This window comes from Anolis carolinensis, chromosome 3 (assembly GCF_035594765.1).
Source record: "Anolis carolinensis isolate JA03-04 chromosome 3, rAnoCar3.1.pri, whole genome shotgun sequence".
Classification (NCBI taxonomy): Eukaryota; Metazoa; Chordata; class Lepidosauria; order Squamata; family Dactyloidae; genus Anolis; species Anolis carolinensis.
Window position 1 is genome coordinate 242,259,295 of NC_085843.1, and position 126,076 is coordinate 242,385,370.

The following is a 126,076-nucleotide window of genomic DNA, read 5'->3' on the forward strand; positions in this document are numbered from 1 at the left end:
GGCCTGAAAGCATCAGCAGAGCCAGGAGGTCTAGTTCATATGTTCCCAGATGCTGGTTCTTTCCTGTGCCCTGGGTCAGATTGGCGCTCAGGGGTGCCATTGCTGACTGGGCAGAACAAATACAGGTTGGCAGTTCTCCCCCCCCCCCCCCCAAGTTTTAACAGTTTTATTAAAAATCAAAAAGTGAATCAAGAAAGGAAACACAAAAATGCCAAAAAGAAAAAAAAAGAAAAAAACAGAAAGAAGAAAAAGTAGGTGACCTCTGATCTATCCTCACCTGTCCAAAAGAAAACAACATAAGCTTCACCCTTTTGGCCTCCCAATGCTGACTCTTTTCTTGAGCAAAAAACAAAAACAAAACTCTTATTCTTCAAAAGTCAAAATTGGGAAGTCCTTCTCTTACTCATGCAAAAAGTGAACAAAGGGTTTTCAGTCTTTAAAAAATTCCAATGTCCCTCCTCTTAGTAAACAGGTTAATTTGTCCATTTTGGCCAAGTCTACCATTTTTATCATCCAATCATCTGCTGTTGGTGCTGCTAAATACTTCAATTTCACCACATACAGCAATTTGGCTGCTGTGATCATGTATTGCAACAGTCTATCCTAGTAATTTATATCAGTCAGACCAAGTAGAAAAGTCTCAGGTTTTATCTGGATATTTTCCGCAAAACTTTCTGGCTCACCTTATGTATTTGAATCCAGTATTTCTCGTCATGTTTACATGTCCACCATATATAGTAGAAAGACCCAACTTGCTGTTTACATTTCCAGCAAGTGTTGGAAACCTGTTTAGACATCTTAGAAAGCTTTTCGGGAGTCATATACCATCAACATATCATTTTATAAAAAAATATCTTTCAAATTGTAACATAATATACATTTTAATATTTTGGTCCACATTTTCTCCTATTGGTACAACATTATATCACACCCAACGTTGTACCCACGTTGTCATGCATTCTTTAGCTTTCTTGTCTACCATTTTCCATTTCAATAACACATTATACATTTTAGCAATTAAATATTCATCATTAACACATAATTGCAGCTCAAATTCCGATTTGATTGCATAATTGCTTGCATAGAATCATAGAATCATAGAGTTGGAAGAGACCTCATGGGCCATCCAGTCCAACCTCCTGCCAAGAAGCAGGAAATCACATTGTCTTGTCTTGCATAAATCTCTCCATTCACTGTAAATAAAAAAACCACTGAAAACCAAAACCCTCTGCAATCAATTGCAGAACAAATGCAGGTTAAAACTGCACAGCATGCCCCTCGCTTTGGTGCTTTTCATATGCCAGCCAACTTCTTGGTCCTGTTTCAGTGGGATCAATAAATGTCTGGTTTTTCATGCTCTGCTGCAGGTGGCTCTACAAACATGCTGGGAGATAAGGTGGAACCAAGGAATTTGTGCACAACAGAGACCAAGGGGACCCAAATATTTTGTTGCTAACCAGGCTGGAAATTAAATATAACTCCAGGCCTCCATTAGTTGACAACAGTAGGCTACTTCAGTGAGCACCAGAAAACTTTTGTGGTATGCATATGTAGGTCTGCTTTTCAACGCCTTTCCGTTGCTTCTCATACATTTATTTATTTATTTATTTATTTACAGTATGGGACAACTTCATCCTCTTTGTTCGCATTTTTCTTCACCTGCATGATGCTCCTCATACATAGTACCCACATTTCCTTCCTTTCTCTCTGATTGTCTAGGTAGATGTGCTTTGGGAATGGTTTTAATAGCATACCTTTATGTGCAAGAACTGCTTCTCTGCAGGTCTGTCAAATTTGCAGGAGGTTATTTTTTATGCAGACCAGCCATATGATAAACACTTGTCAATATGTGTGCTTAGAAATGATATCTAAACAAAGATGATTGCCCAAAATATCAGAACTAATTGGATTCATGTTCAATTTGGGATCAAGAATGTCCCACATACCCTCCAACTGTCCTGATTTTGCGAGAACCATACTGATTGGCCATTTGTTGTTCCACTTTTTCAGATGGTTTTAAAATGTCCCAGCTCCACTTCCTTTTTCCAACTTTTGCCCTTTGTCATCAGCAATCATTGCAAACTAAGTTGAAAATTAACATAGTGTGCACTCAGTTAACTTAGCAGATGAAAGAGGAAAGGAGAGGCAGAATTACCAAGCAGAGTATAGAAGTAAACTACTGTAGCCTCTTCTTGCTTGTGGGTTCTTCCTTATTATTTTCCAACTTTATCATGTTGCTTGCCCACATGTGTGTTAGTTTTCATCTGTGAAATGTTGGAAAACATGGTTTGAAAGGGCCTAAATACCTTAAAGGCACCAGGTCATTTCTGATCTTGGATGCTAAACAGGGTCAGCCCAGGTTAGCATTGGGATAAGAGACCACCAACTACTACCAAGTCGTTTAGGTTAGATTTCAAATGAAGGAACTGGCAAAATTAGTTCTTAGTACTTCTTGCCTAAGAAAACTTTTTAAAATTCATGGAATCACCATAGGTCAACACATGATGTGAAAACACATGCACGCGCAGACATACACATATTGTGAAAGAGTAAATTGGATATCTAGTTCAGGAGATGAATCAAAATACTGTCAAGCATTTTCTCCACTCCATGAACACATGTTGTGTTTTCCTTGTTACTCTGCTATCTTTGCCTCTACATGTCCCCCATAGCAGCCCTGTTTCATTTGATGCATCTCCGTTCATTTTGTGGGAAGCGAGAGAAAAAGCTCCCCCTCCCATCATTGGCTTGTGCCTGCCAAGTTTTAATCTCCATTGTCTGACAGCTCGTTACCTTTTGACGTCAGTATGATGGCTCAGGGGGCTTTCCAGGAGTCTGTGGGCAAGCCTTCACACACACTTGTGAAAATGCCTGAGCATCATAAAGATCTGGGAGCCTGCTTGGTGGGCTATTGCATGGGGAGCCAGAGCAGCTGTGATGCCATTATTAAGAGCATAGAAAGCCTGGGGTTGTGTTATAAATCCATAAACTCAGAAAAATCAGATTATCTTCCTGTGCAAACATATCTCTCACACACAACTAAAGCCCCACAAACACAGCTTACCTCTCCTCTGTAGCATCCGTCTTTTGAAGAAAATCCATCTTTTCCCTTCGCTCTGGCTCTGTAAGACTGCGTGTTTGCCTCTGGCGACTATCATAGACCTCATTATGCAGTTCATTCCTTTTTGGAACATACTTCACTTCTGTATGCAATACTGTGAACTATCACTCGGGGGCATCTGTTAATTAATGAGCAAAAGCCAACTTGGCTGATCCGAGCTGCTTCTATCCAGTTCTATCCATGCAGGAATGTCCTTCTTTACAAAATGAAATCCTAGCCAAGTTCTTTGTAGAGTTCTCACATTTCAAGAGATAACTATATTAGGGTTCCAAACAGGAATTTGAGCAGTAATACCAAAATTCCTTTGTAGGTTATAAGAGGGTGTTTTTTTCGTATCAGGAGTGACTTGAGAAACTGCAAGTCGCTTCTGATGTGAGAGAATTGACCGCCTGCAAGAATATTGCCCAGGGGACGCATGGATGTTTTGATGTTTTGCTATTCTTGTGGGAGGCTTCTCTCATGCCCCTGCATGGGGACCTGGAGCTGATAGAGGGAGCTCATCCACACTCTCCTCGGGTTGGATTCAAACCGGCAACCTTCAGGTCAGCAACCCAACCTTCAAGTCATCAGTCCTGCTGACACAAGGGTTTAATCCACTGCGCCACTGGGGGTTCCTATGGTTATGGGAGTAAACAGATGTCTCCTCAAAGTTGTTTGATTTCATTTCCATCACTATCCAATATCCACAATCAGTGATACTTTCATTGGGTGAACTCCAAAACATAAATTTCACTGTGCAAGTTTTTGTAGCTTTACAAGCTTCTTCATCAGGCAAAAATGTTAAAAATCAGTGTCCTTTGGATTGGCCCAATCCTGGCTTTGGAGTGTTTTTCAAAATTGACTCCAGTTTCATTCTGCAGCAGTATTACACAACTCATGTTTCTAAATCAGTTTGGCTCAGTCGTGACAACAAGTTGCCAGATTTAACGCAGTACATGACAGAGTTTGATAGTTAGAAGAGAGAATTTTAGCAATTGTACAGGTGATCCTTCTCCTGACCCACTCCTGTCCAAATGGGAAACTCTCCCAACTGCTTCATTTATCTCTTTTCCACTGGCATGGGATATTCAGATTTGACCATCCAAGGTGTGGTTAGGTCCAACTCAAAACATTTTTCTGTGTGATAAGTCATTGTGCACACACACTACACTCCAGAAAGCAACGAGGAACTGAAAATTCAGCATAATTCAAGGGTTAGGGTCCACCACTACCCCTGAAGGCATCAGTCTGATTTATAAGGTGCATGACATGCCGGTAAGAAAAGTTGTCCAGTTGTGCTGTTGCAACCTGCAGCATGTGCAATCTATATTTGCTGTCTTCCTGCCCAATTGTAGGTCTCCCCTTGATAGACACGATTTCAAAAAATAAATAAATGTGCATACTCTTTAACAGCTAATAGCTTCAAATAGTAGCTATTTGAAGGATAAGTAAATGCATTTATGTAAATGTTATAAGAATGCTTACATCAGAGTTACAAATTTTATCTTGAGTTACAATTTTGTGTAAGGTGTTCAAATTGTCTTCCTTACACAGTCATCCAGTCATAAAGGAACTTAATCTGGAATGACAGAAAATACCATACGTTATGGACTGGAGCTGTTTCTCAAATTTACTTATTTTGTGATGTTTATATTTATTATTGAGGACACACTGTATGTGAAGCTTTTTTGTATATGTATATGCATATCCATGGGGTTTTTTTTTGTTCCACAAGGTGAGTTTTTTTTTTTTTACAAAAGCAGGAAGCACAATGAAGAATTTCTATTTCCCCACATCATAATGTTCTGCCTTTTGCATAGTCTCTGATTTCCCCTTTCTAGTATGTTGACATTTGAGTTAAAGCCCTGGGATTGAATTTATTTGGCAATTGCAGGAAGGTGCTCCCACTGCATCCACTTCTTTGGAATGATGTAGATTTTTTTAAATAAGAGCTGCAAAACAAAGGGGAAAATTCACTGACATCATTCTTCTTCCCACCCTGTATAGAAAAGAAAGACCACCAGGCTCCCTGGAGAGGTTGCAACCTTTTAACCTTAGCCGCTGTGGTGGGAACAGGTTTGGTAAAAAATAATCATAAGCAAGCTAGCATTTTTCTTTACTTTATGCCTATGAAAGGATCTGGGCAGTTTTTCAAAATTGGAATTGGCTTTTGTAAAAATCAGTGTTCAAGAATTGAACTAGCATTAGAGAAGCTACAGTATGCAGCCAACTATTATGATCCAACACTTATGCACTCACCACTTCATTACATGGATCAAATTCTACTGAGCCACTCATTTAAGAAACGGCAACCTACTATGTTCATCACATGATATAGGCTTCAAATGTAGGGTAGAGATCTTGGTGTTTTTAAAGTGTTTTAAAGGGCTATCTTTTCAGATGCTTTCTAAGTTGGTGGCAAGTTACTTTTTTGTAAATTATCTGCATAGAGATGGGCAAAATGGCCAATTCTGTCATGTGATGAATTCTCCCTGTTCTCTACTTTGAAATGAAACAGTTACGCAATTTGGGCTGGGCTTTAGCACAGTTGGCTAATCACCAGCAGCAATAAATCTTTACCAACAGAAAGGTGGGCAGTTCGAAGCCCGGGTTGGGGTGAGCACTCGACCTTCAGCTCAGCTCACTGTCCACCAAAGCACTTCAAAAACAGCTGTGAGCTGTAAGTCGAGAAATTAGACACTGCTTAAATGGGGAGGTGTTTTATGGTACCATAAAAAGGAAATACCAGAAATACTAGAAATACCAGCAATCAAAGAATGGGAGGAAAGTTTGTGATCATAGAGATTGGAGCAACAGCACCCCAGTGGCCAGAATCTAGCACAACCTCCAGGATGCCGAAGTTGGAAAAATGCCAACATAATATGAGATAATCATACCTCTATCTGTTGTCTGTCCTGCATGTCTAACAGCATTGAATGTTTGTCATGTATATGTTCTGTGATCCACCCTGAGTCCCCTTCAGGGTAAGAAGAGTGGAATATAAATGCTGTAAATAAATTTGTGGGAGGAGTCAAAATGCCCTTTTGAAAAAAAGCTCTGTCATTTTTGCTCACCTTTTGCTCAAGGAGAGGGGGGGGGCTCACAGCAGAAGGAAGGGGGGTAATTGGCTTCATCTCCTGAAGACAGAAATTTTCTCCTCATTTCTTTCCCTTCTTTCCATATTATTTTCTTCTTCTTCTTCTTCTTTTCCTCCCCTCTTTTCCCTCTTCTTCTCCCCTTTCTCCTTCACTCTCTTCTTTCTCCGTTCCTTCCCTTCTTTTCGCCTATCATCTCTTCTCTCCTTTCCTTTCTTTCCTTCTTCGTTCTCCTCTTTATTCATTCCTTGTCCTCTTTCCCCTTCCCTTCCTGGGGTTTTCACTTCTTACATAAAAATAAGGTGGACATAATCTGTATTCAAGAATCCCAATTTGTATCAAAAGATATACACCTATTAGTCCAAGAGAAATTGGGACAGTTCTTCACAGCACGTAATGTTAAGAAAACTAATGGGGTGCTGTTCTATATAAATTAGGAACTAAAACCAGAGAAGATATATGAGGATCAAGAAGGCAGAATATTAATTGTTAAAGTAAGGTTTCAACATAAACACATTCTATTAGTAGGAATTTATGTGCCCGACAAAAATAATTTTTTTTTATTATAAAAAGTTATCCAATATCCTAGCAGAAGTAGGGGAGAAAGAAATGTTGTTGTTAGGGGTCTTTAATGGGGTAATGGACACAAAGATAGATAGGATTTTTATTTTTATTTTAAAAAGGACTCTGAGGAAGGGAGACTACCGGGCACCCTTCTAGGAGACTTAAAACACTGGGAATGACTTATGGAAGATATAAAAGCTAGATAGAAGGGAATATTCATCCTATTCTCATAGACACAGATCATCGTCCAGAATAGATTATATATTTGCAACTAGGGAATTGGCAACGAAAACAGAGAAGGTGGAATTCCTTCCCAGAGTGTTCACAGACCATAATCCGATGCTGTTACAATTAAAAAGGGGACTTTGGGAAAGTAAACTTTGGAGACTAAATGATTATATATTGAAATGCCAAAAAATTAAGGAAAAGGTCAGGTTAGGAATACAAAATTACATTAAAGAGAATCTTAAGGAGGACATTGCAGAAAATACTGTTTGTGATGCAAGAAAAATGGTGGTATGATGTTTACTAATTCAACAACATGCTATTTCGTGTAAAATAAAAAACAATACGCAATAAGAAATGCTTACCAAAATCAGAGAGAAAAAAAAAGAATTAGAGAAGCCTAAAGTTGACAGGTGCATCTACACTCTTGACACCACTTCAACTGCCATGGATCGATGCTATGGACTGATGGATTCTAAATATAGTATTTGCAATGGTACATAACTTTCCATAATAGCAGCTATCTTTTATTGTCAGCAATTTTGTTCAGGTTTTTTTTCCCACATAGAAACCGGGGGAGGGACAGTGGGTGTGGACATATCTCAACTGTGTGGTGGCAAATCAATCGAGGACTCCTGAGTAAAATGGATAGATTGAAAAGTGTGTTATGAAAGTGAGAAAATAATCCATTTAATTTCAAAATGGAGTTGCTGAATGGTAAACCTACCCCCCCCCCCCAAACACTTGACTTGTTCAGTGGGATGAAGTCATCAGGGTGCTTCTATACTGTAGAATTAATGCGGGTTGGCACAATTGTACTTTCCAAAGCTCAATGTTATGGAATAATGGGATTTGCAGTTTTGTAAGGCTTTTATCCTTCTCTGTCAAGGAGTATGGGTAACTCACTAAACTGCAACTCCCAGGATTCCATAGCATTGAGCCATGGCAGTTAAAGTGGTGTCATAAATGATTTGGAGCCTGTGCATAGTTTGGGTGCTACTGAGCTGATTTGGGTGCTTTCCCAGTAAGTGGTCAGTGCAGATGTGCCCTTACCCAAATCAAAATTCATTTCTTCTCTCTTGTTCTTTAGGACCAGAGCTTCCATTAAACAAAGTATATAGCTACCCGAGACACCAAATGACAGAGAGACAGAAATGGCAGGCCCTAATCCTTCCTCCTGTGCACCAAGCTATTACTCTCAACTGGGGACTCAAATGTGTTCAAGGATACTTTTCCACTGCCAATACTTATGCAAGATTTACCCACTAGCTTCTATATCTGAAATGTAAGAAAGGCCACCTTCTCTTTTACCTCCAATGGAAAAATGTGGTTGGGCTGATTTCGTCTCTCTCCTAAACCATAATCCCCCCCCTTTCCCCTCTTTTAAATTCATTTCTTGGAAGGATAGCTATCTTATTTCCCAGCTACTTCAGTGAAGGGCAAGCTGAGATGATAACAGCAGAAGTGGAAAGCTTTCCTGCCTAATGTCAGTGGTGAAGATTGGCTCAAAAGTGTCACTAGGGAGTCCAGAAGCGTCGTTTCCGGATGCCGCTGCTGGCTGCCTTGGCTGCTCCTTCTCTTGGTTACTGCGCTGCTGCAGAGGTCTGCCCTGTATTTGCCTTGCCATTGTTCCACTTCAGGAATGTTGACTTAACCCTGCCTCTTTGATAACAGGATATCCCTGTGAGGGAGACTGGTGCATCTCAGTAGGGACTTATCCTGTCTAAATATTAATTCAATTAATCAAATGAAAGCAAAGCTGAAAATGGTACAGTCATAAGAGGTTTCCTGAGAAAAAGCAAACAACATTTTAAAAATGCCACAAACATCTTCAAGAAGGCTACAAACTGCAAAGGCAAGGGAGTCCAGCAGAAGTGAACTTATTTCCCTCATTACCCTCCTACTCAGCAAAGATATGTAAATGTGAAATAATGGTAAACAACATTACTATTTTACACTTCCTGTGAAAGGAGCCCTCGGCGGCGCAGTGAGTTAAACCCTTGTGCTGGCAGGACTTATGACTTGAAGGCTGGGTTGCTGACCTGAAGGTTGCCGGTTCGGATCCAACCCGGGGAGAGCGAGGATGAGCTCCCTCTACCAGCTCCACCTCCCCATGCAGGGACACAAGGATGGCAAAACATCAAAACATCCATGCGTCCCCTGGGCAATATCCTTTCAGACAGCCAATTCTCTCACACCAGAAGCGACTTTTCCCTTTCTCAAGTCACTCCTGACATGAAAAAAAACTTCCTGTGAAATATTTATGTTGAGATCAAGGTGGGATTACTTGGGAGCCAATAAAGGGTGCATCTACACTATAGAATTAATGCAGTTTGACATTACTTTAGCTGCCATGGCTCAACGGTATGGAATCTTAAGAGTTGTAGTTTTATAAGGTCTTTCACATTCTCTGCCAAAGAATGCTGGTGCCTCACCAAATTACAAATCCCAACATTCCATAGCATTGCGTCTTGGCAGTTAAAATGGTGTCAAACTGCATTAATTGCAGTGGAGGTTTTTTTTCCCCAACATTCCTGATTCTAGAGGCCCTTCCACACTGCCCCTTTATCCCAGGATCTGCTCCCAGATTATCTGTTTATCCCAGGTTATCTGGCAATGGGGACTCATATATTCCAGTTTAAAGCAGATAATCTGAGATCATATCCTGGGATAAAGGGTAATATATTGATGTCGAAATTTGCAGTTTTCTAAGTCCTGAGGGACGCCTGGCAACTAGCTGGCTAACTGCAGATGACGAATCAAGAATCCAGAACTGAAGACCTCACCAGGATGAAGGCAAATGACACAGACTTTATTCTAATTGCGCAAAAGGAACCCTTGTACAGCACGGATGCTTGAAGGCTACAAATGTAAAGAATGATCATAAAACACATTTTTATATACATAAGTTCCCATTCATCACCTTTGTTCAGTTTTGAAAATTCGCTAACTCTTCCTAATGCGTGTAAATCCGAGTAGGGTGGCCTTTTGCAGCTGACAGATTGTAATTTTGTCAGCGCCAATTGTTTTTAAGTTCTGGCCAAGGTCTTTAGGCACTGCACCCAGTGTGCCAATCACCACTGGGACCACCTTTACTGGCTTCTGCCAGAGTCTTTGTAGTTCAGTCTTTAAATCCTCATATCACGTAAGCTTTTCCAGTTGCTTCTCACTGTCACCTGGGATTACAACATTGATGATCCATACTTTGTTTTTTAACACGATTATGAGGTCAGGAGTATTGCGCTCCAAAACTCTGTCAGTTTGAATTCGGATGTCCTAGAGTAGTTTGATTTTCTGTAACTTTTTCAGGCTTGTGATCCCACCAGTTCTTTGTTGCAGGCAGATAGATGGTGTTTGTGGCACAAGTTGCAATGGATCATCTGAGCAACAGTATTATGCCTCTGCTTGTAGCCTGTCTGCGCGATCTTCTTGCAGCAGCTGAGGATGTGATCCATTGTTTTGTCTGCTTCCTTGCAGAGTCTACATTTGGTATCTGTTGCTGACTTTTCAATTCTGGCATTGATGGCATTTGTTCTAATTGCTTGTTCTTGGGCTGCAAGAATCAGGCCTTTGGCCTCCCTTTTCAAAGTTCAATTTGTGAGCCACATTCATGTTTTTTCCTTGTCAATTTTGCTCTCAATTTTTTCCAGGAACTGTCCAAGGAGAGCCTTCTTTTGCCAGTTTTCTCTTTTGCTCTGTATTGTATTTTTACGGTTTTCACTCTTTGTCTTTTGCACTTTAAGCAGTTTTCTACTATTGATTTCCATCAATATTGGAATGTATTATTATTGTATATTATTCCAATATATTATTCCATCCATTGTTGTTGTTGTTGTTGTTGTTGTTGTTGTTTACATTGCACTTTTCTCTCTTGATCAAGATCCAAATAGGCTATGCCTTGTCTTCCTTTTTTAAAATGTGCCCCTTTCAGATCTCAGCTCATCTACATTCTTTACTCACCTGGGAAATGACCCTTTAAAGTTGGTAAAGACATGTTTTTAAAAATACAGTTTCCAGGATGCCCCAGTCAGTACATCAGGGACCATGCTGGCTCAGAAGTCTAAGGAGTTTTTATCCTAAAAGATAACTTGGCCAGCTTCTGGTAGGAGAAACTGTGCCATTGCACCTCAAGATGCCTTGGGTTGAATTGGGGGGAAAAACATTTAACAAGGCTCATTTCTAAATCGAATGGAATGGTCCCTCTATAAAACAAAGTAAGACTGCTGCCTCGCACTGAATATCTGGTTGAAGTTCATCTGACTATTATTACTTCCTTTAGAAATAAAATTCAGGTTGAACAAAAAATCAAAATTCCCTGAACAGCCCTCCCATCCAATGAAATTTCTGCGAAGAGTGTTCATTTTTCTCTTTCCTTCTTTAATGAGTCTCTAGAGGAGCAGAGAGGAGGCAGAGACTCCAGGAAAAGGAGTATCTATTTCCATCAATCCATGGTAGACATACTATTTAACGTTTCCAGTTAAGATAGCAATATTAAAGGAAAGGACAGGAGAGACACTGGCAGAAGTGTGGGTGGAAATTATTTCCATAGACTCCTGCCATTGAAAAAGAAATAAAAGGAAGGGGGGAACCAAGTAGTCAAATGACAGGAAGAGCCAATGTGGAAATGGGATATGATGATCTGGAGAATTTCTCAAAGGTTAACCTACTGCTTGGGTTTGAGTCATAGTTTTTCCCATCTCAATTAACAGGGAAGGCCAAAGAACAGTGGTTTTATTGTCTTCTTGGCGCCTGTTAGAGGAGGGCATGGAATCTGTCCAGTGTTGATTAGGATAAGAATCTGATTCAAAGAAATTCAGTGGAGATCTGTGATGTCTTTCCCTCTCTCAAGACTATGAGCCTGCAAATTCAGATAAGAATTTTAGAGCCAGTCTGTACATTCACAACTTCCCTTTGAACCCCCCCCCCCCACCCAAAGAACCATCCACCCAACAGTCCAAAGGTAGTAGTACTCAAACTTTAACAGTTGTCATCCCCCAAAAGTAACTTTTCTGGTGGGACTGTAACAGATCAGAGTAGGGATGTAGGGACTGTATTCTGATGCTTTTTTTTTTTAGCACATCAAGCGGGTCTCTAAAACTTCTCTTTGATGCGATTTTTAAATGCAGGGATCCCATTATTACTTGCAGGAAAATCAAAGTCATTGCAACCTATAGTTTCAAAATGACTTTTCAGGTCTTCTGGAAGCCATATATATGGGTTGTTCTGGGAGCTGTAGCCCAAGCTCTGCTGCCACCAGAACATAAAATGTCTTTACTGTATATGCTGCCTTATAATTAATTTGAAGTGTTCTAAACTCCTGTTATTGTTAACTGCTCTCAAGCTGACTTTGACTTACGGCCACCCCGTGAATGAGAGACCTCCAAGTCAACCTATCCTCAACCATCTTGCTCAGGTCTTGCAGACTCAAGGTCTTGGCTTCCTTGAAAAGGGTACAACTACACTATAGATTTAATGCAGTTTGACACTTCTTCAACTGCCATGACTCAATGCTAAGAACTTTAGCCTTCTTAGCCAAATAGTGCTGATGCCTCACCAAACTACAAATACCAGGATTCTCTAGCACTTAACCCTGGCCTTTAAAGCAACAGGAAACTGCATGAATTCTACAGTTTAATGTACCCCAGTGATTCCCAACCTGTGGTCTGTGGTCCACCAGTGGTCCACAAGAACTAAAACAATGGCCTCACTGTTACTAATACGAATAATAACACAGCCCAACCCTCAAAAAGGTTTACTACCCCCAAAAACCTTTTCTTAGTGTCTTTTTTTTAGGCCTGTTCCTGGCGTTATTTGGGGTGCTGATTCAGAAAATTGCATTTAATAAACCACATCAGCTCTAGATTATTAAATATGGTTTTCTGCGGGCGAGCAGATGACAACTTGATGGCATATGTTCTGTATCAGAAACTAGAGCTGATGTGGTCTATCCAATGCAATTTTCTGATAATCAAACCGAATCTAAAGTTGAACAAAAACTGATTTATAACCCTTTGGAGAGTGGTCCCTGGTCAAAGTGGTCCCTGGTCAAAAAAAGTTTGGGAACCACTGCTATGAGCCTTAGCCAACATGGCCAATGGTATAGGAAGATAGGAGCTACAGTCCAACAATATTTAAAGAATCATTGAGTATTCTCCAAAGCAAGTGAGATCTATAAATCATATTTAGAAGAGCAACATATAAAACATCTCATGTCCCCTCAAGGGGAAAAATGCCAAGTTATCTTGGAATGAAATATTCAGGAAGAAAAAAATATTCACACAAATATTCATGCTTCTAGCTGACTCGTCTTCCACAGAAATGGGCTTTCTCTCATAGAAATTGTGAGTCAGTATCTTCTACAAACTTCCATCTTTTGCAATAATTTTTTCATAGCGATGCTTATTAAGCAACCTAAATCACCTAAAAAACCTAAATAAAAACCTTTTTTTAGGAGGCTTCTCATTTTTAAAGACACTATCAAGAAATATGTAACATTCTTTTCAAAAGATTAAAAATAGAAGACAAATCTCTACTCACCAGGCTAAAGGGATGTGCTTACAACAGCAAGAAAAAGGTTTTTCTTTATCTCCTATTTTTCAAATTAATTTTTATTAAAAGACTAGCTAGATAGTGCTGAAAAGCAAAATGCACATGCAAACTTGATGCCAAAAAGCTTTATAAAATATATGGGGCAATCACACTTAGACAAATAAAATCAGCAAGTACTAGAGCAATCCTCTAAGAGGAAAGGTTAAACTGTTTGAGTCCATTTTTAAAAAGCTAAGCAATGAAGGTAGGAAAATAGGGGAAAGATATTTTAAAAGTTTATGTAGGTCATGGAGAAAGTACTGTTACCTCTCTATCATTTTGATCCTGGATAATTTATAGAAGCTGACTGGCAGGATACTGAAGACACATACATGGAAATAATTCTTTATGGAGAAGATAGACTTCTACATTTGAAAAAGACCTATGTTGACGGATTGGGGAATTATAACTATTTCTCCTCTTCTTCCTCTTTCTTCTTCTTGTGTGCTTTTTACTCAACTCACATTGATGGTGATCCATTCCTAGAGTTTGTTATCAATATTTGTATTGAAGAGGTTTGCCATTGCCTTCCTCTTCAACTTGCCCAAGGTCATACATGGGTTTCCATAGCTGAGCAGGGATTCAAATCATGGTCTTCCAGGATCCTAGCCCAGCACTCAAACACTACAACACACTGGCTCCATCATTTAAAAAAACGGAATACAAATCCTATGAAAAGTAATATCACAGAGTAAACAAATGAAAGGCAAACAAAAATATCTACAGAAGCCTCCTCCCCATTAGAAGAGATTGGTACATGATTGCTACTAGCCTAGGAACTCATCTAGCCCCTATTATAGAGAACTTGAAAAAGTTCTTTTTGTGAGCCACTGTAATGGTCATGATAACTCTGTCCTCCCAAATTATCACCACCACTCCAGGCTATGAGCTAGCATGCTTCTTATATTTGAAGTGGTTTTTAATGACTAAGAAATACACTAACAAGTATTCATGCAAATGATTATTCCAAGTGTATCAAGCTCCCTATCACTCTTATCAATCCTGTAACGCATCTCTAAGGCTGAGATCTAATTGTTCTTCTCAACTAATGTAGCCTGTTCAATAACTAGGAGAGTAGTAAATAAGAAATAACCAAAACAGAAGAAGTGTGAAGAAGGAGAGAGTGAAGAAGGAGGGGGCCAGGAAGACATCATACCAACCTGTCTCTTATGTCATCAGTTGTGTCATCAGTTGTGTCTCTTGTGTCATCAGTTATTCCCATCAAGGAATAACTGCCACTCTGGGGCCAGAAAGAGGAACGGGGGGGGGGGGGGGGGGGCAGGAAGACATCATACCAACCTGAGAGCCAGGAAGAGAGTTCCATCTTATCTCCTGTGCCATACCAACATGCTATGCTAATTATATATATAATGGGAGCCCCGGTGGTGAAGTGTGTTAAAGCGCTGAGCTGCTGAACTTGTGGAGTGAAAGGTCCCAGGTTCAAATCCCAGGAGTGGAATGAGCGCCCGCTGTTAGCTCCAGCTCCTGCCAACCTAGCAGTTCAAAAACATGCAAATGTGAGTAGATCAATAGGTACCGCTCCGGCAGAAAGGTAACGGCGCTCCATGCAGTCATGCCAGCCACATGACTATGGACAACGCCGGCTCTTCGGCTTAGAAATGGAGATGAGCACCAACCCCCAGAGACAGTCACGACTGAACTTAACATCAGGGGAAACCTTTACCTTTACCTTATAATTTATAATAATTTATAAATATATAATATATTGTATATACATGTAATATTTATAATAATATTATAATGGAATACAATACTACTAATAATACAATATATTAATATTAATTATATATTATATATTAAATGTAATATTACTAATAATTTTACCATATAATGATATAGTACAATATAGTAATTTAATGCTTATTTTGTGCTATGCTATAATATATTGTATGTTCATTTGATTTGTAAGCCGCTCTGAGTCCCCTTTGGGGTGAGAAAAGCAGGATATAAATGTAGTAAATAATAATGATGATGATGATGATGATGATGATGATGATGATGGATTTCATATCACAAAATTACAAGTCGAACACTTCCCAAGTGTCTAGGACTGTGTGATGTATTTTCGGATGATGTGCACAGATCCCAGCAGGGTGGCCTTTTGCAGTTGGCAGATCGTAATTTTGCCAATGTCTGTTGTTTCCAAATGCCGGCTGAGATCTTTTGGCACGGCACCCAGTGTGCCCATCACCACCGGGACCACCTGCACTGGTTTCTGCCAGAGTCTTTGAAGTTCAGTCTTGAGGTCCTGAGTTTTTCCTGTTGTTTTTCGTCAATGCGATTGTCACCTGGGATGGCAACATCAATGATCCAAACCTTTTTCTTTTCCACAACTGTGATGTCTGGTGTGTTGTGTTCCAGCATATCTATCTTGTTTGCTATGTCATAATAAAATAATAATAATAAATGGGTATTACTAAGAAAATAAAATTCAAAATACATTACATTTGTAAAATTAAATGGGACTCAAATGGAAAGAGTTCTGTATGGGAACAGTATTTAGTGTCTGGAGTTCCAAGGATTTTCTCTCTCTCTCATTTAGCTGGTCAGCAATGTTTCTGTTGGTCAGAGAGCAGAACTTCTTTCACTAGCAATCTGGAATTCTTCCCAATGCACCACCCTCCAAAAGAGAAAACACATCCTCCTGTTGGAAGAGAAATCCTTCTAGTTTCAGGTACAGCCAGAAATTTCTGGCATAGCAGTGAAGAACATTTAGTTACCTTTCCAAGCATCAAGATGAGTCATTCCAGAGCAGGGAGCAAGGCCCTTGCTCAGTAAGGCTTGACTAATGGAGAGCTGGGAATGTGCACCCCGTCAAATGGAATATGTGGCCTAAAGCTTCTACCCTCCCTTAAAAGGATCTACAGAATAGGGGGATAGTGAGTTGCAATCTGACATGTGTATGGCCACCTGTTACTCAATCCTGGATCAGAACTTTAAAAGTTACATTATTGGACTAGCATCTTCTACTAGCGTAGCTACTGGGATTTTGGGAGCTGCAGTCTGGAAAAGTAACTTTCTGAGTCCCGGTACAGACTATATGGGACGGACATATTCAGCATAACTGTCTCTCCTCCAGCCACCTGAGGAGAGAGGCGCAATTGACATCTAGGGGATGGGCCTTTTCAGTAGCTATGCCTCGTTTGTAGAACTCCTTCCCTGGAGGGAAATATGTCTGTGTTTTTTTTTAGTGAGGGGTGAAATTATTTTTAAAATTAATCTAAAACTGGTGCTTATTGAACCATTGAAATAATGTTGCTCTTACTCATTGCATTAGTTTTGAAATTTGTCATTGTTACACCCATGTTTCTCAAGAAAGTAATTAATTTCAGGTAGCTAGCTATGTGACTTGAAGCTTTATCCTTCCATATTATAGGGGAGCTAACCTCCTATCCTTTAAAACTGGATGAATCCCAATTTTTATTTACTTATTAGAATGCAATCTTTTCAGGATGAAAACAAATAAAGAATAAACAAGCATACTGCAAGGCTACCCATTTTCACAATATTATCACATGATTTAATAATTCCCTCCCTTCTTTTTTAGAACAGTTTGTTTGGTGACAGAGTGCACTTCCTTGTCCTGCATTCATGTTGCTTCAAATAGTTTTATTTTGTAAATGCATTCAAAGAAACATTAGAAATGAAAATTATGAACCGTGTTGCAGTTTTCACAAACTTCCTCTATGGTCTTACAGAGATGAAACCATCCTTTTGACAGTCATGTCATCCTCCAAATTATTTGTCATCTTTTTAATACTTAGCAATAACATGTAAGAACTTGTGAAATGAAGTTTGAATAAAGAACATGACAAAGGAGAGAGGATTAAAGAGTACATACATTGTGGAAATAGTGGTTAAGTAAAGACTGACCATTCTTAAAATAAGCTGCCAATGTGGTACTGTTATAAGCACTGCAAATATTCTGTTCTGTGGTGTAAGCTAGCATCATGCCCAAGCCAGGATTCATGGGATAGTAATAGCCAACTTTAGATGCGAATGCTGTATCTTCCTGAGTGGTTGCAAAAGAAGATGATAGAGTGCAAAGCAAATGTTGTTGGCACTGCATCCTGTGACTTCTGCCCCATCAGCCCCACAAAGTACCAGCTGCCATGGTCCTGATGTCTCATTTCTCAGTTTCTTGCGGACTGAAATTGCAGCCACCACGCTTGGCAAGGAAGAAGTCCTGTCTCCTGATATGATTCCTGATCAGTCCAGGGACTTCAGACTAAGACTTTTGACTTTATCACATGAGGTTGATAAAGTGCAATTGTGGCACCTTGGGTTGGGTCTTCACACACAGTGTCATGACTGCCATGTAGCTGCATTGTGCTTAAATTGTGATTAGATTGCCTGGTTTCACTGATGGGAAAACCCATCAATTAATCCAATATTGCTCTTCTTTCACCACTATTTCTTGCTCAATAGTTTCCTTCTGCTGTAGTCCTAATGAGAATGCCAAAACTGTGCAACTGTGTAGTTTCGACAAAATTTTTAAAAACACATGCACTGGTAGGGCAAGCGTGAGTAGGAAGTGAGGCTATGGGGAAGTCTGATTGTGGAAATTTGCCTCACCAAAGCACTAGCATATCACAGTTCAAGAGAAGTATGAACGTATTAAGTTATTTATGATTCCATTTGCTTAAACAGGATTGCCATGGGACAACAAGCTGGCATCATAAAGTCTTTTGTTATGTTCATTTGCGATGAACCAGACACAGAAACAGCAGGTCCTAAAAAACCTTCAGCTTGGATCTCAGTATTCAGAACAATTCTGTTTGGAAGGCTGCCAAACAATAGTTCTCCCTTAGAAGGTTACCCCATTTTCAAGCAATGCCCAGTAGAAATCTAGATTAAAGAAACAACAACAACCCTCCCAAGAACAAGAACCCCCAGAAAATGGTTCATCAATAACAGTCACCCAGAAAGAAAGCTTGAGCCAAACCACAGCTCAGCTGGTCAGTTTTTCATGCTGATGTGAGACATATTGGTTCATATTGTTATGTGCCTTCAAGTCAACTTTGACTTATAGTGATCCTGTCATAGTCTCTTCTTGGGAAAGTTTCCTCAGAGGTTTGCCTCTTAGAATAAGACAATGTGACTAGTCCAATCACCCAGCACGTTTCCACCTCTTTATGGGGATTTGAACTCTGGTTTCCTGGAGTCTAGTCCAAAATTCAAACCGCTACTTCATACTATCTCTGATTATTTTACTCCTATTATATTCCTATAAATATTTTGTATTCTCATTGACATTATATGAATTAGTTCTAAATTGGCATTATTACATATTCTTCTTTTAGCAATTATCAATCCACTTAATTGACTGATGCCTAAGAGGTTGCTCTAATGATGATTTCACAATCTGAAGAGGTGCAATATGTACAAGTACATAGGAAGGAACAGACAAGAGTGTAAGAACCCAGTAACCTTCACAGACTAGGACAGGATGTTTTAGGTCCTCAGAGTCATGTTGCGTTACAAAATGGAACCAGAGCTGGAATGTAAGCTTTCTAGGAGCCTTATCAGACTGTTATAGTGCTATATTGCACTTTAGATACCATGGTAACATTTTGTGGCATTCTGTGGTTTGCACTTTATTAAGGTTATAGAGTTTTCTGGCTGATAATTCTCAGCATTCCATATAATATTGCGATGGCAGTTAAAGTAGAAGAATAGCACTATTACACAGCAATGTGAAAGAGTTGTATTGTTCACACATTTCAAGCACTTGCTACTTATTTTGTCCTTTTTCTTTTTGGATAAAAAATATTACAACATGCTTATCAATTTTTGCATTCCATATGGGTTTCCCCCCTAGAAAAAGTAGTGCATTAGGACACACAAATGTTTCATGATATTTTGGGGGGCAAACCATGATGTGTTGAAACAAAATGGATATGCTCTGTTTGTGAAAAACTTGGCCTCATTTGAAGGAAATCAACATTTCTTCTGTTGCAACCACACTAGTCAAGAAATGTATGTTTCATTTCATTTCATTTCCACTTCATGTTTTCTGATTCTGTGAACATAAACAGTCCTTTGTACACAGAGCATTTTAATGTCCCATAATGGAATTATCATTGGTGTAAGAAAATACCTAGCAATTTTCACAATGAACTTTTCTTTTATCTTAGTGCACATTTGGTAGGGTAAAATACACCTACCAAACTGTAGAATTGATACTATTTGACACCACTTTAACTGCCATGGTTCAATACTATAGAATCATAGGAGTTGTAGTTTGGTCAGGCACTATCCTCACCACACTACAACTTGTAAAACTACAACTTCCATGATTCCATAGCACTGAGTCATGGCAGTTAAAGTGGTGCCAAACAGTATTCATTCTACCCTCTAAATGCACCCCAAGAATGAACTGCGTCAGAGGGTGGTGAACTCTTTTCTTGGGACTAAAATGATCAAGGTCCTGTAGAACAAGCCCTATGAGGAGCGGCTTAAAGAGCTGGACATGTTTAGCCTGCAGAAGAGAAGGCTGAGAAGAGATATGATGAGGGCCATGTATAAATATGTGAGGGGAAGTCATAGGGAGAAGGGAGCAAGATTGTTTTCTGCTGCCCTGGAGACTAGGACGAGGAACAATGGCTTCAAACTAAAGGAAAGGAGATTCCACCTGAACTTTAGGAAGAACTTCCTCACTATAAGAGCTGTTCAGCAGAGGAACTCTTTGCCCTGGAATGTGGTGGAGGCTCCTTTTTTGGAGGCTTTTAAACAGAGGCTGGATGGAGATCTGTCAAGATGCTTTGAATGCGATTTTCCTGCTTCTTAGCAGGGGGTTGGACTGAATGGCCCACGAGGTCTCTTCCAACTCTATGATTCTATGAGGTCTTTAGGCAGAGGTTTGGTGGCTATCTCTCTGGAGTGCAATCCTTTCAGGTCTATCATTCTAGAGCTGAATTTGCAAAATACTTATATGCCAGCTCCAGTGAGTATTATCTTGCTCTTGTTCGACTTGACTAACATCACACTCAGTTGAACTCAAACTGGCCTTGAGAGTCACTCAGTTCACCTTCCCTGAAGTCACCTGAGCAAAAAAGGGCTTTCTCACATGTTCACATGTTCACCTTGTTGGTCTAGTTTAGATCACACAACCACAGCAGCTACATATTTCTTTTTCTTCCCAACATGCATAAACCATGCATATCTTTCTTGTTTTCCTGTTAATAGTGGGTGGTAATACCCACCTGCACTTACATTGGATGGTCCCTTGTCTAGTCCCCTTCCCATCCCATTCAAATGGGTGACTGGGCACTAGAACTTTAAATGTTATAGCCTAAACTGAACGAAAAGGCTTTAATTCTCCTGACAGACAGACACGGGATAAAGAGTGTGTGATATGGAGTCAATCATGCAAGACAGGTTCTATAGGCTTGTTTTTAAACTGAATTTGAATGTAAGTCAGAACAGGCACATTTTTAAGTGTAACTCTAGCCAAATATATCCATATATTAGCTTTGTATAGCATAGGGAAAGGTCAACACCCTTGTGGTGTTTGTTTTGCTTTCTGTGACCATGTTCAGAAGATTTCACCTCACTTTCTGTCCCTGTGATTATTGGATTTTGAAAAAAATGGCTTGTTATGGAAACAAGGATTGGTAAGAGGGCTTCAGTGGAAACACCTATTCCCCATGATAACTCTTCCAGGAGTGATTTTCTCTTTCTAGTGGTACATTTCCTTTCACTTTCTGTTGTGTCACCCTGTTCCTAACTATGAGTTATTTATAAGTCAGATATTTGTAACTCAGGAACTACCTGTAATACATATTCAATAAAATGTGACACACACATCGCAGGAAGGTCAGAATGTCAGACTTAGAAGAAAAAAAAGGTGACACCATGCTTGCCAGAGCTAGGCAACCCACCTACCACCCCGTTTCATCTTCCAATCACTTCCCACCCCCCAATTCCAACACAGTCCTGGTTTTGGTGCAAGGCACATTTTGCAGCTGCAGCAACCAAAGAAAACTGGTTCAGTTAAGTTTCTGTGCTTCTTTAGGTAAAGGTAAAGGTTTTCCCCTGGCATTAAGTCTAGTTGTGTCTGACTCTGCGGGTTGGTGCTCATCTCCATTTCTAAACCAAAGAGCTGGCGTTGTATGTAGATGCTGCCAAGGTCATGTGGCTGGCATGACTGCATGGAGCGCTGTTACCTTCCCACTGGAGTGGTGCCTATTGATCTACTCACATTTGCATGTTTTCAAACTGCTAGGTTGGCAGAAGCTGGGACTAACAGCGGGAGCTCGCTCCACTCCCCTGATTCCAACCACCAACCTTTCTGTCAGCAAGTTCAGCAGCTCAGCGGTTTAACCTGCTGCACCTCCTTGTGCTTCTTTATAGTCAGAGATTTCGTTGATGAACTCTTAGGGCCCTTCCAAACAGGCTCTATATCCCAGGATCTGATCCCAGGTTTTCTGTTTATCCCAGATTATCTGGCAGTGGGGACTCATATAATTCAATTTAAAGCAGAAAACCTAGGATCAGATCTTGGGATATAGGGTCTTTCTGGAAGGGCCCTTAGTTGAAGATTTCTCTGTTAATTGCTGTTTCTCATATTCAAATGTACATTCTTGATTTGCTAACAGGCAGGAATTGTATGATGAAACCATATCAAGAGGTCATTGTTCTGCTGTGATCAGGCCGTCAGTCACTGCAGTTCACTTAGGGGTGCTGCCTGGTTCACAAAAGACATTGACAAATGGATGGCGGTTCAAAGGCCAAAGATAAGAAGTGTTTGGAATGTCAGGCCTGTGAAGAAACACTGAAACAAATGGGCATATTTACTGAAGGAAAGAGTGAAGTGTGAAGGTGATAAATGCTCTTTTGACTCTTTACAGCGAGAAAGAAAGCACAGAGACCGTTCTCATCTACAATTACATTCCTCCTGCTTTTAAATGTAGTGTTGTTTTCTAGTCCTCCTCATCTTGCAGTAAGGCAGCCTGGAAAGCTTACATTTTAGGGGCTACAACTACAACTTGAAAGGTTAAACCCTTGTGCCGGCTGCACTGCTGACCTGAAGGTTGGGTTGCTGACCTGAAAGTCGCTGGTTCGAATCTGCGTAATGGGGTGAGCTCCTGTCTGTCAGCTCTAGCTTGCGGGGACACAAGGAAAGCCTCCCAGCATGATGGTAACACATCTGGGCATCCCCAGCCAAGAGTGACTTGCAGTATGTTCTCAAGTCACTTCTGACACTATTTTTAAAAACTGAATTTACATCAGTTGAATCACCATTCAATTCTGGTTGCCCATTCTGCATACCCACCAATTCTCCCAGTTTGGCAGAGACAGTTCCAGTTACTCCTGTCATCATACTTTCTCCTCTGCTTTCAAAATATCCTGGGGTTTTTTCTCTTCCTCCCACCTTCCTCTTCTGTCTATGGGCATATCTACATGGATGACTTAGAGCAGAATGGGCTTGGATCCACTCCGTGGTAGCCAAACGCTGCAAGACCACCATAGCATAGCCTTGCCCCATGTTAAGCAGAATCAGGAAATAGTAAGAAGTCTACCCAGAATTCTTGATATCATCTGTCTTTGAACCCATTCGAATAGTTGGACAAAACTGGCTGCAACTATTCTCACCACCATCCTGTGTTTTGTGGGCTTGGGCGACCTGGGAACACAAGATAGCACTAACCACCCCCTGTGTCATAGTGGTTTCCCACCACGACATGGCTCCTATTTGTCCTCCATTGGCTGCAATGGCATCAGCCAGGGAAATGGGGCAATTGGGGGAGGAATGTTCCTCTCCCCCCCTCCGTTGTCACTTTGTGACACTGGACAGACAGGACCCATGTTGCATCTGGAGACTGTCGCAACACAGAGGATGCAACACTCTTGCTGCAAGTAGGTTTCAAAATGCAAATGTAGTTGGCACTTAATTAACACAGCTGGAGAGAAAGGAGATGCGAGTGGAGTCTTGCTCTTTCCAGTAAGGTCATTTGGGTTTCTTTTTCTTTTTTAGGACTTTCTGAAACTCAGTACGTAGGCTTCACTTTTTAAAATAGTAGTTCTATGTTTTCTTCCTTGTGAATAAATTTGCCATCCATGTGCCCTTGCTATATCCTTTTGGCCACACTCTGATGTAGTCCAGCCACATGAGTCCCATTTTTTATCTCTGAAATGCTGACAGTTTTGTAGCAATAGCTTCAGTGGGAGTATTCGAGTTGAGACTAGCAACTGAACTTAGTCTTAGATGCTTGCACTATTATACCATTTCCTTGCAACTCATCAAATGAAAAAATATGTTGCTGAAGATGACGTCAGTTTTTTTAGTCTGAAAATTCAAACACTGCAATTATTTGCAATAGAAAACCTCCTGCTATAGGAAACAGACACCTGAGAACGCATCATGAGACCTCTCTTGTGACACATGCTGTGTTACGCAGTTGTTGCCATCCTGGTGGTTGACCTCAACTAGAATGAATACATGCAATCAGTTGTTAAACGTTGTATCAACATATAGATAAATCCCATTGATTCAATAGGTCTACTCTAGGAAAGCCTTCGAAACAGCATTTAGGCCAAAATCTGCTTGAGGCTGAATCCATATAAAGGTTATATCCTATCTCCATTGTGCCCTGGTTTGGCCCTGATAACGGCATGCTCATCTGTTTTAATCTGAACTCAAATTGGCCTTGAAAGCCACCAATTCCCCCTCTGCAAAGTCACCTCAGTACAAAAGGGCATTTCTGACCTATTCGCATGTTCACCGTATCAGATTATTTTGGGTCACACATCATAGCAGCTGTGGAGTTTTAACTTTCAGGCTTGCATGTAAATATATGTATATAAACATATCAGTTAATAGCTTTTCTTCTTTTCCTAACAATTTAACTGCCCACCTGCACTCCCCTGTCCCCTCCTGCTCAAATGAGAGAGCAAATAGGGGCATTTTCAATATTGTGGCCTAAACTGAATGAGGTGGTGTTTAGTTCTCCCAATACACACACATGGGAAAAGGGAGGATGGTGCACAGGTCTCAGGGTCAGAGAGTAGGAAATGGGGAGGGGATGAGAGGAGGGTGGAAAATGCAGATAGTGTGCAAGGTAGTTTCCTCTTTCACTTGTCTCCCCCACTGATCCACTTGTCTCCTGCAATTTTGAACCTCTGCAGAGCTTTCTGCTTCCAAAGCAAGAGAGGTCAGAGCTCACATCCTCTGCCCTGTTTCTTGACGTGTGGTTGTCTCTTCTGCTAGGAATCCAAGGCACAATCTACTAGGACATTTTGCTATGTGTGATGTACTGAAACAAATAGGAATGGTCATATTCTTGTACATATATCAGTCACTTCAATGTTATAAGCTGTGGTTGCCCAACTGGGCAAAAAAACACTTCACATCTGTTTGCAAATGTGTACACACACAACCTGGATATTCCATCTTGTATGGGCTCCTCTCAAGCCAAGACCCATTGAGGCCAATGATGCAGGGGAAGTGGAAAGGGGCTGCTGGGGGCTGCTTTAACAGCCATCGTTTAAGTGTATCTCAACTTTCATTCTGAAACCACAGGATTGTTGTGTGTTCAAACAGAACTCAGTTCAAGGTAAGGACAAAATATTTTATGGAGTTAGCCCAAGTTTGTATTCTGCTGTTGAGGTAAATGAGAGTCGGGAATTCAGGGCATAATCTACTGGGACATTTTTCTGTGGATGCTGCACTGAAGCAAATAGGAATTATCATATTCTTGCAGATATCTCAGTCACTTCAATGCACATGAGTGAGGAAATCTTTCAAAAGATGATTTCTAAATTCCTGATTTGTCATCTGTTGACATTTGGTGAACCACTGCATCACTTCCATGATTTTATGCACACAAGTCTTGTGAGGAAATACAAATTGACGTACACAGAAGCATGTAGGAACTCGGTTCTGCTTTTTTATTGTTCCTCAGGAGAGTGCGGGTTGTGCAACTGAAGGACCAAATACATTCAGTATAATCCCATATCCCAGGTGTCTTGCTATATTAGACCAAAGGTCTATCTAGCCCAGCATTCTTTTTTATATGATGGCAAACAAGTTACCTCTGGGAAACCCATGAGCAGGGTATGAATGCAATCACACTCTTGTTCCTCAGCAATTTGGTCTAATTGCTATTGGAAGGCATGAGCCTCTGATTTCAGAGCGTTCAGCAATTATGACCAATAGCCCACTCTGTCTGCAAAAGGAGATACATGATAATGATGGAACAATTTTCTTTCAAACCTTATATAAACACAGCCTTCTAGGTGGGACATGGAACTGAGTAGTAAGGCAAACATACAATAAACAATAGGTTTGGCCAAAGGAGCTACCAGGCCCCTGCAGTGCTTTCTATCCAACCAATGAATAGCAGTCATCTAGGTCAGAGTTTCTCAAATTGTGCTCCTCTAGATGCTTTGGACTTCAGCTCCCACAAGTCCTAACAGCTGATGAGCTGGCTGAGATTTCTGGGAGCTGAAGTCCAAAACACCTACAGAAGCAGAGTTTGAGAAACACTGATCTAGATAAAGTTTGTTCAAAGCATTGATATTTTGTAGAAATTTAGAGTTACACAGAGACAAGTGTGTATGAGCAATATTTAATGCATACATGTTTATTCTACGTGACCAGCACAGAATGTATCCAGAGACAGTTTGTTGTTTATGAGGATATTCTAAGTGTCTGGCACTGCTTGTAACCATAACTGCAATATGGTTTTTTCTAGACATATTGCAATTATAGCATTAACATGTGCAATCAATTAAAAATATTTCAGAAGTCATTACAAAATTAGTGGGTGCTGGCGTTTCATCTCTAAAGCGTTTCTAAAATAGAGTTAGTGAAAATTCCATTGCTATAACGAGAGTAATGAAACTTCATTAATTTTTTTGTTATAGCTATTGTGCATAATTACTATAATTGGGGAAACTTCAGGGGCTCTTTCACCCTCATTTGTACAGCTATTGAGGTGAAACTTGCTACAATGCTTGAACATATATACTACTGTTGGACCATCAAGTCTCAGAATGTTTTGCTTACCTACAAATTTTTGGGGAATTTTCAAAGTTTTTATAAACAACATTTTAAAACAAAACTGCAAGAGCTATCTCCTTGAATTTTCTATACAATGACACATGATAACAGGGGATCATTCCCTCCAATATTCAGAAATATTCATACATCTACTGGAGGGGACCCCAAGGGCCATCCATTTAGGGATTTCTTCCCAGTCCAGCACTGATTTAAATATTATTATTATTGTATGACACAGCAAACAAGATAAACATACTGGATTTCGTATCACAAAATCACAAGTCGAACACTTCCCAAGTGTCTAGGACTGTGTGATGTATTTTTGGATGATGCGTGCAGATCCCAGTAGGATGGCCTTTTGCAGTTGACAGATCGTAATTTTGTCAATGTCTATTGTTTCCAAATGCCGGCTGAGATCTTTTGGCACAGCACCCAGTGTGCCAATCACCACCAGGACCACCTGCACTGGTTTCTGCCAGAGTCTTTGAAGTTCAATCTTGAGGTCCTGATAGCAGCTGAATTTTTCCTGTTGTTTTTCATCAATGCGACTGTCACCTGGGATGGCAACATCAATGATCCAAACCTTTTTCTTTTCCACAACTGTGATGTCTGGTGTGTTGTGTTCCAGAACTTTGTCAGTCTGGATTTGGAAGTCCCACAGTATCTTTGCGTTCTCATTTTCCAATACTTTTGCAGGTTTGTGATCCCACCAGTTTTTTGCTGCTGGGAGGTGGTACTTGAGACATAAGTTCCAATGAATCATTTATTATTATTATTATTATTATTATTATTATTATTATTATTATTATACTTACTTAAAGTATCAGTCAGTCCTCTTCTCTGCAGATTCAACCATTCATTGAAACTCTGGCTGGCGACAGCTACAGAGGGACAAATCTCTCCCCTCTTCTGATTGGGGCTTTCTGATGTGAGCAGAATTCTGAGAAATGTAGTTTGGGGCAGGGCCTTTTGCATTCTCTGCCATAGGGCTCCTTGCCTTCCCAAATTACAATTCCCAGAGTTCTGTGCTTTACAAATTACATTTTCCAGAAAACTCTGCTTTCTCCCTTCTCTCCATCTCCTAATGGTGAGAGGCCATTAATTTAAAGCGAAAGGCAGCCTTTTTGGCTTTGCTTTGCTTCCTTGCACTGAAAATAAAACTGACTTTGGGAGGCATCCGGGATGTACAAAATACAAATGGAAAAGTATTGTGTAAGTTTTGATTCTTATGTTTTGGCATGAGGCACACCCACATGTCAGATATCGCCTTGTAAGTACAAATTCAACAAATTTGATATGACTTACAAGGACTAACGAGAAAAATGCACACCTCTACTAGCATTTATAGCAAACAGTATATGCCATGGGGAGATGTCAGCTATTCCCAAAGTGGAGTTGCTCAGGAACACTAAAATACATCAGCACACAGTTATATCTTTGTTATTTTATGCCAACATGTACAGATGTGAGATATGCTCTGCATACCAAATTCAAAAACCAGCCAGATAATAACTTGGATTCCCTACATTATTGCTGAGCCAAACCCAAACTTGGTCTCTCAGTCACCAGCGTATATAGAAATCATCCCCACACTGGGTAAGACAATCTCTGGAGCATCACAACTTCTGAATCCTCCAGTGGGAGACGTCCAATGTCCAGTATACACTGGTCACCCAATACTGGATCCATGAGCCATATCAACCATCAGAAATGATAGCCCATGAAGGCCCACCTTATACCAATCCCTAACAACTGCAACCTAATGGCCACTATCTGGCTATATATTAAGCTACCTAACCAGGGTGCAAACCACATCTGAATTACTCCAGCTGGGTGGGTGAAGGTCTGCCAGTCAATGAGCAGGCAGCACACTCCTACAAATTAATTGTCTGGCCAGATCACCTATAAATGTTTTCTTCCCAGGCTGCAGGGAACCCCAGAAAGAAGTCACTACAGTGGCCTAAACAGATGCCATTACTCTATTACTACCCTGATCTACAACCTTGCTGTTCAGTACGTTAGGCATCCTATCCATACCTTCACTCACCAAATGATTAGCTGCCCTTCTTTCTTCCCTTTCCTAGTTTTCTTCTTGGTAGCTATGATTTGAACTCTCCTGTTCTCTCCCCCTAATTTCAATTGCCACATTTTTCAGGATGCCAAACTTCTGGATGGTTTTCCAAGGAAAAAACAGCTCACCCAAAGCACTCAAATTTGCCTTTCAGCATATCCAGTGATGTGAAGCTTGTTTGGTTTAGCCACGAAAGAGGATGATTAGGTCAACTCATCCATAAAGGGAGAAGGCACAATGCTCCTTCCTTTCCTCCCTTCATGTTCAGCTTTGTTTCAGGCAGAGATGCAGCTTACAAAATAGAGAAAATGGCAAATGAAAGAACACATGCCTGAAAACATACTAAGAGCTGTGATTAAAATAGTATTAAACTATCCTGCAAATAACAAAGAAAATAAAGTGAGCAAGCCTAGGTTCCCTAGGAAGGCATTCCAGAATCTGGGAGAAGCCACTCATTCCTTGCATGTAAGTGCGCCTGTGAAGGTAGGGAAGAGAAGTCCCTCCCTCCAAAATTTCAGTATTTGAGCAAGCTCGTATGAGAAGATATGATTGTACAGATAGACTCGATCCAAGCCATATTGGGCTTTAGAGGTCATAAACATTGTTCTGAAACAATTCATGTATTTGAATTGTTTCAGCAACAGACTGGCAGCCAGTGAAACTGGTATAATAAGGGAGTCATATGTTTATCTCAGGAACCCCATAGACTAGCCATATATAGCAATTCTTTAGAAGACACAACAATGATGGACATTTATAGAGGACTGGTAGGCATAGACATAAATACACAGTTACTTTCAGAAAGTCACATCCTGTTTGATTTTGAAACCTTTTGGGGTCTACCTGCATGTGTCAATAATTCTTGCCTGTAGTAAACAATTGAGAAATCTAGAATTTTACAATATAGCTGTGATGTGCAACAGGTAGCAGCAATTATCATGATTCACGCTCGTTCACCTCTCCACAACATTTGTAAACATTTTAGAAATCACCCTGCATTGTAGGGTCCAACCATATACTGCTGGAGGATAAAGGTTTCCTACAGCTGACCAGTATGCCAGCCACAAAATACTCCTTAGCTATTACAGTAGGATTCCATAGCACTGAGCTATGGCAGTTAAAATGGTGTTAAGCTGCATTAATTCTACAATGCAGATGCAAACAGAGTGGCTATAGTGAAACTCCTAATGCTGAACTCAAACCCTTTAACCACCTCATCACACAGAAACTTGGAAACATCCTAGCATGCTACCAGGACATTTCATTGACGAAGCCTGCCGGACGCCATCATACGACATAAGGCTACTTCTGATGGGGCTCCATTGAGGAAGTATCCTGGCAGCATGTTAAGGCACTTCCCTGAGAACAAGGGAGGCTTCCTGTGTTCTCATAAAAGTGGCTGTGCTTTTCTCCATGTGATCGGGAAAGTGGTGCAGTGGGTGATGCAGAGCACAGGACAACGGTTTCCCCCCATTGCCTCTCCCAGATTTGCCACACTGCGTGATGAATCCCCCCACTGCCACTCGGCTTATTGATCTCAGTGTGATGAGGTCCTTAAACTACAGCTCCCAAAATTTTCCACCCAGTAAATGCACTGGGCATCATAGCTGAAGGATTTGGGGAGCTGTTCTCAGAAAAATGCAAGTTTTCCAGGCTGCGTACCTCCATCTCTTAAGCACATGTGCTGCAATTTTGGGACTTCATCACACTAGAGTTTGGATCCACTTTACATCCACTTTAGGGAGGGGAGCTCAGCAGTTCCTGTGCCTCACCAAACTACAAACCTCATAATTCTGCAGGAGGCAAAAACTGGATTTAAAGTGGATCCATGCTCTGGTGTGATGAGGCACTTGGATTATACAAACAGCAGTACTTACTGCCTGAGTAATAGACATGGGGGCTGAGGAGGACAAAGAGTAAAATGAAACGGGAATTTCTGGCTTGCTTATTTCCTTTCATGTTGGCTCCTCTCGTCTAATGCTAGGTTAAAGGGCAGAGGGAAGCAGAGGTCTGTGCCTATGCTCCCCAGGATGTTTAATGATAACCAGACCTCAATTCGCCACAACTCCCCTGCTGCCCAGTTCCTAAAGCTGTGGCTTTTGTGCATCCAGGCCTTCCTGCATTAAAGACAGGTTGTTATTGGCTGGTCCATCTGTTTTCAATCCTTTCATGGACAACAGCTGAATTCAGTGCCACATTTCACTCCCCTCTCCTGATCTGACCTTCTCCCTGAATGATTCTTGGCCTCTGGGGCTTGTGCCCGAGTACACCGTGTATACACACACAGACCTAGGTTACAAGGCGTTAACTGCACACACCAGGACTGCCACTGGAAAGAATAATATTTCTTGTTCCTGGAGTGAGAAAAGATACCGTTGTTTGTTCTCTGGGAGGGAGCCTTAGCTTCAGCAGCAGCAGTGGCACTATAATATTTGGAGCATGTTGTTTTGGAAGGCCACCAACTTGTTCTTTGGAAACAAATAAAATGCTGTTTCCATTAACAGTTTTTTTTAAAAAAAAATCCATTTTGTCCAGTGCATTCTTCCACTCAACTCTCTGCTTAGTATTGGAACAGGCTTTTCCGGTCAGGATCACCACTCTTGAGTGAAGCCAGATTGGAATGGTTTTTCAGGTTTGAGAGACAGCCAATTGGAATCAGTCACAGAACCATAAGAATTTAACCATTCTGTGAGATTTAATTTAATTTCATGATGCTTACATACTGCCTTTTAACACCATATGCAAAGCAACGCAAAGCAGCTTGCAGAGACAAACAAGCACCATGTATTTAAAAAAATCAATGTAATGCAAATTTGGATATACAGTAGAGTCTCACTTATCCAACATTCACTTATCCAACATTCTGGATTATCCAACACAGTCTGCCTCCCACTCGGATCCACAGCTGTTTCTCTAGATAGCAAGGACTGAACATTTTACGCATTTAATTTCAGACAATGTTGTTACTGTAAGGTCATTTTATGCAATTCTATCTTCATTTGTTAGTAGCCAATGTTTTTGTAGTCAATGTTTTCAATAAATTGTGATGTTTTGGTGTTAAAGTCATAAATACAGTAATTACTACATAACGTTACTGTGTATTGAACTGCTTTTTCTGTCAATTTGTTGTAAAACATGATGTTTTGGTGCTTAATTTGTAAAATCATAACGTAATTTGACGTTTAATAGACTTTTCCTTAATCCCTCCTTATTATCCAACATTTTTGCTTATCCAACGTTCTGCCAGCCCATTTATGTTGTGTAGCTGAGCTCAGATGCAAGAGTAAGGAGTTACATGACAAGGAAGTGTAAAAAATAAATATGAGACTTCAGTTAAAACCACACTGGCATTCTTAAATGGTGACGTGGGTATCACCACACAATTGCCACTGTGGGAGAGCACTCCAGTTTTCATAATGGTTGTCCGACTATTTTCCTTCTCTCAGAATTACATCCCCCATTCACTAAACTATGAAATCCAATACAGGTTTACCTGGAAAAACATCTCCTTTGTGCCGTGAGGCTCACTTTGAGGCAAATGTAACTACAATGCACAAGCAATAAAGTAATAAATGAGATATACTGATTTGAAATCTAAGTGGATGTTTAATTAGTCTTAACTAGGATTGTCAGACTGAGTACTGAAGAGAGCGCCTGCACCTTTAATGATCACGTGGAAGAGAGCAGGTCATGCTTGCCACACAATGAGCAACACCTGCTGAAATCTCCCCTTCTACACAATCTTTAAGACAAAAGAATCCATTCCAAGGCTGAATCTTCATAGGCTAAATAATGCACCCCTACCTTTATCTCAGCCCTGTTGGAACACAAATTGTTCCTTGTTCAAAATAAAACCATTTTTTCCATTCCTTAAGGACTTCAAGTTGATTTTTTAAAATGTATATATATAGCTTGTTTACTTTTATGTTTTCAGGAAGAACAGGGTTTTAAAAACAAGTGATTTGACCTACACAGCCCTTGTGTTGAATAATAATTTTACAACATGGAATAGGCCACTGAACATACAACCAAAAGACTTCTACTGTCAATTTCAGCAGGGGCAGATGTTTTTGCATGTGGTGAGATTGTCCCACATGCACAACACAGTTTCCATGATTTAAACAGATTTGGACATTGTGCATTGGACAAAAATATATAACTGCCTCTACAGGGTTGTTATATCCTTTTCTCTGCTGCTGCATTCCTCTGAAACTACCATTGCAAAAATCAACTTTCTTCACTGCAAAAAAAAAACCCTGTTTATTCACTGCAAAATTGAAATGCTTCTGTTCTCTGTCTTCTTAACCTGTCATTCATTCCTACTTGGTTGTCTTTATGCCTCTGATTGGTCCATGTGGTTTTGTGCTCAGGCTGCTTCTCTTTTTACCAATCTTGCCTTCTCTGTTTTCTATAGTGGAAACTCTTTCTTCTTACTCTCTATGGCCCTTATTTCCCAGGATCTGATCCCAGCCCAGTTTATCTGGCAGTGTAGACTCATATAATCCAGTTCAAATCAGATAATCTGGGATCAAATTCTGGGATATAGGGCAGTGTGGAAGGGACCTACATGAGGGCCCCTTCCACACAGTTGAATAAAATCCCACATTTTCTGCTTTGAAGTGGGATAAATGGCATTGTGGACTCAGATAACCCAGTTCAAATCAGATATTGTGGGATTTTCTACCTTGATATTCTGGGTTATATGGATGTGTGGAAGGGCCCTAGGTCTCCCAAAGATCTGTTCTTGATCCTTTTCTCTTTTAGTCTTTATGTTGTTCCTGGGTGACCAATCAGTGCTTATGGTGGATAGATAACATTCAACATATTCTCTCTCACTCGCTCACTCAGAGCCCTTCCATACATCCATATAACCCAAAATATCAAGGCAGAAAATTCCACAATATCTACTTTGAACCGGGTTATCTAAGTCCACACTGCCATATATTCCAGGGCAAAGCAGATAATGAGGGATTCAATTCAGCTATGTGGAAGGGGCCTCAGTCTCACTCACTCACCCTGAGATCTCACCTACACTCCAGTCTTGTACCTGTCTGAAACTTTTGCCTGGATGCCTTACTGTTGTCCCAAATCCAACATGTCTAAGACCAAATCTATTTTCTTTCTTCCCAAGCCCTCCTCCCTGCATGATGTTACCATTTGCACTTTAGAAAGGTTAATCTACATCAGCTTAATATTTCATTATGTACCCCAATTTTTCCATATTCAGATAGAACTGAAGTCTTCTGTCTTTGCCACAATGTCAAAAATATGACCCCCTTTCTCTACCTCCTCAACAAAAACACGGGTTTCCCTCCACTCGATCTACTTTAATCTCTCCCATCTGCTCTTCCATTGACCTTGATCTCCTTGTGTCTGATCGTCTGCTTGCCACTCTCATCATGTGATACATCTTTTCTTAAATTTGTATGATTGCTCTCTATCCATTCCCAGATCCACCACAAGCTCTTTGCCTTTCTCTTGAAGGCCTCCATGATCTGCCTTCTGCATGGTTCCATTTCTCATTTCCAACATCCTCATCCATCTCTGTGAGCTTTGCCTCTCCAGATCCGCCACCCTCAATATTTAGTTATTCTGTCCTCTTAAATGACTCTGTCCTTTCTCCCTTGCTACTTTGACGGCTTGGATGTCCTTCCTAGAACACCTGTGTGACACCAATTATTTCCTTCAAATCCCTCTTCAAACTCCACTGTTTCCCTGAAGGCTTAGTCACAGCCCACCTATTCTCCTAGTCAACTGAAACTCAGCCTATCACTAAGTTTCGCCATGTAGAACTGAAAACAACCATACAGGACTTCCTTTTCAAGCAATTAGTCACACTAGTCTATTTATCATCCATTCCTGATGAAGTGATCCATATTCCATAACATTATGTCAAATAAAGCTTGTTAATCTTCAACACACCACAAGTTTCTCTTTATATATTACTTCCCTGTTTACCTTTGCACCCCGTTACTCTGTTATTTCCTCTATAGTGAATTTTGGACTACAAGCTCCTCCAGGCATGTGATTGCCCTCTTATACTATAGATATCATCATATATAACTAATACTTTTTTAAATGAGAAAAATATGTTTTTCTTTTATATCAGACTGCAAGTATGTTTTTTGCATCCTTAACACCCAAATTAATTTCACCAGTGTAGGCATGTACTCCGTATGAAACTTTCCAGACATATTATTTTTGCTAATCAGCAGGTAGGAGATAAGGAAGTAATGTATTGCTATAGATAGATCTTATTATAGGAATTATCACTATGCATGCTTTTTTCTGCTATTATTGCTGTTCACTCACATAAGGTGAGATCATTGGGTCATGGGATTGTCATCTGTGTGCTGCCATCTCAAAGGAAGAGATATTATTTACAGAAGAGAAAAAAGTAGAATGCTGTTATAGAGTCCCACTGCAGATAAAAGGGAAATATAACATTGTGAGCCCCCAATGATGCAACAGATTAAACCGCTGAGCTGCTGAATTTACTGACCAAAAGGTCATCAATTCGAATCCGGGGAGCGGGATGAGCTCCCGCTGTTAGCCCCAGCTACTGCCAACTTAGCAGTTTGACAACATGCAAATATGAATAGATCAATAGGTACCACTCTGGTGGGTAGGAAACGGCGCGCCATGCAATCATGCCAGCCTCGTGACCTTGAAGGTGTATATGGACAACGCCGGCTCTTCAGCTTAGAAATGAAGATGGGCACCAACTCCCAGAGTCGGACACAACTAGACTTAATGTCAGGAGAAAACCTTTACCCTTACTGTAACATTGCTGTGTCCCCTCAAGTCACCTCTGACGTATAGAGATCCTAAAGCAAACATATCATGGAGTTTTCTTGGCAAGATTTGTTCAGACTTTGTTTGCCCTCTGTGGCCGAGAGTGTGTGACTTGCCCAAGGCCACCCAGTAAGTTTCCATGGTCAAGTTAGGTAATCGAATCCTGGTCTCTAAGAGTATAGTCCTAGACCAACACCCAAACCTCGACTTTCAGCATGATAATTTAACACATGAGAATAGAGTCACTGTTTTGTTTTGTTTTTAGTTTATTACACAATCTACTCCATCCCTTTCACAAAAAAAGTGAAAGCAAACAGATTGTGCACAAAATAGCAGTGCTTGGGGAAGCATTTGGCCACCAGTCCATTCCTGGTAGAATTCAAAGTGCTGGTTGTGACCTATGACACCCTCTACAGTCCTAGGTCCAGACTATCGCATCTCCCTATATAAGCCCATCTGACTTTTAAAATCCTTGGGGAAATAAAGAGCCTTCATAGTAGATCTCTCTGCTCTCCTGAACTAGACTGGTCTCTTCCATGCTGTTCTTCTGCTAGCAGGTAGAGAAATCTTTGTGTTTAAACAGATATTTGGGGACTGGGTAATTGTGCAGAAAGCTCTTTAATGTGTGTGTAAGGGTGCTGTACTTTGGTAATTGACATGTTTAAAAGTGATTTTATATTGTTTTAAAGCAGGGGTAAGCAATTGAAGGGGTGCACATCCCTTCACCCATGCCCTGAAAAAATATGCTCCTCAATACTAAATCTTTCCTGGGTGAAAACAGCATGGTGAAAATGCACCCCATGGCAGCATTTGGATGCATTTGGAGGCAACACATGTTTTATAAAAAAACATTTTTACAAATATATTTAACCCCTTTGGAGTCACAAAAATGGCCCTGGAAGGCTACATGTACTTCATGGGCTACACCATGAGCCACCCCTGTTTTAAAGTACTGATGTCTTTACAGTGATTTATTTGATGGTTTGAGTGGGTTTTTAAACTTTTTATTATGATGTTTTAATTATCATATGAGATGCCATGGTCCCATTCAAGACAAACAGGGAATATAAATAGAATACAATATACATACATAAATGCATAAATGCATAGATGCATACAACTCCAAGAATTCCCATATCCCACACCATCATGGACTGAACTGGCTACAGTTTTGGTGAAATGTAGGACCAAAAGTAACTATTCCAAGCTCTGAAAGAGAAAGAGTATTTGCAGAAAATTAGGATTAAATAGGGAAAATGTTGTGATGTTAGGAAAGAAACAAGGTAACTGCAAAAAAGAAAGAAGTGCATTCCAAGAAGGGCATTCCACTTTAATAACGTGCCAATTTTCATTTCAAAGTATGGATGTACCAAGAACTACTATTAATATTAATGTATGATATGAATATACCAAGAGCTATCTAGTAACAAGGAAGGTAACGGCACTCCATGCAGTCATGCCAGCCACATGACCTAGGGGGTGTCTACGGACAACACCAGCTTTTTGGCTTAGAAATGGAGATGAACACCACCTCCCAGAGTTGGACATGACTAGACTTAATGTCAGGGGAAACCTTTACATTTACTATCTAGTAACTGATCACAGATCTAGAATATATTGATTCCTATGGGTAGTTCCAATAACACGGTGTAATTTTAAGGAAAAACTGTTCTTCAGAGTTGAGCAGACTGGCTTTAAGTGATCCTCTAGCATTCTTGAAGCATTTTGTTTTTAAATTAGAAGCTCCTTCAAGTGACGCGATCTGAAATGATAACATTCCAACAACAAATTCCACTAGACCATGCCCAACCCTGGAATGAGAGAAGGGCTTGATCAGAACACTGTACTTCTTTTTTCAGGATTAGGCATCTTCATTGGCTCTCAGCCTGTTGTTGAGTCTAATTCAACATCTTTTAAAAAATCTTTTCATAGCATAGATTTTTGATACTTGACAGTTCACCTCTTCCCATGTTTACTTACCCAGAGATTCAAACCTTCACCTGCTACTTTTTGCGGAGTACCATCCCATGTGAGGTGTGGTGGGAATCTTAGGACTTCATCAGACGGTACTGGGGGAAATGGGGAAAAGTGGGGGAAATTGTTTTCTTTCATGTAAAATCATCTTTTTTGCATGGGCGCTCCATAATGGCGCTCCATGCAGTCATGCCAGCCACATGACCTTGGAGGTGTCTACGGACAATGCCGGCTCTTCGGCATTTGACTTCCTTTTTAACTCTGATTGCAACATCTTTCATCTATAGGGAAGACAATAAATAATACAGGCAAATTAATGGTCTCTTTTGGACTGTCCTGTTCTGTATGTTTTATCTAAAGGGATTTTGAATATGTTCAACTGTGTTACAGAAGAGCATACACTAAGCAGGCACACTCCATGTTTTCTTTCTTTCTATCTCATATCATTGGGGCGAGACCTGCTCTTTCTTTTTAGAAAGCTACCAGCATATGCCAAAGTAGTAACGCTTTCACCCAGTGGCAAGGCAGTCTCTTACCTAAGGCAATTTAACATTGCAAAAAAAAAAAAAAAGCAATCCCAGGAATGCTGTAAAATATAGATGAACTAAATCATACGTATTTTGCTTCTAGGCACAGTATAATTTAACAAAAGAGACTAAAGGAGTAAGAAATTCAATCCTGCTTCCCCTCAAGATGCAGTAAAACTGCTTGCTATTTTCTGTGTGGTTAGATCATGCAATTTAATCTACCTAAATTCAAATTGAGAAGGATGAAGATATGCATGTGTGTGTGTGTGTGTGTGTGTGTGTGTGTGTGTGTGTGTGTGAAGTTCAGGAATCCAAAAGGAGGAAAAACAATGAAAGGGGGACTATGGAAAATGAAGCAGGGATATCTGCCCTTTACTATCTTGGGAGTTTTTCTTAAACGGTATCAGGACTGTATTTTTTGGGTGCTGAACACTACATTCACTATCCAGCACAATGACTGAATGTTATGTCTCTAGCAATGCCTCTTTTCTAAAATGAAAATTTCCAGTCAAAATAGATATCCACCAGAAGGGCTATAGCCAGAAAAAAAAAATATGTGTGTGTGTGTGTGGGGGGGGGGGGGGGGGTTGAAACATTTTTAAAGCAAATCATGAAGAGTAATTCTATAACACAAAATAATTTAAATTATATGATTCATTATATATTTTATATAGACTTAATTAAATCACATATCAATTTTAGTTACAAAGTTTCAAGTCTTAAAAAATAATCTGAAAATGACTCTTAATTAGGAGAGAATGCTTCTGGAACATGACCATACTTGCATCCTCAGAGGTTGTGAGGTATATTCCTCACAACCTCTGAGGATGCCTGCCATAGATGTGGGCAAAACGTCAGGAGAGAATGTTTCTAGAACATACAGCTCGGAAAACTCACAGCAACCCAGTGTCAATACACTCTGACAGAAATCAGGCTCCATTGCTAAACTTCAGTGGACATTCTCAAGATTGCAACTCCACTCAGTCTTTTTTGCCCCATTGTGCTTCTTATGTATGTTTTCAAATGTTTCCGAGTTGAAAACAACTTTTCATTTGTAGTTGTTGGCACTATCAATGTTGCTGAAATCTGAAGTTTCTTTACATTCAGAAAAAAACTGTCCATCACAGACAAGATATGCTTCCATCCAGTGCATTTGATGGAAATATTTTGGGATAATAGATTAGTTATTGGTTAGTTGCATCTTTAGAAATGTCTAATATGTCGCAAGGAGAAAACAAAGAGGGTGAGGTATGTAGAATTATTTTACAAAATCATCATTGTTACAACTAAGGCTTCTCCTCTATTTCTTTAACACATATTTCCATAAAATATTGAGATTCTAACCATCAGTTTTAAGTCCAACAGTTGTATCTTCTTGTGTCGTCTCACATTGTCTCCTGATCTTCATATATTCTTTTCCATTTCTTCTTTAGTGGAAATTAATCTTAATTTTTCATAACAGATTATTTCACATTAAACCTTTTCTAAAATTATTTGTTATTAATATCTACAAAGAAAGTTCTACAATTTTCATTTAGATTGTTAATAGGTTAGTATTTATATCATTTTATCATTATCGTGCTCTCTCTTTCTGTATTACATCAAATATATTTTCCACCTACACTCTTGGGTTCAAATTCTTCCGATTGAACCGTAATCACTCAGTATTATAATATACTTATAGTCCATTTTTAAGAACATTCCCTGATAGCTCCTGAAGGCCAGATCTCTCAAACTTCTCTTTCTCAAGGTTTTGTTACCACTAGCCTGCCTAGCCTTTTTTATATCAATCTTTCACTCACTCACTCACTCACTCACTCACACACATATGTAAACACATTCATACATATACCTATATATGTATATTTGTGTGTATGTGCTTTTATAATTTCTGTATCTTTGATATTGTGCATTTTTTTCTATTATAGTTTCTCAACCATTGACCCATCAGATAGCATCCATCTCTTAAGTTTTAACATACAAAATACAGAAGATAATCAGATATTTCTTTCCACTACAATTCCCAGCATCCTCTGTTCTGACTGGGTGATTCTGGAAGTCATTTTACAAAAATGTTGTTTTCATACTATAGTGTGTATTAAGGGTGTGTATCTTGGCTTCCTTTGATCTTTAATGCAGGCACTTTGAATTTAAAGAATTTTTCCCTTCAGGGCAAATTACAACATTGCAAACTTTTTATCCAACTCACCTATGCAAAGAGGTTGCACAGAATGTATGGTCTTGTGCAAAAAGTACAGTGTTTGTAAAAACATACTGAGTCTTTATTTTGTACATATCACAAAGGGTTTTTTTTGTTTTGTTTTGTTTTGTTATTATAGCACAGAAATATTTTTTCTTTTTGCAAAAAAAAGTCCGAAAAAGGGGGAAAGCCCACAAAAGTTGACAATTTTCTCAATGATATGTCTCAGTGTATGTTATTTGCATAGGAGGATTTGAAACGTATGGTAATTAATTCCAAGTACCATGAATGTGCAAAAAACCAAGGTCTTCCTTGGCTTCCTTGGCATAGCTTGTCCAGGAAATTCAGTAGATAATAGATTAAGCTTTCTTATTGAACGATGATATTTATACTGTGTTTCACTTCCTCTGACAACAGTAAAAATTCTTTATCAGCTTGCATGTGCTGGCTAACACTGACTGAAAGGTGAACTCGGTTCATTAGAAAATCTGTAGATTTATGAATGAGATAGTAGGAAACTGATCAACAGGGAGAGAAATCTTCAAACAAAGTCTTCTAACATTTTCAGAGATGCTTTTGTTATTCAGTTTCTACAGCTTCTAAGACCCATCACTCAGCACCTACCTCTTTAACTAGCTTTCATTTTAAATTTGCTTCACTTTGTTCTTTTCCCCCATGATAAAGTATGCACAATTATGGCCAGACCAAAGTTCAAGATACAATGAAGTGGGCACACCAACTAATCCTGGTTAATGGTACAGTATGCTATGAACACCACATAAACATCCACTAGAAGCTGAAAAACAGGTTGCATTCTTCTGCCCTGAATGGTATTTAATAGCTACAACATCACTCCTTTTTTGTTTGGATTAGGCTTCAGTCTATAAGCCCATTACAGACCTAAGGCAGATAAATAAAACAATAAAATGCACTTCCCCATGCTTTTCAGCACGTTTGACCCCTACAAACCAAGCATGTGGCTACTACCAGTCTGTACAGCTAACTCCAGCTAATGTGTATATGTACGTGCCTTTATTTTTTTATTTTTTTATTTACAGTATTTATATTCCGCCCTTCTCACCCCGAAGGGGACTCAGGGCGGATTACAATGAACACATATATGGCAAACATTCAATGCCAACAGACAAACAACATATATAGACAGACACAGAGGCATTTAACATTTTTTTCCAGTTTCATGATTCCGGCCACAGGGGGAGCTGTTGCTTTTTATTTATTTATTATTTACTACATTTATATCCCGCTCTTCTCACCCCGAAGGGGACTCAGAGCGGCTTACAAATCAAATGTACATACAATATATTATTAGCATAGCATAATATAAGCAATTAAATTAAATTATTATGATGTACTATATAATTTTATGGTAATATTATTAATAATATTACATTTAATATATAATATATAATATATAATATATAATATATAATATATAATATATAATATATAATATATAATATATAATATATAATATATAATTAATATTATATTATATTATTAATTAGTATAATATTGTATTACATTATAATATTATTATCAATATTATAAGTACATACAATATATTGTATATTTATAAATTATAGTATATTATATATATGTATATAAAATTAGCACAGCATGTTGCTTCACTGTCCACTAGTGGCTGTACTTCCTCATTCCTTTCCTCGTGTTTTGCTGGCAGTTTTATGATATTATAAATTAGTTAAATTAGCCTCCCGCATAAAGCGTACCTAAATTTCCCTACTTGACAGATTCAACTGTCTTTCGGGGCTGCATAGGTCAACAGCAAGCCGGGCTATTTAATGGTCAGGGGCTTAACCCGACCCGGGCTTCGAACTCATGACCTCTCGGTCAGTAGTGATTTATTGCAGCTGGTTACTAGCCAGCTGCGCCACAGCCCGGCCCAAACTGATATTGCCTAACATCCAAAAACAAACAATGCGCTTTTTCAATGACTGGCATCACTGGGTACCCAAGCTAGTATGCATAATAAAAGTGAAAATCTGTGTGCATTTGGCTGGGGTATCCACTTACACAGACGGGCCTCATCACATCACATGGAGGCCAAGAAGCATCACTGGAGGAAACTTTGGGTCAGCGTAACACTTGGTCCCGTCACCATGGTTAATCATTGGATCCCTTCCCACAATGTTATCCCGCTACCCCAGCTTCCTCCCGCATCCTCAGCAGCTTCTTCTATAGGGAGTCAGTTGTACACCTGACTCCTCAGGGCTCTGTGTCTCTGCGCTGCTGGCATGGAGCCCTGTTGAAAGTAACCCTGTGTCATCTGATGGGCTCCGGAGGATTCCATGCCGACAGCATGCTCAGAAATATCAATGCCTATGCAGAAAATAGTGATTTCTATAGATAAATTTCCACTTGTAAGCAAAAACACAACATAAATAAGCCCTGAATTATTAATATTATTAGAAAACTGCAGTTTTAAAACCTTTTGCAACAGAAGAATATTGCTAAATTACTTGTTTTTTTCAAGAAAAAAATTAGAAAAGAATCCCTCATCTAGTGAGGAATACTAGGAACTGCCGTTTAGGAACATCTGGAGGGCCACAAGATTTTTCACTCCTGATGTACACACTGTAGAAGGTAGCTCATACTAAGAACATAAAATACTGGGAAGCATGCCTTATTTCTGAGTAAACATGGCATAGGATGGCAATCAAAAGCTGTAATATCATTTATTTTGAATAAAACCATACAATTTGTGGTGTTGTTTTTTGAGTGTAGAACTCGGATTCTGGAGGCCAGGGTTGAAATCCTCACTTGACCTGAAAACACTCTGGGTGACTTTGGGCAAAGCACACTAATTCAGCTTCAGAGAAAGGCAATGACAAACCTCCTCTGAACAAAACTTGTTAAGAAAAAACCCATGATGGGTTCACTGGAGGGTTGGAATAAGTCAGAAACAACTTGAAGGCATGCAACATGCATAAAAGTCAATACAACACACTTCTGAGTAAACATGCATCTCATTGAACTAATATGTCACACATTCATACAGATATTTTTGTAGTTACATAGGGCTTCTATGCCTCAGTTTAGTTCAAGCTATTGTTATTCTTTGTCTTCAAGTTGTTTCTAGCTTCTGGTGGCCCTAAAGAGAACTTATTATGTGGTTGTTGGCAAGCTTTGCTCAAAGAGACTTTGTCTTTGCCTTTCTCTGAAGCTAAGAGTATGATTTGCCGAAGTCTTCCAGTGGTTTCCATAGCTGAGGAACAATTCAAACCCTTTTCTCAAGAGTCATAGTTCAACAGTCAAATCACTACACCATGCTGGCTCCTTCCTGCAAGTTATATCTGTTTAATTATTTTGCTGGAGACCTGATACAGATGAATGACCTCATATGACCAGCATACCATAGTTACTCCATTCTGTGGTGATAAAAGCCTTATATGAAAAAGAACACCCTATCAAAGGTACCAAAAATAAACCCATCTATTCCATGCCAAGAACCATTTTTATGTTTGATCTCCAGCTGTGTCTCTGTCCTGAAATTATGTGATTTGATTTATTTACCCTTCAAAGCTAAAAGGTAACTTCAAAGTTAAATGCTATGTGTTATTGTACAAGGGCTACTGTGCTCAAGATAGGTATTTCGTAAACAAAGTTCTGTATTTACATATTGAACATTACCAGTGGGAACACGGCTCACTTATACTTAGAGTAATCCTTCTGAAATCAATGAGATTTAAAGGGTGAAGAGTACAGAGCCCTCAGGTTTTAGTAGGTCTACTCCAACTGCTATATATACTCATGTATGGGTTGACCTCATATATCAATCGACAGCAGATTTTGAGATTCAAATTATGGATTTTAATATACCCATGGATAAGTCAAGGCCATTTTCTTGCATAGGTATTTTAAAAAGACAGAAATAGCACCATGGCAGGCGAAGAAGAGGGGGTTGGTGCTTTTTGTAGATTCACCAGGATGGACCCATTATATCAAGATGGTTCCTTTTTAATAAGAATTAAGATACTGTAATTACCCATGGACACATTGACCCAATTTTTGTGTCAATTTTTTGATTAAAATTTCTAGACATATATATGACTATATACAGCATGTCTAATTCTGGATCTGTCACACAAGGGTCTTGTCTCCCCAAATGTCTAACAAATCTAGAACTGTTGGTATGTTTGGTATGTAAAGATAAATTACTCTTACAGTGGACATAATAATATGTGTTTACTCTAATTTTCTGTACCCTGTGTGAAAGTTTCTATAACACTGACCTGACTTTAAAAACAAGTCATTTTAGCCTTAGTGGCAAAACAGCCACAAAGGATGAACAAAGGATGGCTTTCACTTCTCCTGAGAACAGCCCGCTTCTCAACTGATTTACATTTAAAATTCTGAATATGGCTTCCTTGGAATTGTTAGGACCATTCCTAACTGCTTCACTTCAGAACAATTTTTTTAAAAAAAACTGCAATGAGGGCAAATAGATAAACTTGAGAAGATCTTGACAATTAAGATAAGAAAGGGAATTGGAATGCTAAATATATGAACAGCTTATGAAAATAAGAGATCAATTTAACAAGAAAAAGAAAAGACAGTGTTATCTAGGCACTTGTTATGCTTTGGTTGTAAGGCTAACAGGAGAAAGGACTCGTGCATGTCAAAGAGTATCGTTGAAATAAGAGGTCACCGATTCCCAGTCAGGACAAAAAAAACACTGAAGTGTTCAGGTTGGTCATTTGAAAGAAAAGTCTAAATGATAAGGGGTGAAGCATTAATGCAATGTGACCCCACTTTAACCGCCTTGGGTGAATGCTATGAAATCATGAGCATTGTGGCACTATTTTGCAGAGAAGCTTAAAGAACTACAAATTCCATAGCTTTGAGTCATGGCAGTTAAAGTAGTGCCAGACTGCATTAATTCTACAATGTAGACTGTAAATGCATCCCAAAGAAGGAAATGTGAACAGGAAGCAGTCAGGAAATGGGCAACAACATGTATTTATTTAATACATTTAGAAGTTACTTGTCCAGAAAATCATGCAAACATGGCTTACTTTCAACAATACATCCTGAAATGTATATGCATGTATAAGTCTAGAAATTTTGGTTAAAAATTGGGTCTACATATCAATGGATCAGTGTGATAACTGTACCATAACTCACAGGAGGCCTCGATGGGAGGGCGATGCTTCCCCCATGTGATGGGGAAATGTCACTGAGAGGGAGCTATGTGCAGGGCCACAGATTCACCCTGCAGCCCCTCTCTTTTCTCCCAGATGCCAGGCAATGTGGGATCCCAAGTCATTTCTGACCTAGGATGACCCTCAGGCAAATCTATTGCAGGGTTTTCTGAGGCTGAGAGTATGTGACTTGCCTAAGGTCGGTTCATGGTTTCCATGGCTGAGCGGGGAATTGAACCCTGATCAGGCATGTAGCCGGGGGGGAGGGGGAGGCTTAAGGGGCTTCAGCCCCCCCCCCCCCCCCCGAAATTCTCAGAGTGGTCCACGAGAAGGCCTTACATTTATTATTTAAATTGCTATGTTTATTCATATCATGATCTGATCACCATGCTCAATATATCCCATATGCATGGGGGTATTGGGATAACAATACAAAAGGTTTGCTAGGGTAGATCCTCTCCCACCCAGACTCAGCCCCCCCCCCCCCCCCCCGAATCAAAATCCTGGCTACAGGCCTGACCTTGATCTTCAGAATTGTCATCCCAGTGCTCAAACCACTCCATCATGCTGATGCTTTGATCAGCTGCTAACATACTTTAATATTACCTCCCCTTACTCCTAATAACAAGACTTTGTTGCTTTTCATTTTTATGTGTGTGTGTCAGGTCAGGCAGAGAGTGAAGGAAAATAATAAACTTGAACATATATGTCTATATACACCCACTTTCATCTGCTAGTGTCAGGGACAGGTGATCTACCATGGAACATCTAGATTGAGACTTTAGAAACAAGAAGGAAAACTTATTTTAAGGTAGGACAGGAACAGTGGAGTCGTTCAAGTTGTGCTCTTCCAGTCCAAAAAACTGCAGAATTTCACTCAAGTTCATTGTCTATGGACAAGTGAGTAGTTGGGCATTGTTTTGTTTTAGGAATAACATGATACTAAAATTAAGAAAATAAGATCCATTTGTGATAGACACCCTGGAGGGTTTTGAAATGACTATGGAATAGCAGCTTTCTTTATAAGAGAGAAAGGGCTTCTTTTTTTAATATAGGTTGAAAGGAAGACAATGAAGAAGACTCCTGCTTCACAAGACAAGACAGCTGCTCCACCTCAAAAGGTAAGACACAGAGAAAGTGGTTTGAGTGGAAGATATATATTTTTGTCAAAGGCTTTCATGGCCGGAATCATCAGGGTGTTGTGTGATTTCTGGGCTGGATGGTCGTGTTCTAACAACATTTCCTGATGTTTTGCCAGCATCTGTGACTGGCATCACTATGAAGATGCCAGCTACAGATGCAGGTCAAATGTCAAAAGAAAATGTTACTAAAACACGGTAATACAGCCCAGAAACTACACAACACACAATATATGTTTTGTTGCAAGGAGGAAAGTTGGGTCAGAAAGTACAGAAAAAGCAGTAAGGGATATGTTATATGTCTTTCCTTCTGTCTATGGTTGGATCCCGATTAAGTAATTTGTATTTGGTTCCTCCTGGTGATGTTGATGAAACTTAGGTTAAACCTCTCATTGATTTCAGTGGAATCCAAATTTAAGCACTTCACTGTGACTTTTAACCCAGTATTTCTAGGGGTGAAATTTTAATTGAAGAGGAAGGTAAACTCCACAGAATATATGAGAATTCCACATTTAATGTATTATAACAATCCAGGACTATGCAATGAAGCATGGACTAGAAATATCAACAAAGGCAATAACATTGAACCCATTTGCCACATCACACAAATATTAAGATAGAAGGGTCATTTAGCCTTAAGCCTCCTTTCCCAGTGATTGAATTTTGCTAAGCATCTATATTAGTTTCAATTAACATAAACATGCAATGATTAAACAGTGAGACTACAAAACAACACTTCAGACTGTGCCTATGTTTAAATAATTAGGTAGATCTCCTATGAATTGTACCTTTGCCTTAGATCTTCATAGTCTTGTAGGGTTCTTGGACAACCCTGATGCTTGCAGAATCAATACCCTTGTACCTAGAATGGTTTTGCCCAGTTTCACAGTTTCCAGATATACAGTAAAGCATTGCTTCCAACATTACCAAGCTATAGCCGTGACTGCACTACCCAATGTTACGCATTATAGTCCACCATATTGGAAGACATTGGACCTCAGAAAGGTAGGGTAAAGGGACTTAGATTTTTATCACACGTGGAAATTCACCCATCGTACAACACTTTCACCACAGTTCAGAGACAGAGTCAGCCAGATCCCATCAAATGACGTAGAGCTACTTCTGGTGGGGCTCCATCCCCAAACTGTGGTGGAAGTATCATACGAAGGAGCCACGAGTACACAAGAGGCTTCCTGAATTCTTGACAGGAATAGGTTGAATGTGGGGAGAAGCCAGACAGTGACTCTTTCCCCCATGTGATGGGGAAGGTGGTGATGCGGGGCATGGGTGACCGATTCCCTCGCTGCCACATGGTTTCACCATGCTTCCTAGCTAATCCCCCATCATCCGTGTTGGGTGACTGAATGTGATGAGGTCCTTAGTCTTTGCACTGATTAAATAAGATCTTATTAGATTTAACTTTGGATTAATTAGAACATATATATTATTATTTTGATCAATATAGCAGTTGTATGTTTTAATCAATTAGTAGTATTTATTATATCATTGCTTTTGCGGTAGTCACACAATTACTTTGGTTAGTATACTATACCGTTGTCCTGCAGTGTGTTTTGTATTTCATAATAACACATCATCCAGTGTGACCTGCCTAAGGTCACCTCATAGTTGCCATGGCTGAGCGAGGAATTGAACCCTGGCCTCCAGACTTGTCATCCTAATGCTCAAACCACTGCATTATGCTGCGTCTATAGCAAGCCTTTGGCAATACATTGATATTACCTAGAAAGACATATGGCCTAAGCATTGAATAAACCACAACTTTTGTTGTAAAGCACGTTGGGGGTCTTTTTCAAAAGGGGAATATATTTTCAAAGTAAAATAAAATATTACAGGACTTTGACTGATGCTTTGCAATTTTGTGGGTGTGTGTGTGTCAGGAAACAGCAGAGATAAAAGCAAAATAATAAATATAAACATATATGTTTAGGTGCACCCTTTCAACTGCTAGTGTCAGGGACAGGCGATCAACCATGGTATATATAAATTGACCCAGTCAAAGTCTTAAAAAACAAGAAGGAAAGTTTATTTAAAGGTAGCACAGGAACAGTGGAGTGGTTCGGGTTTTGCACTTGCGTCCAAAGTGCCGCAGAATTTCCACCCTTTAAGTTCATTCCATTTATCGTATGGCCAAGCAAGTAGTTGGACATTGTTTTATTTTAAGAACAACATGATACTAAAATTAAGAAAATAAGATCAATTTGTGATAGACACCCTGAAGGATTTTTAAAAGAACATAGGACAGCAACTTTCTTTAAAAGGAGAGACAAAGGGTTTCCTTTTTTTATAGGCGTCTGTAAAGTCAATGGAGAAGACTCCTTCACAAGACAAGAGAGCTGCTCCACCTCAACAGGTAAGACACAGGCTTGAGTGAAAGATATATATTTTTGTCAAAGGCTTTCATGGCTGGAATCACTGGTGTGTTGTGAAGATGCCTGCTACAGATGTAGGTGAAATGTCAGGAGAAAATGTTGCGAAAACACGGAAACCACATAACACATAATATATATTTTTGTTGCAAGGAGGAAAGTTGTGATCAGAAATTACAGAAAAAGCAGTAATGAACATGTTATCCGCTCGTCCTTCTGTCTATGATTGGATCCGGATTAAGTAATTTGCATTTGGTTCCTCCTGGTGAAGTCAATGAGACCTGGGTTAAATATCTCTGGTTATGAGTGAACTACAACTCCCAGAAAAGGAAGGTCAGTTTCCCCAAATCCCTCCAGCAATCAAATTTCAGCATATTAGGTATGTGTGCCAAGTTTGGTCCAGATCCATCGGTGTTTGGGTTCACAGTACTCTCTGGATATAGGTGAACTACAACTCCTATAAATCAAGGTGAATTTTCTCCAAAAGACCTTCAGTATTTTTGTTGGTCACAGTGGTTCTGTGTACCAAATTAGTTCCAAGTCCATTGTTGGTGGAGTTCAGAATGCTCTTAGATTGCAGGTGAACTATACATCCTAGTACCTACAACTCCTATAAATCATGGTGAATTCTCCCCAGACCTCTCTAGTATCTTCAGTTGCTGATCAATTCTTCTGCTGTGTGCCATAGAAAAGAATAAGAAACAATTAAGGGAGAGACAGTGACTGGAGTCAGGCAAATTCCACACCAATTGAGAGAGTAAGGAACACTGGGGTGTTTGTGGTGGAGGAAAAACACAAAATCTAGGATGAAATTGTTCCCGTATGAAAGCCTTCACTTGGGTGGTGGGGAGTGTTGTGTTTGTGGAGGACATGGGCAGTTCTCTTGTACATGTTCATGGTGCTCATTATAAGCTGCAATGTCATTGGAGAGAGGGCCATTAGTATCTTCTGAGCAGTGGGAGCTATAGCTGTTGCTGGAGGCAGGAGCTTGTTTGTGTAAATGGATAGTCCAGCCACACACATACATACAGTATTTTCACTTTTATTATGTGTATAGAATATGCAAGTATTCCAGAATCGGGGCGGGGGAATCAGAAATACATTTGTTCCCAGACACTTGGGAGAAGGGATACTCAACCAGTCTTTTATATTATACATTGAAGGCAGTGAAGTCACTTTAACTTCCTCAACTCCCATTCTAAGGATGGCTGGGATTTCTTGTTTGGTGAAATGCTTCGAATTCTCCACTAGAGAGAGACCCAGCCTACTTCCAGAGCTAACGCACTAGAGGTGCACCTACTACACTGTAAAAAGCATGAAGTTTGACACCACTTGAACTGCCAGGACTCAGTGCTATGGAATCAGGGCAGCTGCCCTTTGGTGAGGCACCGGTCTCCTTGGGCAAAGAAGGCTAGACTTTGACATGATTCAAGTGGGAGTTCAAGTGGGGTCAACTTGCATCCATTCTTATGGTGTAGATCAGGGTTCCTCAAGGGACAGTTCAGGCTCCCTCTGACTGTTGGAGAGCCAGACTATGATGTGAAAAAAACAAAAACTAATCCCTAGGCACACTGCACATATCTTATTTGTAGTGCAGAAAAAAATGAGTCTAAAGTTGGGCTCAGGCATGGACAAGTGTAGATCAGGCATGACAAACTTCAGCCTTCCAGCTGTTTTGGACTTCAACTCCCACAATCCCTAACAGCCTATTAGCTGTTGAAGGCTTTCATGGCCGGAATCACTGGGTTGCTGTGAGGTTTTTGGGCTGTATGGCCATGTTCCAGAAGCATTCTCTCCTGACGTTTCGCCCACATGTATGGCAGGGCATCCTCAGAGGTTGTGAGGTCTGATGGAAAAACTATGCAAGTGGGGTCCAGAGTGGGAGAAAGAACTCTTGTCTGCTTGAGGCAAGTATGAATGGTACAATTAGCCATCTTGATTAGCAATGAATGGCTTTTGCAGCTTCAAACTCTAACTGATTCTTGCCTGGGCTATCCTTTGTTGGAAGGTGTTAGCTGGCACTGATTGTTTAATGCCTGGAATTCCCGTTTTCAGAGTAGTGGTTTTTTATTTACTGTCCCGATTTTAGAGTTTTTAAATACTAGTAGCTGGATTTTGTTCGTTTTCGTGGTTTAGCTCCCTTCAGTTGAAATTGTCCACATGCTTGTGGATTTCAACTCTGTGTAGTCTGTCATAGTGGTTGTTAGATTGGTCCAGTATGTCTGTGTTCTCAAATAATACTCTGTGTCCAGATTGGTTCATGAAGTGCTCTGCTATGGCTGACTTCTCTGGTTGAGTTAGCCTGCAGTGCCTTTCCTGTTCCTTGATTGGTGTCTGGGCAATGCTGCCTGGTGGTCCCTATGTAGACTTGTCCACAGCTGCATGGTATACGGTAGGCGAGTGGTTCTCAGCCCACAGGTTGTTTTGCTGCTCAAGGATATTAAATATGGGATTTTGGAGACAATTTGTTTGTTGTAGGCAGGCAGACATGGCTGAGATAGGATCAGAAGTATATCCCCACTTTCCCCCTCTGAAACTTGTTTGCACTGTTTATTGCAGTGCTTCTCAACCTGTGGGTCCTCAGGTGTTTTGCCCTACAACTCCCAGAAATCCCAGCCAGTTTAACAGCTGTTGGGATTTCCGGGGGAGCCCCTGATGGCGCAGTGGGTTAAACCACTGAGCTCCTGAACTTGATGGAAAGGTTGGTAGTTTGAATCCATGGAGCTGGGTGAGCTCCTGCTGTTAGCCCCAGCTTCTGCCATCCTAGCAGTTCGAAAACATGCCAATGTGAGTAGATCAATAGGTACAGATTTGGCGGGAAGGTAATGGCACTCCATGCGGTCATGCCGGCTACATGACCTAGGAGGTGTCTACGGACAATACCGGCTTTTGGGCTTAGAAATGGAGATGAGCACCAACCCTCAGAGTAAGACATAACTAGACTTAATGTCAGGGGAAAACTTTTACCTGTACCTAATATTTCTGGGAGTTGAAGGCCAACACATCTGGGGACCCACAGGTTGAGAAACACTGCGGTAGGCTCCTGTTGTTAGGAACTGTGGAAGTTGAAGTCCAAAACACTTGAAGAAGGGCCGAAGTTGGCCCATGCCTGCCTGGTGTAGCCTAGATGGGTCTCCTCCTCGCCGCGCTGAAGCCTCGGGAAAAGAGGGAGGAGAAAGCAGCGTTTCATCACCACTTCAAGGTTCCGAGCGGGCTTATAAAACGCCCGGCTGAGGCTTTGTTTCCTTCCCATTCAGGCTCCTCCTCGGAAGGCTCGGGTCGCACCTGAGCGCGATTCGGCTCCAACGGGGAAGATGGGGGTCCAGCCCGACAGCGGCGACAAGCCCCCCCGCTTCAAGGCCTGCTCCGGGGGCATCTTCTGCAACATTAAGGTAAAGGCGGCGGGGGTCTTTCATTCCAGCTTCCACCGGATTTCCAAAGCATTTGTAAAAAAAAAAAAGCGAAAAGTTCCCCAAGTCGAAAAGTTGGTCTGGGAGCGACTTCTACGCATAGACTCCTCTGCATGCTGGGGAGAGAGAGCTATCCCATAGTATTATGATTATGATTACAGTAGAGTCTCACTTATCCAACATAAACGGGCCGGCAGAACGTTGGATAAGCGAATATGTTGGATAATAAGGAGAGATTAAGGAGAAGCCTATTAAACATCAAATTAGGTTATGATTTTACGAATTTCGCACCAAAATATCATGATATATTGAAAACATTGACTACAAAATGCATTGGATAATCCAGAATAAGCGAGTGTTGGATAAGTGAGACTCTACTGTAGTTGTTGGATTCTATTCCAATACTTGTATGTTGTGGATTTTAAACTGCACTGTGTTTTGTTTTCATGTGTGTCTCAAGCCCCTTCCACACACCCCTATATCCCAGAATATCAAGGCAGAAAATCCCATAATATCTGCTTTGAACTGTGTTGTCTGAGTCCACACTGCCATATATTCCAGTTCAAAGCAGATCATGTGGGATTTTCTGCCTTGATATTTTGGGTTATATGGCTGTGTGGAAGGACCCTCAACTTAGAGATAAAAGCAGGATACAAATAAATATAAGTACTGTAGTGTAACAGCTGAAGGATTTCATGGCCAGGATCACTGGGTTGCTGTGAGTTTTCCAGGCTGTATGGCCATATTCAAGAAGCATTCTCTCCTCACGTTTCGCCCACATCTGTGGCAGGCATCCTCAGAGGTTGTGAGGTCTGTTGGAAACTATGCAAGTGGAGTTTATATATCTGTGGAATGTTCAGGGAGGGAGGAAGCCTGGCTGTTCCTGCCTGGGGGAATCCTTTATTGGGAAAAAACTCTAAAATCAGAATAGTAAATAAAGAACTACTGTACACTCAAAAACACGGGAATTCCAGACAAGAAACAATCAGGTCCAATTAACACCTCCCAACAAAGGATTCCCCCAGGCAGGAAACAGCCAGGTTTTGAAGCTGCCAGGTTAGTCAATGCTAATCAAGGTGGCCAATTGAAAAATTCACTCTTGTCTCAGATAGACAAGAGTTCTTTCTCCCTCCCTGAATATTCCACAGATATATAAACCCTACTTGCTTAGTTCCCAACACCTCATAACCTCTGAGAATGTCTGCCATAGATGTGGGAAAAACATCAGGAGAGAATGCTTCTGGAACATAGCCATACAACCCAGAAAGCTCACAGCAATCCAATATAAATAGCAATTTATTTTCTGGAAATATCAGTGGGCTTACTGAGAATTAAAGGAAGTTAACACCTCTCCCAGGAGATGTAGTTTGCTATGCCTCCAGAACTCTTTGGCAGACAAAGCTAAACTTCTCCAAATCCCAACTCTCACGATTCCCTAGGCTTGAAGCATGGCAGCTATAGTGGCATCAAACTGCGTTCGTTTGACAGTGTAGATACACCCACTTTGCATGTGCAACTCATTCTCAACTTCTGGACAAATCTCAGTGCTGAATGTTTAAATGTTGCATTTTACATGGAAGTAAAGTTTATTGAAACCAGGAAGATTTATATTGGAGTAAACAGGAGCACACTTGGGTGTAGAAAACTGCAATGTTGTGTTTTGTTTCCTAGGAGTAGGTTTCCTAAGAGCAGTGGGATATCTCTCTGACTGAGTCCCTTGGTAAAAAGCAAAATATAAATCAGACAATTTTTTAAATAACAAATAGGCAAATAGTGGATACTTTGCTGTGAATTATGGAACACACTCAGGGTGCATCTACCTGTAGAATTAATGCAGTTTGACACCACTTGGACTATGATGTATAGAGACTATAGAATCTAGGGATTTATAGTTTGGTAAGGCACCAGCACTTTTTGGGAGAGAAGGCTTTTAAGACCCTGTAAAACTACAATTCCCATGATTCCATTGCACCGAGCCAGGGCAGTTAAAGTGGCATCAAACTGCATTAATTCTACAGTGTAAATGTTCCCTTACTTTAGGTTACAGTGTTGAATACTGTCAGATATTCTTATATTTGTTCCAGAAATCCTCATGAGTAAATCCAGGTTTATCTATTGACTCGCTCTGATTCACAGTTTGGTTAACCTGGAATACCTGAATATAAATAAACTGGAAGAGGTTGAAGTCCAAGGACAATGTTTTAATTGGATGTTGATTCTTCTGTCTGTGAGCCAACTACTGTGCTGGCATAAATTAGCTTTTTCCCCTTCCTTTGGAGTAGAAGCGGCCCTAACGTGTGTCATCTGGAAAGCGGGTTCTCTAAGTGGTTGCAGTTTGCCCGGGGCTCTTTGAGGAACATCTGCATCCTTTGAACATGTGTGTGTTCTGTCTTCTGTGTGAATAATGATGACAAAGGAGCAGCTTTTGGTTCTCTTGCTGACAGAAGAATGTCCAAAGTGCTAAAGGATGCTGGCTTGGCACAATGCAACTCGCTTTTGCAATAGATTTATCCGGGGAAGAAACTGAGAGCAGTGAATGACCACCAGCAAAGTTCAGAGAAAAGTTGTGGAACAGAAGGGAAGAAAAACAATGGCCATTACTAAAAGTGAAATGCCTGAGCCAAATTCAGCTCATTATACTGAATGAGTTGTTTGCACCTGTGTCTGTATATATCAGGGGTACAAACTTTGTTGCCCCCCAGGTAGTTATAGAACTGCAATTCCTAGTATTCCTCACCACTGGTTATGCTAGAATATTTTCCAGCCTTGATGTAGATAAGTGGTTTTCAAACGTTTCCAGGTATTTAGACCATTCCCCAGAAGCCCTACCTAGCTTGGCCAGTGGTCAGAAGTTCTGGAAGCTGAAGTCCAGAACAACTGAAGGAGCAAAGTTTGAGAACCACTAATGCTGGTAATGACTTTATTCCAGTTGATCATCCCAAATGTAGTACTATAGATTAACAACAAACAAATAGGTTGGTGTAAATGTGTGTAGGGAAGCCCCCAGTGGTGCAGCATGTTAAAGCGCTGATCTGCTGAATTTGTGGACCGAAAAATCACAAGTTCGAATCCAGGGAACGGAGTGAGAGCCCGCTCTTAGCCCCAGCTTCTGCCAACCTAACAGTTTGAAAACATGCAAATGTGAGTAGATCAATAGGTACTGCTCCAGCAGGAAGGTAATGGTGCTCCATGCAGTCATGCCAGCTGCATGACCTTGGAGGTTTCTACAGATAATGCTGGCTCTTTGGCTTAGAAATGCAGATGAGCACCAACTTCCAGAGTCGGACACGACTGGACTTAATGTCAGGCAAAAACCTTTACCTTTAAATGTGTGTACCTGTATGTGTAAATTCCTATTGTTTCAATAGGTCTCCTATTGGATTTAACCATTAAATACAAACTGGGAGGGGTCAGTCATGATCAGTACTGTGATGAGAATAATATTCTCTCCTTATACTGAGGTGTAGATAGTAGCTGGATTTTCATCAGAACTACAAAATGTGGGGAAATAGTTACATCCATTCATCCTAACATAGCTGCAGTCCAAACTCTGCTCTTGAAACACTTTTAAAAAGACACAAATGCAAAGCATGCTTTTTAATGTACTATGCAATTTAGTGCAGTCTTTCCAATTCGTTTATTGTCAAAAGAGCACAAAAGGTAAATCCAAATCTGTCTAAAGTTTCATAATCAACCAGCATAAAAGTTGGAAAAGCAAATGACTGATTCTGTACAATAAGGAGAAATGAAATTTGAAATTGTGAAAAAGTCCACGAAAATATATTATTCATTGTTAAGAAATTTAAACCGGATTAATATCAAATCAAAACAATGAGGGCCTTTTAAATTTTTTGCATAGGTTGTGTGCCAGCCCTCTGAGACAGTGTAGATGTATTGAAACCAATGAAACTTTGCTCAAAGGTGGGAAAAAATAGAATGATAGCGGGAAATCATATGAAGCTTCAAAGTGATGATAACAACCTATGGATCCTGCTTTTCTCACTTCCCCAGTACATGAATGAGGCAGAGATATTGCATAATAAATGCCTCATCCGAAAGTCCCTGAAGAGTCGGTGATTAAATCTTAGTATCATAGAATGATTGTAAATGGTTGTAAACTGTCTTGAGTCCAATGATGGAAGTGGGAAATAAATAAATAAAACGTGTGGCTATGGAAAACTGATCAGTCATGGAAACTGTCTGATTGTGATCAGTGCACAAATGTCTCACCCAGACATTTTTGCGAAGAACACATTAGTGGACACAGTTTTTTTCCAGTGATCCTCACTAACACATTCCGAAGCAGGCAGAGAGGTGGAAACCACTTGTTGACCACTATCATTATGTAACACTTTGTTGACACTCCTGACAGTAACACCACAGGGAAGAATTTATCAGCATTTCCACAATAAGTCTGAGTTTTCATGAGGCAGATCAGCCAGTTATAAGAGTTTGCCTCCTGTGGATTTACAGGAAACAAAGCCTCTGAACACACTCTGGAGAACAAAGTCCCTTGTCTTGAATTCTGGGTCATGAGCAAACACATAAGTCATGTCCCTCTCTTGCTGGCCCCTTGATCCAGGTATACTTATAATGCCACCTTGGTTGGTTTTTTCCATGGAGAAATACCTATGAACAGAGATGACTTGTGATGCCATCTTGGACAGAAAGGTGACATGGGTTTCTCATTGTTCCAGATAAAATGAATTTGGTGTAAAGTGATGCAAAGTGCCATGTTCTACATCACTGGTTCTCAACCTGTGGGTCCCCAGATGTTTTGGCCTTCAACTCCAAGAAATCCTAAGAGCTGGTAAACTGGCTGGGATTTCTGGGACCAAAACACCTGGAGAGCCACAGGTTGAGAACCACTGGTCTACGTGGAGTCATCCATATGAGATACACAGTGAATAACTTTAGTCATTTTTTGTGTGTGTCAGGAGTGACTTGAGAAACTGCAAGTTGCTTCTGGTGTGAGAGAATTGCCATCTGCAAGGACATTGCCCAGGGGATGCTCGGATGTTTGATCATCCTGTGGGAGACTTCTCTCGTGTCCATGCTAGAGCTGACAGATGGGAGCTCACCCTGTTCCCTGGATTCAAACTGCTGACCTGTGAGTCAGCAGTTCTATCAGCACAAAGGTTTAACCCACTGTGCCACCGGAGGCTCCTATCTCAGTCATGGGTTTCATGAAACCCATGTGATCCAGCACACTAAGCAAGGCTATTTGAGACAAGTTCCTTAAGTCAGTCTTCCTACAGATCCAGTATGGCTTCTGCTATGACAAGTTTATTGTTTACTTTGAAACTAATCAGTATAGATGAGTTTCCCACCCTGCTTCAAATTTGGCCTCAAAGGTCAAATGGAGAAATGTTGATTAGGGATTCAAATCTGGATCTCCACAATGCCGCTTCAGTACTCTAACTCAGGCATGGGCAATCTTCAGTCCTCCAGATGTTTTGGACTTCAACTCCAAGAAATCCCAGCTAATTTACCAGCTGAAGTTTGCCCATTCCTGCTCTAACTTCTATATTATACAGATGCTTTCATCTGCAGAAGTAGGAGAACCTATGACCTTCTAGATCAGCGGTTCCAACCTTTGGACCTCCAGTTGTTTTTGGACTTCAACTCCCAGAAATCCCAGCCAGTTTACCTGCTGGTAGGAATTGTGGGAGCTGAAGTCCAAAACACCTGAAGGACCAAAGGTTGGGGACCAGTGTTCTAGATATTTCTGGACTCTAGTTACCATCAGACATTGCCAATCCAGTTAGCAAGGAGATATGGTGGGAATAGATCAGCATCTGCTGGGCTACAGATGGCCTATCATGTTCTGTACTTATTAGATTGAAGGTATTGTAAATTGCTCGTAAGCATCATTAGAGGCTCATACTTATGTCAGTGTCATAGCAAGTGATGTTATCTATAGAATGAGGGAGGTGTTTTGTTTTATATACATGCTTTTTGACTTCTGATATCGGTAAGCATGCTGGGGAAACTATAGAAACATGTTGATATATCTCAAGGTATATTTTTATCTGCTTTGTGTTTGTGCAATTTTGGAAGAACAAATCTTTGGTTGCTTTTCCTTTGGTTATTCCTAATTTTTTTCTGATGTTGTTCTGGCTATTTATATTATTGTTTTCACATGCCACCTGTTGACTACAATCTGGAGAACAGTATTTCAGCAATTGTTTTTCCTTTACGATGACACATGAGCAATGCTCCCACGGAGCAGAGGGTCAGCAAACGCCACTGTATATAGCTCTACTTTGTTGTCTCTGTGCAATAGGTGGCTCAGTGCCAAGACCTTACCTGTGGAGTATGTGTTTACTGTCTCAGAAACTAAACATCCTGCACTAGTCTCCTAAGCACCACTAGCAGCTGCAGAGCATTGCTTCACTTCCAGTCCGAAGCAATTCTCTGTTGAACGAAGCTCCAAGCTCCGGTCTGTCAGCTCCTGATAATGGAGTTCCTGTTTGTTTTATGGCACAGCATTTACAAAGCACCTTTCTCAAAAGTTGTTCCAGAAATAACAAACATAGTCTTTTCAGATCAAGTACTTGATGCTGCATGTTTTTCCCTCTATCCCACCCCACTCTACCTATATTTTCTTCTTAACCTTACTGAATCTTAATCTTGTATGTGGGGGAGCTAGTGACTGAATCACTTTCACATGACTCCTGAGGTGTCAACTCAGTGAGTTTGTTTAGCTGGATTTGCTGATGGAAAATAAGAAACTAGTCTTCACTTATCATTGTGCTTAGATAGCTACAATCTGCACTGTGGAAAATTCATGACAGAAAGGTGGACAAGGCACAAAGAGCAGTGAGAGTGTGTTGCAGAACTGGCATCAGTGAATATTACACTAAGCCCCTTGCTTAGTGCAGGATCTCCAGCTAGAGCACCCCCCATAGATCGCCATCTAATCTATTTTTTAAAATGTCCAGAGAAGGAGACCATGCCAGCTCTCTAGGCAGTTGGTCCCATTGCTGAACAACCCTTATTATCAAGAAGTCCCTTCTATAATTCAAATGATTTAGCACTTTATTACATGGAGCTGCTATTCCACATGCATATGTTGTAAAATTTCATAAATACACTAGATAGTAGGTTTAGATTTGATAAGGGTGTTAAATATTGCATATAATTCCCTTTCTTCAAATTTTAACTTAAAAAAAAATTACCCAGGATAAAACTGTTGTTCTTTTGTGGCTTTAACATTTCTATAAAGCTACCCTTTCTAGTTGGAAAGCCTATAACTTCCATTATCCCTCACCATTGGCTATTTTGGCTATTGCTGATGGGAGTTATAGCAATAGCCAGGCTGGGGGTGGTTAGATGTTCTTTGCCTTGCTATTACTTGGATATGTGCTTGTTTTTAAGGGTGAAACAGGGAAAGCTGTTCAACGTCCTCAGAAGAGCAATAGTGGAAATAGTAAAATGAAACAGGCAACTGTTCATTGCCTTCTTGTTGGGCAGAAAAGAAGATTTGGATTGGGTCAGAATTTGGAGGGATGGCAACTTGGAGGGAGGAGGGGCAGGTTCATGTGTTCAAATGAATTCCCTGAAATAGAAATGGTGTAGAAGAGTGCAGGTAGTCCCCAAGTTACAGACATCCGACTTACAAATGACTCATAGTTAAGAACAGGGGTGAGACAACAGAAAATGAGAGAAATCTACCCCTCAGAAGGTAAATTCCTTCCTGAAAGTGATCGTGGGGAAAAGGGGTCTCCACTGGAGCTTTCTCACCAATCCTCGTTTCCACAAGCCACGTTTTACAAAACCCAATTATCACAGGGACAGAAGGTGAGGTGGAATATTCTGAACAGGGACACAGACAGCAAAACAAACAATACAGGGGTGTTAACCCTTCACTGTGCTATCCAAAGCAATCTATCTGGCTGGAGTTACACTTAAAAATGTACCTGTTCTGAGTTACAAACAAATTGAACTTAAGAACAAGCCTACAGAACCTATCTTGCTTGTAACTTGGGGACAGAATTGGATGGTTGCTGTACCCATTTGAGACAAGTGCATGAGTACTGCTTATTTGGTTACCTATGGTGACTGAACATCACTTTGGGACAGAAGTGGGGTATTGGGAGTGCAATCTGTAGGAAGAGAATTGATTGATTTTTGTGTTGCTTTAGCCCTAATGTGGATTGGATATGCAAAGCAGATAGGTGCTATAAAGTTCTGTGGATTTCCTGGCAAGGATAACAAACTCATGTTCTTTGCTCAAAATGTGATGCCCTTGTACTACAAAAGCAATTCCATCTATTTCAGTGAAAGTCACATAACATGCAAATTCAGGAGGTAACATAAAGAGGGGAACCGGAATGAGATCTGATATTAAGTCTTTCTAGTCTCCAGGCATGTGCCCTAACCAATAAAGCTGCTTCTTATGCCATTCCTTGGATTGTATGCATTTCAGTCCAGTTTCTTTCATGTCTATAAATGTCAACCTTTGCTTAGAGCAAATGCGTTGCAATTTGAAGGATGTTGCAAGACCCTATTGTGCTTGCCCTCTTTACCTGACTGGGGAAACACCAGTAGGAAAACAAGTGACTTGTGTCAATAGTGACTTGTGTGTAATTGAGTCAGGACCTGACATGTGTTTGGCTTGGCAGCAGTGTCAAGACAGGTGGGGAGGCCATTTCGAGGAGCAAAGGTCACTACAAATGAGAGAAGAACCCTACCTTTCCTTTGCCAATAGTAGCTGAACAGAAAAGATAGCTGAAATTGTATGTGTTATGTACATAAAGAAGGGCTAGTTCATTTGGCACCCTATATATTTATGTATAAGTCTAGAAATTTTAGTCAAAAAATCAACCCCAAAACTTGGGTTGACTTATCTGTGGGTCAGCATATTACTGTACCTTAATTCTTATCACCAAAAAGAAGCCACCCACTTTTCTGAATAGAGTGGCATAAAGCAAGAGCTTAGTCTATCCTGAGATAGACTAAAAGAAGCACGGCCTTTTCTACTCTCTCTGCCATGATGCATCTTCTAGATTTTTTGAATGCCTTGATGCGGAAATGGCAACAGCCAAAGGTAGTTGGTTCAATGAGGTGTCATTGGTGCTTCCACCTCTCCATGGAATAACTCTCAACTTATCCATGGGTCATATCAAAATCCATAATTTTGACCTCAGTACCTACTTGATTTAACATAAGGTTGACTTATACAGAGGTATATATGGTACTTTGTAGATATAATTCCATTCAATACTGTAAACTGTCCTGGTTTGGTGGCAGCCCATGATAATTTAAGTTGTCCTGGAACCTCTGAAAGTTACATTTCACCCAAAGATCAGTGTGTCGTACTCTCCTGTGAGTCTAGGATTGCTGTGTCATTGCAGCCCAACATTATGAACTCTTGAGAGAGAAAGTATTGATGAACTCAATGAATCTTCTTAGGAAAATTGCATAAGTTTGCTATGTTGTTAGTCATGTTGCTGTTGTGTGCCCTCAAGCTGTTGCCGACTCATGGTGACCCTAAGTTGAGCTTCTCAAGGGATTTTCTTTGTGTTCAAAAGGGGTTTCCATTACTATCTCCTCTGAGGCTGGGAGAGTGTGATTTGCCCAAGGTCACCCAGTGGCTTTCTGTTCTTGAATGGAAATTTGAACCATGGTCTCCAGAATCTTAGCTCAGCATTCAGACTACTGCATGACACTGGATCTGTTGAGTAATATCACTTCTCAATAAGTTTGCACAGCTTGTACCAGGTGCCTGTGTGCATGCATGCAGACAAAGGTGCACACACCAGAACAAAGCTTATTGTTGAGTAATTTGTTTTATTGTTTTGCTTTTGCTTTTATATTGTTGTGTCTGGGCAAGGCCCCATGTAAACCACCCCGAGTCCCTTTGGGGAGATGGGGCGGGGTATAAGAATAAAGTTGTTGTTGTTGTTGTTGCTGTTATTATTATTATGAAAGGTATCTGGTGAGTTGGGGCAAGGACCAAACTTCACTTTATCAAATAGAGCAGGCATGGGCAAACTGTTTTGCCTTGGGGCCACATTGTGGGCCTGGCCAGGAGGGAGTGAGGCCATTTGCACACTGGGTGGTGCATGCCTGCAAGGGGTATGACCAGGGAGGGGGCAAGGCAAGGAGGGGACAGGGCGGGGCCTGGATTATGCTGTCCTCACAGCATAAGGACAGGGCTGCTTGCCCCATCCTGATGCCAGGAGAAAGGCGAGATATGGGGTGACTGCCATGTTCATCTTCCCCAATCCTTGTGCTGTCCTCTTGGCATGATGCCAAGAAGAAGGCAAGACAGGCAGTGGCTGAGAGTGCTCCAAAGGGCTCTCAGTCACCACGTGCCTTCCTTGAGCAGTCCTGCCGGCATAAGGACGAGGCTGCTTGCACCATCTTTATGCTGGAGGGGAGGGCGAGACACGTGGTTGCTGAGAGTGCTGCAGATGGTTCTCAGTTGTGGTGGGCTGTCGTGTCCTTATGCCAAGAGGACAGGGTAAATGAGGAGGGCCTGAGGTAAGCGTCTTGGGAGGCTGCATCCGGCCCCCGGGCCTTAGTTTGCTCATGCCTAAAATAGAGCTTTGACTTTCCAGATATTTTGGACTTCCGCTCCCAGAAGCCTCAGTCACATGGTTAATGCTAAGGGATAGTGTAACATGTATTACTGAACATCTGGACTACCAAAAGTTCTCCAACCTTCCTCGAGAGCAGTGGTTCTCAACCTGTGGGTCCCCAGGTGTTTTGGTCTACAACTCCCAGAAATCCCAGCCAGTTTACCAGCTGTTAGCATTTCTGTGAATTGAAGGCCAAAACATCTGGGAAGCCACAGGTTGAGAGCTTATGTCACAATAGTCTTATGCTGCAATAGGCACACGATAGATTGAAAGCTTATGATGCAATGGTGTAACTACTATGACCACGTACAAATTGTCCTGTGCTTTTTTACTTGTACCCTTATCAAATGAGCTGCCAGGTAGCATACGAACAATTGCAATTGATAATCAAAAGTCAGGACAGGTCCAAAAGCAGCAAGAGCAGTGGTTATAAACATAACCAAACCAATTATGGGAAACAAAAGTGGCCAGGTCCTTTTTATTGCAGGTGTGGTGGATGGGAGCCTAAAATGTAATGAAGGAGTGGTCCCTATAGATAAGATTAGCCAGAGTAGGATAAGAGAGAAGGGTGACTTATACTGGGAGTGAGGACCTGGCCTCGGATGTTGGTGTGAGAAGAAAGTTTGCATAAGTGCATAGGGTCATGAAAAGCAAAAGAGAACTGTAACCGCAGAAGGGAGAGATTATCGCTCAGGACTTTATCTACACAGAAAGAAAATAGAGAAAGAAACACTGAGAGTACAAAGATTCCGCTGAAAAGTTGAAAACATATTCAAGTACAAAGAGTGAAGCATACACACAATGAGGAATTGCAAATTATATTTTGTTTTGTTAGAATTCTAAACTAGCAGTGCCATTAATAGCCACTGAACCAATCAAGGCAGGAGAAATAGCAATTGCCAAAAGAAGAATCAAAACTTCAATATACATGTGAATCAATACATATGGGGTAAAATTCCCCTTGAAACATCCAAGCGAGGGCTTGTAACTATGCTTCGGTCATGGCAGTAGTCTCCTAAAGATTGGAAATTTAATTTTACAGGCTACATCTCTCTGAAGCATAGTGTCCATTGTGGCAGAGGACTCCCTTTAGTAGTCTAAAAAAGAATAATCTTTTCAGGCTTTCTAAAGACTGGATGAACTGAAAGGTGTAAATTGAATAAGGCAGTTGGTGTGATTGCTATTTGTTATATACATTTAGCTATTTATTCATTAGATATTTTCCTCCAAGGACTTCAGAATGATGCCCATTATTGTTAAATCTTCAGAATAACTGTGGAGTAGGTCAGCCTGAGAAACCGTGACTTCTTGAATGTCATGGCTATACGTAGCTAGTCAGGTCTACTCATTTGGCAAGAAACGACAGTCTCACATCAGAAATGTCTTATGCCTTGTGGTGTAGAAATTTGCCTAAGCAAGATGTTCAGGAGCTTACAGTTTAAAAAGGTGTCTCAGAAACCACCTCCATGCATTTAGAAAAAGTTTCAGCACTGCTACTTTAAGTCAAGTCTTTTGACCAGGCCAAAGTTAAAAAGCTAGAGTGTATCAAAGGCTAAATGGAGAACACCAGCTGATTGGGAAACCAGAGCCAGTGTTAGCTTTGGTTTTCTAGCACATTAGCAGTCAAATTGGCAATCCTGAGCAGACTGAAGCATTGTTTGCCTCATAGATTTAGTGAAAATAATAAAGATAGCTTTCCTTGTGGCAGCCATGGGGAACATCTGGCCTTACTGGGCTGTTCTGTGTAATCAGGTGGTTTCCAAAGGATTGTGGAGGTTTACTTCAGAACTGCAAGACTGAAATGCTTCTACCGGTCCTTATTGATAATAAGAACTTTCATCTGAAATACGCTGTAATCTTAGTCCTTCCCTTTCCCCTTTCTCCCACCTAACACTGGAATGCGCTCCCCCACCCCTCACCCCAGGATTTTTGTGAAATGGAATTTATCCCTCAGGCTGAAAGACACTCCCCACCCTTGCTGTAAGGCCCAGGCAGTTATGATTGTCAGATTGGTTGTCACCTGGAAATTTTCTGTTCACCTTAACATCTGCTCCTAAACTGAGAGGTGAAGCAGCTTTGGCTTTTCTCCTTCTTGTCCCTCCCTTGACTCCTGTTGAGTAATATTCAAGGTATTTCTGTGCAATAGATGATATGCTGACTTGGACCAAGGAGCCCTGTGTTTGAATTCCATTCAGCCATGAGGTTTGCAAACAGGTCTGTGTTTCAAACTTTCCGCATTGGTTGTTGAGCAGATAATGTGGAGAAAAGCCATGCATTCAGCCCCCCAATTTTTTTAACTAATAATAAATTCCAGCAGTAGGGTTGTTGTGTGTTTTCCGGGCTGTATGGCCATTTTCCAGAAGTATTCTCTTCTGACTTTTCACCCACATCTATGGCAGGCAACCTCACAACCTCTGAGGATGCATGCCATAGATGTGGGCGAAACATCAGGAGAGAATACTTCTGGAAAATGGCCATACAGCTCGGAAAACACCCTGTGATTCCGGCCATGAAAGCCTTCGACAACAGAATTCCAGCAGTAGTTTCAAATAATAGAAACATAAGAGTTGGAAGAGACCCCAAGAGCCATCTAGTCCAATCCACTGCCATATAGGATCACACAATTGAAGCATTCGCAACAGGTTGCCATCCAGCCTTTGTTTAAACACTTCCAAAGAAAGAAGCGTCACCATACTTTGAGGTGGCATATTCCACTGCCGAACTAATGTTTAAGCGGAATCTCTTTTCTTGTAGTTTGAACCCGTTGCTCCCTATCCTAATCTATGGAGAAGCATAAAACAGACCACCTCTTTCTTCAATATGACATCTTTTCAAAGATTTAAACATTCTTATCATGTCACCTTTCGAGCCTTCGGTGGCCTAGGGGATAAAAGCCTTGTGACTTGAAGGTTGGGTTGCTGACCTGAAGGTTGTCAGGTTCGAATCCCACCCTGGGAGAGCGCAGATGAGCTCCCTCTATCAGCTCCAGCTCCATGCGGGGACATGAGAGAAGCTTCCGACAAGGATGGTAAAACATCAAAACATCCGGGCGTCCCCTGGGCAACGTCCTTGCAGACGGCCAATTCTCTCACTCCAGAAGCAACTCCGGTTGCTCCTGACACGAAAAAAAAGTCACCTTTCAGCCTTCTCTTCTCCAAGCTAAACATTAGTGGTTGGTGGATTAGCTGAAGGACAGACCAGGGAACCAACCCAAGAAATATAATGGGCATAACAAGTGCTCTGTAGCGGATAACATCCTGAACAATAAGCTTCTAAAAATTAAAGCAAACAGATACCTTTAAAAAATACAAAAGGAATAATCACAGCAAAAAATCCAAACTAGCAACAACATTTAGGTTTTTGAGTTCAGAGACAGAGGCAATAATCCAATATTAAGGCTTTCATATGTTATACTCCGCCTTCATATTTATGTACATGTGATAGAGGTATGCAATTTTTAAACATATGAAAAAAAAACCAGAACAATATTTGGAAATATGGATGATTGTTCTCTGTATTGATTCTCAGAACATGTTTTTAAAAATTTAGGATCTAGAGAGGTGGGAGAAGAAATTAGAATCACAGAGTTGGAAGAGACCACCAAGTCCATCCAATCCAACCTACAGTCAAAGCGATCTCTGCCGAGAGAGAAGAGATCTTAGATGTATCCAGTGATGGTACAGAAACATTCTCAGAAGGAGAATTTGGCTGTAAAGTGGAGCTTGGTTTTATAGTTTCAGTATAAACATTCCAAGAGTAGCCACCTTATCACACCAGGGCTTTAAAGTGAGCAGCCTCACATTTCTGCCACCTGCAGAATTCTGAGAAATGTAGTTTAGAGCGGGGGCTTTTGAATTCTCAGCTACAGAGGTCCTCGCCTTCCCAAACTACATTTCCCAGAATTCTGCAAGCAGCAGAAATGCGGGGCTGCCCACTTTAAAGCTGATAACATCATCAATAAAGCAAAGTTTTTAAATAGTGTCTTCAGAGGACAATCAGGGAAAGCAAAATCATTCCTAAATGGGTGAAGTTACAGCTTTCACCCTCTCATTGTGAATCCAAGTACAATGTCTATTCCAAAACATTGTCTTCTGGACATTTGGCATTTTAGATCAGATAGTATCATCAGGACGTAGCTAAAATAAAATTGTAATAGGGATGCTGAGAAGCTTGTAACAAAAATGTCCTAAAAAGGTCAGTGCTTTTCCAACATTGACTTCATCCAAATTCCACCCTGTTTGAAAGGGGATCACTCTGTATAAAAACTTGTCTCCCGCCTGCTCATAAATCAATGACTTCAGTTAGGTGAGAACAGATTGACAAAGTCTCCAAATGTCTTGACATCTTCACTGATTTCAAGACTACATCCTGATATGATATATGAACTAGAGGTTCATTATTTGGATACTATTGAAAACCAACTTTATCAACACTTAGGATCTCATCACATTAAGGCAAAGAAGCATATTCTCCCCTTTTCTCTGCACTGCCGGCACGCTTCTGGCACGGAGTCCCCCAGATTCCATCATATGATGTAATTTTACTACCAGTGGACCCCCATAGGGATCCATGCCAGCCAGCAGCATGCTGGCAACGCAGAGAAATGGAGTTCAGACACCCAACTCATCATAGAAGAGAGAGCCGGAGGAGGCAAAGAGGAAGCGGGGAACAGCAGGGAAACATAGTGGGAAGGAGTATTACAACCCCAATGATCCCAAACAGTAACAGAACACAGCATGATGCAGCCCCGTGATTTTCACTGCTTTTGCTCCAGCTTTGTAAGGGCCATCTGATGAGGTCCTTAAGGACCATTCAGATAGGTGTTTTTAAGTATTGCCTTCCTTCCAAATTATTCCAATATGTATTTGGTTTGCATAGTACTTCATACTGTTTCAGTCTTTGTTCCCATATTTTGACATTTACTATTGAATTAAAATAATCTATCTGAATTTGCAGAATTGTGAATTCTGTATTGTATCAGTTCCAAATAAGGAAGTCGCCCAAACTATGCATGAACAACTGCTGGAGATGCCACAGTTCACTTCTCTGATTTTCCCTGGTGGTGCATCTGAACATGGGCCATCATACAGTGCAGTGGTTCTTAACTTGTGGGCTGGAGCCCAGCAGTGGGCTGCAAGAACAAAAATCCGGTTCACGAACCTCCGTCCACTTTATTTATTTATTTTATTAATTTTATTTCTGATTCTTTCCTCAGAGCTGACCATTGCGTTGGATAGACCACATCAGCTCTAGATGATTAAATATGGTTTTCTGTGGGCAAGCAGATGGCAACTACTGGATGGCATATGTTCTGTTTCAGAAACTAGAATGGATGTGGTCTATCCAAATCAATTTTCTGAATTTGCACCCCAAATTATGAAACTGAATCTAAAGTCAACCAAAAACTGATTCATAACCCTTTTGGTACTAATGTTGGAGAGTGGTCCCTGGTCAAAGTGGGCCCTGGTCAAAGTGGGCCCTGGTCAAAAAGATTGGGAAGCACTGATATAGTGGCTTAATACCATGTTGTTTGGGCTTAGAACTAAATTGCATACTGCATTAAGATGTGACATGCAGCTGAACCTCTATTTTTTCTCACTGCTAAGGAAGCATTGAGGACCTGATATTGAGTGAGACCAATAGATGCAAGTAAAGAAAGTTTAAGCTCCTTCCCCTGTTTGCAGTGCAATCTCTCTTACTGAGATCTAAAAAAAGAAAAACTTACCGTGGTAGTACATGAAGTTTTAAATTTACTTTGGAACTCACATGAGGAAGGCTAAATTTAATAAGTGAACTTTCTAGGAAAAGAAAGAATATGAGGCACTGTATGTCTGTGGTATATAGTTTAACTCTTGTTGTTTTTAATTTAAACCTAGAGCTAAATCCATCTCCTTATTCCACTGAATAGACCCATCAAATAAACGAGGACCGGATAAATCAACTGTTCTGTTCCATCAATTTAATTGATTTTTTCTATTTGGCCCTAGCCATTGGATTTAGGGCAAAATGGGAATCATAGGACCTTCAGTGCTCTACAGATGATCCTGTCTTGTGCAGTTTTTTAAAACAATCAGTCAGCAGAACTGTATTCATTAAAAGCTGTCTGGCTGTATAATTAAATAATGTTTATCGCAATTTCTTCTCATGTACGTACCATACCTTTGGCATTTTAAAAATGTGACTGCAAAATCAACCTGTCCTCAATATCTTTGAGGAAAGCCTGTTGCAGGAAGGAGCATGGGTTAATGTTTGATTTCACTTCAAGTGTTTCTACTGCAGGTACAGTGTCTGCAGCAGGCTGTTTTCTTTTAACTTGGGTGAAGACGTTCCTTGCAGTTCTTGTTTTTGTCCTGTTTTACTGCATGCGCCAGCTGTGTTTCCTTTTTGCAGCTTTCTTATCCCTTCACTTTATTTGTCATATGGGGATGGATTTAAAACAGATTTTTGAAGTTCCATATAAACTGCTTGTATTTAAAAACACTATTAAGTTCTATGGTCCAGCACTGATTGATGGTCCAGCACTGGTGGATGCTCACACAGACATTACCTGATTTAGTACCTGTTTTCAGATGCTGGAAAGTATGAAAAGCAGAGAGTATGAAAGGATGTGTTTGCCATTTTTACAAATTTGTCATGAGAAATATCCTTAGGGGCTGTCCAAATGGTTTGGATGCATGCAGTCTACTGGCTTTGTTGACCTACTACCATGCTAAATCATCCAGGACTTTCTACAACTAATGTTATTACTCTGAAAAACATGCTACAGTATCTTCAACAGAATTATACCTATGTCTGTACAGTGCACCCTTGGTAACTCCTGCTGTTTAGTTCTAAGCATACATATGTACACACAGTTACTTAAATCTGTGGCTGACCAAGTCCTGTTATATACAATGAAATAGTCAAATGGCATCCCTTATATAAAATGACAGAATAAAGGTTTGCTTTTTGGGTTTTGAAAAAAGTATTTTCAAGCTGTCGTTGGTTAAATCCTTGGTGTAGAAATTGTGGTATGGAGCGCTGACAGTATATGTAAAATACCATTAATATTATATACCGCTTCAAAGTACAGTAAGAGACAGGTCCTTGATCTCAGGAGGTCACAGTGAGAAATTCAACACAGGATAGGAAGTGACCACAAGGATTAATGAGGAATGACTGTATGACTGTTTGAGTAACATCTGCTTGGCCAAAGTATTTCAGTGAGTGGTGATTTTACATAGAGATGTGTTTTCAGAATCTTTTCCCCCTTTAAACACACACGGCTGGTATCAGAGGTATCTGTGCTATTTTTTTTCTCAAAACCAAATGAAGTCCTCCTTAACTTCTAACACTTTTAATGCCATTTTGACCACCAATGATCAATTCATTAAGCTGGCTGCTTGGGATATTTTATGGTTTTGAAATAATTCATATCCATTGATCACGCTTTAGTTTTGATGCTAGTTACTTTGTCTGCCTACACTTTTACGCAAGGGGGTCAGAGTTCAAATTTTCATTCAAACACAAGGCTCACTGGGCGAATGTGGACCAATTGTTTGCACTCTATCCTTGTCAGAGACAGAACGCCAGCAAGTAAAACAAAACTCAGTTTATTGAGGTTACAGAACTAAAAACGCCCGTAGGAAACAAAGAACAGGGCAAACACTTGACTTCAGTGGGATAAATAACAAAAAACAGCTCAGTTTGAGCTTAAATGGTTCAAAGGAATAAACCGGGTTAAACAGCAGTATAATCCGGATTAAATCAAAGTGCTTACTTCAGCTTGGCAAACAATGCAAACAAAAGAGGATCAACAGGAGTCAGAATGTAAACAAAAGACTGGTAGCAGATTCCTCTCTGCTACTCAGAAACAGCAGGGGAGTAAAACAGACTTGTTTATTCCTCCCTGCAGCGAACGAAAGCGTGGTCGTAGTCAGGATTCAGGTTTAGGGTAACGGCAGTCAGCAGGGTCCCAATCCGGTCCAGAAGATCAATAGCCAAGCGTAGTCGTCAAGGAATCCAAAGGTCTCACCGATAGCCAGCAGCAGGGTCAATCCGGAATCGTAGTCAGTCAGTCCAGCGTCAATCCAGTGAAAGTAGGTATTGCCCGTCAAAAAGACGACGGAGGTTCAAGCTATCAAGATTAAACACAAGTTGCACAGAGAAAAACCCCACACAGTTCCTCCCGCCGTCGATGCCCAATGTCCTTGGTAAACTTACGTATCCAGTAGCGAATCACACCCGTCTTCAGGAAGTTCCCAAACAAAAGCCCAAGCGTCCGTCCAGATTACCTTGCCCAACGCAATTAGACATTGGTCCCAAACCCCATTTTATCCCAGTTCAAGCTCATCATCGCTGTCAGCTGCCATCCCAATTCCAGACGCCCCAACATCATCATCCTCATCAGAGCTTAAGCACCTTCGACTACGCCCCACAGCATCCCCAGCTGTGGATCCCGCTCCATCCCTCCAACCAGTCCATGGGTCTGATCCTGCAACCCGCCAATCACCTCCCACGCTGTCATTGCCTGTTTCCCCAACACCCAAATCCTCCCTCACACAAGTCCATTCCATGTCATCCTCCTCCGAGCTGACCATCTCTTCCTCCAAACCCTGAGAAAAACCCTCAAATGAGTCCTCATCTGTCGGCTCTGCAAACAAATCCTGGAGACGTTTTCTTTCACACTCCTCGAGAGTGTCTGACTCTCGAGGAGTCTTACGACCCCTTCTTCCATTACCAGAGCCCGAAGGCTCAACCATAACAATCCTACTTTGCATAACATGAAATAACCTACAGTTGTTTACATCATCCTATGGTCTCTGGAGGAAGGGGAAATACATGTAGAAAAGATCGTCCAATATAAGATTTTTAAAGGTGTTTTGAAGATAGCCTGTATTTTTGCTGCTTTGTGGTGCCAAGCTCTGGCTCTTAATTCCCCCCGCCCCCCTTATCTAGTACTTACTACTTTTTCCAACTTCTGTACATTTTGAAACTAATTTTTTCAAACTCTGAATGCTCATGTCTATCAGTATCAATAGTTCATCTCCTTCAACTAAAAGGCAGAGAGGTTATGGTGCAGATAAGGCACAATGGCCTCTGAGTTTTATAATTTCCCCCCAAAATGATAAGAAGGAATTGACATATATAAACCTTACAGTAGAAAGTTTGAAGCCTGATAAGTGATAAGAAGAGAGCCTCCCTACTAAAGGAGTCGGTCTAGTGATTTTTCCAGCTACAGTATATTGTTCCTTTCTGCACCTACCTCCTTTTTTCTTATGTCAAAGACAGGGGGAAACCTTATTTGGGTCTATCCTGTCAAAGTTTAATCTCAGTCTTCATAGGTTCTGGGAAAAATACATTATTTGCTTATAATCTGGGGTTTGTAGCCAATTTGAACTTCTTCATTCCTTACTTCGCAGTGTCTTTGGCTATGCCATCTATAGAACATACAGAAAGTCTCATAGGATTTTCTATGGTTAATTTTTATCTGTTTGTACTAATGTGTCAAGAGAGGCTCTTTCTTGTCATTGCAACAATAGCAGTAGCTCATTATTAGGCTTAACTGTACTACTTTCCCCAAATGAACTACTGTAGCTCTTTTTGCCAATTCCCTTTTCTTGGCAATGATTGGAGTGACATGTGGACCACTCATCAGTTTTGCAAACCTTATATGTGCCTTGCTGTCCAATTTCAGCACCATCACATTGGCAAACAACTATTGCATGGCTTTAAAGCAGAGCACCGTGCAAATGTATACCTTTAAAGTTGCATTGAAAACAAGAAGATACAGTGTTCCCTCACTACTTTGTGGTTCACTTTTCACGGATTCACTGTTTCACGATTTTTCAATAAACTCTAAAAGACTATTATAAATCATAAAAAATTACAATTTACAGCCTAAGGAAGGGAGGAAGGAGAAGCCAATGGGAGAGAAAAGGAGCCCAAGCGGCAACAGGAGGAGAAGGAGGCAATTTATCAACACACGATTGGTTGATAAAGACTTAAAATAGTGTATAACTACTAAAATAATGTATAAATATTAAAATAAATAGTGTCCCTACTTCGCGGATTTTCACTTATTGCGGGTAGTCCTGGAACTTAACCCCCCGTGATAAGTGAGGGAACACTATACATTTCCCACATTCCTTGTTTTCAAGCATGCTGTAGTTTGGATCCTTAACTTATTTTCATGCAACATTTCCAGAGCTTGCCTTTTGATAGACAAACCCCTCAACTTGTTCAAATCATTGTTGTTCTGGAGTTCAGACTCAAACTAATAATCTGTTTTTATATAACACCCCTTGGCCCCAATGAAATACTAATTTATTGAAAACCAGGATCTTTAAATCTTCCCCACTGGATCTTCTTCACTATTAAAGGATTATGTAGTTGCTGTTTACATAACTTTAGTTTACTTGGAAATGTTACAACTATTGTGCTGACTGCCTTTTGCGGGTCAATATAGATGTTACAACATTGGCTACATTTCACAACGGATATTTGAATGTAGCCTTGAAGGGTAAGCAAAGTTGTGGACTATTATATAGTTACTTTACATAAGCCTGTAAGAGAAAAGGATATACATTCTGAAAGTTTAGATTATTGTGTATATACATTGCGTGTCAATTTGCTGAAAACAAACTATGTTCCACTTTTAACATGTTGTCATAATATTTTGTAGAGTCTTAGTAGACAGAATCCAGATCTGTTTCTATTTGTCTTACTTATGGTAATTCTGACTAACATAATTTGGTTCCTTCTCCTCTGAAAACTCACTTTCATGTGTGTCAGATTGGATGCTTGTAGACATAAATATTATTTTTAAAAATATTTATGTAAAAAATTTATGTTTCCAAATCCACAGTCAAAAAGTACATTTATCAGGATCAACCAACATATCCTCAAAGAAAAAAAGCATAATTTTTATTCTTCTAGAATATTTCCATCCAGCAGATGTTCTGCTGACTGAGGTGCAGGTAAATGGGGAAAGGAAGAAACAATCTGGCTTCTTGTTAAATTCACAGAACAAAACAGTCTGCAGCAGCCATAATCTTGAAAGATAGCATAGAAAGAGACTGAAGACATAATGGGATCACAGGTTAAGGTTCTTTTTTTGTGTCATTAACAAAAATAGGTTATCTGTGACTGCAGAGTGTGTCATTCATACCACGTTTGGGTGGTAGTCCCTCCTATAATGTACATGTAACCAGCACAGTTCCTATGCAATCTCTCAGTTCCTTTTTGTCCAATAGAATCATCATCAAAGGAATTGTTGGTGAGCTTGTCTGTCTTTTGGATTTTTTGGCCTGATTTCTGGACTTCTCTTAATTGCATTTTGGCTTGGTTTTGGACTCTGGTTTTTTACTTGATTATGTACTTCTTGTCATCAAACAATGGGTTTTGGTTTGGTTTGGCGGTTCAGCTCACTATATAGCCTCAAAATGGCTATAGGGCCAAGGTATATGAGAAATATGGTCATTCAAACTGTCTTCTATGCCTGGGTGTAGGTTATAATGTACATGGCTGCTTGCTCTCCTTGTCAGGGATTCACCCCGCAGGAGCACAAAAACCACTCTTCAAGGTCCAAAGCTCTCCTATGGGAGAGATCATTACTTTGGATTGCACAACATGGTTTCTTCCACCTCCTTTGCCAGAAAGGCTCACATTTATTTATTTATTTATTTATTTATTATTTACATTATTTATTTAGACCCCACATTTCTTTCTGTGTTAACTCAAGATTGGGATCCAACTGGGACTAGGATCATCTCCATATTTATCATGTAATCCTTTGCTGAAGTCCTCATCACATTGTTGGTACTGTTATAAATCTTGATTGTTATAGATATGGATGTGATTTAGGATGATAGAGTATCACAACTCACACAGGCATGTGAGACACCCATAATTGGACATTCTCACACTGCTTTCCTGAAGGGTTATTTCCTATGTTCCCTATTGGAAGCTATTCAATGTAGCATTGCTGCCTATGTGCCCTTAAAGTCGATCAACCTAGTTGGAGGATTCACATGGTTTAGGTGATTTTTAGCCTGTACATTTTCATTCTGCCCGAAGTGCTGTTGGCCTTTACTGAACCAGGACATTGTTTTTCCTGCATTGATGCAGAACACTACCTTGGACATTGCGTTGCTTTGGTTTTCAGTGGATGCTAGTCTTTTATGGAGACAGGACTGAGGCCTTCTGCAATTACTGGAGACTTTTTGTGTGCCCCCACCCCCCAGCTATTTTTGAAGTAGGTTACTTCTACCATTCACCAAAGCTACATTGTCTGATTTTCTAACCCTAACCCTGACTGTGATCTGCCACTATAGACTTGATGCAAGATACAGGGGTGATGTTGCATTTGGGAGAGCCATGCTGTTTTCCTGTCTTATGTGACACTCCTATAGTGAGTAACTTGTTAGTCTCCCTTTTTTGTGAGTTATAGAAGCCCATGAAAAAGAAGGAGAAGAAGAAAGGGTTACTTATGTGCTCACACACCTGCCTAGATCTTTTCTTCAGTGAACTGAGGGATTGATCAGGAACTGGCGTGGTCACATGTTCCAGTGACAGAAGGGCTGCCACCAAAACATGTAATAGCCGTAAAACTTTCTGAAGAATGCACTGTACAAGTACAGCTAAGCCATTTCACAGGTGACCGCTTGGAGTATTATGGTTACAAGTGAGAAGCTGATTACTAATTTTTGAAAATATGAACTTCATCAGATATTTGAATTTGACTTTAGGACAATTAACCTCTTTGTTGTCAATAGTGTCAAACCTGAAGGTGACATTTAATTACACTTGAATTTAGACATTATGATGCTGGGTTGAAGGAACATCAGAATATAAATCTGGTGGAAGATGTTGGGGTATGGAAAACATTTTATCACCCAGAAACTCTTTCATATCACACAACTATAGGGCTGAGGTTGTACTTTAACTGCCGCAGCATTATACCTGACGAATCTTGGAGTTTGCACTTTGGAAAGGGGTACTTAAAATTATTAATGCAAGAGCCCTAGTGGCTCACCAAGCAGTAAATCCCTGGATTCCATGGGTTGCAGACATGGCAGTTAAAGTGGAATCATCCTCTTATAAGTGTATAGTGTGAATGGTCCCCAGATGTTTTGGTCTACAGTTATCATCAGCCCTATCCAGCCGAACCCTTGGTCAACTCTTATGGGAGATGAAAGCCAAAAAAGGACCCTCTCCCACACTCTATTCTTTTCCCGTAAACCAAAGACCTATATGCTGAAATGCTAATAGTTATGTGCTGAAATGCTAAGAGAGATGTTTGTGTAGCCTCTCCCATTTTTAGAGTCAGTTGTGGCTTGGAAAAGAGCTGAGCGGTTTATATAAACACCCTGCAGTCATAATCATTCAACCTTCATTAAAATAAACATTGAGGTGATTATCAAGAGACTGACGAAAGCACAGAGGGATGTGTGGAGTGATGGGTGCTTGTCTCAGTTTTTGAGCCTCTTTTACAACATGCTGAAATATGTCTGAAGTTGACATTAAGAAAACATGACCCTGCTTGGAGGTCTGGCTCTTTGGTGTATGCAGGTCACAGGCTGTGACATGATAGAGATGCTTCACTGATGCCACAGTATTTTTTTACAATGTCTAAGTGTCCTGTTTTGACTTCTTAGCAGCTCCTGTGATCGTAAGCATTTCAAAGCATTTCTTTTTTCTTTTGCATAGTTCAGGAAAAGCACCAACATTGCTTTGCAACTTATGGTGCTGATGGAGAAAAACAGGTACCCTGGAAATGTACTGGTTTGTATCAGTACAAACAGATGTTGATGATTTCTTAAATTTTCTGTGGAGGGTTTATTAACTTATATTGTACAACATTTAGACAAATATGTTTTTGGAAGCATGTGAATACTCAAGTGCAGAGCCTTTAAAAATGTTAAGAAATATTCAGTTGGAAGATGGGACAGGTATAATGATGCCAGAGGAACCCGTCCAGTCACAAACTGACTTCCCTTCAGCAAGGTTCTGCATCATTTGACTTTGAAATTCAGTAGAGTCTCACTTATCCAACATAAACGGGCCGGCAGAACATTGGATAAGCGAAAATGTTGGATAATAAGGAGGGATTAAGGATAACCTTATTAAACATCAAATTATGTTATGATTTTACAAATTAAGCAACAAAACATCATGTTTTACAACAAGTTTGCCACTTGTTATAATAATAATAATAATGTACTTTATTTATATTTCACTCTATCTTCCAAGGGGGCCCAGAGTGGAGTACAACATACATAAGCAAATATTCAGTGCCATTAATAAAGTGGAATAACAATGACATACAAATACATAGAACAAAGGTAAAGGCTTCCCCTTTCATCTCCGGCTTTCTGGAGGCGGTGCTCGACTCTGGCCGTGGGGAGGTGCTCTTGTTCCATTTCAAGTCAAGGAGCCTGTTGTGCATAGACATCTGGTCGTGTTGCATGGCTGCATGGACACTTTATTACCTTCCTGCTGAAACAGTACCTATTCATCTACTCACATTTGCATGTTTTCGAGCTGCTAGGTTGGTAGGAGCTAGGGCTAACAGTGGGAGCTCACCCCAGCCCACTGTCTAGAACTGCCAACCTTTAGGTCAGCAGATTCAACAGTACAACAGTTTAAGCCATTGCACCACCATGTCTGCCCCCAATCAATTAATAAACTAATTTTACTATTCAGATAGAATAGACCATACTGAACATTCACTTAATTGACTTATTGCAGTTGCAATTTGGATTCCAAGGACATATATCAACACTGTTTTTGACATAGTTATGAAACGTAACACCTGCTTGTTTGGCCTGGGTCCAGATTTCTGAAATACTTTGATTTTCTTCCCAATATCCATCAGTCAGCTTTCCAATATGTGCTTTTCTGTCCAAGCTTCTTGAATAATTTCAGCAACTATGTTTTTGTTTCTTGCTTGGAATTTTTTTCTGTTTGTTTTGGAGGCAAGAGTCCTGTTTTGCACTGCCTTTTGAGCTTTTCTTCAAATTAACATCTGTTCACTTTCCTGCTTGTCTTTGACATGCTATATATAGAGTTAGAAGACATCCCATTTCCTCAGAAAAATGGAAACTCACTAAATATAGATCAAAATAGAGAACAACCTGCTGTGCCTCTGAATGTATAGAAATTCCTTACAGTGTCAGGCTATAATCCTCTACTTGCTTACCTGGCAATAACCTCCACTCCAATTATTGGCCCTTATTTGCTTACAAGTAGGCCTAGAGAAAATAAAACATATTGAGAAAGGAATGCCTTGCTTTCTGCTTTTGGGGCAGGTTCCGAAACTGCTGTGCCATTGAACAGATACCATCTGCTACCACTTGCTTCTTCTCTAATTTTTCTCCCTCTGCACTTTTCTGTCTTATTTGGTGAATATTAGCTAAGTTAAAGATTGCTGAAAGGGAAGGAATGTTCCAGTGGTGGCTGTGGCTAAGGAACTGGGCTTTTTTATTCTCACTGCATAAACAATAGGAAGCTTCAAGTAGTACAAAATAGTACAAAATGTTGTTGTCAGCCTTATTGCTGGAAAAGGGACAAGGAACTCAGTTCTGTGTTACATTTATCTTTTGAATGCAATCACTTTTTGTTAGGGTGACTGCAAAGTGTTACTACAATTAGGGTCTCTCCAACAAAGACAAACCAGTTCCAAAGGGAAGTTAAAAACTGGAGCATCAGTGAGGGATTCTGGTAATTCTGCTTCAATATTTTCATGACAATCACAAAGAGTTTGCTCTTCCCCGGTCTCTGTATTTTGCTACAAGTTATCTCCTACAAATGTGATCTGTGACCTTTGTCATGTTGCTAATACAGATTAAGAATCCGCTGTGTGTAATTCCAAAATCTGAAATTTTCCAATTTTTGTGACTACGATCATGATAACTTTACTTTCTGATTCATAGGATGCTTTTTATTGTGATATATATAGCCATCCTGATTAGTCACCATTGATGGCTCTATCATCCATTAATCTGTCCAATGCTATTTTAATGTTGTTCAAGTTGTGCTATCACTAGTCCACATCGCTCCCTCTAACAGCAAATCTGGCTGATTGTTTCTTCTATCAAGAAACAAAAGAATTGCATGACCATGTTTGGGGGAAAACACAACACAGCTTACAATTTAGTATTTATTAATATTGCTTTACTTTAGTTGACAGTTGGATTATGTTTTAATTTTGGCCTTCTGTATGCTTTTAATCGTATTGTAAGCCCCTGCATAAAATCCAGTCCAGTCAGGAGTGTCTGTGGTCTGTAGCCACTGGATACTGAATGCAGGAAGAGTGGAAATGGAAGAATAGAATAGAATAGAATAGAATAGAATAGAATAGAATAGAATAGAATAGAATAGAATAGAATAGAATAGAATAGTTGTGATAGAAAGGGGAAAGAGTTGGGAAGGAAAGAGAATAGTTTGGGAAATGGTATGTTTAACTAGGTGGTACACTTAAGAGGAGCTCTCTCTGCAGAAATATTTTATTGCAGGTCACATTTGTTCTTAGTGCCAAATTCCTACATTTGCTTGTTTTGACAAGCAACTATTTTAAAAGCAGGCAGTGAAGACATGATCCCTGTGTCAAACAGTAGCTGAGCTGATAATTGGTAAGAGATGGTTTTTGTCAATCTGAAGGTAATGCCTTCAACACCCACAATGTATGTTCTCTCTAGTGTTCATTCACTTGTGTAAACCTGCCAGTCAATCATCATTTAAATCACAAAGGGAAAAGATTCCTCCAACTTCTTTATAATGCCTGTCACAATATTTGGATCTTCTCTGAATGCCATGACTCCTGGTAGTAGCTGAGGAATGGGAAATTTCAGCATTAACAACTGAGCTCCTGGATTAACAGGAAACTTCCATTTCACTTTTAGTATGAATGTTGTGACTCCTGGTTGGGTGAAATATGATATTGCCACAATGTCTAGTTTGGAATACATTATGTTTTAAGCAGAGAGCTGAAAATGTGGTCTGTGTGAACCGGAATCCTACAAGTATCTGAAAAGATTTCTAAAGATCAGAAATTGTTTTTTAGCTAATTAAGTCCATCAGGTTCACTTTTGTGAACTTGGCTTTATTTGCACAAAAACAGTGTAACTAACGTATCTTAGTTGCCCTTCAGGAACAGGGAGGCTCTGGGCTAATGCTACTGATTTCTGGGACCTCATCTGGATCAAATCTCTAAACCTGTCTCATTGCTTTGACAGTTGTTCGTACTCTGCCATGGACTCCTACAGCTTGCTCAGCTCCTCTACAGTGCCTACTTCAAGAGCAGCCTGTCAACCATTGAAAAACGCTTTGGTCTCTCCAGTTTATCCTCTGGCTTCATTTCCAGTTTGCATGAGGTAATTGCATTAGACATGCATCTTTAATACAAGGCTGAGGGAACTAGTTTTTTACTGTTTCTCTGTGTGTCCCTTGCCTTGTAAGATGACTGTGGCTGATAAAGTCGTAGATACTTCTTGAATTATGAACTGGAGGAGTTTTTTAAACATAAGGTGGGTGGGTGGATGGACAGTCAGATGGATAACTGATACTTTGTAAGTTTTTAATCTGTATAAGTATTTTGTATGTTGAGTCCCAGCATTAGGGAAAACAGGATATAAATAAATAAAATAAATGAGTATAAAAATAATATGGAGCTGCAGTCCCAAAAAGTAAATTTTCCAAATAGGGTAGATGTTGGATGACTTTCAAACAATAACAAGGTTGGGCAAACTTTGCCCTCCAGATGTTATTGTACTGCACACACCATCATTAGGAGTTGCAATCCAAATGCATATAGGAAATACTTTGAAGTCAAGAGCACACAGGACAACAACATTCAACAAAATGTTTTAACACTTGTTCTTGGAAATACTGCCGAAACAGCACTGTGTTTCCCTTTTTACCCTTTCCTCTGTTCCATATCACTGTTGATTCTTACTGGTGTATATCGAGTGGGGCCAGTGAAACATTGCAACATTGTAAGGTAGATAAGGGCTGCTGAGAATTATGGACAAGGGACAGTTCCATATGTCACAGTCATTCAGTCACCCACACTGTAATTCTAGTTTGTCTTTGAAAAGCTGTACAATTGTTGTTTAGAGCAAAGCATATAACTGTGTTATTGTCCTTTTGAAAATATGGAGGACATTTTCCCCGTAATATTTCATAGGAGGCTCTGTGTGGGCTCAGAAATGCAGTGATACTTAAATTTCCCAATAACTTGCCGGGCCTTTTTGATTTTGCTGCTCCCTTTATAGAGCACTTGAAGCAGATGCAGAAATGAGCTATTCTTTATGTTTCGGAAATTGCAATTTCAAGGCAAGTAGCATGGAAACAGCTTTAGAGTCACATTTTGTAAACACAATGTATTCCTCCCATAGCAAGAATCTTTGGGCAGAACTTTTCCAACATAAGGGAAAGTGGGAAAGAATATTTTTGGGGTTCAGGGCCTCCTGCCATCTGTCCATTTCCCTGGAAAACAGGAAAGCCTGACCTACATTTCTGTGCCTTCCTACAAATGGAGTCCAGCTACACCCATGGATTTAAGAGATAAGCGCTTTCTGCCAGCCCTCAGAAGTGTTGCCGCATCTGATGTGTAATGCTGTAATATACCCACTAATGGTATAGTAAAAGAAGGTGCAAACCCCCCAATTTGTTGCAGAGATGTGAGTCAGACCATTACAACATTTCCTGCCTATTTCAACAATTAAGACTGACACTTTACACATGCTGATAGGCTTTATTATAGCAATGCCTTTTGCAGTAGCCCCATAATTACAACTTCAGTCATGTTTCCCATGAGAAATCCTTCTTCCCAAGGGAATATCGTCATCATCACTTTGGGTTGGAACCCAGACAGTGGCAGTGGTTTTGCTGTGCTTCTACAAAGCTCTGTTTATAATCCAGAAGACCCTCTGTCTCCATGTCTCAATTTTATACTATGTTACCCAACCTAATGGTCTTTATGTTGCTTTTTGCTTGGGTTTCTTTTTTCTGAGAGATGTAAAGATGCTCTCCTTTTCCCATCACTAAACCCAGTAGCTTAAGAACTATTAAACAGAGTGCAGTGTGTAACAAGAGCATCTTCTGCTAGATCCAAAAAGGTTTTGGCACTTCCGCATCCACGGCCGGCTCTAGGTCATTTTCAAGTGCAAGCGAACAGAATTTTGACGCCCCCCCCCCCCAACAAACCAATCACTGACAAATAAAAGCGTTGGATAAGCGAAAATGTTGGATAATAAGGAGGGATTAAGGAAAAGCCTATTAAACATTAAATTACATTATGATTTTATAAATTAAGCACCAAAACATCATGTTTTACAACAAATCAACAGAAAAAGCAGTTCAATACATGGTAATGTTATGTAGGAATTACTATATTTACGAATTTAGCACCAAACATTGCAATGTATTGAAAACATTGACTACAAAAACATTGGCTACTAACAAATTGACTGCAAATAAAGATAGAATTGCATAAAATAAACTTGCAGTAACAACATTGTCAGAAGTTAAATCCGTAAAAACTCCAGTTATTGCTGCCTAAAGAAATAGCTGTGGATCCGGGCGGGAGGCCGACTGCGTTGGCTAATCCAGAACATTGGATAAGTGAAGGTTGGATAAGCGAGACTCTACTGTACTAACTATGGCGGACTCTGCTTAGCTTCCAAAATCAGTTGGGAGTTGGTACTTTTAGGGTACGTAGGTCCTAAGATGGATATATCACCCTCAGTTATCAAGAGTAAAATAAATACAAATTAAAACTTTAGAAAACAAGAGTCTGTACAAAGAAACACTAATGGGGGGGGGGATTAACATTTTGAGAAAGCATTGTATTTTTTGGATTGCTGTAAGTTCTTCCCCAGTCTCCAACAGACCTCAACCTCTGAGGATGCCTGCCATAGATGTGGGCAAAACATCAGGAGAGAATGCTTCTGGAACATGGCCCTACAGCTCGGAAAACTCACAGCAACCCAGTGATTCTGCCCATGAAAGCCTTTGGCAACACATTATTATTATTATTATTATTATTATTATTATTATTATTATTATTATTTTCTGCCAAAGAGTGCAGGGATTTCATCAAACCACAGCTCCCTTGATTCCATAGCATTGAGCCACGGCAGTTAAAATGGGGTCAAACTGCATTAATCCTACAGTGCAGATGTCCCCAAAGAGAGAGCGAAAGAAAAGAGGCAGAGCTCTATGTCAAAGGGAATGGATAAACTGGTTTTTGGCAGATGCTGTGTGTCTCTCTGTACATTATATTGGCATCGAATTCTGCCAGACTTGTAAGCTGCCCTGAGTCCCCTTGAGTGAAAAGGATGAGATAGAAATGATGGAAATAAAATAAATAATATAAATTATATATCTATATAATGTCCAGGGTAGAAGAAATAACTCTTATCTGTTGGAGGTAAGTGTGAATGTTGCCATTGGCCACCTTGACTAGCATTGAATGGCCTTGTACCTACAAAGCCTGGCTGCTTCATGCCTGGGGGAATCCTCTGTTGGGAGGTGTTAGCTGGCCCTGATTGTTTCCTGTCTGGAACTCCCCTGTTTTTTAGTGTTTTTCTTTATTTACTGTCCTGATTCTAGAGTTTTTAAATACTGGTAGCCAGATTTTGTTCATTCTCATGGTTTCTGCCTTTCTGTTGAAGGAGGAACACCTACCAACAAAGGATTCCTCCCAGGTAGGAATCAGCCAGGTTTTGAAGGTGCAAGGTTTTTCAATACTAATCACATGCACGAGCAGGCTTCCTTCCCCCTGCCACCCTCCTTCCCAGCCGGGAGCTTACCACCAGGCTATGGGTGCCCTCTGAGCTGTTCCTGTTTTCATCATTCTGATTTTTTACAATAGTCTGAAGAGACCTCACTTTGGAAGGCCTGTTAATAAAGCGAAACTCATGGGTCATAAAGAGGGCCAAGGTATTCTTCCACAGCTCTCATATATAAAATTGTTCCAATCTTCAACGAGATTATAAGAGATTGCCTCGTTTGGGTTAACTGTAGGCTGCACTGAAGTAGATCCTCTTTTTCTCCGAATGACAAGGAATTCTTGTGGTTGTGCTACCTCCACTTTCAAACGTAGAGCAGCTTTCTTTCGAAGAAAGACTTAGAGCAAGCTGGCGCTTTGAACGTTGGTTTAAGGAAATGGTCCTGAGCAGAACATAATACATGAAGCAGGAGGCAGTTTCTTCAGAATAAGAAAACCGAGGAAGTAAAAGCAAAGATGCAACTAAAGCCCTTGTCCAGTCTGCTCTCTGAGGTCTGTTTTGAGGGTTTCATCTGTGCACTTTTGTATCTCCACAGATCAGCAATGTTGTCCTCATCATCTTTGTGAGCTACTTCGGCAACCGAGTTCATCGCCCTCGGATCATTGGTCTGGGAGGCCTCCTGTTGGCTCTGGCAGCCTTCCTTCTGACACTTCCACATTTCGTCTCAGCCCCATATGAATACTCTCAAACAGTCATCAGTATGTATCCCTTTTTTATGTCCTCAAATATCTCCTGTGCCTCAAAACTTCTCTGAGGCTGTGATAAACTACATTTTGTTTTGATTTCTGTCCCACTTACATCCCAGAAGGATCCCCAAGGCATCTTATGTAAAATAATAAAACATAATTATGCTTGGACCATTACTGCCCCCTCTAATACAACTACAAACATCAGCTCCACTCCTGGCAGTTCTTAGGCAAGGTTCTTCTAAGTATTTATGATGTACTCTTGTCAGATCCTGTGAGATAGGTGAGTTGTACTTATCTGATAAATACAAATGCAGTTGCACATTAAAGTCACTTGGCGTTCAGCCATCCTGGCTTCCATCACCCTTGAGGCATGTTGTAGTCTCTGTGCAATGACTTGCCTGTCATGGGTGTGCCAAGCTGAATCGCTGCCAGGGAAACCAGAGGCAATGCATGTTTTGGTTCATGTCTGGTATTAATGAATGCTGTTCTGTATTGAATTGTTCTTTTGGAAGTGCCAGTCTTCTGTGATACCACCAGAGCATGCAAGACCCCATCTGGTGATGGAGCTGTATATACATCATAAATACGTCTTCCCCTGCCACATCCCTATGGCACAAAAAGGGAATGATGAAGATTTTCCTCTTAGATTTTCAGTTATTTTCTTTTGAATCCAAGTAAAGCTGTCTTGTGTTATGTACCCTGTAAGTGGTTTTCTAAACCTCAGCCACTATACACACGGTCTCTTCTCTTACTGCCAATTAGTGTGTTTGTGCCAATTTGGGCCTGATATGCACACATCAGCTTCACATTGACCCAGATAAAATGGTAATTTCAATCCAGGCCCATATCTCAAACCACTGTACAATACCATCTCATCTAATCCTTTCAGTAAATATATGAGGGCTGAAATGGTCACATCAGCCTCAAAACAGCCCAGATTTCTTGGTTGGCAGGAAAAGTTGCTTCTGGTATTTGTCAGTTCATCAAATCACAAAAAGATATGCAGAGATGCAAAAACATGGTGGTGTAGCGGAACCTTTGTGCTACGGTCCTTGCGAGCGCAGTGGGAGGGATTGGAGACGGACAACTGGAGTATTTCCAAGAAAACAGTTTTATTGGCAAGTGGCCACTAGGGTTCCCCCTCGCACAAAATAGGTGCTTTCCCAGGGAGAACCCCCAGCGGCGGGCTGAGTAAATATTTATACACACTACAGGGTTCGGGTTATGCCCGCCCACAAGCAAATTCATTGGCTTAGAGTTGTGACGCTGCTTGACTTGCATCCAATCAGCGCTGACCAGCGGCCCGGGCGCACTCTTTCTGTGCCGTGTTCACAATCATTCAGAGCGCCTGCGTGCGCATGCGCAGTTTGTTTATCTTTAGCTTTCATTTCTTCAGAAACACATGATTTCCCAGAAACCACATGTTTCTGTGAGTTTATGCACCCGGGTCGCTAGCCGTCACCATCTCTGCCCATATATGGTATTTCCTGGGGTTCTTTAACCTCCCGCCTCAGTGGGTGTTTGCCCCAGATGATTTGAGAAATACATATCCTTCCTTCAGGATCTTCTCATCATAAGGTATAACCATGTAATGGCAACTCTTAATTCTGCTGGCATGATATTTATCAATATTGTATCTGGGGAGTGAGCTGAAAAATATTGTCCCCAATTTCCCTACAAAAGTGAATAAATCAAGCTGTCTGAAGTTTCTGACAAACATAGGAAAGCCAAAATGATAGTTTTTGATATATGTGGGAATTTCTGGAGCAGAGGGTTGTCGAGCTGCCACCCATCCCCCAAACACCTTTCTGCCCAGAATCAACAAGAAATATACCCATGGACAAAAAACATATTCAAAATGCTTGAACTTTGAACATCCATGCAGATTTTGCTGGAAAGATTGTGTGGAAAGAATTCAGACGGTTCTTACCATCTCACTCATGGACTTTTCCTGTAAAATCCATATCAATTTCCAGTAACCTAACCTAGTATGTTTTTTGCTCCTTGGGATTTTTATTACATACAACCTCTTCTTCAGACATTGTTATAACAAGTTCCGTTTAATATAGTACCAAAGTACACAGCCATAATTCATCATTTAAATATGTCAAAAATGTTCCCTCCCACAACCACCCAAAAGGATTTGAATGTCTTTGGAAATCCAGAGTTTTCTCCCCACACCCATCATGTATTAAATAAAATGTTTTTTCTATCTTTTCTTTAGCCAGTTGAAAGTCATAACTTTTCTGTCAGAACTATTTCCACACATTTTATAAAGACAACACAGATACTTCCTCCAAATCCATACATAATCAAATGATGGCCAATTTAGCAAACTCAGGGTCTATGAGATACCTTTGCATTGTCTCTTGGGGGGGGGGGGGGGATAAGCGGGACCAGTTCTGGAATCTCTGCAAGGTGTGGATGGGTAATATAATTTATTTCAGAGAAAACTCCTTTACTGAAGCAGAATGACCTTAAAACAGTGGTTCTCAACCTGTGGGTCCCTAGATATTTTGGCCTTCAACTTCCAAAAATCCTAACAGATGGTAAACTGGCTCGGATTTCTGGGAGATGTAGGCCAAAACACCTGGGCACCCACAGGTTGAGAACCACTGCCTTAAAAAGAGCACTCCCAAGATACTGCCCCAGTTTTTCCCTTTTAGACAAATATCCCAGATTTTCCCATGCCTTTCTGAGACCATCTCTAACACTATATCATAATCAGACTATAGTATGGTCTTTAACATAGAAAATGTTTGATTAAAGTGAAATGGATGCATTTCTCACTGCACAGATAATCATGAAATCAATGTCATTAACAAAACCTTCATCCGAATAATCATATCTGCATATCCTAAAAGTATAGAATTAGGGTTTACAGGGGATTCTGACTATATTCCTTGGAATCTGAGCTAAAGGAAGATGGAATCAGTGGTTATAAATATGTTAATAGCGGACTAATAACACAAGAGAGGCCCGGCTTTTAACAGAAAAGCAGCAGAGTTCTTGTTCGTCTCTGGAAGGGAAAAAGGAAAAGGTATTCTCATGTTGGTAAATGAAGAAAAATAAAATCTTCCAATAAACTCAGCTTTAGGACAAAGAAAAATGCCACAAAAGAGTGTAGATCAGTGCTTCTCAACCCCAGGTATTTCGGCCTGCAACTCCCAGAAATCCCAGGCAGTTTACCAGCTGTTAGGATTTCTGGGAGCTGAAGGCCAAAAACATTGGGGACCCAAGGTTGAGAACCACTGGTATAGACACTTACAAATTCTTGATCTTGCAAGCTAATATTACAAAAAGCAGGAAATGGGAAGTGTTAGAGAAGCCAAAAATTAGACCAGAAATAATAGCAACAAATTCTGTATATTAGGCAAAGTCTGAAGGTGCAGACTGAAAAACTAGTTCTGTAGTATGTGCTTCAAATGTCATACTACACTTGGGATTATAGAACAAAGAAGTGATGTCCAAGGGATGGTCATATTCTTTATAAATATTCATATTCTTTATTCTTTATAAATATTTCAGATCAGATGTCACAGTTGAATGCAATTACAGTTGGTACTTGTTATTCCTCGTGGATACCAAAATCCATGGATGCTTGTCCCATTATATAAAATGATATAATAGAATTTTACCTTCTATAAAATAGTAAAATCAAGGCTTACTTTTTTTGGGGGGGGGATATTTCCTAGCTGTGGATGGTTGAATCCATGGACACAGAATCATAAATTACGGAGAGCCAATTATATTAGAAATTATCAGCACAGATTATTTTAAAGATAATTTCAGGAAGTGTTTTGAGATTTGGGGTGACAACTCTCAATATGTCTCTGGGCTGGACAAAACAACAGGATAAAGATAAAGCCGTTCTTAATTGGTGACTTAACTTTATAGCTTTACCCCAGCAAACACAGCAAAATAATTTGATCTTGTTGGGGATTGTGGATGATGGATAGAAGCTCTTACATGTGCCCATGACCCAGAGACACCCTGCAGATTGATGCACCACTCAGCTTTGCAGAACAAAGTAGCACAGGAACTTTTACTAAATCCAAGAGATTATCAGAACAATGATATTTACAGTAGTCCCTTTGATTGCTTACAGAAATCAGCAGTTGTAGGCAATCCTTTCTTTGTCCATGAATCTGCTTCAATGAAGATCAGCAGCAAATGAGGCCTCAGAAATAGTCAGGCCTCTCTGAGTACAGAGCCATTTTCCCTTCAGCCAGTACTCAGAAGACTCACACACACAGACAGAGAAACCTGTTCAAACTGGTTCTCCAGCAGCAGGATAGCAACAGTTACAAACCAATTCCCAGGTCCTTGCAATATCAGCCAATTGGCTTCATGCATTTTATTTTCCAGTTAACACACATATAGTATCTTTGCAAACCCTGACAGACCTGTTGTTCCCATCAAGTCCCCCATTGTCATTTCATGGAGACCAATTTCCATCTCACCATATACTTAACTGAAGACCCATCTTACCTCAGCTTTGTGTGTATGTGCTCCAGGGCAGGAAATTCCAAAGCTGTGTCAGTTTCCAATATGTTCTTCCCTGATTTGCTTGGCATCTCATTAGTAAATGAAGGAAAAGCAGAATTGGGAGCATTTACGTAAACCAAATGAAGTTGGTTTAGTTGGCATTTCTCTTCTCATTTGCCCTAAACCAATTAAGTTATTAAAATTATCCTTTGGCAAGGAGATGTATCTCTAATATGTTCCCTTTGGCAGTGTGAATGTATAAAAGTAAGTCTAAGATTATTAAGAAAGCCCCTGCTGCTGAAAGTATATTCCAGTCTCATATTTTTATAATGATTGTTAACTAGACTGTGTGTTATTACATATAGAACATGATATTATAGTGACTGGAACCCTAAAATTACCAGGTGGACATTTTGCTTTTAAAGTACCACAAGCCTGCAGGGCCACTCATTAAGTGCTATGAGTTGATGGGAATGCAAAAGTGAACAAATAATGTGGAAGATGTGGGAGCGCTGGCATGTGTGGCAAGGACATTGTCATTTGTTTTAATTTTGTACTGAATGTGAGCTTCGAGCTTCCTTGGGTTTTCAAGCATTGTTTTGTTCACTCTAGTAGGAACTCCAAGTACTTTGATTAACAAATCGCAATGGATTTCATGGTTCTCCCATGAACATCTTGTTCAATGTTAAAGCTGATGGATGATTTGAAAGTGCATAGGAATCCTGGACAAACCGTATTATGCCTCCTCCGGTAATTATCCAGTTGGTGTTTGATGTCTTTTTCACTCCTCCTCCAGAAAAAAAAAACACTGGTGCACTTGTGTTCATGGCAGTTTCTGAACATATCCCTTTAAGCAGTGCTCCGCTAATGCCTTGAAAGCAAAAGGTGATGACAACTGCTAATTAAATTGAGGAAGTTTACAGTTCTGGCAGGTCTCCAACACCCAAGAATGAGCAATGAGCTTAAATTTGCCTTTCATTTGAGAAGGTTTCGCTCAGCTTTGATTTTGGAAATGCACAAATTCCATAAGGAATAGTAAGGCTTTTCTGACATTCAGAAGATGTCTGTGTCTCTTGGCCACTATTTTTAAAATGTTTCTTTTCTCATTGTGGTTTCAAAAATGCATAGACAAACTCATAGAGGAATCCGGCTTCTCCCAGACTCCTCCATACCTCTATTTTACCCAACAAATCATGGGAAAGACTTGAGCTTGACTTGTGACACAAGTGGGTTTTCAGGAGCTATTTATTTATTTGCGACTCTTCTACCCCACCTTTCTCAACCCCGAAGGGGACTCAAGGCGGTTTTACAACATAGGCAACAATTAGATGCCTTTAAAAACAGCGTAGAATAACATAAACATTTAAAATGCAGTTGTAAAATACAATTACAAACAATTAAAAGCATTTAGCACAATACTATCATAACAATTCACATGATCCACAAACGTAATCCAATAATCATTGCACATCTTTCATATCTATTATTGCACCAGTTCTCCAAAGGCTTGGTCACAAAGCTATGCCTTCAATTTTTTATGGAAAGTTAGGAAGGAGGGGGCTGATCTAATCTCTCTGGGGAGGGAGTTCCACAGCTGAGGGGCCACCACCAAGAAGGCCCTGTCTCTCGTTCCTGCCAGTCACGCCTGTGAAGAAGACTGGACCAAGAGCAGGGCCTCTCCAGACAATCTTAAACTCTGAAATGGTTCATAGAGGTAGATACGTTCGGACAGGTAAGCTGGGCCAGAACTTATCTGCAGAGTGACTTTCATGTTGGATGTTTTTCCATTTCTGCAGGGATGTGTGGTCCCTTTCATTTCCAATGAAAAATATTCTTGGCAGGACTGGATCTGATACAAGACGTAATCCTAACCCTTCATGGGTTTCCACACATTTTTCTTGAATTATTGCATTCTCTTGTTTCAGTTAACAGCCCCACCAACAGCACCAGTACAGAGATCTGCAATGGTGATTTCAAGTGTCCAAATGCCACCATGAAAACCCAGTCAGAAGGTGGCACCATGTGGTCAATAATGGTAGTTGCTCAACTGCTGGCAGGAATTGGGACAGTCCCCATCCAACCCTTTGGGATCTCCTATGTGGATGATTTTGCTGAGCCAAACAATTCTCCCTTGTACATAGGTAAGTGCTTTCCACAGAAAGGGCTTGATTGACATTAGGTGAGACATGTGGCTTGCCATTTGGTCTGCATTGCCTTACAATGAGCATATGAGAGAGGCAGGGAGGGATCCTTTGGCTAAAAATGTGGTGCGCAAATGACATCAACCCTTTGCTGATCCTAAATGGCTGTTTCTGATATAGCAAAGATCTATTTATCAGCCCTTTAACAAAAAAAAAATGCAGGGCCTGTAATTAAGCTATTAGAATACGTTGTTATTCATTGCTTTGTTTTTAAAACGTTGTCAACAGCTAGTGGCATTAATTATAATCATCTTGAATCAACAACAGTAATATTTGTGATTTCTGCAATATTTATGGGTCATTTCTAAATGTTTACCAGGGAAAGAAATTTGGGAGCATGTTTATATTGTTAATTGATGTCTCCCTAAAAGAAAGAAAAAAAAAACCCTGCCATATCAAAAAAAAGTAATATAATAGCAATTACTAATGTAACTCATTACTGTGTTGTCAAAGGCTTCATTAGGTTGCTGTGAGTTTTCCGGGCTGTATGGCCATGTTCCAGAAACATTTTCTCCTGACGTTTTGCCGCATCTATGGCAGGCATCCTCAGAGCTTGTGAGGTCTGTTGGAAACCCCACTTGACCAGTTTCCAAAAGATTTCACAACCTCTGAGGATACCTGCCATAGATGTGGGCAAAACGTCAGGAGAAAATGCTTCTGGAACATGGCCATACAGCTTGAAAAACTCACAGCAACCCAGTAACTCATTACGGTTAGAACATGGCATCATGAATAATGAAAATTATGTATAAAACTGTCCAACATACATGTTGGTGCCTCAAGTGTTAGATCTGTTTCTGGATATATTTTCCAAAAATCCTGTATCAGCTCTACATTTTGAAATACAAAGCATACATTGTCTGCTAGTCATCACTCTGCTCGCCCATTTAAAAAATCAGGATATTTTAATGTAGTGTTTAAGTTAATATATTTTAAGCATGAAGGAAACCTATTAAATTTATAAAGAAAGTGTACATGAATTACAAAGAAAGTGTACATGTATCAGATTTATGATACAAATTTTCCAATCATTCAACACATCATATCCAAGAAACTGCTGTATACCCAATGCAATTTTCCAAATCAGTGCCAAAAATATTATCATTATTATTATTGACATAACAACATAGTATGACACAGCAAACAAGATAGATATGCTGGATTTCGTATCACAAAATCACAAGTTGAACACTTCCCAAGCGATTAGGACTGTGTGATGTATTTTCGGATGATGTGCGCAGATCCCAGTAAGGTGGCTTTTTGCAGTTGGCAGATCGTAATTTTGTCAATGTCTTTTGTTTCCAAATGCCGGCTGAGATCTTTGGCACGGCACCCAGTGTGCCAATTACCACCGGGACCACCCGCACTGGTTTCTGCCAGAGTCTTTGAAGTTCGATCTTGAGGTCCTGATAGCAGCTGAGTTTTTCCTGTTGTTTTTCATAAATAGGACCATCAACTGGTATGGCGACATCAATAATCCAAACCTTTTTCTTTTCCACAACTTTGATGTCTGGTGTGTTGTGTTCCAGAACTTTGTCAGTCTGGATTTGAAAGTCCCACAGTATCTTTGCGTGTTCATTTTCCAATACTTTTGCAGGTTTGTGATCCCACCAGTTCTTTGCTGCTGGGAGGTGGTACTTGAGGCATAAATTCCAATGAATCATTTGGGCCACATTATTATTATTATTATTATTATTATTATTATTATTATTTATACCCCACTTTATCTCCTCTGAAGGGGGAGATAATAACCCCAGGAATAGAGCTAAAAACTAAGATGCAATTTTTTTGGTTGATCTTTATAATGGGTATTTATGTGCAAAACCAGGGAACATCAACAAACAGACAGAACTTCTATTCATATCTTCTATTCTAGCTTCTAATTATCCTCCCCTGTTTTTCTGTCCTTAAACCCCTTTTCATTGGATCCACACACACACACACACACCTGCCCCATTGATAAAAGTAATAGTTGGGTAACATCTCAATGGGGACCACTAAAACATCACAAAAGTGGTGCCACTTTAGAGACATTTTAGTAGCCCTACTAAAAATATCCCCACTTCTGCATTTTGTATTTTATTAATGGATCACATAGTTACTTGGTTCTTTAAGTCCTAATGTTACTTTATTTCAGTACAGGGAATATCAAACTTTTTTTCACTAGTCCTTGGCATGTAGATGGCAGCGGCTTTCTCCTTTTGTTTTGGAAAGCTAATCGGACATCCAGTGAAGTGGGTTTGTCAAGTGCAAGTCCAAATTCCAACATAAACATAAAAGGATAATCTAGCCTCTTTCTCTGGCACAGATAGGACTCTTCATTCCTGATCCATTGTTTTGTTGTTACTTTATGAACAAAGGATTAGTAACTCTTCAGTAATCAAAAAGATGTGTATTTGGCAGTTGAGAAATGAGTTGCAGCATTTCTAGCCAGAATTGTTCTTTCAAAAGGAAAAAGCAGTTTCTTTCCTCATGACAAAATCCAACATCTTTCCACTGTGATGCTTAGTCCTAGGCCAATCTATATAAAATTAAAGGTTTTCCCCTAACATTAATTCTAGTCATTTCCGACTCTGGGAGTTGGTGCTCATCTCCATTTCTAAGCTGAAGAGTAAGCATTGTCCATAGACACATCCAAGGTCATGTGGCTGGCATGACTACATGGAGCACCATTACCTTCCTGCTGGAGCAGTACCTATTGATCTACTCACATTTGCATGTTTTTGAACTGCTAGGTTGGCAGAAGCTGGGGCTAACAGCAGGAGCTCACCCTGCTCCCCAGATTTGAACCACCAACATTTCAACCAGCAAGTTCAGCAGCTCAGCAGTTTATCCCGCTGCCCCACTAGGGGCTCCAGGCCAATCTATATACAGTTTCAGAATTTAGAAAAGTTACTATTTGGACAGTTACTAATAATTCCCACATGATGACACTGCCAGAGAGATTCTATGTGTTGCTGTCCCAAAAACAAAAGGACTCAAAAACATAGACACATTAGTTTGTTTCAGCTTTAAAAGATCTAAAGGATACCTGCAGCATCTTTGAGATTAAGAAAAGGAAATTTCTGTCATAGACTTTCAAGGGCTCCAGTCCACTTCACCAGATAAGTGTCCATCTGATGATAGATAGATAGATAGATAGATAGATAGATAGATAGATAGATAGATAGATAGATAGATAGATAGACAGACAGACAGATTCTAGGAGAGTCTCGTTCATGACAGAAAGTATATATACCTTGCAACTCAACACAATAAGAAAGTAAAATTGTATGTTAAGGAGCATTATATTTTGAAAACTATTGAGAAGTTTTTTTCTGATAGTTTCATTATGAATTCTATAGCTTCTGTCTCTGTATTTTTGAATCACACAATTTGATAAGTTTAAAGTGTGTAGGATGGAACATTTGTAATTAATACATTAGTCCCATCTGTATTTCAATAAGATTTCTGGGATTTTTTTGAATGGCAGCCACTTCTCCTTGATAAATATGCTTTTAATTTAACAGATGTATTGCTTTTCTGACTTGCTTAAACATTGCTTATATTTCTTGTGCAGTAACGAACAATAAACATAATTTTTTAGTTTTTGATTCTTTAGGTTCACATCCTGGGGAAATTGCTCCCAGTATCCACACTCCCGTGCAGGAAGATTAGGATGATAAAATATTGCATCAGAATCAAATATGCAGTCCCCACACATTTTGTAATCCACTATCTTCTCTTTCTTTTTCAGCACTCTTATTTGCCATTGCAGTGTTTGGCCCGGCTTTTGGTTATTTGCTTGGTTCTGCAGCACTGAAAATATTTGTGGACTTTGGAAGGGTTGACATGAGTGAGTACCTGTTTTGTCTTGGAGAGTGGTAGATGGCAATATTTTATTTTATAATCTCGTGTTTGTGGGTCAAGAAGCTGAGCCAAATCATATGTCCATATCCTCCCAACTGTCCCAATTTATCAGGGAAAGTGCAATTAATCTTCTGTCATCCCACTTTTTGAGCTACTTTTAAAATACCCCAGGTACTCTCCTTATTTTTCTCATTTGTCCTCATCTTATTTCAGTTACTGAAAGTTGAGTTTAAGGTTTGCACTCAATTAACTCAATAGACCAGTGGTTTTCAGCCTGTGGGTCCCCAGGTGTTTTGACCTTCAACTCCCAGAAATCCCAGCCAGTTTACCAGCTGTTAGGATTTCTGGAAGTTGGAGGCCAAAACATTTGGTTACCCATAGGTTGAGAACCACTGCAATACAGGGTAGAAAAGAGTGAATACTTATGTTTGAGAATCATGCTGCAAAGAGAGGAAAGCACCCTGGCCACCGCTGCCATTTTCCTGCTTGGGCATTCAGAAAGGCCAAAAGCAGCACCACAGCAAAGATAGTAGGGGAGGTTGATGCTTCTTCTGGTTCCCCAAGACAAATTAAGTTCTTGCTTTTGCCACTCTATTCAGAGAAGGTGATTGTCCCCTCTTTTGATAAGAGTTAAGTTATAGTACTCACATAGACCATGGAAAAGACAACTCATGAGTTGGGTTGAGTTGGGTTTTTTTGACTAAAATTTCTAATCATACACAAGTATATTGAATACTTCCCTCTGTGATATTTTATGGTCACCTCACAGAAGGTTATTGTTTTGGTGGGGCGTGGGCTACCTTTGCCTTCATGCTTTTTAATTCTGGAGGGCAGGAAGCCTGGGCTCAGCTGCCAAAGGCTGGAGATGGGAGTTTGTTCCTTCCCATCCCTTAACAATGTGGAGACACACTTTCTGTGCCAACCCAGCAAAGGGCTGAATCCTTTGAACTAAGCCTCCTGGCTGATGTTCGCTCTCAAAGTGGAGTGACTCAGTGTCTCTTCTGCAGGATCCCTGGAGAGCAGAGGCTCCAAACACCGGGCTCATTAAAACCTTTGCTCCATGGGCATCAGTGACCAAGCTGATGCCTGACATTCAGCCAGCAGAGCTCTGCCCAGCCCAGGAACAATGGGAAAGGAGAGTCTTTCCAGGAAAAGGGCGTATAATATTTCCAGTGGCTCTCTTTGCACTTTAGTGCTGGTTAAGCACTTTCAAAAGTCAGCAGGTGGCTCAAGAGAAACAGAGCTAGAATAAGATCTGTTTCCTTAATAAACTTTATAATTGTACAAATGAATAGGGTGCCCCAGCTGCCTCCTTTGCACTCATACTTTGTCTGTATATTACTTAAGGAACATTATTCAACGAATGTCTTTTACAATTTAAGATGGTTAGGTTTTTCACTGTGTTTTCCCTCACTAAATGCTCAGAACACCTAGTCACCATGTCCACTGAACACTTCTAAGCTGTTCTCATGTTAAAAGATTTTCTGGAATGGTTCCCAGTGCAAAGCTGTTTAACAAAGGGCTCTCTGTTTTCAACAGAGGGACATGCTCTCCAACATTAGGTACTGATTTTGGACAGGTCATCTCTATAATCTCTTTATCTTAATTCACCGAATACCATCCACTTTGGGAATAACTTATCTAGAACATAACCTGGATCAGTGTATTCACTGGTGCTTTCATCATGTTTTCTCTCCTGTGTCTCTTTCAGAGGATGTGAATATGAACCCCGGAGACCAGCGTTGGATTGGAGCGTGGTGGTTGGGACTTCTCATTGCCTCTGGCTGCTTGCTGCTCACTTCTATTCCCTATTTCTTCTTCCCTCGATATATGGTTAAAGGAAGGGTGAGTTTTCAGTGCTGGAGTAGAGTAACCTTTCTGAATGGCAGCCATTGAGAGGACAGTCCAACCTATCTTGGAGATGCTCTTTTGGAAAACATCATTTGCTATTGTACAAAATGAAAGTTCTCTTTACTATCCTTTTGCCAGCTTGGAAACTGTTCTCAATGACACTTTTTTAAAAAAAGGTACTTCTGTTGTTTGCCTGCTTCCTAGGCTGCAAGTTGCCTGAATAAAAACTTCTTGTGATTTTTTTTTCTCCCCAGAACATCATTTTGCAGGTTTCTTGCAGGTGTATTTGGGGTGCATTAATAAGGCCCTTAGACTTTGGCAAACAGTCAGGTTTTAACTTGCCACATATATGATAAATACGTTGGTGCCAGTCAGGCCTCCCGGGTGAAAGCATTCCACTGATAGGAGACAAAAGAAGGGTCCCCGAGCAGAACTTAGTCCTTGGGCAAGTACATATAGATAGATGCTGACCTCAAGTATTGTCATCCTAAGCCATTTAGGGCTTTAAATGTCATCACCAGCCACTTGAATTCAGACCAGAAACATATTGACAGCCAGTAAGACTGGCATTATATGGCGCTCATATGACATTCCAGTCAGCAGTTAAGTGGCTGCATGTTGCACCAATTGCAACATCCATGTCTTCATCAAGGGCAGGCCTTCAACAGTCAAGAGTTCACCAGTGGATGGACCACTGTAGGTGATTTCTGTCCAGGAAAGATCATAACTGGTGCACCAGTCAAGATGGCACCAAGTACTCTACAAACTACAATAACGCAACATTTTGAAAAACTTTCTATGTCTATAGGAGCCCATCTAGGACTTAAAATTCAAGTGCTTCTGTCTGTTGTTGTTTGAAAGATATCAAACTAATGTTGAAAGTGTGCCTCAAAAGGTTGGGCTTGATGTTATTTTGACTTAACATTTTTAGCAAGCTATTCAGTGCCATTCAACTGTTGGACTACAACCTTTATGCCATCCAGGAATTATGGATATTGTAGTCCAACTCATGAAATACTGCAGAAGAGTGTTGTAAGTTGTTGCACTACAAGCAAGTCATTGGAGTATGGTTTTGGGTGCCATTTGAATCTCACATTATAGAGTTTCGTGACTCTACGTGAAACTCTACCAGCTTTCCCATTCCTACAGTTCTACCTCCTCTCCTAATCCTAAAAAATCAGTGAGAGGTTAGAAAAATACAAATCTCCACCCAGTTTTGAAAAATAACTCACCAAAACTATCTGAGCTGCTGCTCAGTCATTTAGTCGTTTCCGACTCTTCGTGACCTCATGAACCAGCCCACGCCAGAGCTCCCTGTCGGCTGTCACCCCCCCCCCCCCCCCCAAGTTCCTTCAAGGTCAAGCTAGTCACTTCAAGGATACCGTCCATCCATCTTGCCCTTTGTCGGCCTCTCTTCCTTTTTCCTTCCATTTTCCCCAGCATCGTGATCTTTTCCAAGCTTTCCTGTCTCCTCATGATGTGGCCAAAATACTTCAGCTTTGCCTCTAATATCCTTCCCTCCAGTGAGCAGCCAGGCATTATTTCCTGGAAGATGGACTGGTTGGATCTTCTTGTGGTCCAAGGCACTCTCAGGATTTTCCTCCAGCACCAGAGTTCAAAAGCGTCTATCTTCCTTCGCTCAGCCTTCCTTATGGTCCAGCTCTCGCATCCATAGGTTACTATGGGGAATACTATTGCTTTGACTATGCGGACCTTTGTTGCTAGTGTGATGTCTCTGCTCTTCACTATTTTGTGAAGGTTGGCCATTGCTCTCCTCCCAAGAAGTAAACGTCTTCTGATTTCCTGGCTGCAGTCTGCATCTGTAGTGATCTTCATGCCTAGAAATATAAAGTCTGTCACTGGCTCCATGTTTTCTCCCTCTATTTGCCAGTTATCAATAGGTGTAGTTGCCATGATCTTGGTTTTCTTGACGTTTAACTGCAACCTAGCTTTTGCACTTTCTTCTTTCACCTTGGTGATAAGGCTCCTCAGCTCTTCCTCACTTTCGGCCATCACAGTGGTATCATCTGCATACCTAATTGTTGTTAATGTTTCATCCAGCAATTTTAACTTCAGGTTTGGATTCTTCAAGCCCCGCACGTTGCATGATGTGTTCTGCGTACAAGTTGAATAGGGAGGGTGAAAGTATGCAGCCCTGCCGCACTCCTTTCCCAATCTTGAACCAGTCTGTTGTTCTTACTGTGGCTACTTGGTCTTTATACAGATTTCTCAGGAGACAGACAAGGTGACTTGGTATCCCCATACCACCAAGAACATGCCATAGTTTATTATGATCCACACAGTCGAAGGCTTTAGAATAGTCAATAAAGCAAAAATAGATATTTTTCTGAAACTCCCTAGCTTCCTCCATTATCCAGCGGATATTGGCAATTTGGTCTCTTGTTCCTCTGCCTTTTCTGAACCCAGCTTGGACATCTGGCAACTCTCGCTCCATGTATTGCTGGAGTCTTCCTTGCAGGATCTTGAGCATTATCTTACTGGCATGGGAAATAAGTGCCACTGTACATAAGTTTGAGCATTCTTTAGCATTTCCCTTTTTTGGTATGGGGATATAAATTGATTTTTTCCAATCTGATGGCCAATCTTGTGTTTTCCATATTTGCTGGCATATGGCATGCATCACCTTGACAGCATCACCTTCCAGGATTTTAAGCAGCTCACCTGGGATCCCGTCGTCTCCTGCTGCCTTGTTGTTAGCAATGCTTCTTAAGGCCCATTCAACCTCACTCCTCAGGATGTCTGGTTCTAATTCACTCACCACACCATCAAAGCTATCTTCTATATTATTATCCTTCCTATACAGATCTTCTGTATATTCTCGCCACCTTTTCTTGATCTCTTCAGCTTCTGTTAGGTCCCTGCCATCTTTGTTTTTGATCATGCCCATTTTTGCCTGAAATTTGCCTCCGATGTTTCTGATATTCTGGAAGAGATCTCTTGTCCTTCCTATTCTGTTGGAAGGACACTTCCACTTCCATGCATTGCTTATTCAAAAATAGTTCCTTGTCTCTTCTGGCTAACCTCTGGAATTGTGCATTTAATTGGGCATATCTCCCCCTATCACTGTTTCCTTTCGCCTTCCTTCTTTCTTGGGCTACTTCCAGTGTCTCAACAGACAACCATCTTGCCTTCTTGGTTTTCTTTTTCTTTGGGACGTACTTTGTTGCTGCCTCCTGAACAATGTTGTGGACTTCTGTCCATAGTTCTTCTGGGACTCTATTTATTAAATCTAGTCCGTGAAATCTATTCTGCATATTCACTGGGAATATTTGTGAACTCATATCTAATTGGTCTGTGTATTTTCCCCATTTTCTTTAGTCTGATTCCAAATTTTGTAATAAGAATTTCGTGAGCTGAACTACAGTCAGCTCCAGGTCTTGTTTTCACTGACTGAATGGATGTCTGCCACCTTTGGCTGCAAAGGATGTAGTCAATCTGATTTCGGTGTTGACCATCTGGTGAAGTCCATGTGTAAAGCCGTCTTTTAGGTTGTTGGAAGAGAGTGTTTGTTATGCACATTGAGTTTTCCTGGCAAAATTCTATCAGCCTACGTCCTGCTTCATTTTGCTGTCCCAGACTATGCTTGCCTGTGATCATTTGACTGCCCACCTTAGCATTCCAATCTCTTGTAATGAGAATAATGTCTCTTTTTGGTGTGTTATCCACTAAGTGCTGAAGATCCTCATAGAACTTATCTAATTCTGCTTCTTCAGCAGCTGTGGTTGGGGCGTATATTTGGATCACTGTGATGTTAAATGGCTTGCCTTGAACTCCAATTGAGATCATTTTATCATTTTTTGGGTTGTATCCAATCACTGCTTTCGCAACTTTATTATTAACTATGAAGGCTACTCCATTTCTTCGGTGTTCCTCTTGTCCGCAGTAGTAGATCTGGTGGTCATCTTTTGTGAAGTGGCCCATTCCAGTCCATTTCAGTTCACTGACTCCCAGAATGTCTATCTTTAATCTTGACATCTCACCAATAACCACATCCAGTTTTCCCTGGCTCATAGATCTTACATTCCAGGTTCTTATAGTGTGTTGAACATTGGATTTGTCCTTCACCTACAGCACCGTCGGCCATTAGCCTTCCTTCCGGCTTTGAGTTAACTGCGTCATCACATCTGGGGCTACTTGGACTAGTCCTCTGCTCCTCCCCAATAGCATTTTGACCATCTTCTGACCTGGGGGTCCTGTCTTCCGATGGTATACCAACATTTATCTGGTTGTACTGATCTATGTAGTTTTCATGGCAAGAATACTGGAGTGGGTTGCCATTACCTTCCCCAAGGGTCATGCTTCGTCTAACCTCTCTGCCATGACCTTCCCGTCTTGGGTGGCCCTGCACGGTATAGCTCATGGCTTCATTGAGGCACTCAAGCCCCAGCACCATGTCAAGGTAACGATCCATCGCACGGGGAAAACTATCTGAAGCTCCTGTTAAATGTTTTCTATTGAGATCACATCTTTTCCTTTAGTACCCTCCGTAGTGGCACTGTTCCACCAAGTTTTCTACTGTTCCTCTTTACAGCAGTCAGGAAGACCCAAGTAGAAGTGTCCTGGTGTGTTTGATGGCTTAATGCAACACCTAAAACATTTTATATATTTTATCTGTTATAAACAGGGGAGGGAAAAGGAGTGATGTCTGCCTTTGATCAGGTTTACACTGTTAAATCTTTTGGTAAACTGAGGACAGAGACCTCAGCCTTGGCAGATGCCAAAACAAACAAAATGTGGTTCAGGTGGGTGTGGAGGCATTGTGCAATGGCTGGCAAAGTACATTTACTCAGACAGATGCACTTGTCCTTTTGTTTCTGCTTCAGTCTTACTGAAGAAAGAGCACACGGTCCACCCTTTTCTTCTGTTGACTGGATTGAGTGAAGTATACAAATGGCTAGTGTGCTTTTGTGTTGGACCTACCCTGGAATCTGCATCCTGTTTCTTGCTCACTCTGTGTACTTGGGTGCCACAGGTTGTCAGATAGTTCCCAAAGCCCTCTCTCATCTGGGCAAAATTCACAGCCATTGGTCTTTGCTCCCCACCATTGTCAAACAAAATGTTGTTTTTCTTTTTCTCTTCTAGCATCTGCAATCTGAGGTGAACATACTAAAGAAGATGGAAAAAGCCAAGGCGGAGGAAGGATCCTTGCTGGATTTTATTAAAAGTAAACTATTTTTGTAAATTTTACTATCCAAAATCCACTCCCAACCTCCAGTTTCTGATGAAAGAAATGCAGAATCCTTTAACATATGTGGCTGTGACTTCTTTTAAGTTATATCTGCTAGTTAAATGTGGTTTTGTAATTAGAATGTTCTCTACACACTCAGCCTGTGTACAGAGCTCAATACATATACGTATAACATTTTAAATGCATCATATTTTATAAAAATAAGAATGGAAATGTTATCTTTTTGGACTACAACTTCCAGAATCCCATATCCAGTATGATACAAAATATTTTTTCCATGTTTACTCATAAACCCATTTAGACCTTTTTCCCACTTTGACCATCCATATACCCCTTTGATGCCCACTAGCTGTACATGACAGCCAAAGCTCTCTCCTGTTGTTCCCCAACAGCTGGCCATCCAGAGGCATTTTTTGATTGCTCCTAAAGGTAACAATATAATCCTTATGACACCTTCATAATCCTTATATAACTCTCCAATATAAACCTTACGACTTCTTGATAATGATCTGTTTCCACAACAGATACTGTAAAGATAAATCTGCCACAGTCACTTTTATTCCTCAAGCATATGAAAGTAGTGTTTCCTCTGCCTGGTTTCCTGTTGGTTCCTGTTGCAAGATTTTGATCCCAGAAAGGGGCTTGTTCAGCTAATCTCCTCTCTGCCAGAACCAAATTTAGTTTGATCTTCACAGCTAGAGGTGAAAAGCAGGATAAATGCAGGTGAACACATTGTTGTTGTTATGTGCCTTCAATTTAACTCTGGTTTGTAACAATCTTATCAGGTTTTCTTCACAAGATACATGTGATAATCATTAAGTTGTTTGGCATGCAATGAGGTGGGGTTTTTTTTTCTACCCTTGCTTTTTTATATACATGTAATATATTGGGATTTTTTATGTTTTTATTACTTGAAAAGTATAGACTAGTCATCAATGATGGATCAGGAAGGAGTATTCTACTACAAATGAGATTTTTTAAATCATGTCAGAAGTGACTTAAGGACATATTGCAAGTCGCTTCTGGTTGTGAGAGAGTTGGCTGTCTGCAAGGATATTGCCCAGGGGACATCTGGATGTATTAGCTGGGAGGCTTCTCTCGTGTCCCTGCAAGCTAGAGCTGACAGATGGGAGCTCACCCTGTATCACAAATTCAAACCAGCAACCTTCAGGTTAGCAACCTAACCTTCAGGTTTACAGTTCAGCCAACACAAGGGTTTAACCCATTGAGCCACTGTGGTTCCTTTACAAATGAGATGGGCATGTATACAGGCAGTCCCTAAGTTATGAACAAGATAGGTTCTGTAGGTTTTTTCATAAGCTGAATTTCTCAGAACAGGTATATTTTTAAGTGTACCTCCAGCCAATATACCCTGTTTCCCCCAAAATAAGACAGGGTCTATTATTTTTTGCTCCAAAAGACACTTTAGAGCTTGTTTTCAGGGGCAGTCTTGTTTTTCCAAATTGACTTTTTAAATGAACTCTATCTGGGGCTTATTTTTTAAATAAGGCTTATATTTTGAACATCCTCAGAAATGCTGAAAAATCATGATAGGTCTTATTTTTGGGATCAGTCTTATTTTTGGGGAAACGGTATATATATCTATTAGGTTTGAATAACATAGGGAAGGGTTAACATCCCTGTGGTGTTTGTTTTTCTGTCTGTACCCCTGTTCAGAAGATTTGATCTCATTTTCTGTCCCTGTGATAATATGACTTTGAGTATTTTGGCTTGTTGTGGAAACAAACATGACAACTCTTCCAGGAGTGAATTTCCCTTACTAGGGGTAGATTTCTCTCATTTCTTGTTGTCTCGCCCCTGTTCTTTGTAAGTTGGATATTTGTAACTTGGGGACTGCCTGTAATGTGTAATAAAACGACAAAGCCCTATCTGTCTAGCCATCCAATATACCAGTTTACCAGCTCTTGCTCAGTACTTGTATGCATCCCTTGCAAATCACAGAAGGTAGAAAAATTACCTTTTAAAATTATCAGAATTTCATATATTCATAAATGCTGACCATGCTAGCCAGGGTATTTGCAGAGTTGTAGTCCAAGCCCATATTTTTTTTTCGAAGCTGGAACACAAGGAAGCCTCATGAAATTCTGTTCTTCTTGGACCATATTCTCCAGGCATATTAATGTAGCATTTTGCTCTCCTGTGTTTGTTTTCAGAGTTCCCTCGAGGTTTCATAAAGTTGATCCTCAACTCACTCTTCATGATGGTGGTGCTGGCTCAGTGCGGCTTCTCCTCTGTTATCGCTGGCCTCTCTACCTTCCTTAACAAATACCTAGAAAAGCAGTTTGGTGCCACCCCTTCCTATGCTAACTTACTCATTGGTAAGAGAATTGTAATGTCTTTGAACTAAGCAGAGCTAGGAGCAAAATTATGATCTAGCAGACAGGACATTTGAGTACATTCCTCAGTATGAAGCACCTGGACACATTTGTTACGACTGTGGATGTTGGTCAATACTGGCAATATGCTACCCAGTGGATTGTGGTTCCTATTACTGGGCCTGAAGATTTGATAGGAGTAGTCTACAAATATCACAAGGAGATAGAAATCTGCAAAGCTTGGAATTAATTTGTGACCCCAAATAATTACTTTTGCAAAATCTCTTAACTCAAACCTTAATGCTGATTCCCTGATTTCTAGCAACAATGAATGTTGCTCACTATCTTAATTCATTTCTAATGATGTGTAATTATGTTCCAAAAAATTATGATTTAGCAGCAGATTAACAAGTGAACTAATGGTTTGGTGCCATTGAGTTAAATTTCTTTTATGGCCTGCAGTTAGTGCTAATGTTAGCACAAACATTTTCAAGCTTGAATACCTGTCCTTCTTGTGGAGTATGTGAAATGAACTAATGCCCTTTAATCATACTGATCTGAGAGGACTGAAAATTATTCAGAACTCAGGGCTTTTAAAGGCAATGTGAGTGTTGAAGCTCTGCTTGCGATAGCTATTAAAATGATCTCAGTGTAAGATGGCTCTGACATCTGCTATGTGAGTGACTGCCCTGCACTGGAGCTGAATCAGTTCCCTTTTTCCTGGAATATACACACATGTTGCTTCCCATGTCTTGCAAGCTCCCTGTCACTTGGTGCAAGATTTTACTGAATGGGAAGGAGTTGTCCCTCTTCTTCCTTGGCATAGTGAACATCTTTACTACTGGCTTTTCCTAGAGCAGAGATGCACAGATGTTGCTCTCCAGATGAAGAAGTAATTCCCCTAATTCCTTACTATTATCCATGCTGCTGAAGATTGATGAGAGTTGTAGATACAAATCTGTAGAGCCACAGTTGCCCAACCCTTGCTCTAGAGACCGACCGTGGCCAGCTTGTCAGAGCATGAGAACTGGATAGAATCACTGCACATGCCTATTAAACCATTGTATGAAATGAAACTTTATTTATAGCCCACCCTATCTCCCCGAAGGGACTCAAGGCAGCTCACAACAAAATACACAATGGCAAACATTCAGTGCTGACAGTAATATGTAAACATATCAATGAACTAATCAAGAAAAACTCAGTAAATTATAAACGGACATAAATGAACAAGACATAAAATAATCCACATAATTATTAACATATTAAATCCTTAAAATATCCTTTAAAATATCTAAAATTAGGCTAAACTTGTTGGGGGAGAGATGGAAAATAGCAATTTAGCTGGATTGATGCTAGCAGCTAGGTAAGGTGCAAATAGATGTACAGTAGAGTCTCACTTATCCAACATAAATGGGCCGGCAGAACATTGGATAAGCAAATATGTTGGATAATAAGGAGGGATTGAGGAAAAGCCTATTACACATCAAATTAGCTTATGATTTTACAAATTAAGCACCAAAACATCATGTTTAACAACAAATTTGACAGAAAAAGTAGTTCAATACGCAATAATGCTATGTAGTAATTACTGTATTTACGAATTTAGCACCAAAATATCACGATGTATTGAAAACATTGACTACAAAAATCTGTTGGATAATCCAGAACATTGGATAAGCAAGTGTTGGATAAGTGAGACTCTACTGTACTTAATTCTCCTCCTCTCCATAAGCTAAATTGCATTAGTGTGTTTTAATAGCTTTTTGTAAGAGAGGAGGCCATCTTTAACTCTTAAGGGAGGGTGTTCCAGAGGTGGGGAGCAATCACGGAGAAGGCTCTTTCTCTTGTTCCCATCAGCTGCGCTTGAGCCAGGGGTGGGACTGAGAGGAGGGCCTCCTCTGCTGAACGCAGCACTCATGTTGGTTTATATATGCCAGTGGTTCCCAACTTTTGGGCCGTGGCCCAGAAGTGGGCTGCAAGAACAAAAATCTGATCCGTGAACTTCCTTCTTCTTTATTTATTTATTTTATTAATTTTATTTCCACTCGTTTTTGCAGAGCTGACCATTGCATTGGATAGACCACATCAGCTCTAGGTTATTAAAGATGGTTTTCTGTGAGATAGCAGATAGCGTCTACTGGGTGTCATATGTTCTGTATCAGAAACTAGAGGTCATGTGTTCTATCCAATGCAATTTTCTGAATCAGCACTCCAAATTACCAACCGAAACTAAAGTTGACCAAAAACTGATTCGTAACCCTTTTGCTACTTAAGTTGGAGAGTGGTCCCTGGTCAAAGTGGTCCCTGTTCAAGTGGGCCCCAATCAAAAAAGGTTGGGAACCACTGATATATGGAGGTGCGGTCTTTCAAATATGTGATGGCTGTCTATATATAAGATTCATGCAGTTTCCAAAAGAAAAATGTTCCCTACATTGGAATTCTGTCGAGTGTGGAGCAACCTCCAGAGCTGTGGCCAGCATCCTTAGTCAGTGGCCCTCTTTCTGTACATATGAGGCAAAGATTTTCCCTAGGCCATTTATAAAACTGACTTCATTATCCTTCTGAAATGTGTAAAGCTGAGTCCCTCATAGCTGAAGATGGATGCCTCATGATCTCTTCCTCTTCCTCCTTTTGCAGGATCTGTGAACTTGCCGGCAGCGGCTCTTGGGATGCTCTTTGGAGGGCTCATCATGAAGCGGTTTGCCTTGTCCCTCAAAGCCATCCCCCGGTTCTCCATTGTTGTGCTCCTTGTGGCCACACTCTGCATCTTGCCTCTCTTCTTTATGGGCTGTTCCACGCAGAAAGTGGCTGGCGTTTATCCACCCAGGTAATAATCCCTTCCTCTTCATAAACACTTTATAGAAAACAAGAAGGTAGATTAGTTGGCCTTCAAACTGTGGACCTTAATACATATATATTTCCATGCCCACCCTAACAGTCTTTGATGAATTATATCCCCCTTTTAAAACTTTGTTCTGAATTCTGTAATTGAGTAATTCCTTTGAGTAACTATTTAATTAAGTCTTCAATGATCAACATTATAGCAAGACCAATATTAACATGGTTTACAAAGGATATTGATTTTTCAGATTATCAAAGGGAAACGTTGCTTATTAATATGTTGGTCTCACACATTCAGATACCCCTAATGTGAATTATTAAATTCACACTTTTAATAAATGTCTGAATTGATGGTTTTTTCACTGTATCTGCTACGTCTCAGTCCTAGCTGGTGGTTTGAAGGTGGAGGAGGGGAGTCAAAATTCAGAATGGAGCTAAACAGTTGCTGTTGTTGTTGTTGTTGTTGTTGTTATTATTATTATTATTATTATTATTATTATTATTATTATTATTATTGTATGACACAGCAAACAAGATAGATATGCTGGATTTTGTATCACAAAATCACAAGTCGAACACTTCCCAAGTGTCTAGGACTGTGTGATGTATTTTCGGATGATGCTCACAGATCCCAGTAGGGTGGCCTTTTGCAGTTGGCAGATCGTAATTTTGTCAATGTCTATTGTTTCCAAATGCCGGCTGAGATCTTTTGGCACGGCACCCAATGTGCCCATCACCACCGGGACCACCTGCACTGGTTTCTGCCAGAGTCTTTGAAGTTCAATCTTGAGGTCCTGATAGCGGCTGAGTTTTTCCTGTTGTTTTTTGTCAATGCAACTGTCACCTGGGATGGCGACATCAATGATCCAAACCTTTTTCTTTTCCATAACTGTGATGTCTGGTGTGTTGTGTTCCAGAACTTTGTCAGTCTGGATTCGGAAGTCCCACAGTATCTTTGCATGCTCATTTTCCAAGACTTTTGCAGGTTTGTGATCCCACCAGTTCTTTACTCCTGGGAGGTGGTACTTGAGGCATAAGTTCCAATGAATCATTTGGGCCACATAGTTGTGCCTCTGTTGGTAGTCTGTCTGTGCGATTTTCTTACAACAGCTGAGGATATGATCAATGGTTTCGTCAGTTTCCTTGCACAGTCTGCACCTAACCCATTAGCATTATGGAGAATCAAATCAAAATGAAGTCTATACTGGCTCGGTCGTCGCACAGGATAAAAAGGACCGCGGTGGATGCTGCTGATTCTGGACATCCATCAACAAGTGGGCTACGGAATCAAAATACAAATGAACAGTCACAGAAGCAGCAGAAATACACAATGCCAGAAAATAGCACTATTATTATTATTATTATTATTATTATTATTATTATTATTATTATTATATCCCACCCCATCTCCCTGAGGGGATTTGAGGCGGCTTACATGGAGACCAAGCCCAGCAATATACAATAAAATACAACAACATAAAATGTATTCCAATTACAACAAATTAATACATCAGAACTATAAAATCACAACATCACACAATAAAAGCCTAGCCAGTAACCAAGGGTGACACAATGGCAATTCAGTCTCAGGGCAGAGGAATACAATTATAGTTGTGCAATATATTAGGAGTACTATATATTAGGAGTTCACCATTGCATTCTAATTGGAATGGATTTTTCTCCAGCGAAATGATATCATGCAGTTAAGATCTAAGTTATGACACTCCTTGGCAAAAGAAGGTGGTGACAGTCTCTGGTTTTGATTATTTTAGTAGGAAATTCAAACATATTCACAGAGGAGTAGGATTCTTAGAAACTATCAGCCATACCACATGATTCAAAGCCTTTGTGTCAGTAACTAGGAATTGCCAGGAAACAAAGGTGGGGCTTTCCCCCTCAATGCCCACTTAACCTACTTTCAAGAGGCATCTAGTTTCCTACCACTGTGACCAGTCCAAGGTATCTGAGCTGTTTGTGACCAAACGGCAAATGTTTCCATGCTCTCCACAAGATGCATAATACCCAAAGCTAGCTATGTTATTTTGGCACAGAAGATAAGAAATTCCATAAGCACCACTCCTTGTTCTTGCTTGCAAAAATAATAAACATCTCTCTTATTTTAAATGAATATAATAATAAATATATTTAATTTTTATTATGAAATATTTACAATAATAAAATATCTATTATTTGAACAAAATAAAAGTAAAAATAATAAATATATTTTAAATATCTGAAAGGGCCATATAGAAGATATGTTGAACTTGTATTCTGCTGCTGTTGAGGTTAAAAGTAATTGATTTAACAATTTAACGGTGGATTCAAATTATAAGAACAAGGATTCCACCTAAACAAGGGGAAGTTGAGCAGCAGTGAAATAGGCTGCCTTGGTGAATGGTGGAAGGTCAATCTTTGGAAATCTTTAAACAAAGGTTGGACAAGCATCTTTCAGAAGTAGTTTGCTTGTGAATGGCAGGAGGTAGAACGATTTGGTCCTTCCAGTTCTGTTATTCTAATGACAAGATATAAAATAACTTACATTTCATTACATCTAAAATCTCTTTCCTGAGGTTGCTGCTTCACTCTTCCAGAGAAAAGGGTCAGTCTTGAAAAAACATAGTTAAAAGATTATTCACCCATTTGTTGAATACATACAATTACTTCCAAAAAGAAGCAATTACTGTTGGTTAAGTATTTTCAGAAGAACCCTGGTGGCGAAGTGTGTTAAAGCACTGAGCTGGAGACTGAAAGGTCCCAGGTTCAAACCCTGTGAGTGACGTGAGTGGCCGCTGTTAGCTCCAGCTCCTGCCAACCAAGTAGTTCGAAAACATGCCAATGTGAGTAGATCAATAGGTACCGCTCCGGCGGGAAGGTAACAGCGCTCCATGCAGTCATGCCGGCCACATGACCTTGGAGGTGTCTACGGACAACACCGGCTCTTCGGCTTAGAAATGGAGATGAGCGCCAACCCCCAGAGTCAGATATGACTGGACTTAACGTCAGGGGAAAACTTTTACCTTTACTAAGTATTTTCAGACATAAAACCAGCAACTTGAACTCTACATGATCTCCTAACAAAACTTTGAACTCAAGAACACAAAGTAGCTGTAATATGATGGAGGTCTGGTCTACTCATACTCATGAATGTGAACTCATTCACAGAAAAGCTCCAGAGAAAAACCTAGATTTATTTTTTAAAACTATTCTTGACGTCACGGACAGCTGAGTTGCAGTGAAAGTTCAGTAGCAGAAATATAGGTGAATTTTATTTCATAAGCTTCAATCTTTTCCATATGCCATTAAAAGACCTTCAAAGGACTAGATTAGCAAAGATTACTGAGACCTCAGTTTTTGTTCTGCCACAAATAAGCACAATACAGTGGGACATCTGTATCCATGGGCTGGATATTTGCAAATTCAATAGATCATGAATCGTTATCTATTGATGGCAACATGGGCTTTGAAACCTGCATGTTCATGTTAGAGCCCCTGATGACAGTGGGTTAAACCCTTGTGCTAGCAGGACCTCTGATGGACAGGTCTACTTCTGTCAGCTCCAGCTCCCCATGTGGGGACATGAAAGAAGCCTCCCACAAGGATGGTAAAACATCAAACATCCGGGCGTCCCCTGGTCAACGTCCTTGCAGACAGTCAATTCTCTCACACCAGAAATGACTTGCAGTTTCTCAAGTCGCTCCTGACACGAAAAGAAATGTTCATGTTGTTACCATTTAATAATATGGGACATGATTATCATTTTTTCATACTTGCACAGTCCCAAAATATGCATATATGGTAAGCCTACTGTATTACCATTAGGTGGCTGCTCATAATATGTTACAGAATACCTAATAACAAGCTGACTTGAATCCTAGTTTTGGGGAGAAAGGTGGGACCTAAATAAATAAAATAAGAATGCAGAGTTTGGACAGTTTTACTTCTTTTTAACTAGAACTCCCTCAAAACCCCAGTTCAACATGACAAATAACTGTGGTGGCTGTAGGAGTCTTGAAATTGTAGTCTAGAAAAAAACACCATATTTATTCGAGTCCAATGCACCATAGAATCTAATGTGCACCTCTATTTTCAAATCCCTGAAACCCAAAAAAGTATTTGCTGCCAAATGTAATACACAGTGGCAAAAAGTGCAATCTTTGTAACTTGACCAAAACGTTGCTGCATGCTTAGAAATCCTCCTTTAAAGACAAAAGTGTTAAGGTTACCATAGCTTCTAGCAATGGAAGAGAAAACCTTGTGATGCATCTATGCTGTAGAATGAATCCATGTTAATTGCCTTTGTTAAATGCTATTGAAATAATGGGGCTGTCATTTAACAAGATATTAAACCTTCTCTGCCAAGGAATGCTGATGCCTCACCAAACTACAAACCTGAGCATTGCGTAGCATTGAGCCCTGGCCATTTAATTAGAGATGGTGTCCCTCAAATAGGAGCTCCATGTGCTCCTAAAGCAGCTTCCTAGTGCTGAGCTTAGTTCTAGCTCAGCACTAAGATTTACCATGTATGTACTACATGAATCTAATACATACCCTAATTTTACGAAGGATCGCCTAAGTAAGTAAATAAGGTAAGTATTCCATGCTGACAAATTGTGGTCTACAGGCTGAACCTGTAACGTTTCCCATTTTACTTACAGTTTACTTTAGACCGGTGTTTGTTTTCATTGAACATGAGGCACTCTGTGATTTCAAATGAAAGTTTTCTCCCAAGTAGATTACTCAAAGCATCAGCTAGCTTTCTGCTGGAAGTAGGGAATGTTTTGTTTGCATATATATGTGAATAACTATTATGACCCATTCACAGAAAAGCCCCACCTTGGACATGCAGCAAACTAGATATCAGAATGGCAAGGACCTAACAATAACAGATTGGGAATCTGAAGTTAATCACCCAACACATTCAAGAAAGTATATTTCATCCATATTACCTAATTTCACCTGATTTCCTCTATGTCTTTCTCTTTCTGACCTCAAGTTCCCAAGAGGAGGATCAGTGCAGCCAACAATGCTCCTGCTCAAAGTATCTCTTTCATCCCATCTGTGGTGATAATGGTGTGGAGTACATCTCTCCCTGTCATGCTGGTTGCACCGGTTTTGTCTCTAATTCTTCCAGTTCAAGGACTGTGGTAAGTAGCATCACTGGGAACTTTTGAGGATGGAATCCCTGTAGTTTCTAATGGCTGCTGGATTAACCCGGTATTGCAGCAGGTTAAACCACTGAGCTGTTGAACTTGCTGACCGGAAAGTTGGTGGTTCAGATCTGGGGAGCAAAGTGAGCTCCTGCTGTTAGCCCCAGCTTCTGCCAACCTAGCAGTTCAAAACATGCAAATGTGAGTAGATCAATAGGTACCACTCCAGCGGGAAGGTAACGGCGCTCCATGCAGCCATGCTGGCCACATGACCTTGGAGGTGTCTACAGACGATGCCGGCTCTTTGGCTTAGAAATGGAGATGAGCACCAACCCACAGAGTCAGACAAGACTAGACTTAATGTCAGGGGAAACTTTTACCTTTACCTAGATTATCTGTATGAGATCATGTTTAAAGAGTTGTCAATTTGACAAAAGGGCTGGGAATCTGGATGTGGGCTCAACATCACATTCTGTTTCTGTTTCCTACTGGTAATAACTATCCCAACTACTCAAATGGAGAACATATTCTTGGCAGGCAAGGGGTGTCCAGTTCAGCCACTAGGACTTTATTAAATCTGGAGGGAAAGATGAGTCTGACAACTTTATCATTTGGGATAACTAATAGACTCTATTAACTAGATCAGAGTTTCTCAAACTATTCTCCTCTAGATGTTTTGGACTTCAGCTCCCACAATTCCTAACAGCTGGTAAGCTGGCTGGGATTTCTGGGAGCTGAAGTCCAAAACACCTGGAGGAGCAAAGTTTGAGAAACACTGAGCCAGTGGTTCTCAACCTAGGTGTTTTGGCCCACAACTCCCAGAAATCCCAGCTAGCTTACCAGCTGTTAGGATTTCTGGGAGTTGAAAGCCAAACCATCTGGGGACCCACAAGTTGAGAACCACTGAACTAGAGTGTGAATTAGACCAGGTTATGGTTTCACAAAATCTGGTCTCTCTGGTTTTATATTGTCTCCTGAATGCAGGTCATGCCCAGTGAATGTCCAATTGCTCATGTCCAATATCTCTTAAGGAGAAGCCAATCTGAAATCCACTCTCTACTAAAATAGCTGACAGCAATGCAGCCCATTGGCCACATGCAGTACTGTCACATTTTAATAACCATCAACCCCATCGAGTCTGCAGTTCCTCCCAAATTAACTTATTTTAGGGGGATTTCCTACAAACCCTTTTGGAAGGACTGTTCTAAAAATAACCCAAATCACTAAGGAACTGTGTTTTGCTTTAGATCTTTTCTCTCACGACCCCCCAAAGAATTTTCCTTTCTCAATAACAGCCCCCCCCCCCCAGATCAGGAAGTGGGACAGCAAGGGACTTACGATCAACTCTAGATCATATTTGGCTGAAAATATATAAATGTAGTTCATGGGGTACGCAGAAGTGAAAATTAGACTCTGCTCTTTTTCGGTCACTTGCCCCTGCCTTAAGGTAGCTCTGTAAGGATAATTCATGCTGATTGTTGCCGTTAAAGTTTCAGAAGCAGATACAGACTAATGTTGAAGCCAAGTCTGATAGTCTTTTGAAAGTTACGTAAACCTTTTTCATATTGAGGTTAGTTGCTTGCATGATATGGCAGGGGGTGTCACAGTTAAGCTGTCTAGGTACAAGTATTTGCACTTTTACATTTTAAGTATTTTGCCTACATTTAGACACTGGTTGAGCCTGCATTCACATTATTGACACTTGCCCTAAGTTTTCAGAGATGTTGGTCCAGACATTTTAAAATCAAATTGGTAACATTTTTCTTTTTCTGCTTTGGAAGTCAAACATCATCTGGAGAGGTGTGGGTTGACAGCTGTACATTGACCAGCTGTAGCTTTTCAGGGGTTCAGAGAGAAATGTTTTGTACAATCTGCTTCCTGGTCCTTTTAAATGGAAATGCCAGATGTGAACCTTTCTTACAAGGAGTATATTCGATTTATGAGCTGTGGTCTTGAGATAGGCTTGCTGTGCTTCTCCAACTAGATCTACACAAACTGCTCCTGTATTGTTACCAAGGATGGACAGTCCTCAGCAAGAAATGGATCATGTCCGCTGAGCTGTGCCCACCTGTTGCTGCCTGTCATCTTTATCATCTCGCTTGCTGCACTAATTGCCAGTCTCACACACAATCCTCTATACATGATGGTGCTAAGGTAAGGAGGGCCAGGGGTAGGGTGGGCAACTGTGGCTAGTCTAAAGGATCATTTTCTGGCCACAGTACCCATTGGGATCTGCATGGACTGACATAAAAATACTCCAGAGTGACAGGCGTTCCCTTCTGATTTAGAAAAAAATAGTATTTTTATTATAAAGAGTAAAATGGCATGGAGTGCAACCTATTTTAAGGGGGAATTGCCACACATGGATTTGGGGCAGAAAAAAGGCAATCTGGTAGGGCTGAGGGCCATATAAACTGCCTTGGGAACAGGATGCAACTTCAGAATGGCACTTTGCCTTTTCCTGCTCCAAGGCTAGTTAGTGTTCATCATACTGAATATGAAGGTACAAGTACACATCAGTTAACACAGGAAATGTGTTCCTGGGCATTACTTCTTATAACAGAAAATTTGTTACCAGAGGAAGAAATATGTAATATACATTTTAACACAGTTGTTATCTTAAAACTAACGGTGTGTTGTTTGTTATGTGTGTTCAGATTATTTCAAACTCTAATGCACATATGAAATGAAACATTCATGTCTGGTAACTCTTACATAAAAACAGTTAATGTTTTCTAAAGCCGACTTGAAAACCTCTTCCAAAATACATGGAAAGGGTTTTTTTTATTTCATAATAATAATAATAATAACAACAACAACAACAACAACAACATCAACATCAACAACTTTATTTTTGTACCCCGCCTTCATCTCCCCAAAGGGACTCGGGGTGGCTAACATGAGGCCAAGCCCAGGTAAACACACCAAAACAGGATAAAATATATACATCATACAAAATAGACAAGATAAAATACAATTATCCACAGTGACATAATAAAATAGCAAAAACAAAATGACATAGTAAAACATAATGTAGAAACAAAACCAAGGTTAAGTAAGAGTGAGCTGAGCCAAAGTGCAAGAATATAAATTGTATACCCTTTAACCAGCCTCCACATTTCTTAAAGCTTCCATTTTGTTGACCAGACTTACACATCTATATATATATTTATTTGTTGGAAGTAGTTGGTGAGGCAGGCTTATGTTTTCCTCTTTTATTTCTGTTTTGCTTTTCATGCATGTACAGTGATGGATTCTGGAGGCAGCTCCTGTTGTAGACAGGCTCACACAGCTACGTTAAAACTGGCTAGAGTAAAACACCACACCAGCTTAAGCTTTTCTGTATTACAGTATTTACTGCAGACATGCTGATGTTCTCTGACTCTGAAAGTCTGTATTTCTCCAGTTCTCCTTCTCCATTATTCCAATTTCATTGTTGTTAAAATAATATCCAGCTAGATCAGTGGTTCTCAACCTGTGGGTCTCCAGATGTTTTGGCCGTCAACTCCCAGAAATCCCAGCAACTGGTAAACTGGCTGGAATTTCTGGGAGTTGTAGGCCAAAAGATCTGGGGACTCACAGATTAAGGACCACTGAGCTAGACAGAGGATGATAAGTATGAGTAAGGTACTGAGTGGGCAACAAAAACTTTGTTAAAAGGTGCTTCTTTGTACAAGATATGGATATGTCATAATTAATTTTATTAATTGTGACATATCCATATCTCGGCAAGCCCTGCCCCTTAAGCTTGTCAGGGGTTCAAATCAGCATGAAATTCCCTGTAGTATAGTGGAAGGGACTTTTCACTCCCATTAGGTAGCCAAATACCTTCTTGTAGTGAAGTTGTTTCAACAGGAATAAAAACAACACAAACACAAAGCTGTTTGTTCCAACCAGAAGGCTTTTCTTTTAGTTGCAGTAATAGTACAAATACTAATATATTTACAGTATGCACAAACTCTCTCTCTTCTATCTTCATACACCAACCTCCAACCCTCATTGGGTTACTACAAACTTAAATGCAACAGTCCCAGCACTCTGCTACTCCACCCCAATTACAGTGACACACCTCTGGATAATCCTGAGACATTGATTCTGTTAGCACTTAAAGAAACGCTGAGTAATTTACACATTCTGACAAAGCTCACCTACTTATGTATTCAATTGTAGTGCCATTGTGAAGGATCTGCTCTATGAACCCAGTATAGGCTCTTTTCAGCATAACTATATTAAAAATATTTCACTTTTAAGCTTTATTTCTTACATATAGTAGACACAGAAGTTATAGGCAGGACTCTTTGCATTTCTGCAGAGCCTTTGAAGTTTGTGTATGTGTAACGCTGTGTCTTTGCCCCACACCAGGGTGGTGGCCTATGAAGAAAAGTCGTTTGCCATTGGGGTCCAGTTCTTGTTGATGAGATTGCTTGGTGAGTGCCAGCCTGGGACTATGGTCCTCAGCACATTTACTTCTGATCAGGGATGGACAAATTAAACCAGTTTTGTTCTGCTCATGTTCTCATTTTTTCCAGCATTAAGCTCATTCTGACTTGCACATGTCTCCTAATGTTTACATTTTTAGACCTTCTTCTTAGTGCACACATTGTGCATGTTGTTTTCCTCCAGTATTCTGTATTTCTGTGCTCTTACTTGGCCATACATTTCTCTACGACATATGCTTTTATACACTTTTTTACTTGTGGGTCTTAGCACAAAATTGGCAAAAATGTAAAACTGCATTGTTTAAATTACAATGTTAAATTGTACCCATTTCTGGCCAAGTCCATGTGCCAGAAAATGTAATTTCCCCATCCACTTAAGTTGTTTTCTTGTTTGGATGCCTTGAAAAAATTGCATTTCCAGAAAGTACCTAAGATACTCAGTACACAAACAGATGAGCAGAGTTCCTTCAAGATCTGAGTGCCACTGGAAGGGTAATAAAAGGGAGGCATTTTGATACCTTTGTGTTTCCAATTATGCTATCAAAAATGCATTGGGACTCAGATGTTGCCACTGGCCTCAGGAAAAAATATCTATTTTATAATTGAGGCAGGAGGGTGATTGGTTTGCCAAGCTGAAATGGAAAGGAAACTTAAAAACCAAACCAAACATGATGTATGCAGTTATATAAAAAGGGCAGTGGTATAGATGTATATTTTAAAGAAAATATAAAAGCCTTTTAATTGAACAAAGTCACAGTTCCTAAATATGAACTATTGCTACATTGCCTAAGAGGGCTTTTTACATCTGCTGCTTCGCATCCACAGTCTGTCCCCAACTCCAGCTCAGATAAAGGCTCAGCTCCCTATTTCCTCAGGGACAAAGACCAGGAAAGGAAGTTCCATATCAGACTTGACTCTGTGACGTTTCTGCGTACACAGAGCCAAGTGTACAAAATGTAGCCTTCATTTCTTTGTTTTTCTTTCTTCCGAAGCCTGGTTGCCGGCTCCTGCCTTCTTTGGATTTCTCATAGACACCTCATGCATCTGGTGGAGAAAACGTTGCAACAAAAGTGGTGGATCCTGTTTTTACTATAACAACAACTTCCTACGTACCAGGTAACCCATCTATACAATTTGTGTTGAGAAGTCAAGGCCTTTCTTCACCTAAAGCACATAAGGCTCCTGCAAATCTGATCATTAACACCCGTTTTTGTTGGTCACATTCATATCCTAATCTGTACTTCCTCCAAGGAGCCGAGATATGCATACCCTGTTTCCCCAAAAATAAGACATCCCCTCGAAATAAGACCTAGTAGAAGTTTTGCTGAATTGCTAAATATAAGGCCTCCCCCGAAAGTAAGACCTAGCAAAGTTTTTGTTTGGGAGCATGCCCGCCAAACAGAATACCAGAGCATGCCGGATCGGTAAATGTATATACCATAGAGTGTTGTACATGGAAATAATGGTAGTAACAAGAAATTCTTGACAGGATTCAGTTTGTCTGGTTATGCTGGTTTGTAATAACTACTCTACAGTATATAATAAATGTTCATTTTTTGTTCAACAATAAATGAAAATTCTTCTTCATGGAAAATAAGACATCCCCTGAAAATAAGACCTAGCACATCTTTGGGAGCAAAAATTAATATAAGACACTGTCTTATTTTTGGGGATACACGGTATGCATTTACTCAGGATCAAGAAAATACAAAACATCTGCAGCTGTGGCAATGATGTTGGTGGTCCTATGTGGCCACTTGATTTTCCACTCTGCTCCCAAATGCCCTTGGCTTTATTGTATGAGGCACCTGTAGCAGGAAACTGTGTGTGTAAGTCTGCTTAAGCAATTCACACACACCCCTCCCAAAATGGTTCAATCTTTATCTTTCCCACAGCCAAGGATAAACCCTCCCCAAACTCCATTCTTGAACCATGCCTTTTTGGATTTGAGGTATTTGGGTTGCCCACACACAGATGCAGCCTTTTTTCTTTGCCTCTTGGAAGTTGCAGATATTTTTTCTATCAGTGAGCCAATTTAGACTGACACTTGCTTCAGCTTCTTATTTTTTAATTATGTTCTGCACAGTTGTCATTGATAGAGTCCCAGGAGAGTCCATGTTCATTCTCTCAAAGGGTAGCTTAGCATAACAGATATGGAATGGCTTGAGCAGTGGTGGCCTATAGACTTGCCCAAGTGGGTTTTAAACTCACTCATTTCAGTTCCAGGAAAGGGTAAAAATCTGTCCTTCCCAAAATAGAATAGTTTCCAAAACTGATTTGTAAGTTTCCACTCCAAGGTAAGGGAGAGTATCTGAGATCGTGCAATTGTTCCTGCTCCACCGCCCCAAAGATGCAAATATCCTGGTGGTTCCACAGAGCTTTAGTGATAGGGGAAAAAAAACATTCAGAATCTGGAATCCTTTCACTTTATGCAACTGTAACACTGATTGCTCTTTAACTGCCATGGCTCCATCCTTTTATATTGTAGTTTGGTGAAGCACTAGATGAGTGCTCTGACAGAGAGTTCTAAACACTCTTCCATAAAATGCCAATTCCAAAATGCCATAGGATGAAACCATGGCAGTAGAATCAGAGTGCTATAATTATGTAGGGTGAAAGGGCCCTCCCTGCAACTTTCTTGCAGCAAGAGTTTCATATCACCAAGCCCACCCTTAAAGCAAGGCTCTTTTCCCAAAGATCATTTCCACAGCATAAGTCAAGGTCCTCTGCCTTTGTTTTGTGGACTTCAAGAATTATCAATAGTTATCTCAAGATGAGGGATTAAGGGAGAAGCCAGTTGAAGCCAGGCAGTGAGACACTGTGTGGTGTAATTGCTAGAGTGCTGAACTGTAGGAGATCCAGGTTTGTTGTATGTTTTCCGGGCTGTATGGCCATGTTCCAGAAGTATTCTCTCCTGACGTTTCGCCCACATCTATGGCAGGCATCCTCAGAGGTTGTGAGGTATGCCTGCCATAGATGTGGGTGAAATGTCAGTAGAGAATACTTCTGGAACATAGGCATACAGCCCAGAAAACATACAACAACCCTTTGATCCCGGCCATGAAAGCCTTCGACAACACAGATCCAGGTGATTATCTTGTCTGACTCATGAAATACAAAGGGTGGCCTTGAACCAGTCACTTTCTCAACGTGACCTTCCTCACATTATTGATGTGAGGAGTCAGATGGGGAAGCCATGCCCGCACCTTTCATCTCAATGAAGAAAAGTTGGGAGATAAATATGAGTCATATAAACTCTCCAGCTAGCCAATCTTCTAGGGACCTCATCACATGGAGGTCCTTAAGCCAGGGGATAGAGTGGAAATCTGTCAGAGCAGTATGGGAAGCCAACGAGCAGTGCCTTGTATCACCCCCCCTTACCGTCACATGCCGATTCCTGTCTGCACCCGGCTTGGTCCCAATCTGTCCCCAGCTGACTCAATGACGACCTCATCAGACAGGAAGAATTGTCAGCATGCTCCACTTTCCCACCCCTTTAAGCACGAAGGCCTTTGGTTCCCATTGCACAATGCACTACTACTTCCAGCAGGGCTTTGTCTTTGCTGCATCTCAGCAGCGTCCTAGGACGGGGCTTTTTGTCCATGTGATGAGGTCCTAGATCCTATTACAATCTCAATCTCACTCCTGAAAACATGGTTTGTTTTTGTGGATACTATTCTGAACAAACTGACTTTATGTTTCCACTCAAAATCTGTTCTGTTTCAGTTTTACCATACCATTTAGTTTCTTTCCCCCATTTTTCTTGCCAGGTACTTAGGTTTACTAGTCGGTTACATACTTTTTGGGATTCTGATGTTATCCTTGATCAGCTGGAAGCTGAGAAAGAAGGAGGAATACGATGTCCAAGAAAAAACTGCTAAACCCGTGTAGCTCTGCATTACAAGATCCAGCTGGAATGCCATTTTGTACAATGCCTGTATTTACATAACAGTACTTTGCCCTTGTGGCTTCTCCTTTTATTTTTATTTTTATTTTTGCAATAAGGAAACCATTTCATTTTAGCATTTGAACATCTGGCATTATCAGCTTCCACAGCGTGTAGTCCAATTCAGTGGACATGACTTTGTTGGTAAATGGAGAATAAGCAGTGCTTCTGGTGACCAAGCATCTAATCAGTGTTAAAAGACCCGGTTCAGTCTACTCATCTCTTCAGCAGATGTTCACTGTGAAACGATCTCACAGGGCTAGGAAAGAGGCTTTGGCCATGATATGGCCATGAGGTCCCTTTGGGCCCGCACTTCTGTATTCAACAACTCTCTGGACATATTCAGGAAGCTGACTTTTTTGGTGTTCTCCTTTCTCTCAATGGCTAGGTCAGATAGTTGGAAAAAAGGCAGCCAGATCTTTTGAGGAACATCAGATCTCTGAAAATGGTGAATGAAAACTCTTAAGAGTCAGATAGCTTGGACGTTTGTTGAGAAGAGAGTAGTCCTGTTTATGAACTATTTCCCATACTGACTGAGTCCACCAAGCTGTTGTATTATATCCAGGGTGGCAGGGATAGTAATCGACCACCCTCCAGGTGCTTAGACTAATCTCTCAGGTTCCCTGGCTACAGGTCATAGTAGCCAAGGCTTAAGAGAGTTGTAGTTCTGAACATCTATATGACACTACATTATCTTTCCCTGAACCAAGACGTGGAATCAGGGATGGAAAGGAGTTATAAGGGCTCAGCTTGCCTTGACATTTGTGCCTTCTCTTTTCATTTACTACACAGGTCAGAGTGGACATAAGCTCCGCTTAATGTATAAAGTTAGGGTTTTTTGTGATATATTGAATTTTTAAATAAATGCCATTTTCCAGTTTGTTCATACCATGTTATTGATCTTCTTCAAAGGTGTCAGCCTACCAATATTATTCTTGTCTCCATGCCTTCTTGTTGCTATAGTGATACCATGTCTAATCCTGAGATGCACTAAAGGGTGCTGACCAGCATTTGCATTCAGTGAATCCTCTTTCAAAGAGATGAGTGTGTTCCAAAGCACAGAAAATGCTTCATGATCATGTTGGTGAAAGGACCTCATTTTGTAATTTATTTTTAAATTGAAAATGAAAATGAAAATGGTTGTTTGATTACTTGCACAATGAGTAGGGTGGGAAGAGCTTTTTGTGACTGCAAAAATCGATCCAGCTAAAATGCTCTTTGGTTTATGGTAAATAAAGTGTATTCTTTGGCTATGACCACATCCATACCTGCAAAATAATTCAGCTCTGGTGTGCAAGGATCCTTTGGTTTGACCCCTGCTAGCATCACATCTCTCCCCCCACCCCTTATAATCTGAACTTAATCCGCATTGACAGTCACACATTTCCTCCTACCTGAAGTGACATTTGGACAACGGGGAGTGTCCTATCACACCCACATGTTCACTGGATTACTTTTTGTTGTACTGCAACCCAGTCAATGTTGGTTTGTTTTTCTTTCCAGCTTGCATAAACCTATCAACAAATAGATTTCCTTTTTTCATGCCAGTCTTAACCACCAACCTTGAGTTCCCATTGGACAGCTACTTTGTCCAACCCCCTTCCAGTAAATGTTATGGCCCAAGCCATTTGAGTGCCATGTGGACAAACAAAATAAAGCAAAACCAGTCACGTAGAATTCTATTTCTCATTTCAAAAATCTTGAATGTCTTGATGTTAAACTGCCAGAGTATTACAACTCAAAAGACTAGTTGTCTCTCAGGGATGGGGGTGGGGATTTAGCCATATTGATATATGAGAGGTGGTTTCATAGAGTCCAAAACGTTAAGGCCACAATATAGCCCTTGTGGCCATATTTTTCTATCCCTGCTATAGACAGTGCTACCTAATGTCACCACAATTTATGCTTACCAGATTTTTAAATTCCTTTTGTGTATTGATACTATACATTGCAAGTGAATTTGTGAAAGAAAGCCACAACACCCAATTGTTAAAATGCAGAGCATAATGCAAATGATAACAGACTAAGATATTTAGTGGTAATGTGGTGGCAGAGGCCATTTTTCTCTTCCAATTAGCTCTTTACTACCATCTACAAGGGTGTATATATATTCTTCTTGGATGCCCACGAGGGCAAAGCAGGTTGGGAACACATTCTGGGAAATGAAGTAGAAAACTGGAGGGTTAGGAAAGCGCTTAGCACACACATGTTTTTCCACTCCAATTCACATCCTCCAGAATGTAAAATTGGACTTTCCAATTTTAAAAACTGAGATTCTGCATGAGAGGTGAAACTATGATCCTCCTCCTCATCCAGTTTCCACAAACCAACTTTAGAAGCCAGGCATTTTAACTATAAGAGATCTGCTGCACTATTGAGCAGGGAGCTGAAGCATAAGGCATCCAGCCCTCTCCTGCCAGCAAGACACAAGGGAAGAGCAGCAGGAGGGATCTCCTCAAGGTTCAGGCACAATAATTCACTCGCCATGATGTGCTGGTAGGAGGGAGCTGGATGTGTCATCTTTCTGTGCCCCACCAGGGCTTCAGGTCCCCTTCAGTTGGCACCTAGCCTGGAGGCAGCACTTACAGTAATGTGAACAGCAAAAATGTATGAGACATTGCCAATATTAAACAGGATGTCAACTAACTATCAGTATTTCCTTCTACACATTTATATGTAGTCTGCCACATAGTAGCTCTATGACAGTGGCTTCCAACCTTTTTTTGACCAGGGACCTCTTGACCAGAGACCACTTTGACTAGGGACCACTTGATCAGGATTACTTGGATCAGGGACCATTCTCCAACAGTACCAAAGGGGTTACGAATCAGTTTTTGGTCAACTTTAGATTTGGTTTGGTTATTTGGGGTGCTGATTCAGAAAACTGCATTGGATAGACCACATCAGCTCTAGTTTCTGATACAGAACATATGTCCTCCAGTAGTCGCCATCTGCTTGCCCACAGAAAATAATATTTAATGATTTAAAGCTGATTTTCCCCACATGTCTCATAGACCTTATTTTAGGTCTCACAGCCCACAAGTGGGCCTCAGCCCACAGATTGAGAACCACTGCTCTATGGAGTGGGGTAAAATAGTACCAGGATTGCATATAGTCCTTCAGTGCTGCTATTTACAGTCCATGGTTTTTTCACATTCTCCCAATCCCCCCTTTTTCTGGCCAAAAATAATGAATTGCCCCTACTAAAAACCTTCAGGCATAGCAGTTCACCTTTTCAGTAGGTTGCAAACACCCCCAGCATAATGGAACATCCAAAATACCAGATTTGAAAAACAGAAGTGGATTACTTACTTCCAGATTTCTTTTACTCATTGGAATTTGGGCCAATCGATGCAGCCCTTAGGTCCCAGGGGCAGAAAAGCGGTTCCCAGATACACTGCAATTGCCCAACTCTGCATGAACACTCCAGGTTCTGGCTGCTTCATGGTCTGTATGGCTGCCAAATCCACATGTTCGGAAATTCTCAGAACAATGTTACCATGTACCGAACTGGCCTAAGGCATAGTGGCACTTGAAAGGAAAAACTGGGATGCTTTCCTACCTTACTAATAAAAATACTTTTTAAAATTGCTGTCATTTCTCCCCAAAACTTACCACCTTTCTCTCTCTTACTTGATTAGTTCTATTAATCTTTTATACTACATGTGTATTACATTTTTAAAAGCTTTCCCTGCAGTAGCTGAAAACTTCTTGTCTTGTAATTGCAAACCCATTCATTTTTGTGAATAATGGTTTATGCACAGCAAAAAAAAAATCTTCAGATTTTTCGAAGACTAAGAACTGAAATCAGTTCTCCGTCAATACTTGGCAACAGTTCCTCTTTCTAAATGCATGGTTTTCTGAGAATTCAGTTCAGCAGAAAGAGAATTCTAGATTGATTCAAATGAACAGGAAACAAGAGAATAGTATGTGTTAGAGGAAACTAGTTTTCCATCTAGTGTGGACCAAGCCTTCTGCTGAACAAGCAGTACAAGTGGTGGCTGTGCTTATATTACAAGATCAGTTTCTGTAGAAATTAACAATGACTAGAGTTAAACTGCTCTTGGTTCACTGGGACAAAGCATCTTTCAGGACTATGCCAGAAGTCTGGAGTACAGTATATTGAGAACTAAGGCCCTTCTGCACAAAATGTAGACCCGATGTGGTATCCCAGTTGCTGGATTGGGCCCACATGGTGGCCTTACAGGGGCTCCCTCACTGCCTTAGGGAAAGTGGAGAGTCCCTACTGCTCAGCTCCACCAAACTTGATTCAGAGCCTCTGAGCAGCTATCCTAGGGGTTCTCCCTCCACCCATGTTGTGGCTGTTCCCTGCTGTGACAGATCATCTACTTTGTCCATGGCACTTAGTCTGAGAATACCACCATATTAAGGGAAGTGGGAAGCCCCCCACCCAATCAGTCTTGAAGCGCAAGCACTGTGTCTGACAAAAGACAAAAAGCACAAAGAAGAGCATAGGTGGCGTGCTGTCGCTGGGGACAGCAATGACATGTGGGAACAACAGGAAAATCTGTGTCCCCAAGCCAACTAAGCTCAGGAAATGTAGGATGGCAGTCAAGACAATTGCAGCCGATTCCAGTTAGGAACTGACCCAACTATCTTCATAGCCCCTAAAGTGGGGGGAAAGTCAAAATCTTGAGACAGGATTCAAGCTTTCCCTCTCCCTTGATTAACCCAAAGGCCATATTGAGACAGATCACCTCCTTTCAGTGTTTAGCCACTATGGGGTTGATCAGAATACACATTGACCTAAGTGGTCAGTGTGTATCCTGAGTATCTGCCTATCTAAACCCTCCTGCAAGGCATATTTCCAATTTCTCAGTGCAGAAAGAGACATGGAGTTGAGTGTCCATTTCTCTGCACTTAAAAAGTCCTTTTTTGATTGCTTCCCAAATGCATCCCTCTTCAGAAGTAAGTCAGGAAAATCTTAGTGGGGCACAGAGAATTCTCTCACTGAGCACGAGAGCTTGGGGGAAAAGCTGCTTCAGACAGGCTTGTAGCGGAGAAGGGGAGATTAAGGGTTTAACCCTTCCCTCCTTCCCCCCCCCCCCCCCGAAATGTTTCAGGTTAAAAAAACCTGGTTTACTCATGAATTGGTTAACCAGTTAAAATTCATGAGTAAACCCAAGTTTTTTTTTTAACCCTGAAACATTTCAGGTGGGGGTTGAACTCTTAAATATACACACACACACACACACCTGCTACAGGCTTGGCTTCAGAACCTCCAAGGACCACTTTAGTTTCCCTCTGCTTCTATACAGAATTACCTTGGTGTAACTTTGTTGGGCATCCACTTTTGGGGTTCCATTTCTGAATAGGCAGACATACACTCTAATTTATTGGTACTGTCTTTCTGTGAAACAGAAAATTGTTAGATTAAAAAAGACTATTGTTAATAGGGAATTATTTTG

General features: G+C 40.4%; 1 protein-coding gene across 1 annotated transcript; it reads left to right on the plus strand.

Moving 5' to 3' along the window:
- The first annotated feature begins 46,404 nt into the window (after positions 1 to 46,404).
- Positions 46,405 to 121,527, plus strand: slco2a1 (solute carrier organic anion transporter family member 2A1). The gene is made up of 16 exons (XM_008106364.3): positions 46,405 to 46,470; positions 48,797 to 48,859; positions 52,133 to 52,267; positions 80,091 to 80,228; positions 84,184 to 84,346; positions 90,751 to 90,966; positions 94,763 to 94,861; positions 96,587 to 96,720; positions 101,830 to 101,911; positions 104,110 to 104,274; positions 106,912 to 107,101; positions 112,109 to 112,259; positions 114,247 to 114,416; positions 116,625 to 116,689; positions 117,694 to 117,817; positions 120,472 to 121,527. Exons 1-16 carry the CDS (start codon positions 46,420 to 46,422, stop codon positions 120,590 to 120,592), a joined length of 2,067 nt encoding a protein of 688 aa, XP_008104571.3. The 5' UTR covers positions 46,405 to 46,419; the 3' UTR covers positions 120,593 to 121,527.
- Positions 121,528 to 126,076: the final 4,549 nt, after the last annotated feature.

What these genes read in the sequence shown, in the direction of transcription:
- slco2a1 (XM_008106364.3), top strand. Translation starts at nt 46,420, where the DNA reads ATGAAGAAGACTCCTGCTTCACAAGACAAGACAGCTGCTCCACCTCAA. An exon ending in GCTGGCGTTTATCCACCCAG is followed by an intron (nt 107,102 to 112,108) that starts GTAATAATCCCT and finishes TCTGACCTCAAG; the next exon opens with TTCCCAAGAGGAGGATCAGT. An exon ending in CTTGTTGATGAGATTGCTTG is followed by an intron (nt 116,690 to 117,693) that starts GTGAGTGCCAGC and finishes TTTCTTCCGAAG; the next exon opens with CCTGGTTGCCGGCTCCTGCC.